Source organism: Chiloscyllium punctatum, chromosome 26 (assembly GCF_047496795.1).
Source record: "Chiloscyllium punctatum isolate Juve2018m chromosome 26, sChiPun1.3, whole genome shotgun sequence".
NCBI lineage: Eukaryota > Metazoa > Chordata > Chondrichthyes > Orectolobiformes > Hemiscylliidae > Chiloscyllium > Chiloscyllium punctatum.
Window position 1 is genome coordinate 26,310,281 of NC_092764.1, and position 144,179 is coordinate 26,454,459.

A 144,179-nucleotide genomic window follows, 5' to 3' on the forward strand; every position below is an offset into this window, starting at 1 on the left:
CATTGGGAACATTCTTCACACATCTACCCTGTCCAGTCACATCAGGATTTTATATGTTTCTATGAGATTCCTCGTCATTCTTCTAAATTCCAGCAAATACAAGCCCAGTAGATTCATTTCAGGTTGGATCGTTGTGGGCAGCATCTTTCAATTCATACAGTAAACCAAGAGATGCAATTTTTCTGACGCCTCATTAAGTTTTATTGCCTCTTAATTAAATAGTAATTCCAATGCAGTTGGTTTTGTTTATCTTAATGTAGGATGCCTGAGTGTGTCAGGTGATCACAGCACAATTTTAGATCAGCTGTCGCTTTTTAAAAACCATTTTTCAGTCCAAAAAATCTCAGGTCCTGAAGTCAAACGATGAAAGTTGACTATTGATTGTCCACTTTCACAGTAATCATAACACAGGACAATGATAGGTTCAGTGAGTGGTGAAGACCAATTTAATAAAGTAGGCTTATATGAGGTTTGAGAATATAAGAGTAAGGAAGGCATGTAAGAGAAGTTTTTCAGATGATTAAAAGTGTTGAAAGGGTTGCTAGAGTGAAACTATCACTGGGACCAAAATTTTAAAAGAAAATTGTAAAAGCTACTGACGCTGGACAACAATTGAAATTTTCAAAATGGAAAATTATATATTTTGTTTAGCATAAATTTTAAAAGTTACAGAACCAAGAAAGACAGGTGGAGCCAGGATTTTATTTGCACACAGCCGCAACAGGAATAAATTAGAAAAGTGTGTAATAATCTCACGCAAAGCTTTACTGCCGTGCCCTAGTCACTGTCAACTGAGGACATATAATATTACTGAGGTTTATTCTTGAAAAGGGAAATATTTAATAAACCACAAGTGTTACAAACAGAATCAGATGGCTTTGTGACTTGGGCAATGCATCATATAGCTATGATTAGTTTCTACTTCCACCACAAAATGGTTAAAAATAAAGCAGTTTCAAAGACTCATTTTGGGGTAAAATGTTAAATAAGGATATCTATACCATTGAACAAAAGAATTCAGGTTATAATTTTGCTTTATAAAACAAACTAAGTTTTAGCTGCTGATTAATTCTAAATAGGTCATACAATATTAATAATGATGCTGCTTTCTTAGAATTAATGATTTGATAAATTTTGTTCCAAAACAAGCCTTAAGTACAGTTACAGACATTCAATACATTCAATTCAATGTTCCTGCAGAATAGATGAACTAACAAGCTATGTTAAAAGAAACTACATTTGGGCGTATCTTCACTTTTAGACTATGGTCAGAATAATTGAGTTTAATTTCAATTTTCAAATGACAAAAGATTTTTTTAAACTTTTGAAGAATATTAGCGTTCAAAGTTATCCGCATTAAAAATAATCACAAATAGTCTAACTAGATCAGTCTGTCTCAGAGTTAGGCATAAATAGAAAATAAGCAATTGAAATGTCGACACTAAATGCATATTTCAATGTTTTTTGATTACTCAGTCTTCTGTACATGATGCAGCCTGGCATGTTTACTCCATTGTTGATGGGATTTTGACAATCCGGCTGGACGCACTGTCTGGCTGACATGTTTGCAATTATCAGGGGCACTACATGCTTTCATAGCTATCAGATCTGGTCAGCATCTTGTGCTAATAAAGTGCTTTTCTTTTGGCTTCAAGCCAAGACTCTCGTATGAATCAAACTGAGGATACTCTCAACTTTATTGTGCTTTCGTGTAACCTTCTAAGTTGTTACTTTTGGTTGCATTTACAGTACAAGGATTTTTAAAACATGAAACAATCAAACAGAACTAAGGATTTCAGATTCTTGTCTGCAAAAGAAAATATCTACAATTATTCTACATTAAGTCATCCCCAGCTCAGGCAAATCTCACTGAAACAGATGTAAGCACTCCAGTTCCAAAGCAGAGAAGTGAAATGTTTTTTGAGCGTAAATTAACTGTAAGTAATCACTAGCTACAAGATGGACAGTATTTACTATTAAGCAAAACAGCAGGACAACTGTAATGCTTCCAACCATTTCTGAAATGTGTTTAGTTTTGACACTAGAGAAATAAATGTTGAAAGCTGCACAAGATTATGTGTGCTAAAAGATTTGTCAATGTCCTGGTATAATAATTAGCATTCAAATCCATGGTTCAAACCTAAAACACATTCAAATAAAGTTTAACCAGAAAACAGCTTGTTACAGAACCTTATTGAGCTAACAGGATTTCACATCAAAAGACGTGGAAGTTTTTGTTCAGCACCATTTTTTCTCCCATCTAATTCTACATTCAAATACCAACTCACTAAAAAGTTTGATGCTTGTGAGTAAAGTCTTGAAATAACTACAATAAACCATTTTATATGCTGATTCAAATGTGTCAGGATTCCATCTTGCAATCTTTTATTTGGTTGATATAAGGATGTTACAGACAAAAAAAGGTGTGAATTTCTACAGGGGGTCAGTTTGTGGAAATGTCCCTTTCTTGTACCAGGTTTGCACTTGAATACCTTTGCAGCCTTTTAAGAGAAGTTGCAGTGTAAGTATCCCAGTGTTCATTTTCCACAGCCTCTCCTTCAACATATATCGTAGGTGGTTTATTTAGTTTTTGGCATGTTTACTGTATTGTTGATGGGATTTTGACAATCTGGATGTTTGCAATTATCAGGGGCACTACATGCTTACATTAGCTATCAAATCGGGTCAGCATCTTGTGCTAATAAAGTGCTTTTCTTCTGGATTTAGGCCAAGACAGTCACGTGAATCAAACTGGGGATATTCTGAACTTTATTGTACTTTCCTGTAACCCTCCAACTACTTATTTCTGGTTGAAACTTACAGCACAATAAATTTTAAAACATGAAACTTAAAAATATAAACAGGATTTCAGGTTCAGGTATTTTCTGGACAGTGTTAATTTCTTGAATGCAGTATTTTTAAAAAAGTGAGAGCAGTTTGAAAATTTGGTTTTGAGAGGACAGCAACACTGGAGTCACCTAAGATCCAACACCAGAGACTGTTAGTTAGCTTTTTACAAACTGTAGTCATGAAAGTCTGACAACAAATATCTCTTCGAAACACAGTTGATAGTATAAAGCAGCTGGCGTCAGTATGCTTCTGTACAACAGTGAGACCTGGACTAGATATGAACACCACATAAAGGGTGAGAGAGAAATCCTATCAACAATGCCTCCACTGCATCTCTCTGATTATATGGAAGACCATTGTCTTTCCACTGTTTCTTGAAGCTAGGGTCATAAAGTTCAAAGCAAAATTAATGCAAAATCAACATTGTTTGAGTGACCCCTTATCTGGATGGTCAAAAATAATCTCCCCGCCAGGTTGTCGCAAATCTCAACTGAGAAGCATTCTATAAGAGGACAAAGAAAATCAATACGCTGCAGCTCTCCTAATAGCATTGACATTAATAACTGAGAGGTGCAAACCATAACTTGTTCAGAATGGTGATAATTTGTCCATCAAACTGCATCATTCTTAAGAGTCCAAGCACACTCAAGAGGTGGAGTACAAAGAAAAGGAAGCAAATCCTGTGTTCTGAATCCCAGTACCTCAAGGGACTTCTGGGTCCATGGGTCCATCTCTGGATCAAAAATCTGCCTATTCAGTCACATGAAGACCCATGGCAGAAAGTGGCGACTGTGAGAAGACAATGTCCTTGAATTGAGGAACAGCTGATGGTGAATACATTTGGAAGCCACTGCCCTACCAAGGCTGCCTATTGCTACCCACTCGGTCAAGAACAAACATTTGACAATGTGCTCAGTTCAGAAGAAAATTTTTTGTAAGACAATCAAGCATCAGAATGTGAGCAAACTAAACACCAAAATTGCTGGAATTCATTCCCACATGTTTGATTCAAACCTTCTGCCATGTGAAATATCAAAAGGTGTGGTGTATATCCTAGTGCTCACCACACATGGGAGAAGGGAAGAAATAACTGCTTATGGACACATAGACTAAACATTTACCATGCAAAGCAATGTCTAACCCTCAAGACAACATATAATCTAATGCCTTTTTTGGAGCTTCTAGCCATTCTGATGATAGTTTTGAAAAGTATAAGAAAAAAAATGGGCTGTTTAGTCCAGAACTAAAATCAAAGTGCTGGAAACACTCAACAGGTCTGTGGAGAGAAAAATAAACACATCAATTTTAAAAGAACAAATGAGTCATATTTAACCACTGTTATAGGTTGGATCTCAAACTATGATAAGATGGAGTGCAGGAAAGAGATCGAGTGCTTGGCAGCATGGTGCAAAGACAACAATCTCTTCATCAGCGTCAACAAAACGAAGGAGCTGATCACTGACTTTAGGGAGTGGAGAGGGCGGCACACCCTGTCTGAATCAATGGTGAAGAGGAGATAGTCAAGAGCATCAAGTTCCTGGGGACGATGATCACCAACAATCTGTCCTGGTCTACCCACGTTGACACTACAGTCAAGAAAGGACAACAACACCTGTACCACTTCAGGAGGCTAAAGATATTTGGCATGCCCATAAAAACTCTTAAAATGTTTTATACATGCACCATAAAAAGCATCCTATCTGGATGCACCACAGTGTGGAATGGCAACTACTCTTTGCAAAGCTGCAAGACACTCGAGTCATGAATACAGCCCAGTCTATCATGCAAAACAGCCTCTCACCTATTGAGCTCATCTATACGGCCTGCTGCATCAGGAAAGCAACCAGCATGATCAAAGACTCCTCCCACCCCAATTATACTCTCTTCCAGCATCTTCTATCGGGCAGAAGATAAAGAAGTTTGAATACACATACGAACAGATTCAAAAACAGTTTCTTTTGAATGGACCTCTCAAATGTTAATGTTGATCTCTCTCTACACCTTCTCGGCGGCAGTAATTCTGTATCCTGCATTCTGTTGTGTTACCCTGATGCACCTCTATAGTAAGATCTGCCTGTAAAGCACGTAAGACAACACATTTCACTGTACCTTTGTACATGACAGTAATAAGTCAAATCAAATATTCAACCTGAAACATCAAAAAACATGCTGTCAGACCTGCCGACTAATTTCCACTACCTTGATTTTATATTAGATTTTCAGCATCCACTGTATTCGTTTTTACTTCAGTGTTTTCTTTAGAATGTATATTGCAGTCTGATATCTTTGTGCATTGGAAAGTAAACAAAACGGGCTGAGCTAATAAAGCAATCAAATTCTACATTTCAAAAACACAAGGCCCAGATGCAAGTTAAGACAGGAATTAACAATATCGTCTTTTAGGCCAGATAGTGATGTTCTCAGAGTAAATGATGATGGGATTGCAGCACACACCAGAAACGTGATGGGTTTAGAATCACTGATGGCTAGCAAATGAAGATGAGGCCAAAAATAGGCATTAAAAATAAGCTAAATTAGGTCAGAGTATCCAATGGGGCCAAATCATGGACGACTATCTTTTTGGAGGGAAGATGTGGCAGAAGTAATAATTCACAGAGAAAAGATTATAAACCTAGCTGTATGCACTTGTGCAACAAAGCCATACCTCAAGAATATAGCTTTGCTGAGCTTGCCTTTATTGTAGCACCAAAACTTACAGGCAAAAAGTATTAGAGTTACTTTATAATAGCATTGTGTTCAGAAGTCATCATTGGTAATTAATAATCCAATTTATCAACATTATCAGAACATTTTATTATAAATGTCATTCTGAATTGTATGATAAATTAACCAGCATTTTCTGAAAAATAAATGCAGAAAAAGTTCAAAGCAGAAAAGGTTAATGACTAAATGTTTCCTCCCTTTAGACCAAACAAAAATCTGATTCCAATTTGTTAACTAAAGGCCAAACTGAAAGTAGAAATTGGAGTCTAGATTAGAGTGGTGCTGGAAAAGCACAGCCGGTCAGGCAGCATCTGAGGAGCAGGAAAATCGACGTTTCGGGCAAAAGCCCTTTTTCTAGCACCACTCTAATCTAGACTCTGATTTCCAGCATCTGCAGTCCTCAGTCTTGCCTGCCTAAAAGTAGAAATTCCTTTTTAAAACTTTTTAAAACTGAACTATAATTAACAACAGAGTTGAAATTCAACTTGGGCAGGGGTGCAGGGGGATAAGAGTGAATCAATGGCTCTAACATTTAACTGAAAAGTCAGGCAGAGTTAGCACTATAATATCACCTTGCTTTTGCTTCCACTCAAAGCAAGTTCCAGTGGCTAACCTAAAATATTTCTATAACTGAAAGAAAATGATAATATGACCAAAACAATGGTGGCAACTGTTTAGACAAAAAGAAATGCAGATCAGCTGCAAATTTCTTCCCATTTGCATTGTATTACTCCAGCTGTGGGTTGGGCAGGACCAGAAGCTCTTTATTGAAATAGGCAGAGGGTTAATAATGCAAGAATGAAAACATAATGCATACTGTGAAGGATCAGGACTCTGACATCGAGGTATCAGCAAAGTGCACAAACCACCAGGCAACACATCCAAAAAATTACCAATGCTTGTGAATACCTGTAACTGCACCTAAGAGTGGTGGAGGCAGGATCATTCAAGATATTGAAGTAGTACTTAGACGAGCACTTGAAATGCCGTAACGTATGGAGCTACAGAGCAAGTGCTAGAAAATGGGACCAAAGTAGAAAGCTGCTTGATGACTGGTGCAGGCTGAGGGGCCTTTTTCCATGCTGTAAAATCTCCACCATAGGCTCTATCCATATGTGTGCCAGTGATTTTAAGACTCAAGGTCAGTTTTAGCAGATAACAAATTGAAGGCATCTTGTCTGTCCCTTCTCACAGCCTATTTATTTCCTGCAGCTCCATTTAAAATGTAAAAGCAAAAATGAACTAAAATGTAGACTTTATTCATTAATTACCGCCATTCTTCAATTAAAGCATAACTGAGACGCTTTTGGTACTTGGTGCTACTTGTGATTTCGTTTGTTGGTGTTCTGGGATTCTTAAGTGCTGCCATATGACAGCACAAGATGACTTCTTTCCCTGGTTAGACTTGCAAAATATATGTTGTTAAAAATACTAGAGTAACTAAATCTTATGGGGAACTTGCTTTGGACTCTGAACAGTAGAAAGCCAGGTGCATCTCCTTCTACGCATGTGGGTATGTTGAGGACACCTTGGAATGTAACCTAGGGTCACCTTCCTTCTAAGCCACAGCTATTAAATGATGCACAATCGTGGCTGCCCCATCATTTGACAACATTGTCTGTACGATGTGTTTTCTTCCATTTTAGCCAGAATTTAGTGGTGATGTATGCATACTTAATACTCTTGTAGAATTACCTTATAAATGTCTGAACTAAGGAATTAATCCATCTGTGTTAACTGACTTAGGAATATTACACCCCACCTCAAATTTTCCATGAACAGTAACAGGGTCAAAGTGTGGTGCTGGAAGAGCACAACCTGTCAGGCAACATCTGAGGAGCAGGAGAGCCGACGTTTTGAGTATAAGCTCATCTTATGCTTGGAACGTCAACTCTCCTGCTCCTCGGATGCTGCTTGACCAGCTGTGCTTTTCCAGCGCCACACTCTGATCTCCAGCATCTGCAATCCTCACTTTCTCCTAGACGAACAGTAAGTAGACCTGCCATGTTACTAAGTCACATCTCTGCTATTGAATGTTCCATTACTATTTTAGAAATTCATGCAATAAGCTGACTATTTTCAAACAATCATAATTCGCATACCTGGGATGTTGGGATTAATGCATGCGGAGAGGCAGTATTGGTTAGGGTTAAATCACAACATCAAGAACAATGTTCGAGGATGGTGGTAGAATCTTACAGAAACCTACAAATTCTAACAGGATTAGGCAGGATGGATTCAGAAAGGCTGTTCTCAATGACCAGGGAGTCACAGTCTAAGGATAAGTGGCAGGCCTTGTAGGACACAGAAGAGGAGAAATTTCTTTCTTCACCTTGAGTGTAGCAAACCTGTAGAATTCTCTGCACCAGGAAACTGTCAAGGCCAAGAAAGATGTAGATACAATTCTTCAGACTAAAGGGTTCAAAAGGTTTGGAGTGAAAGCGGGAATAAAGTTGGATGATCAGCTGTGATGACAGCGAATGATGAAGCAGGCTTGAAGGGCTGAATGACCTACTTGTGCTTATATTTTCTATGTAATACATAGAGGTTTACAGCACAGCATTTAGCCCATTATGTTCATGTAAGTAAAAAAACATTCTGACTACACGAATCCATTTTCCAGATACTGGCTCATAGCCCTGCATGCAATAGTAATGCAAGAGAATATCTAAATACAGTTTACATGTTGCAAGAGTTTCTGACACAACCATCACTTCAGACAGTGAGTTCCAGACTCCCACTGCCCTCAGAAGAAACGTTTCTTCAACTCTCCTCTCAGCTTTCTACCTCTTATCTTAAATTTATGCCTCCTGGTTATTGACTTCTCTACTAATGGGGAAGAACGTGTTTTCCTGTCCACCCCATCCATGCCCCTCCTAATCTTGTACATTTCTATTTTGCGCGCTCCACAAACCATTGCTGCTCCAAAGAAAATAACCTCAATCTATCCAACCTTTCCTGCCATTTCCAATCCTCCAGCCTAGGCAACATCCTGGTAAATATCCTCTGCACCTCCTCTAGTTCAATCACATCCTTCCTATAGTGTGGCAAGCAGACTCCATGCAGTATTCTGGTGGTGGACTGACCAATATATTTTTTCCCCAAACAGATCTCCTTGTTCTTGTATTCTATGCCTTGGTTCAGCAATTTGTAAGCTGTATGACTATTTATTCTTTCACTCCACTAGATTTCTTTTTGTTCACACAAATAATCTGTCCATATGTACATGACTTTTAACTGGCATCTGGATTAATGAGACATCACAAGTTCTTACCCTGAAATCCATTTGAATATATTTAGTTCTTGTCTGCATAACCTATCTAACAGATGTATCTTCTGGTTCCTACTAGCTTTTGCACTATCCTAGCAATGTGACTTAATATGTTTCACTTACATGATTCCCCAAATACTATCAATACAGGTCATACAGCATCACATTTCCAATTTCTCTTCCTGTAAAATACCTGGAACAGAGAGCAAGCAACACAAAATCATAAAGTAACGAGGTAGAAATTCATTCTATAGCTTAATACAACAGAACAATTACACATTGAAACACAGGAATGGACAGGAGCCTGAACCAGACCATTTTCAGCTGATCAAGTGTCACTTAGATAGGCTTCCAGTGGTAATGTTAAAACACAAATGCGCAGAAACATTCTCACCGAAGCTAGATGCTAACTCACTGACACCTCCTCCTACCTCCTCGATCACAACTCCACCTCTCATCACCAAACCACCCTCCCTTCTCAAGGTGTGCCATATCAATTGAATCTCACAAAACATGCAGTTCAAGGATATACTGGAGTGCTGCGCTATTTCTAAGTTGTAACACGTACCAAGTTGACAAAATACTTCAATTAGCCTAAATAACAGGTGCCATCATTGGCCAATTAAGTTTTATTTCTCAGAAACATCATGACTTACAAATGCGTCATTACAGAACAAAACCTAAAAACTCAGAGTAAAAATACAGAATCTGGTTTAAAGTGACTTTGCTGTGTTCAATAAAGTTCAAATCCAGTATTTTCTTATCATGTACATTTATTTTTACTTTTCAAAAAAACTTACAATAATCTATAGATTCATCATGTCTAGGTATACATTCATAAGATTGCACTTCAACAATTGAATAAATATGTAAATCAAGGAAAACATTCTCTTTTTATTAAAAAAATGACTTTTTACAGAATAATCAACAACTTAATTCTCTGGTCCTTTCACATATTTTAGTAGATAAACTTAAAGTACGCAATTGAAAAATAATTAAACCTAAGTTCTGAAGATACGAAAATCATTGAACAGTTACCACAGAACTCCACTAATTTAAATAGTACATCTCCACTATGAACAAATACAAGATTTTTTCATCACTCTAAGATCCATGGGCGAGAGGGGTAAAAAGAACTTTTTCACAACCACAGGCTAAAAAGAAAGAAAAACTCAACTTTGTACAAATATATGCAGTTTCACTAATCCGACCACTTGACCTTCTCAAACTTTATACAATAACATGTCTAGTTAGAGACTCATTTGAAAATAGAGCTCCGTATTTGTTGGATATATATAAAAAAACCTTCCCTTTTATGAAGTCGAAACTTTAAAACTGACCTTTATGCAAATTCCATGTTATTAGCAAGACACAGAAACGTCAGCTGTTTTAAAAGCTGAATTGTGAAAGTAACAGTTAGAATTTATTCTGGTTTTATTTTAGTGGCTAAGTCAGACGTAGGTCAAAAGTTTATCAGACTTGCACTTCAAAATTGACAGTAATTTAATCATCTATATATGTATTCCTTTGAACTTTCAAATATAAATACTACACAAAGATCTAAAATTCAACTTTTATTTTAAGTCTAATACAGCAAACCCATAACTACTACATGATGCAACTAACACCTATATGAACTACATTAGGACTTAGCCCAATTTTTTTTTAGATCTCCACAAGGCACTTCAGTCTTTTCCACTACCTACCCCTTTTGATAACCTAGGTCACAAGGATTATTGTTACAGGTATTGCATTTCATAGTACAAAAAGTGTTTCATACATTCAAAAATATCAACTTCAATTTGTCTATTCACCACTACCTAGCATTTGCAAAGGATATCTGTTTCAAAATGCATATTCATAAATAACACATAAATGCTGTCAATAATAGTATGAAATAATTCAAGACAAATAACTAAGACAAGAAAATAGGCTATGAAACAAAGCTTTTGCACACTTCAGAATACAAAAGTCATAATCAGAGCTCACCATTTTCTGAAGTGGGACTAAAGTGACAATGGTGGACTGATCTTCTGAGAGGCTCCCTAAAAAAAACCTGAAATACCTTTGGCATCTGCTAAATACAGATTTTCCTGACATCTTGTTCAAGAAACTAAGCTCAACAGTTTAATTTCTAAGCTTTAGAGATACCTTAGTGATTCTTTGATTCAGTGTCACCACTTCTACCTCTGAGGAAAAGGACAAATGGTTTACGGCTGTAACTAGACAGTTCTGCTGTAATGGAGACCAAAAAATAGTTTTAAAATCTCAGGTTGATGTCCAGTAAGGCACATGCATCCCAGAACAGTGGTCGTATTCACAGTACAGTCTGAAAGGTTGGGCTCAGGACCCACAGACAGCTCAGGTGAAGACTGGAACATTAGCTGTAAATATTAGATGTTGTGCAGCAGGGATATCTGTGACCAATCGGTGAAGGTGCCTAACGTAAAGGCTAAGTAGGATTCTTTAGTAATGATAGTGATTCCCCTTAAGAAAAGTAACTTGAAGATTAAAAACAATGAGAAAGACAATGGGAAATCTGCTGAACAACTCTCTCTGACGAAAGGGCTCCAAAGTCCTATGTGCCAGTCTTGATTTAGGATTAGCACTTGACCAGGGCATAATAAATGACTGGTCTTAGCTATACTGATCAATAAATTATGCAACTAATTCTTTTATAGCAATAATTCAATTTAGTGGGATTCAGAAAACAGACAGTAAAACGCAGTTCCAAATGTCAGTGGATTTTAATGTTTTTCAAATTACCTCAATTACCTTGTCTCTGATGTCTGATGACATCATTTAAACATGTCTTTTAAATTCATTCTCCAGGCTACAGCAGGACAGTTGTCATTTATCAAATTATTGCCATACCATGTACAGATACCTCAAAGTGGTCATAAATTTTCTGGAATTTTTCACAGTAAATTCCTTTTGCATTCAAATACTATTTTTTTAAATTTACTTGTAATGTTGATAGTGAATAAGTAAAATATCATTCATAATATTTGAAATGTGCATGATATATTCATTAATTAGTTCACAATTGACTGAAGATCAGAGCATATCACAAATTAGTATTTTATTAATCCCTCTCTGGAGTTGCGAAACTTGAATTACAAGTTTCAAATACACATAAATGACAATAAATAAAGCATCCTTCCACTGAAGTTTTAAAATGTATTTTTCACTAAAATAAAGATAGAGTTTCTTATTCAATATGCTTTCACAGTATCCACTAAATAGTGCACAAGCTTCTTTCAGTAGGAAAAGATAATTTCTTATGAAGTGACTCAAGTTTGAAGAAATCATCAGTTGTTTTCCACTCCTAACAAAGAGGGAGAATGCAATATAGTACAAGAAGATGTCAGAATGCTTGCAGATTTATCTGTTTAGTGGGTAAAACAATGAAAAATAGTAAAAAGGCATTGGGATTTATTTCTAAGCGTTTAAGAGGTACTGAAGTTATGTTAAACTTGTAGTGTCGAGCATCTTGTTCAGGCTACACTGATTTGAGCTATGTACTATAAAAAGATGTAAAGCAGGCTGGAAAATGTGCAGGAAATTTTTACAGGTACCAGAACTGAATAATTATGGCTACCAGGAAAGACTGAACAAATAGTGATTTTTTTCTGGAGTAAAGAAGAATTAGAGGACGCCTGCAATAGAATACAAACACCAACAAAGACTAGCTAGGTCTAATGACTTGCTCCTGTATTGTTGTATGTAATTGCTCTGCTCCTGTTAGCAAGATGTCACTTATGAATGATTGATAATCTAAGAGACAGCTGGGTTTGAAGGTGATTTACAACATGAGTTACTGAGTAACTTTGTAGCTGTGATCTTGCTTTCCAGGGAGAGTTAGCTAAGTGTACCTCCTTCAGTGTACCTCATTACAGTGGAAACATCATATTCAGGGTTCCAGGTGGGATCTCTTTAATTCCTAGTTGGTCTAATTTTGGTCATGTTATCGGACACATGCAGCAGAATGTTATTTGACAATTTGTCTCTTGTCCTCATACTCTCCATTGAATTTTTATTTCCAAAGTTACTGAATAGTTTATTTCTATATTGGCATCAACCTTACATGCATTCATGTACACCTACTCAGGCATGCACATAACATGCATTAATAATATATGAAACAAGGTCTTAAAAAAATGAAAATTATTTTAAAACTATCAGAAACAAAGCAGGAATTATTCATAGGAACATTAGAAATCTTTGTGTTCTTACTAACTACCTTCCACTTTCTCAGACAAGCATTCAAAATTCTACAAAGTAGCATTGAAAGGTAGAATGCCATAAGTCTGGTATAAGGTTTCAGTTAAGAGTGTTCTTTGACTTTTAAATAACTATGACAAAATCAAAAATAAACAATTCTATCAACTTAGAACTTAATATAATATAAAATGAAATAACCTCTTAAAAAATTAGTAGTATCTTAGATCAAAACTCTGTAGAAAATGCAATACTTACACTGAGTGAAGGATTGAGTATGCACTTGTTTAGCTCCAATGCCCATTGTGTACTAGCATTCTCTAGTATTAATTGACCAAATCAAATCTTTTAGTTTCCTCAATGCAGTCTTAGATCATTACTCTCAAACAACCACAATATTATAGCCTAACAATCTCATACACAGAGGTTAATTTTATAGTGAGTTATTTTGTGCAACAGCAGAATGACTGTCCTAAGTACTGTAATGCTTCAATTTATTTTACACAACCATGGCTCCAGTGAATTTAATACAAAAGTAAACATTTACTAAGTGTAACAAGTAGTAATTTTTGAACATTCCCCATAATGAATACATGGATGTAAACTGTAGTATCATCCTTTGGATAGAGATTCCACATATGAGAGAGCGCTCTGCATAGATGTCAGACAGTAGCCTTCTTCACCAATTAAATATCTAAAGAAATAAAAGTTGGAGTTAGCATTTCTTAAGACCATGTATTTAAAAGCTACATGAAACAGTAAAATTTCCCAGTGAGATTTGCTTCAAACCAAGATCCTTTCAAGTTTTCATGCAACATTCATGCATCAAGATAAGATAAAAGACAAACTTGAGTCTGTGACCATGAAGTACCTTTTACCAGTATCTCCTCAGGGACATTTACTGAACATTTCATTTATTTTGTAGTCTATGAAGATAAAATGACTAATAAAAATGCTTTTAAATGCTAATAAAAATCAATGGCCTATTGCTGTCCAAACCATGACTGTGGACCATACTCAATCCGTAGGTCCCCAGAATTTGAAATTCCAATTTTAAGTGACGAAGTTCAGGATGCACTTATATTGAACACATTCTGCCTTGAAGCTCATCAGCATAGTTATTTTGAAAAATCTCAATACATGCTAAATCAAAACCAGACTCTATTAATAATTGCTGCTTGAGATATATTCAGATTGGTGGGTTTATTGATTTAAACATAGTATACAGTCCATGTGAAACCATAGTGCATGCAAATGATTTACAAAGACAAAGAAACCTTGTTAATAAAAGCACTAAACATACTATTTGTTTTGAGAAAGGTACAGCATGGTAAGTATTACTTCAGTTGTAATTAACGACGATAACATAGTTGGACCTGGGAAGGATAAGATCACTTTTCATCCTGCTGAAGACAGGATATGGCAGACGGCTCCTCAGGGCAAACTGTGCCCTAGTCTATGTGATGACTTAAATTTTATGAATAACTCAGTTATAAATAAACACAGGAGCATTCCATTAGAAAGTAGCAGTGAATTGTATGACAAACTTTATGAGAAAGTAGTAACCTATAACGTACAAATATCACTGAATGTATTCTAGATGCTGACACAACCCAATAATTAACTGAAAATTGTTTTCTGACAACAGTTAATGACAGCTAATGAGGCCAGCACTGACTTTTCTATCATGCTGCAGAATAGCTGTTATCTTTATTATGACATTTTGCAGATAAGGAAGTGGAATTCTGCAATTTAATTATCATCAAAATCACATTAGATAATTCATAACTTTGGAAGCACTTTTGTTATGTCAAGCATACTTCCACAAGAATAAGCTTAATAAAGTCATAAACAGTTATGATTATTAACAGAAACATTTTGTAAAACAATTATTTATTTGATAGCCATTCATTTGCTCAAATTGATTTCATTGTTCAAGTTTTCACCATTATTTTGGTCCATATATCGTGAAATACACGACAGTAATGTGGCTTCTGAGCTAAAGCTAAGGTACCATTTCTATGTGAAAGTTAGAATGTATTCATTGTATTAAAAAAATACTCAAACTTGATCTATACACTCCTCAAAGTTGATCATCTGAAACAATGAAACTAACATTTTCAGTTTGCAGCATGGGGAACGAATGAAGTTGGGGACTTTTGAAATATGTCTTATTACTGCACCTCCTTAAATCCCTTAACTTTATTCAATATAGTATGCCTCCTTTTCATTGATATATCAATCCAGTTTACCTGTTGTGGGCTAGTGTCTATAATCTTCCTCATTCCCCACTCACCACCATCCCTTTGGAGTCTGCTGAGAGAACAGTAATCTGCATTTTACTCTTGAATGTCTATTCATGACTGAAAAGGCACTTGCCACCCTTGATCTGAGTACATCAACTTGCCAAGGGTCCTTGAATAGCATTTCCTGAATCTGTGACTTCTACTATGCAGAAGAACAAGGTAAATACACTCTTGTAAAGAATCCCCTCCAAGGCAAATATTATCTTGACCTCAAATTATATTTGGGGGATTACCTCCAGGCAATGGTCTTTAATTTCTTTGCTTGCTTACATCATATTTTCTGTGTACATTGATTTTGAATTACCTGCAAATAAATTCTCAGCTAAAGATTTAACAGCCCAGTTGCTACTAGGCACAGTTGTTACATCTATTACTAACCCATAATTGCTTCAGACCCCGACTAAGCAGTGGGCTGGCACTAAAGATAAAACAATGTGCGAGGAATTGGAATCAGCCAACTGTCATCAAAAAGAAAAAAAAGTGATTCATGCATTTAGTACGGGATAATTGAAGAGAAAGGGAAAATTATGAATGTCTCTCGTGTTAATTGCCCAACACCTTTAAGCTTTGTTTGTATGCAAAATATTTATTCAATTAACTCTGAAATAGAGGACAAAATGGGAAATGTAAAAGAACTAAAACTTCAAAGAGAAATAAAATCCACACTAAGGTAACCATAATCAAATGGATAAAAAGGCCAGCTTGGAATAAGTGGCGTGTCCAGAAGTATCAATGTTTCTCCTGTTTCACAAGTGAATGAACAACAGACACGCGAGTAGTCATTTAAGGATCTTCTAACCGATATCATGACAAATGCGGCTTGGAAACACTGGAAACTTTAACATTGCGTGAGCTTATGAAATAATTAATTCAAGATCCAAGTGCATATTTTACTGCCAAGTATTGTATGGTTTCTTAAACTGAAATTCTGTTTTGCTCATTTACTTCATATTTCTTTGGCAAATGCACAAATTCAGAGGGCGTGGAAGGAGACAACTCCACGAGAGAAAACAGCGATTGAGAAAACCTATCATGTGGTTTAGTGATGAGCAATCCAAACAATTGATTTTATTTATGAGTGGTGTGCCAATATTAATGATAGTTCAGGTATCTATAATCTATTCAGTTGGGGGAAGAATAGAAATTAAAGTAATCAAATATTGAAAATTACAAGACATCTTTCTTTATCATAATGTTATAAGAATGGTGAACAGTTATTAATATGCTTGTCCAGATGCAGCATTGGTGTGGTGGTGGTGGTGGTTGGGGGGAGTGGGGTGTGGTGGTGGAGGAGGAGGAGTAGAAGTAGAAGATGTGGACAAGGAGTAGAAGTGGAGGAGAAGGAAGACGAAAGTGAAAAAATAACTTTATTTGGTATTTTGTGGACCATTTCTTGGAGTTACATTACACTGGTAACATCTCAGCACTGCACTATTATCTCAAAGTCCATCATGTACTGTAGTAATCCCTGATCATTCTAATTTTTGCAGACCTCATTAAATCCCTATCTTCTAACAAACTCAATTTAAAATCTTTGTCCTGAGTCTAAATTCCTCCACAGCTCCGCCACATTGTACCCTTATATCATCTGTCATCCTTTATCACTTGCCTGAGTGTTCCCTTTATCCAATTTTGGCCTTTTGTACCTCATCCTCTATTATAGACTCAACCTTTCGTCACCCAGGTCCATTGAACAGATTTCCTGTTTGTGTGGAATTTCTTCCCAGAACCTTTCTACTTCAATCTTCACTTTGTAAATATTCCCTCAAAATACACTTGTTTAACCAATGTTTGTTTACCTTACCTAATCTCACCCTTCCTAGCATGGTATGCAATTTTCTTATGTCATGAAGTTACAACTCTCCCTGAGTTGAGAATAGGTTCTGTTCTGCAGTTTTTCTGCAAGTCAGAACACAATGCAGGACAATATAAACGAGTCACTTGTAAGTATAAGAAATGTTCCCATTTAAAATTAAACTCCTGTATGAGGTTGCATTTGTAAGTAATGAGCATTCATAAGTCAGATGTTTCTAAATTTGCACTAAACTATGTTGTACATATGGAAATGTCCACTGCATTGCAGCCTTAATTCAATTGAAACGGGATCAACTACTACATAAAATATTGGTTCCCAATAATTTGAGATAAAAATCAATAATTGTAAAGCTGCAAAAGCTAGCCTATTCTACCAAAGTGTTCACAAGATCTTTTATGACAACTGTGCACAGATAATTTGCTTATTTCTTTGGACAGAATTCAATTTCTTATTAACTCTGTTTAATGAATACTTGCTGTCTTCCACAAAATATTTATATTAGAAGCTCCTAGGCCAAACACTGCTCATGGCATATTTTTAAGAACAAACTGATCCAACATTTCAGTTTTAAAGTTAGAATCTAAAGTAGAAATATGTATGTCCTCTCTAATTAGCAATGTTATAACTCTTCACTTATAACAGACGTTCGATGATTCCATCAAGCTTCAGAAATGCAGGCTGTCCAAAAGGATAATATAACGTATCCTTAGAAACAAATACAATGCACAAATACAAGATTCAAAAAATGTCGTGCTGGAAAAACACAGCATCCAGAGAGCAGGAGAGTTGACGTTTCGAACATTACCTCTTCATCAGGAATGCACAAACATGCCAGCTTAACAGACAACTGCCAATGAGATTTTGAATCTATTTCCCCAAATATTGTAAATGTTAAGCAAGCAATAACTAACAAACACCTCACACCAATTGCGTTGGGAGGTACCTATTACTGACAGTAAATAGTGGTGGGCTGGGTTAGACTCTCTCTTTTGTACTAGAACACAATGAGTTTACACGAGCATTCAGTTGGTTAGAATTTAAGCACAAATCTAGTCTTGGACTCATTTTAATTGATGTTCATTATTTTGAATTATTATGGAGTACCTGTATTAATTGAACAAATATTATAATTGTTGCTCTGCATTTTTGCTTGCTCTGAAACAAGTATTTTCTTGAACAAACTCTGAATAAGTTGTGGTTGAGAGTGAGGCCAACAGATATGAATATGCAGTTCAGAACTTTAAAGGATACTACTTGTCTGAGGTTGTGCCCTGATTACAATTTCAGGCTCTCTTTCTTGGGGAGAAATTCAATATAAGGATTAATGATGATTTTGGAACTTGGCACAATGAAGAAACAGTGAAAGTGATACAAAGCAAACTATCTTTTCTTGAAGCAGAGATTAAAGGCAGAGGGAGAACTAATTTCAAAACTTTGAGAGTCTGATATAAATATGGATAAAATTAGATGCTTAACTTGAGCCATAATGTGGAGGTGCCAGTGTTGGACTGGGGTGGACAAAGTTAAAAATCACACAACACCAGGTTACGGTCCAACAGATTTATTTGGAAGTACTTGCTTTTGGAGCACTGCTCCTTCGTCAGGTAGTTGTGATAAAGGAGCAGCATTTTGAAAGCTAGTGCCTCTAAATAAACCTGTTGGACTATAACCTGGTGTTGTGTGATTTTTAACTTGAGCCAGGAACAGGGAACAGAAAAATAATACACCTGGAGGAAGAATTAGGAATTATACATTCCTCCCAAAACAGCTAGATTAGGTTTTAGATGGATGAAGGTACAACGAACAATGGTGTGGTTAATGAAGTTGTGCACAAGCACAATGGTAGCATTCAAGAAACACAGTGCTATTTGACGGTTGTAGGGCTAGAGGAGGTTACAGATACAGAAAGGAGTGAAGCCATGGAGAGAATGGAATATGATGGTAAGAATTCTTTTAAACATTGAAACACTCAGGTACTCTGAGCCAATGTAGGTCAACCAGCACAGTGGCGATGACCAACAGTACTTAGTACGAGCTGGGACACAATCAGCAGAGGCTTGGATGAGCTCATGTTTATGGAAGACGGAAGGTACAAGGTGCAAGATGAAAGCTGGACTGGACAGAAATGGAACAAATTGAGTCGCAAGTTAATTGAAGTATTACTGAGATTTTAGCTGCTTGAGAACTTTCAACCTCCTGCTTGAAAGCTGAACTACAAATCATTCTGGACGCAAGTGAGGACTGTAGATGCTGGTGATTAGAGTCAACCTGGTGAAGAGCTTTTGCTTGAAGCATTGATTCTCGGGCTCCTGGGATGCTGCCTGACCTGCTGTGCTTTTCCAGCACCACATTCTCTACAAGTCATTCTGACTGCCTTTCAGAGATCAACTTATAAACAGAAGAACCTAAACTTGTCATTGGGTTTGCATTATCATACTAAAAATATTACTGAAAAGTACTACTCCAACTGTTCAAAATATACTGAACAATTATAAAGAATCTTTTGTTGATAAGGACATAACCAGAAACGACACAAGTCTTATACCCTCAACAAATTAAAAAAGTATTTTGAAAATAACGTCTTGGTGCAGCCATTCAATCAGTCTATAAGTGATAATACTAAAACTAATATCTTCACCATGTCTGGTTTTCACAATTGGATTTTGCCAAACATTTGTTGTTACCCCCAAAATTGATATTCTTGTGATTCATTTAAAAGAGCAAAACATTATGCAGTGTAAAAAAAGTATAGCTGGGTAAGTGGAAGTTAAAGAAATGGTGAAGAAAAATTGCAGCAAAAAAGTGGATTAGTGGAAAACTTCTGGCTTCTGCTTCAGAACACACACTGCTCAATAATTTATATCGCATGGTCAGATTCAAGATAGCTATAACAGTGCTCAACTCAAACACGGCAGAAACACTCCAAATATACCAGCATGAATTATAAATACTGTACCCTTTGTATTATGCTGGACTATTACATGCTGGAAGAACTTCTTATCCATCATCTGAATGGCATACCCATTCTTTCAAGTCTCAGTTTGGAATGTGTTGGAACACAAATGCCAACGGTGAACTGGGGTTTATATTCACTAGAAATCTGATGGATTGCTGCTGGTTTCGGTTCAGCTGTCATCCTTCAGGCATTAATGGAATTTTGCTGCCTTTGATCTTTGCCAGTTTCAAACTCAGACTCCAAAGTGATTGATTTTAAGTTTCACTGACAGTTGTGCTTCTCTTCCCTTAAATTAACATTTTTATGTGCCCTAACACATAAATCCATCACAGAGATGAACAATTGACATTTGGGCTTGAGTACAGCTCAACTTGGCTAGACAACAGCATCCCTGCCACAACTATCATCATGCATTTTGGATTTTGAATCATAAATATAGTCAAGTTGTAAATTACAAATATTGTTCGAAGACTTGTAGGAAAAAGTTTAATCATAATTATGGAAAATAAACAAAATATGCATAGATCACTACATCATTAAATGCGAACATAAGCTTCAAAATAAACTGACAAAGTTCATAGGCTTATTTACAAACAAAAATTGACAGAAATACTTTGAACTATCAGCACATTATCCTTAAATTCAACATGCAACACTGTACTGTTCATTTTGAGAAGCCAAAACTTTACATACTCAATTCACAAACGTCGATCATAGTAATTTACAGCACAATTGGAAATAATTGGGCTCACCATTTCTGTGCTAACCAAAAAGGAAATCCAGCTTAATTCTATTTTTCAGCTCTGGGTCTTTAGCCTGGGAGGTTCTGACACTTGAAGTGCATACCCAAGTTATGTTTCAAATGTGATGAGGGTTTCCACCTCCAGTAAATGACTAAAGGTTATCAACCTGAAAAATTAACTCTGTCCCTCTCTCCAAGACACTGAATACTTCCTGGATTTTCTGGTTTTAGCACTACGCCTAGTCTGGGTTTGGTATCAAAGTCTGACAAAACAAAACAAACTTCCATATTTGAGCTCATAAATAGTGCACTTTCAAAGTTTATAGATGATTTTTTTTCTTTGCTAAGATAAAATTTTACATTTATGAACAATGAAATTCACCTGCTTTTTCAAGCTTAAGAAGGATAATTTTGTCAAAGGACCATAGAAGTTCTAATATTTAAAAGAAAGTACTCTCCTCCAATAGATCAAACAAGACAGTAACTGGAGCACACAGCAGAAGTCATGGTCAGGCAGACCTACTATTGTTGGAGTGTGAATTCAGTTGCCAAGCTATTTTCTATGGAGCTGGCTAATTCACCACTAATTGTGAGACCTAAAAAATGAAAACAAATATCAGACATTATAATTGTAGTTCATCTGACCTTCAAAACAATCCCAAACTAAAAAGGAAAGTATATTATTTCAAGTGGTAAGGTTTTAGAAATAAAGAACAAAGAACAATACAACACAAGAATAGGCCCTTCAGCCAACAATCCTACGTTGACAGATGATGCCTTTATAAATTAAAAGTCTTTTGCCTCTGGATAGTTCACATCCCTCTATTCCCTGCCTATTCATGTATTTGTCAAGATGCCTGTTAGACATTGCTATTATAAGTGCTTCTACTACCTCCAGGCACTTATCACCTTCTGTGTAAAAACATTTTCCTTTCATATCTCCTTTAAACTTTCCCCTTTTACCTTAAAATTATGTCCCCTATTAATTGATATTTCTACCCTGGGAGAAAGACTCTGACTATCCATGCCTGTCATAATTCAATCAGGTTGCCTCACAGACTCTGAAGTTCAAGTGAAACCAAACTAAGTTTGTCCAATCTCTCCTCATAGATAATACCGTCCAGAACAGACAGTATTCTGGTAAACCTCTTCTGTACTCTCTCCAAAGCCTCCATATCTTTCTGGTAGATGAGAACTGAATGCAATATTCCAAATATAGCCTAACTCAAGTACTACAAAGCTGCAACATGACTTACCAATTTTTATACTCTGTACTCTGACCGTTGAATGCAAGTATGTCATATGCCTTCTCTACCACTTTAACCACTGGTGTTGCCATTATCAGGGACCTATGTGCCTAGATCTTCAGTATCTTAATGCTTCAAAGGGTTCTGCCATTTACTGTTTGCTTCCTCCCTACATTAGATCTTCCAAAATTCATCACCTCACATTTGTCCAGTTTCAAGTCATTTGATTTCAGATAATCAAACTAAAGTACAGCAGAAATTCAAGAACAGGACCAGTAAGAAAGATTGGTATTCTATTCTGGAAAAATAGTAAAACATATCACTGGAACTTAACCTTTAGACACTCTATACAAACATTTATTTATAGAGGTATGCAGAACATGACCACTTTCAAATGCAAAAACCAAAATTTCAGTCCGCTCCTAAAAATCCAAATACAAGTGAACACATAGGATAGCAAACTGATGTGTAACATCTAATTTCTTTTCAGTATTAATATTACTCCTGCTATTTACCTAACGTCGTTGGGTTTCTAAGTTGCACTCAAAATACTCGGCAGCCTTGTACATTTTTGAAAAGTTCATAGCATCACCTAAAATTAGGCTGAAAATATGTGCTGCTTTACACTTCACCTTTATAAACCAGAAATCTACAGCACATCAAAGGAAAACTTCATAGTAAATTGCTATTTTTAGGACATTAAAATATATTTAAAAAGCAACAGCACTACCTTCTGGCATCTGCTGCATGTGCACAAGACAGGAGCATAGGAACTTAAACCAGATTGCTAAAGCTCCATGTAGTGTTACTTTTTATATAGCATTAGAAAGGCATTAAGTTAAACTTCACTGAGCTGGTTGAAATAAGTAAATAGTGATGTCATGTAGATCAATGAAGTTCGAGATTTGACTCCTGAAAGACTGGCATTTCGGCTGGTGTCAGCTGAGCAAAATATTAAGGGATGTTATAATTAGCGTTGATGCTGTTGAATTTGAAGGAGAAATTGCAAAATACCCTCCACCCATTTGTAGACTTTAGAACAGTTGAAACAACACGTTAATTTAAGAAAAAAAATCAATGGTTTTTAGCATGAGTGCAGTTGCTTCATTAGAGTCTTACCCTTCATGAATAAATTCTTCCAAAGCTGCACACTCCGATATGAGTTGCGTTAAGTTGCTCTTCAGTACCACATAAGACAGAATAGGTAGTAGATCATCGGCACCGCTATAACAAATTACAAGACAAACAAAATATATTACTGACATAAAACAGATCAATAAGAAGAATTTTCATAAATATTAAACCTGATTGATTGGAACTGTTTCCCTTCGATGTCCTTTAAACGAGCTGTTCCCCACAATATTTAACATCTTAAATATGAGGAGCCCAGCAGTAGTCAAAGCTGTTCTCCTCCATTCCTGTCTACACCTACAACAAAGTTTTATTTGATGCAAAAAGAAGTTAATACCTTCAGTAGGTATGAAAATGTTTGAGATCCTACTTAGACCAGCTATACTCAGCTGTTCAAGTGTTAAATATATCCTGGTTCTAGGAAGACATTCAGGAGCATGAACCTTTGAGAATATAAGATAGGTTAGACAATTGATCTTCACAAGTTGTCACAGTTTGTTGTACATTACTTATGAAAAGAACACACCTTGCTGATATTTGAGATCTTTAAAAAAAAATCACAGGCTTCCCAAATCAGTTTTTTTAAAAGAGTAACTGAGCAATAGAAACTAGGAAGATCTCTAGTTCAATTCCTGGCTGTATCCATCAAGCTACTGCCTTTCTAACAACTGATCCAACCATAACAAAAAGGTTGATTGATGCTACTAAACCATTTGTAGTTACTCCTCAAATAATGATAGATTAATCTTAAATGTCTGTGCTAACTTACTGTTTTTAGTCAGATGGAAATTGCCTCTGAATGCAACAGAGTAAAGCTCCTCTTTGAATATATGGCCACATGATTGATATATGACCCCAAAAATGTGGCACCCAATCTAATCTGAAATTATGAAGTTTAGCTTGGACAAGCAATAAGAATACTAATTATAATTTACCTCATTGCTTCAAAATCTCTTTTAGATGACTAGTTTTCTCAAGCTTTTTTCTTCTGGCGTTTATACAATCAAATATTTGGTTACACTCCCCAATTTCAACCATATTATAGGCCCTGACACCAGTGCAAGCAAATTCTGCAAAGATATATGAATGCCACTAACCTCTTGGTAAATATACCACAAACCTTCATTGCACTGTGAAAACAAAAAGCTTGGTGTACTTTAGGATACAGGCAGCAGAGTTTTGGACATTCTCAATTTGAGGTCGATAAAACTAGGGAGGTTAGTTAGAGTATACTGAAATCATCAAATAAATAGCAAAGACATGGCTTTTCTTTTCTCACTACCTAGCTGCAGGAAATTTCTACATGTCCACTATTGATTGTTGGACAAGAGGTTTGACTGACCGTTAGAAACAGTAGAAAGAATAAGAAAGGTGGGTTGACAGAGCTGGGTATTGACAGCATACATGAGAAAACTGATGGGGAACCATCAAAGGTAACAGTCTGGGATGTTAACCATAGGTAATGTCATCAAAACAAAATACATTACTTTTGAATGATATTTATCAATGCACAAAATGGAGATGAAAGTGGCATATGACATCTACAAAACTCAGGGGTGGAAAAGCAGTCAAAATAACAATGTATTTTATTTTATCTACTTCTGTAAACTGACAAGGGACATGTCAAAGACTGACTGAAAGTACATATAATTGAAATCAAGTGGGATCTGATTCCTGATCAGTGATCTGACAATGATAGACTGAGAAATAAATTATTTGGAGCATAACAAAAGAACAACTGTTGGGAGTATTTTGCTGAAATTACCTATATTTAACCTCAGAGACAGCAGTTGGTGAATAAAACTTAGAATATTTTTTCTTGATATAGAAAAATAATTGAAGCTCTGAATCTGAATTTGATTAAAAAGTGTATTTACTAAGAATGGGAATATCATTTTCGCAATGTTGTAAACTTAACACATATGGGATGATGGGCTAAAATGCAGCAATATATCAAGTCAGTCCCTATTTTAAGTTGCCTCATTTATGTTGCTATGCTTCACTGTCTTGTTTCCATTCAAAACAGTCGGTCATGAAACAGCTGGTTGCAGTCGACAGCATCATGGCTTCATCGTGCCCGGAGCAGTACTAGAACGGTGGCAGTGGCTGGGGCCCAGTGTGAGCCTCTGGTGGCAGCAGCGAGGCAGTGGTGAAGGAAGGCTGTTGTGGCAGTCAGCAATGAGGCAGTGGTGCCAGTGGCAATCAGTCGCAAAGGATGGTAGCAGTGTTGGTTGGGACCCAAGCCTTGCAAGCAGTAGCGAGGCCTGGCACAACTGACGGAGGTCAGCAGTAGCCGCTGGTTGTGAATATTGCTAGTGAGCTTAGACTGATCTTAGCCCATCATGGGGGACAGCGAGCCCTGTAGCGGAAAGCCCAACTTGGGGGCATTTACAAGCATATGACTTATTAAAAGACTGTAATGTATAATTTTTAAATTTTTCTACTTTTATACGAAGACGACTGTTGTGCTAAACTTTGTAATCTATTTGCCTATTTTTCTACATCTATAACTAAGATTTTGTATCTAGTTACTTTGTACCTAAGTTGGCACCATGTGTACATTGTAGACTTATCACTGTATTCTTATACCTCTACTTCAGTACATGTGACAATATAACCTAAATCTAAAGTCAATTATAAATGGCACTTTTTCTTTGGGAATATCATTTTAATGTTGCATTACACTAGGCTGATGTAGTGTCACATGATCTGATTGAGGCAGGGTCTATATGGATCGACAGCCTACTCACTCCGTGGCAATCATGCTCCTCAAGCCTCCTGTTCTCATTTTCAACTCTCCTACTTACCACCCATCCTAATACCCTATCTCCCCATTTGCCTGATTGGTACACAGAAGGATTGATAAGTTGGATTTCAGTAGAAAAAGTTAGTTTCTTTTTATACCTGAAAATTTATTTTAATCATTTGTTTGTACAGTATTTCAATATATAAGGTATATAAGGTAATCTTTGACTAGAAAGGATCTACAGAACTTTACAGCTTTTACACTGGAAAATCTAATTCACTTAAAGTTCTTTCATTTAATATTGCACGTTTGAAGAGAGCAATTAGGATGTTAAGGAGAGAGGAGTACGGCACAACGTTTGAGGGGAAATAATTCAAGACTGAAAATTGCTATGAAACATGAATGAAGTACCTAATTTTCCAGACATTTCTTATGAGCTAACAATAGAGATAGTCTAAAAATCCACGATACTTAGAAAGCCCCAATGCTAATATGATGATCTCTGATGAAAGTCAAATTTTGATTGAGTAAGATTACATGTAAGTTTTAACAGGCTAGAAAGTTTAACCTGGTATCTCAATAAAAAAGGCTAAATTTATTTTATTTTGCACAATATTCTTCTCATATTTAAAACTTGGTCATATGTTTTCAAACTTCTGAATGTACATTTTGTACTTTCCAAAAACCTATGTACCACTGAAAGAACACATTCTTGAATTAATGCCCTACCCCTTTAAAAATCAAGCTGCCAATTTCACACTTAATTTTTAACTTAAATTCAGCAGTTCTTCAGACAAAATAAATGCTATCTTTGATGAACAATCAAACGGAGACAGGCATTCAAACATGGCAAGAGGATCAGCAAGCATTGGCCATTAGAATCAATAAGATTTCCTTCATCTCAATCTATTGTAGAACTTTCTGAGATGGAGGAAATGGAGAAATATCTTACATAAATAAGGTCCCCAGAAAAGATAGAAAGCAATAGGTTTCTAAATCTGTAACCTCAAACACCTAAAATAACAACAGTGATAGGTGCACAATAAACAGTACCATCTGCAAATTTTGTGGTACTTGAAACTATGTCAGCATTCCTTCAGTCTTGCAAGTCAAAATCTTGTAACTCCCTTTCATCAGCACTGTGATTGTTCAGTGGCTCAAGAAGGCAGCTAACCATCTGCTTCTCAAAGGAAATTAGGAGATGGGCATTAAAGGCTGACTGAACTGGCAACATCAACATCTTATGAATAAATATAATTTAGGGAGGAAAGTTGTGAATGTTAACATAATTTTTTGTTCAAAATGGCACTTTCCTTTGCAACATACAGTAAATAGTAGCAAGATGGAAAAGATTGCAGTTTAATGAACCAGACCTAACTTGCCTTTAAACTTATGCAGATTTCTTGAGAATTTGTGGAAGTTTGCTCATGGACTGTTTAAGGTTAGATATGATTCCCTTGTTGCAGGAGAACTGTGCCAAGTAATCTAATAGCTAATAAAGTATAATTATTGCAGCAGCCAAAGTACTTAGGCTTAGAAGCACAGATGCTTGATAAGAAAATATTGAGAAACAATGACAACAATAGCTATGCGTGACTGAGGGCGAAGGTTTTACATTTCTATTTTAAGTTGTGGTTAACTAGTTACTCACGCAAACACCCATTTGCATTGTATCATGCAAGCAGAGGTCTGAAGCAAAACCATTTCAAGTCTTATACTATGATAAATCAATTTATACATCTCACTTAAAGACTACTGAAAATATCCAAGCAAAGAACATACATCACAATATGCTACAATCACTCTTAAAGCTATTGAAGAAAAATCTGATTTATTATTATTAATGATCACTAAACAGTAATCCAACTGAAAAATGTGCACAGACATTGGGTGAGGATAAGATCAGTGCTGTGACACTTTGCATGAGTAAGTTGTCTGCTGGCACCGACTATCTCGTTGCATGATGAATAACTAGTGCCAATAAAAAGCAACAAGAGATTACTTGTACTTATGTTGCTGCATTCCAACATGAATCAATGCTGGATGGAGGCAAAAACATAACATGTTAATTTGAAGTTTACATTTGACTTCATCAGCCTACACTGGATTTGTAAAAAGGTTTTATGGGGTTGAAGATAACTCAATATGTCAGCCACTTCTCAAAATTTACTTTCACTGAATGTTGTATTAAAGGAGAAAGGAACTCTTAACAATACGACTTTAAACCTATTCAAAGGTCTGCTTGACCTTTACCCAGTATTTCATACACAAAGTTCAGATTCTTTCCTGAAACCATGCAAATATCTAGATCGTCAACAAAGAATCAGCACATTTATTATGAGATTCGGGGAGTTACTGTACAGTGCAGCTCAATGAAGAGTGTAAGAGGGCAGGCCAGGAGCAACACCAAGTATACCTAAAAATGCATGTGAACCTGGTAAAGCTCTATGTTTGAGTAAAGGTAACAATAATTTTCCACAGAATTTGTAATCCAACAAGATATTAATTAAAAGACCACTCACCAACATTATAATTGGCCAACATTATTTCATATTAGCCACACTTCACAGAAACATATCTGCAGTTTTCTCCAAACAAAATGGATTTCAACACTCAAAGAAAATGTCATAGAATGCAAAAACACATGCTCAGAGACTACAGGATGTCTGCTGCCAGAAATGTTAGGCACAACAGTCCAATCAAGATTCAGATTACTCAAAATAAAAGTGCCATTTACCAGCACTTTTGCATTTGGCAGAAGTCTTATAATTGAGGAAAGACAATCCATGTGTCTACCATGACCACTGTTCATCTTTAAAACAGTATCTGAAGAATCATATCATACTTGAAATCTTAACCCTGTTTCACCCTCCATCGATGCTGCCAGGTTTTCTGAATTTCTTCAGCATTTTCTGCTTTTATTTCTCTTTTTTTGGACGGCGAACTTTCATGAAAAGTCAGTGAAGAATGAATCCCTAGTAAGGCAGCCCTGCACTCATTTAACATAACATGGAACGTAATTGGGAGGACTTTCGCCTGTCTCTGTAGACAAAGTTCTGCCTCAGAAAGGTGCCAGTAAAGGGAGGCAATGTCATAGTGGTAATCTCATTAGAGGAGCAATCAAAACCCCAGGCCAATGTTCTGGGAACTCGGTTTTAAGTTCCACCATGGCAGATGGTGAAATTTAAATTCACTAAAATGTGGCCATTGTCAACTGTTGTGAAAATCCATCTGGTTCACATTCCCCTTTATGGAAGGAAACCTACCATCCTTACCTGGTCTGAACATCCGCATTCCACAAATGAATTCACAAAGAGTCAATTAAATCATGCAGTATGGCCAGAGGTACCACAGGAGTGGTGGTTGCTGCTGGGAATACAAACAGTTCCCAAGTCTGGGCTGGAGCCCACAACATAAAATAAATAGACAATAGGTGCAGGAGTAGGCCATTCTGCCCTTCGAGCCTGCACCACCATTCAATATGATCATGGCTGATCATCCTTAATCAGTATCCTCTTCCTGCCTTATCTCCATAACCCTTGATTCCACTATCCTTGAGAGCTCTATCCAACTCTTTCTTAAATGAATCCAGAGACTGGGCCTCCAGTGCCCTCTGGGGCAGAGCATTCCACACAGCCACCACTCTCTGGGTGAAGAAGTTTCTCCTCATCTCTGTCCTAAGTGGTCTACCCTATATTTTTAAGCTGTGCCCTCCGGTTCGGCACTCACCCATCAGCGGAAACATGTTTCCTGCCTCCAGAGTGTCCAATCCTTTCATAATCTTATATGTCTCAATCAGATCCCCTCTCAGTCTTCTAAACTCAAGGGTATACAAGCCAAGTTGCTCCAGTCTTTCAGCGTAAGATAGTCCCGCCATTCCAGGAATTGACCTCGTGAACCTATGCTGCACTCCCTCTATAGCCAGAATGTCTTTCCTCAAATTTGGAGACCAGAACTGCACACAATACTCCAGGTGTGGTCTCACCAGGGCCCTGTACAGCTGCAGAACCTCTTTGCTTCTATACTCAATCCCTCTTGTTACGAAGGCCAGCATGCTATTAGCCTTCTTCACTACCTGCTGTACCGGCATGCTTACCTTCATTGACTGGCGTACAAGAACACCCAGATCTCTCTGTACTGCCCCTTTACCTAAATTGATTCCATTTAGGTAGTAATCTGCCTTCCTGTTCTTGCCATCAAAGTGTATAACCATACATTTATCCACATTAAACTGCATCTGCCATGCATCTGCCCACTCACCTAACCTGTCCAGGCCACCCTGTAATCTCCTAACATCCTCATCACATTTCACCCTACCACCCAGCTTAGTATCATCAGCAAAGTTGCTAATTTTATTACTAATACCATCTTCTATATCATTAATATATATTGTAAAAAGCTGTGGTCCCAGCACTGATCCCTGCGGTACCCCACTAGTCACTGTCTGCCATTCCGAAATGGAGCCGTTTATCACTTCTCTTTGTTTCCTGTCAGCCAACCAACTTTCAATCCAAGTTAGTACTTTGCCCCCAATACCATGTGCCCTAATTGTGCTCACTAACCTCCTATGTGGGACTTTATCAAAGGCTTTCTGAATGTCCAGGTACACTACATCTACTGGATCTCCCTCGTCCATCTTCAGAGTTACATCATCAAAAAATTCCAGAGGATTAGTCAAGCATGATTTCCCCTTCATAAGTCCATGTTGACTCTGACCTATCCTGTTACTACTATCCAGATGTGTTGTAATTTCATCCTTTATAATAGACTCCAGCATCTTTCCACTGAGGTCTGACTAACTGGTCTATAATTTCCTGCTTTCTCTCTCCCACCATTCTTAAAAAGTGGTACAACATTAGCCACCCTCCAATCCGCAGGAACTGATCCCGAATCTATTGAACTCTGGAAATTAATCACCAACGCAGCCACGATTTCTTGAGCGACCTCCTTCAGTACCCTGAGATGTAGACCATCAGGCCCCAGGGACTTATCAACCTTCAGACCTAACAGTCTCTCCAACAACAATTCCTGGCAAATATAAATTCCCTTAAGTTCAGGTCCTTCAGCCACTGTTACCTCAGGGAGATTGCTTGTGTCTTCCCTAGTGAACACAGATCTGAAGTACCAATTCAATTCTTCTGCCATTTCTTTGTTCCCCGTAATATATTCCCCTGTTTCTGTCTTCAAGGGCCCAATTTTAGCCTTAACCTTTTTTTTGCCTTTCACATACCTAAAAAATTTATATTTTTGGCCAGTTTACCTTCGTACGTCATTTTTTCTCTGCGTATTTCCTTCTTAGTAATCCTCTGTTGTTCTTTAAAAGCTTCCCAGTCCTCAGTTTTCCCACTTATCTTTGCTATGTTATACTTTTTCTCTTTAACTTTATATGTTTCTTAACTTTCCTCATCAGCCATGGCCACCCCTGCCTCCTCCTAGGATCTTTCTTCTTTTTTGGAATGAACTGATCCTGCATCTTCTGCATTATACCCAGAAATATCTGCCATTGTTCCTCCACTGTCATCCTTGCTAAGGTATTGCACCATTGAACTTTGGCCAGCTCCTCCCTCATAGCGCCATAGTTCCCTTTATTCAACAGAAATATTGTCACTACCGATTGTACCCTCTCCCTCTCAAATTGCAGATTGAAGCTTATTGTATTACGGTCACTACTTCCCAATGGCTCCTTCACTTCGAGGTCCCTGATCAATTCTGGTTTGTTGCACAATACCAGATCCAGAACTGCCTTCTCCCTGGTAGGCTCCAGCACCAGCTGTTCTCAGAATCCATCTCGGAGGCACTCCACAAAGTCTCTTTCTTGAGGTCCAATACCATCCTGATTCTCCCAGTCTACCTGCATGTTGAAATCCCCCATAACAACTGTAGTAACATCTTTGCGACAGGCCAATTTCAGCTCCTGATTCAACTTGCATCCGACATCCATACTACTGTTTGGGGGGCTGTAGATAACTCCCAAGAGGGTCTTTTTAACCGTAGAATTTCTCAGCTCTATCCATACTGACTCTACATCTCCTGATTCTAGGTCCCCCTGCGCAAGGGACTGAATATCATCCCTTACCAACATGGCCACCCCACCCCCACCAACCCCCCCGCAGGTCAGTCTGTCCTTACGATAGCACGTGTAGCCTCGAATATTCATTTCCCAAGCCCTGTCCACTTGAAGCCACGTCTCAGTTATCCCCACAATATCGTATCTGCCAATTCCCAAAAGAGCCTCAAGCTCATCCATATTATTTCTAATGCTTCGTGCATTCATACATAGTATTTTTAATTAGTTACTGCCCTCACCATTCCCATCAACTCCTATTTCACTCAACCTTACAACATGATTCCTTTTTGAGTTTTCTGCTTCATTGATATAGTTGTCTTTCTTGACTTCCCTTGTTCTAACTTTCCCTTCAATTTCCTTCTTAAACATCCAGTTTGTCCCCTCACCCCCGCTACTTAGTTTAAACGTAGCTGTATTGCCAGAATGCTGGTCCCTAACCTATTAAGGTGTATAATTTATGCTTACCATAAAACATACCCCAGTGATTTATGCTCTCTCTTGTATAATTTATGCTTACCATAAAACATACCCCAGTGATCCAAGAATTTAAATCCTTGCTTCCTGCACCAGTTCCCCAGCCACACGTTCAAGTCCATTATCTCCCTGTTTCTGGCCTCACCAGCCCGAGGAACTGGAAGCAAACCGGAGATAACCACCCTGGACGTCCTGCTTTTCAGCCTTCTTCCTAGTTCTCCGAAGTCCCGCTGTAGTATGTTCCTCCTCTTCTTCCCAACATCATTTGTGTCGACATGTACCACCACCTCTGGCTCTTCACCTTCGTCCTTGAGGATTTCCTGCACTCTGTCTGTGATGTCTTTAACCCTGGCACCAGGAAGGCAATCTGGGGTCTTTCCAGATATGATGGGGCTGTACATCATTATGACAAGGACATCAAGAAGTGGAGAGGGGCAGGGTACATGCAAGCATCTGATCTGGAGTACAGACAAATGACGGAGTTTGTCCTCCTCATCTCTCCTGCCCAAGGTTTGAACAGTAAGGCCTGAGGAGATATGGCTGATGTGTTCCTATTAATAGATTACTTGAGGGTCTTATCAGGCAGAACATCATCTGGGAATTTTATGAGGGCTATCCGTTTCCAAGAATCCTCACCAATTTGACAAGTGAATGCTGTTAAAACTTGTCCAGCCACTGGCAAGTATAATTTCGGCACTTCTACATCCTCTACTTGTATGTGCACTGGTATGTAGAATCACCTGTTATCTGTGCTTCAATATTAGTCTTGTGGTAAGGTGCCATTAGCAGGCGTCAGCAGCTAGACCTTGCTGCTTAATGTACATCTAGATCTTTGATGCAATCAACTAAGGGTGCAATGTAAGTTTGATATTAGCTGTTCTGGGTTTACGTACTTACACTGATATTCAAGATCTACAGGTGAGAAAAACAAAGGATCACAATGTAGGTATAACAAAAGATCACAATCCCTTCGTACTTATTTAACAGGTCAACCAATCAGTGCCTTCAATTGAGCTTTGGATTCCATCACAGGGCTCAAGCACTTTGAGGAAGCCAGAAATCCTATGTAATCTGAGTGACCCCTTCCTTTGCTGTGCTGCAGCATGCCAAAAGTTCACTAACACAAAGCCTGATGGATTATGACATCTACAGCTTATTAAATACTAGCCTTTCAAGTACTCTGTGCAACACTTGACTCAAATGACACGCAAAATCATGAGTGCAGTAGTTACCTGCACGGCCACAGACAAGGCAGTTTGGAATAACAGCATGGCTGAAAGCCTCCTTTAAAATCTGCAAGATCCAAAGATGATTTATTATGTTTCTTTTTCAGATAATGCTTTTTGATACCTGATGATCTAAAATGTATTTAATTCTTGCACGAGATGGCAATTCTGTTCTAACCATGTTTCTGGATGATTGACTCTTTCTTAGTTCCTACACACAATCCCTCTGACATCATCGCAAAAGATCATCTGAATGGGATGGATAAAAGTTTCTTCAGGTCAACACACAGGCATGGAATCTCCCCTTATTGTTCCATGTCAGGCTCACATTACGTACAAAACTTCGAATATTGAGACTGAGTAGACAAGGCATCTTTCTCCCTCTCAGGTTTCCTCTCCAAGAAATTCCAATAAACGACGAAATGTTTGGAAGTCATATAAATGTAAAAAAAAAGATATTTGAATATCCAAGTCCATTTGTCTAAATGCCTTTCATACAAAAAAATCTTTTGCCAGTTGAATGCAACTTCCATTAAATATTGACAAATGTTAAACTAACTCCTGTGTCTCTTCAGAAATGCCATAAAATTTTCTGGTGACTTCAATTCTTAAAAATTGGGCAACGAGCGCCAGCCATTAGGTTGATCTCAGTGATAATTTCTGGAGGTTTCAACATCATAGAATCACTGGCAATAACTTCTGGATTTCCGTATTTAACTTTCACATTTGCAGGCAGCAGAGGCTGCTGTCAGTTTCCAGAGTACTGTGCAAACACTGGCAGTTTCACCATCATTACAGCTACAATAATCCAAACCCTTGTATTGTGCAATGATTATGTCATTGAAGTGGTAATCTAGAGAGTTGGGTTAATAGCCAAAAGAAAATGCCCACATTCCACAATGCCATTCAGTTAGAATTTTAAAAAATATTCATGCAGATAATTGTTATCAGCGGAAACTAACCTGTAAACCAGCTTTCCTAAAAAGCCAATGGACTCATTGTTTCCCCAGAAAAAAGAAACCTGATGTCCTTATTCAGTCTAGATGATTTTGACTTCATTGACTCCATAGGTACAGATTTTAAGACTTTTAAAAATGAACCATCAGTGAATGGAATTGAAGTTTGTATCTGAAGTCACAAGAGCAATGATTTGCAACAATGGATTGACTTGGTAGATGGGATGTTTTGTTGAGAGCTGCACATTATAAAAATATATTTTATTTTGATTTGTATAAATCATTCTGTAATAAAAGTAGGTCTGCATATTTGAACAAACTATTAAATTGCCTTATTATTGATCACAAATATCTGTAACTGAAACTTTCCTGAAATTGTGTTCGAGTTGCCAGCAACTGGTTACTAAACTTCCTGCACCTGAAATTAGTTCAGCATTGCCAGCACTGGGAAACATTAGTGGTACTAACTGGTTGGAATCCCAAGGTTTGAGATTAATGTACATATCTGGTATGGAAATGGCTGAGCATGCCTTCACTATGGCTCCAACTTGTACCATATCTGATGTGAGAATCATTGATATTCAGATGACATGTCAAAAATGGAGCATGATGCTACTTGACTCACCACTAACATGCTTTTCCTGCAAAATTTTTGTTTTTTCGCACAGCTCAAATAATGAAAATAGTTTAAGAAAATTATCGGCTGTTGAAAGAAATGACAGCTGCGTAATTGAGACTGCTGTAACCTAAACCACACATTAAAATTACTTCAATCTAGATATTCATTAAATGCAAAGTTATTAACTTGTTGATAGTTACATCTTTGGAGAATATACACATTCCATCCATCACTTATCACATACACAATACCTCCTAGATTGATTGAAATACTTTCAGAATCTTTTTGTAGAATTTAAATAGATCAGAAGGATGCAAATGTCTTAGTTTTTTAGTTACTACCTTCTTAGTCATCCATTCCAACTAGCTACACTTTACTGAATAGATAAGAGTAAAATACATTTCACCTCAAAAGATTAGAGAAAAGAACAAAGCAGGCCTAATTTCCAATTGGAAAAATCAGTGTAAGGTATATACGAATAACAAAGTATAATATCATTTAGATTTCTTAAAACGAAGAAGAAATTGCTGCAGATCTCAGACAAAAAGGAGCTTCTCAAAATGTATCTGGCCTGAGTAAGCACTGGCAAACTCGCTAATCCCAGTCATGACAACACTAACATCTTATAAATCAAGGGACAACTCCATTAGTAGGCTGGTTGTGCAAATCGTAAGTAGATGCTTTATTCAAACAGCAATACATATGAGATTCACAGTTGATTTATAACCCTCATTAAAGGATTATTTACTTTGTAATAAGTCAGAGTTCTGTATAAAACTGTAATACTCCATCTAAAATAAGAACAGAAAATGCTGAAAATATTCAGCAGGCTTGGCAGCATCCATGGAGAGACAGTCAGATCCGTAACTTTTCATCTGATGAAAGATCATCCGTAAACTGCTTTCTCTCCACATATTCTGCCAGACCTGGAACGCTCGTCATTTTCTGCTTTATTTCAAATTTCCAGAATCTGCAGTGTTGTATTTTTACAAACTACATCTAAAATTCTTTACAAATGATTTAAAGAAAGAATCATGCCCATGAATCTACGCAGAATCCTGATCCCAGACTCAAGAAGCAAGAACTGCTAACAAAAGGCTGAGCATGTTCTGAAGACACTGAGGAACAAGGTTCTGGCTCAGATCATCAGCGGCTTCCTGCTGTTAGATGAGGAGGAATAAAGCCAAATACAAAAAAAAATTAGCTGTAATACAGCACACTGTAGGCAACAGAGAGCATAGGCACAGTAACAGAGAACCACAAGAGTTGGACAGGGAGAGGCAGAGCAAGCCTTTTACTTATGCTGATTTAAGAGTCATAGAGTCATACAGCATGTTTATGCCAAACTACACTAATCCCATTTATCTGCGCTTGCTTAAAGCCTATTATGCCCTGGCATTTTAAATGCTCATCCAAATGATTCTAAAATGTTGTGAGTGTACCTACCTTCATCATGTCTCATATTTCTACACTCCTCTGGGTATTTTTTTTTTCTCAGATCTCCTCTAAACTACCTACTCCTTACTCTAAGTTTGTGCCCTTTGGTCTTAGCCATGCCTGCCATGGTGAAAGGATTCTGACATCTATGCTGTCTATGCCACTCACAATTTTGTATGCCTCAAGCAGATCACTGCTCAGCCTCCTCTGTTCCAAGAAAACAAACCCTTCCAGTCTCTCTTCATAACTGAGTTTTGTCATCCCAAGTAATATCCTGGTAAACCTCCTCTGCACCCTCTTCGGTACAATCGCGTCCTGTCGAGAGTGTGAGGACCAGAAATGCACACAATATTCCGTCTGTGGCCTAACCAATGTTTTATGAAGTAGTAACAAGATTTCCTTGCTCCCATATTCTACATGATGACTAACGGAGTTGAAAAGTGTGGCGCTGGAAAAGTACAATAGGTTAGGCTGCATCCGAGGAGCAGCAGACTTGACTTTTCGGGTAAAAGCCCTTTACCCAAAACATCGACTCTCCTGCTCTTCCAATGCTGCCTCACCTGCTGTGCTTTTGCAGTGCCACACTTTCCGACTCTAACTGTCTAACACCTGCAGGCCTCACTTTCTTCCAGTTGTTGAAAACGATAACTAATGGAGTCATGTATCCCGTATGCCTTCTTCACTGCCCTGTCCACCTGTGCGGACACCTTCAGGGATCTATGGACTTGTACACAAAGGTCTCTTTGTTCTTCAATACTCCCAGGGCTCTACCATTCACTGTGTTTCAATTTCCCATTTTAGACCTCCCAAAATACATCACCTGACACTTATCAGGATTATTATTGCTCTGCTCAATTTACTAGCTGATATTAGATTGCAACCTGAGACCATTATCTTACCAAAAGCACCAACAAATTTCATGTCATCTGCAAACTTACTAATTACACCATCTACATTCTCATCTAAGTTGTTAGTATACATGACAAACAGCAAGGGTCCCAGGATCAATTCTGTGGTACACCGCTGGTCACAGGTTTCCAATCACAAAATCAACCGTCTACCATCACCATTTGTCATCTATGTGCAAGCTAATTTGGATCCAATTTGCCAACTTGCCTTGGATTCCATGGGCTCTTAGCTTTCAGACCAGCCTTCTACGTGAGACCTTGTCAAAGGCGTTACTAAAGTCTATATAAACCTCTTCAACTGCATTGCCCTCACTAATATTTGGTTATGTTTTTTAAAAAAAGCTCAATTAAACTAGTCAGAAAGGATGTTCTCTAACAACTCTACGTTGACTATCCATGATCAATCCCTCCCTTTCCAATTGTTGATTAAACCTGAATCTCAGAATTTTTCGAACACTTTCCCTACAGTGATGTCAGACTAACTGGCCTGTAATTATGTGGCCTATCTCTGTTGCTCTTCTTGAACAAAAGAACCACTTATCTGGTAATTCACCTCTGGCTGCTGAAGTATTAAATACCTCCACCAGGGCTCCAGCAATTGCCTCCCATAGCAGCCCAGGATAAATATGCACCTTTACACTCACAAAAGGATCTAATACCTCCTCCTAATTAATCTTAACACTCAAGAACCTCACCAATCCATCTGAAATCCCCAGCCACAACATTCTTCTCCTCTGTGAATGCAGTTAAGAAATATTAATACAAAACCTCAACCATGGCCTCTAGCCTCATGCACAGGTTGCCTTTTCGCCTCTAATAGGCTCCCTGGTTATAATTTCTTCCAACCTCTTCCATCAGGCAGAAGATACAAAAACTTAAACACACGTGCCAGCAAGTTCAAGAACAGCTTCTTTCCGGCAGTTATTAGACTTCTGAATGGACCTCTCAAATTTCAAATCTAATCTTGCTTTTTATGTAATCTTCTTTATAATTCCAGCACCCTATTATCTCCACATGATTTGATCTGCCTGTACTGCACACAACCAAAACTTTTCACTGTATTTAGGTACATATGACAATAATGAATCAAACTGGGAGAAAGTGAGGACTGCTGATGCTGGCGATCAGAGCATAAAAATGTGTTGCTGGAAAAGCACAGCAGGTCAGGCAGCATCAAGGCAGCCCTGAAGAAGAGCTTATGCCCGAAACGTCGATTCTCCTGCTCCTTTGATGCTGCCTGACCTGCTGCGCTTTTCCAGCAACACATTTTTAAGCTAAAGTAATGAATCAAATCAAGTCAACCCTATGAATGTTGTAGAAAGTCTTTGTGAATTCCACGCTGAGAACCAAAAAGGTAGTGATCCACTCACCCAAAGAAGTGTCACCAAATCTTCAGTTTCTTCCCATGACTTTTACCCACTGACCCCATATGTTGAAGATGGATCAACCCTCCCATTTTTTTCTGTGCATTATTAGCTGAAGCAGCTTCCTTCGATGGGCTAAAACGTAACTAGTGTCCTCTCAGTGGTGAATCATAGGAGGCATAACAAAACTATATTGATTGGGTTGATGAAATATATGAGAAAAAAATGTCATGAGCTCTGACAGTTCCCTGACTAGATTATGAATGAGGCTAAATTTTCTTTATGAAGTCTGACTCTCTCAATAAATGTGAAAGTTCCTGGAACAACAGATTACATTTTCAGCTGTGAAATTTTGAAAATCTTCACATTAAGTTGTATTTTATACTGTGATTTCTGTATCAAGGAGATGAGATCTTCACAAAAGCTGTTGTGCAATTTAGGGTGCAGAAGTGCATTAAAGTTCATTTATACAAGAACTGTCCAGAAGGTCAGTCTCATCTTCCTTGTGTTTCACCAGAGGTTGACAATAATTCCACTGTGGTGCACAGCCAGACTTGGAAAAGAGCTAAATGAGTTTGTTGGTTCTCTTAAACACTTCATGACATGAATGGTGTTGAAAAATGGATACTGTCAATTGCTCTAACATTAAGAGGTAACCACTGCTGATAGAATGCATACAACAACGATGTACTGAATGAGGGAGAAAGCCGGGTGTGGCTCAGCTGCTTATTCTACCAGACAATCTGCATGGAGCTGGTAACCGCAACTAAAATTTACCTCTGGCTGACAACTAACTTTAGAAATGTAGCCAAATTGATCAATTTCAATTCTTTAAAAAGTTTTTCTTTTCTGTGAAACGTTTTCTGACATAAAGCAATATGGAGAGGTTAATTTACATGACAGAGATATATAAAAGCACATCCTTACCTCACACAAAAAAAAAGCACATCTAGGTATGTAAAAAGTTGTGAATGCAGAGGGTTTGGGGGTTTGATGGTAGTGGATGGTGACAACTGACAGCTCACTGGTTGGAGAATGGAATATTAGGAATAGAAGTGTGTGAGAAGGAAAAGGTGAGTAGTATTAATTGAAATGTGCAACATGGTCAAAACTAAAATTGAAAATCAAAAGTGTGCGAAATTCAGTTTGACCAAAGAGACACATTAACATTTTGCATTAACACATTAACATTTAAATACCAAAAAGTTAAAACAGATGAGGGCTGCAACATGCAAGGAGTGGCAATCACAATGAAGACATTTCTTGGGCAGCAGAACATTGAATTCTCTTATTTAAACTGATACTTTTGTAGTGCTCAGTGTGCAGGGGAATTGACTATAAGTATCAACTTCACGAACAATTCCTGTGAAGATTTGGATTCGGCAGAGTTGCATTGCATAGCTCCTATCTATGCAGTAGAAGTGACTGAGCATCAGATATGCTGGTTTAATTTTAAAGTCTCAACGGACTCACCAGAATTTGACACCTGGGTACTTGATCAGCCATTTATAAGGAATGGTGAAGCAGACTTGAAGGGCTGAAAGGCCTACTTCTGCTAGTATTATAGATGTTTTTGATGTTTCTACATTCATTTCCTTCACCTTAAACCACCTTACTAACAGTTTAATGAACTAGCCAGGGTATTACCACTGGCCTCAATGCTTCTGCTGAACATGAACTTAAACAAAAAACTCAAGCTTGCTGATTGCTATCCTTTAACTTGTTGGAAATAGGCTATGTATTGATAACAGCCAATGCACTGATAACAGCCAGGGATCTTACAGTCCAAAGACCTGTTGACATTCTTCAGCATAGCTTAAACATGGCAAGACACAGGAGGATGGCTAGCAGCTTTGGAACTGTACTCCAACAATAAACAAATGCCTTCAAAATGGAAGAATAATGAAAGCTCAGCAAAAAGAACTCAAATTCAAATACAATTGCAACACTAATCCGGAACTTTACTTTTAAAACTTACTAGGTTTATTGGGGTCCCGTTGGAGCGAGATGTTTTTAGCTACTCTGCAACTGGTCACAATTCTATATTTGGCTACTCTATTCTCAGGTCTATATCACCATAAAATCATTTTGTGCTTAACTGACAGATTACAATACAGCTCTTACACAAGCCTAATTCACAATGTTTGTGCGGTGCATGAATATTCATACAGATCTGATGAAAATTATTTATTTCAGTGCTCTAAAATTTTACATAATAACATCAATATGGAGGAATTTGTAGCAACATCAATATGAATAAATTATGAAGAAAAATAACACAAAAGCTCCCTCCATGTCAAATTATTGAGTACAATTCTCAATTTGAAATTATGCCTTCATTAATTCTGCTATTTTGTACGTTTCTAAAGAAAAAAAGGAACAAGTTCAGACAACAAAAGCAAGACTATTAATTCAGTGGGTGGTTACAGATTTGTTAATAGGTTTTGGCAGTATGTCCACTTTTACTTTACGAGTTGAAATTAAAACAATTATTAGATCTGAAAGGGATAATCAAAACTGCACTTTTCACGTAAAGGAAGTCAAGAATAGAAAACTATGTTGATGGGGCACAATAAACTATAGTAGGAGAAGGTTTATATAAAATAAACACTGGCACAAACCTGTTGTGCAGAATGATTTGTTTCAGTGCTGCAAACTTTTACATGCAACCTCAACAAGGTGGAGTTTCTAGCAAAATCAATATGAGTGATTTGTAACAAAAAATGTCCAAAACCTTGCTCCATATAAAATTGCTGAGTACAATTCTCAATTTGAGATTATGCCTTTGTTTATCTTGCCAGTTAAACGAATGGCAGAAGTAAGTTACCATTTTCAGCAACTGAACAGCATACTTTATTTCACTGGAGCACCCACATTGGTCAGGGGATGTAATTATAACATGACAAGCTTACACTAATAAAAATGGACAGAAGCATTTTTAATCAGCGCACGCTTGTTGTGTTATAATTCATTTTAAAATAGACAGAAGCATTTTTACCTGAAAGGTGACCAAAAATTTGATACTGAACCATGCAAGCTAATATTAGGGCAGATAAATAGATTTTGGAGGCAGGTTTTATAGAACACTGTTTAATATCTTTATTTCTGATCTCCCCATGGGAGAGCAAAAGAGTGACCTCAGACAAGTAAGGGTAGATGATAATTGGGAATTTCAAATCATACATTCTGTCATTAGTTTTGATATGTTCATTATAAGTTCCAATGTTTACACTTGCAATGGAAAAAGGTGACAAATACATGTCACAAGTTTGAAATATAGGTTATGGTACAGGATGTAAAACAATTGTTGAAAGTTCTTCTAAAATGCGTATAAACTATTGAATGCGGTGAGTAAATCATTTTTTTTTGTATTTGTAGCGTTATACATAAAGGCTTCAGTTCCTTAGGTGATTTCAACAGAGACATGAAGCTCTTGGTAACAGCTGAAGAGGGCAAGGTAGGGTGTGAGGGCAGGAGACAGGCTGGAGTGGTAAGCAAGGTAGGGAATGTCTAAAGTTTTATGAAGGAAATTTAGAAGTTTCCAGAGAACTTGGCAGCAGTGAACAAGGTTTGATCAGCCTTATTAAGTCAGTTACAACCATTGGAATATTGAGAAAAAAGATGAAGAGAAATGTATTAAGCACTGTACAGGTATTCTTGGGAACTTTATAGATTTGTGAATTGGCTAAACAAAGGCACAAAACATGAAGTAGGATCAAAACTAGAGATGGCTGAGGAAGCTTTGACAAAATAAACCCTGTAACATTCAAATTAATCACTAGGAAGCTACGAGGTAACTAGAACGAGAATTATTTTTGGAAGATTGTTAAATATCAATTTATTTCTAGGGAATGGGCTGCTTAATAAAGTCTACTTAACTGCAAACACAGTACTTACATTGCAGAAGCAACATGCAGGGTACCAGCCTCCTTAGAATTGCAGTAATGTTCAGCACACTCGCAGATAAGACGCAGTGTTCGTACTGTAGCAATATGATACAATAGTATTATAAATTACATTTAAACCATTCACAAACTTTGTATTAGATGGGAGATACAATAGCTTGAATTTATCTAGCATTACTGAATGTCCCAAAATGCTTTACAGGAGTTTTAAGCAAAATCTGACACTGAACCATGCAAGCAAATATTAGGGTAGATAAATAGAAGATTGCAGGCAAGTTTTGGAGAACACTTTGAATTAGTAAAGGAAGGGACGTTTGGGGTGGCAATTCAAGGGCTTTGGTAACTGAAGGCACTGCTCCCAATGACAACAGTAGATTGGACGTTTACAAGAAGCCAGAGTTGAGAACAGGAATTGAGGGTTTTGAGTTTGGAAGAAAATTCCGAAATAGGGAGCAACCAAGAGGAGATGTGTAAAAACGATAAGGATTTTAAAACTGAGATATTGCTTAATGGTGCAAGTTATGACATCAGAGTTCTTGATGATGTCAAATATACAGAAGGTAAAAGATGGCATAGCATGAAGGAGTCCATTGCAATCATCTGCATGTATGAATGAAGGTTTCAGCAGCAGATTAGGTGAAGCAGGGCACAGTCAGGCACTGTTACAGAGTGGAAAGCAGCAGTCTTAATGGTGATTTGGGCATAGTTAGAAACAACTTCAGAATGCTGTCGTATTCTGGGGAAATTTCCTAGGAATGGGCCAATTTCCGTCCCACCAGCTGACAAATGCATAGCAATTTGCTGACAGCGGAGCAACCTCCTGTCATGTGGAAGATTGCCAGCTTTGTGGAAGCAGAGTGCTGGAAGAGGAGGCATTAAAAGCAATCTTACAGCCCCAATCTTCACCTCCAGAGGTTCTTCACTAACCCTGCAAGGTGCACTGAGCTCATCTGCCTAAATTTTTTTTGAATTGTCAAAGGACACATCTATGCTGAGGTCGATGACTTAACTGCACTCATGTCCCCCAGTAGGACTACTAAGGCTTCAGAGCTGCCAGCTCTCTGAATGGTAAACCATAGGCAGCCAATGAGGAGGCTGAACATAGTAAACCTCCCCCAGCTGGTCTCACTGCCAATATGTGTGCACTCTGGATCTGCTTTCTCTTGTGAGGTCATGGCAAAAGCCTGTGGTAAAATTCAGCCCAATGACTTCGGTCTTCCCAATAAAGAGTTGGAGTAAATGTTTGCTCCTCGAGTACTGGATGCTGGATAAAGAGTCTAACAAATTGTAGGAAGACGATTGTTGAGAAGGAAGGTGATGAAAGAGAAGCAGGCTGCTTGTCAGCTGGCAAGTGGAAACTGATGCTGTGTTTTTGGCTCAGGATGCCAAGGGCTGCATTTGTACAAGAAATAGAAGGGATTGGAATCCAAGGGAGGTGGGGAGGGAATGCATCCAAGTTATCGGTGTAGGTGAGTCTTTGATTTCAATTGCATAGAAATGAATGGAAACAGATGAGAGCAGTTCCATTTAGTTGGATAACAGTGCAGACATGTTGGAAGAAAACGGTTGGTCAACAACATTAAAGACTGTGGACAGATTGAGAAGAATGAGGGATAGTTTACCTCTGTCAGAGTCAATGACTCAAACAAAGAAAAATATGCTACCACATATGCTTTTAATTTATCCTTCACAAGAAACACAAACAAGCTCAAATTTGAAAATCAATGTCAAGCTGTGCAAATTTTTAAAAATCTCTTTGCTGGTGCCCAGTGTTTTTGAAACAATAAGTGAATTATAAGCTTATTTTTCTTACGGCTACTTACTGAAAGATAGAACTGGAGTCAAGTTTTATACACAGTACATGCAAGCTTTTATTTACAAAGACACACTATATATCTTGAACCCAAAAACCTCAGTTTCATTCCGCTCTTAGCTATTCCTGCAATTGAATTCTCCAATTAATGACCACTACTTGAACTAAACAGCAAATTGATAAACAATTAAAAGCAGGCCATTAAAATTTGTCCCTCATGTTTCCCTTATACGTGATTACCTCTCATCCCATTATTGACTTGCACATAATTTTCTATAAGCATAGTTTATTTCTCCAATTTCTCTTACCACACTTGTTTAACTAACTCCTGCTTTTCTTTAAACACAATTATTCTATTCCTTTCCCCACGTGTTCATGTCTTTTCCTCACTCCTCGTTGTTTTGTCCTATTGATCTGGAAGATCTTCTAGTTTTTAGCTTTTCTCCTTCTGTCTACCGAATCCATAAAACATCTTGTTAACTGGTTACCTCAGATAGTGTTGTAACAGCTGAGTGTTTTATAAACAGCTCATTTGCATTTTCAAAGGACCAAAGTGAAAACTTTAGTGAATACAGAACACAGATAATGGCAAGATCAATCTAATCTAACTAACTCAAGGAGAGCTACTAAGTAAGAGAATTAAATTCCATTAATTTTAGTAAATATGCTTACCAATACATTCAAGCTTCTTTTGTGGACAATATTCTTTGGTTATTAACCTTAACTCCTGCACTGCCACTTCATAAGGATAGGAATCATTTGAAGCAGCAGATTCCTTGGGGAAAAGCTTAGCTGCAACACCAATATCTGCTGGGACAACATTCTTGTACAATTTCATGCTCCTTTCAAGAGCCAGTTCCCTCTGTACATTCACTTTTCTGAAAGAAAACAATGAATATTATACATTATTTATCAACTGAATGCTGAACCTCCTTTGTTTCTCACACTATTCTAGGAAGGAAGCCAATGTATTTTGAGCTTTGTCTTGATCCTTACACTATGACCTGGATGTTAATGGGAAATCCAGAACTTCTTGCATGCAGTACAGTTTTAACTTCAAAGCATGCAACACCTTTTGCTTAGTAGGGTGCCTGCATGGCAATCCATCTGATTGACTGACTTGGCTTCTCTGCAGGCAGGGAGGAATACAGAGTACGTCACTGGAACAAGTAGGTCTTCTCTATAACCTGGGGGCTGGGGTCAGGTTAGCTGGCAGTGGAGTACGATGATGTGGATGCACCCAACTTCAACTCAAACCTATGCTTCTATTCATCCCTTAAATTTCCTGACTCCCAAAATTCTGGGTGTCCTCCATTAGACCTTCAAAGTTATTTAAATCAAATATTTAAACTGCCAATCTGCTTCCTTGTCCAGCTTTTGTTAAATTTAGGTTGCAGTCAGGTCTGATACTTTGAAAATTTTAATATCAGACATTGAACAAAAGTTAAAATTCTCCCCATGCGTATTTTTTGATATTTTCGAAACATCTCGAAGTAAGCAGATCACAATGACAGCCACTGCAATTTGAGTAAGGAAAATGTAGCAGTATATAGCACACACAGAATTTGAGATTCATGAGAAACTCCATTTGGAATTTAAAGGAGAGTTTAGTCTACTAGACACTTGACAGAACAGTAAATCAACTAGACAGGATTGAACCATCGGCACAGTGTCGTTCCGATGTGTACTCTCTACAGTCTGAAATGCAGCTTTGCCAACAGCAAGCATGGAAGCTTCATAACTAGGATGACAAAAGGTGCCGGCTAATCAGAGGCCCAGCCCCATTTTTGCAGGTGATGGTCGCAGCTGACAAAGCATCCACTCAGCTGCCCAGGATTATCGAGGAATCCAGGCCACAGATAAGCGAGGACGGGCTGGGGGCCATATGGGTTAAGGTGAGGCAAGATCGGGAGTTCAGGAGGAGGGCAGATATTTGGTTATCAATGGTACCTCCTCTTCCTAAGGCCAGCTGCTTTGATCACGCATTCAGCGTACCTGTTACTTTGATTCGTTGAAAAATAATCACATCTTCAACTTCCACAGCAAGCATTAGTACATAGTATTTTAACAGGGAATCAATTTTGGTAATTTTTCAACACTACTTTCAAACTTAAAAAACAATGCTGTTTACTACAAACCTAACTTTTTTCTCCCAATTAAAAACTCAGATTTCCATTTCTTGTACATATAATACATTACCTAAAAAGCGTCAAAAGGAACACCCAGATAGGCCGGAACAAAGCTTCCTCAATGCTGGCCAAGCATTGATCTTTTCCAGTCGCAGTGTTGAGAGGTTCAAAGGCAAGAATACACAAGGACAGCAGCCTATCTATAATAAATAAAACAGAGACAAGAATGTTAAGTAAAAATGTGAAAATACTTCGAGACAATCTGAAAGGACAAACGTTGACAACACAGGGGGCCAATCGGTCCATCATGTCTTATCAGTCACCAAAGGTCTAATTACACTCATCTAGTTACTTTCCTGCTCTTGATTCATAACCTGGAGATTATAGCAATATAAATGAATATCTAACTGCTGCTTAAATGTTATGAGTTACAATATCTGATTTATGTGCAATTCCAAACATTCTAATTTGCTTATTCATGCTATTCTTACAATCCACATGGTGGAATCCATAAACAAGAATCAACAATTAATTGACTCCCAAATGATAAAAAAGCAACATGCTTTCAGTTTTTGCAGCACCTATTTTAACATGAATCAGAAATAACACAAATTAAATATAAATGAACAGGCAATAGTCAATGCAACAAAGATATATCTTACACAACTAAAATATCGTCATTACTCCCTATTGACATGTAGCACTATGCAGCTACACGGTTCACATTTCTTTACTCACACGGGGTGCGTAAGAGTCAGGTTCGACAACAGCTTTCGTCAGAGTTTCACAGTTATGATTGTCATCAGCACAACACATACACCTGTCAATCCACACTCTTCAATTATGATAGTTTGGATGGTGTAGTTTTCCAGAATCCATAAACAGCCAACTAATAACACTCAGATTATGGTTTGGATGTGTCTGGTAAAATACCTTTTCAGCTGGTGCATCCAGTTTTTAGGGAGCTCCTGTTACCTTTTCTGCAAAACTCAAAAACTGGTCTCTTTCTGAAGGAGTTGCTTTTTCTTCTCCTTACATGGTTTCTGTTTTCCTCTTTTTTTTTGTCTGTGACTGCTTTTTCTTGGTCTATGTATTAATAGGCTGATTGTCAATACCCTCCAGCTCCTTTGTGGTTGCAGATTCTCTTTGTGCCTGTCTGCAACACAGATTCATTCTTAATTTCTTTCTTGATAGAGGTGCATCCAGGTCAAGTGTAACCAAGTTGCATAGATCAGCATTTACGATTCAATGAATGGAAACACATAAAAGTCCTTTCCAAACATTTCCAAATAATGTCCACAGATCATTTTAAGAAATTATAACTTTTCCTTACTATATTGCTTGCACATCAAAGGTCATCACACCATCAGCATCTAATGGTAATTAGATCTATGATTCTAATCAAGGTATAAATAACTGATAATCAATATGACACTTATTAGAACAATATTCATTTCTATCAATTTTGTTGTGTAATGACATTACTGTACATTTTCATTTTCTTTGATGGGATATAGGTGTTGCTGGCTAAAGCGAGTATGTGTTACCCAACTGCTCATGAACGGAGTAGTTTGTTAGGCTAGCCCAGAGGGCAATTAAGAGTTAACCACATAGCTGTGGGTCTCGAGTCACATGTAAGCCAGACCACACAAAAATCAGCAGATTTTGTTCATTAAAGAATATTACTGAGGTGAACTAGATAGGTTTTCATAAAATTCAATAGTAGTTGTGATGTTTGTTTGTAGTTTTTCATTGTTTGGGATTTCAGATTCTAAAATAGGTTTTCGGTTTTAAGTCTGCGAAAAGGATTATTTAAAGTAAAGGTAAGAAAGTGATTCTTTTTTAAACATGGAGTTCAAAGCAGCCTTTTCAAGAAAGCATGTGGCATAAGCGAAATGATGAGCAACATGAGGAATTATGTGAAGAGCATGCAAAATTGAATTTTTTTTAACATAAAGAAAGCTAAATGGCTGGTGCCACAATCAAGTTTCAGCTAAGATGATGATTCACGCCAGTAAAAGGATGTTTGATTGTGTGGAAGTCTCTAGGGCTATCAAAGCAGGAAAGAAGTCTTAAATTGCTTTTGGAATTCAAGTAGACAGCGAGCTTTTTTCTAATCTTCAATTTGGAGAGTCAGTGAAATAGTCAATGTTTGTACACCTGAGGAAGAGACAGTAATTAAGAGAATCATGTCTGGTGAATGTGCAGAAATTCAAAAAGCAAATGCTGACAACCTGGTTGGTTCAGAAAAATTGAATTAAGACAGGAGTGGTACTACACTGGGGTTGAGTGTCGATGAAGGATATTGCTGGGAGAAAGGAGTGAATCTTTCTTTTTTGTTGTTCAAGTTTTGCCCTTACTAACTTGTCCTTTTTGTTTTGGTTTTCTTTTCTGCAATAGACTTATGTTCATAAGGTCATTAGATATAGGAGCAGAATTAGGCCATTCGGCCCATTGAGATTGCTACGCCATTCGATCGCTACGCCATTCGATCATGATTGATATGCTCTTCACCTCCATTTTCCTGCATTCTTCCCTTGACCCTTCAACCCATTACCAATCAAAAATCTGCAATTCCTCCTAAATTTACTCACTGTCCCAGCATCCACCGCATTTTGGGGTAACGAATTCCACAGATTCACAACCCTTTGGGAGAAGTAGTTTCTCCTCAACCCTGTTGTACATTTGCTATCCCTTATCCTAAGACTCTGACCTCCTGTCTTAGAATGCCACCTAAGAGGAAGCATCTGCTCCATGTCTATTTCGTCTGTACCTTTTATAATCCTGAATATCTCAATTTGATCTCCCCTCATTCTTCTAAACTCCTCAGAGTATAGGCCTAATCTATTCAATCTCACTTCATATGACAAACCCCTCATCTCTGGGATCATTCGAGTGAACCTCCTCTGCCACTATGTCTTACCTCAAATAAGAGGACCAAAACTGTGTATAATACTCTCACCAATGCCTTGTAGCGTTGCAACAATACTTCCTTACCTTTATATGCTACTCCTTTAGATATAAATGCCAAAATTCCATTCGCTTTATTATCTGCTTTACCTGCACACTAATTTTCTTTGACTCATGAATGAGGGCACCCAGATCCCTCTGCACTGGAGCACCCCGAAGTCTCTCCCTATTTAGATAATAGGTCACCTTCCCATTTTTTCAACCAAAATGCATGATCTCACAGTTATCCACAGTTAACTCCATCTGCCACATCTTTGACCCACTCTTCTAACCTATCTATATCTCATTTGTAAGGTTGATTGTTCCTCATTTTTGGGTCATCCCCCTATTTTTGTTCTTTTATTTGGCAGCTTCATGTGAATATGCTCAGTGACAAACCACCATAGCAAACAAATTGAAAACATAAAATCTACAGTCAATTAAGCCATGTTCCATTCTAGAATCTGATTTGTCCAGTATCAATATCAGCTGATATGAGAATATGGTTGCCTTGGTTATCATTGTATAGACTCGCTTCATATTCAAGATATAGTAACTGAAAGCAAATTCCACCCATTGCTAGGTTGGGATCTGAATCTGTATCCGCAAAGTATTAGTCTGAACTTTGAGGTTGTTAAACTAGAAATACCAGTTGTCCAGCACATTACCACAATGTCACTGTCTCTGCAAAGGTGCCTATAAGTGTTATATTTGCACTGTGCTTTTAATATAGAAAACTTTCCCATGACATGAGGACTACTGGGTGCTTCAATTAAAAAATATCTTCATAGATTTCAGGGGCAATGGTTATTAGTCAAGCTCAAAGCATGGCAGTAGATAAAACATGTACGATAGCGAGAGGGCTGTAGTGACATCATGATAACACTGCACTATTTCATATCTTAACTCAATAATATTAGTGTTGTGGATTAAATGCAGAGATTGAAATATGTAATCGAGGCACTCCAAATAGTACTGAAGCAGTACCTCACCATGAATACCTATCATTAATGAGGCATTAAACTAAAGCCCCATCTGTACTTTCAGGTGGCTGTATGTGATTTCACAACATTATTTGAAGAAAATCAGGGAAATAATATGTGTATAGAATATTTATCCTTCATCAGCAGCACTAAGATAGACTGGTCATTTGTCTCTCAAACCTTTGAGGCACACTGTTCATAAATTGGGTATTAGAAAAGCTTTAGACTATTCTAAGACTGCAGAAGTTGCTCTATTTTCCTCCTTTACACAAGCAACTTGTGTACAGAAACCTATAATGCAAATCATGCATTATTAAATATGTAAATTAACAGAGATCAGTGCAGTGTAATACAAAGAATAAAGAAAATTACAGCACAGAAACAGGCCTTTCAGCCCTCCAAACCTGCGCTGATCCAGATCCACCAACTAAACCTGTCGCCTACTTTCTAAAGATCTAGATCCCTCTGCTCCCTGTCCATTCATGCATCTGTCTAGATACATCTTAAATGGCGCTAACATGCCCGCCACTACCACCTCCGCTGGCAAGACAATCCAGGCCCCCATCACCCTCTGCGTAAAGAACTTTCCACGCATATCTCCCTAAATTTTGCCTTCTCACCTTGAACTCATGAACCCTAGTAATCGAGTCCCCCACTCTGGGAAAAAGCTTCAAGCTATCCACCCTGTCTATACCTCTCATAATTTTGTTACCTCAATCAGGTTCCCCCCTCAGCCTCTGACTTTCTAATGAAAATAATCCTAATCTATTCAACCTCTCTTCACAGCTAGAGCCCTTCACTCTAGGCAACATCTTGGTGAACCTCCTCTGCACCCTCTCCAAAGCATCTAAATCCTTCAGGTAATGTGGCGACCAGAACTGTATGCAGTATTCCAAATGTGGCCAAACCAAAGTTCTATACAAGTGTAACATGACATGCCAACTTTTGTACTTAATACCCCGTCCAATGAAGAAAGCATGCCGTATGCATTCTTGACCACTCTATTGATTGGTGTTGCCATCTTCAGGGTACAATGGACCTGAACTCCCAGATCTCTCTGGACGTCAATTCTCCCCAGGACTTTTCCATTTACCGTATAGTTCACTCTTGAATTGGATTTTCCAAAATGCATCACCACGCATTTGCCCTGATTGAACTCCAACTGTCATTTCTCCATCCAACTCTCCAATCTGTCTATATTCTGCTGCATTCTCTGACAGTCCCCTTCACTCTCTGCTACTCCACCAATCTTAGTGCAAACTTGCTAATCAGACCACCTGTACCTTCCTCCAGATCATTTAAGTATATCACAAACAACAGTGGTCCCAACACGGATCCCTATGGAACATCACTGGTCACAGTTCTTTAGTTTGAGATACTGCCTTCCATTACTACTCTGTCTCCTGCTGCCCAGCCAGTTCTCTATCCATCCAGCTAGTACGCCCTGGACCCCATGCAACTTCACTTTCTTCATCAGTCTACCATGAGGAATAGGAAGACTAAAACCGGCAGCATAAATATTAAATGTTGTCAATGTATTTAAGAATTTGGCTAAAAGAAAATTAGTTTCTAATAGATTCAGTGTAAAAACATGTGCAAGGATGAAGCAGAAAAAAAATGCACTGTATAACCAAAATAGCAGGCTGACCCTGCTGACCATGTCCAATGCTGGTCCAAACCCTTAATAATTCAGAGAAGCTCATGAGGCTGATCCTTCAAATCTGAAGGCCAAGCAATGAAAAAAGATGCAGAACATTGGATTTTACAGGTGAGGAAGAAGATGACCTAAAGGTGGCATTAAGACAGAGAACAGTACAGAAACAACATCTGGATAGTTACTTTAAACTTACCAATAGTGAATAAAAGCAGGTTCAATCAAATGACTGGTAAATTTTGGACTCATATTAGGGAATTCTTCATACAGAAGTGTGATCAATTTGATTGCACTGGTTATTCTATTGCAAGTGCAGACTTTTTGGAATTATTTGAGAAACAACTGAATGAAGAAGGGGGAAGAGGAATACCTGGACAATCTTACTGAATGAATATGGTGCAGGGGTCTGAATGCCCTTCTTCCAGGTTTGTTCTGTAAAATATACGCCCAAACTTTCGGGTCTTTGGACAGTCTAAGACTAGACACATAACCAGAGAATAAACATCAGGACCCCCTCGGAAGACGATATGCACCGTTTCTGTAGGATCTGCCTGAAAAGTGTGAATTTGACAGCCAAAACCTGAACTATAGTTGAACAGTTCTGATTGAATGACTGACTTGGATTGTTTTCCCAGGAATACTGAATAGGTTAAAACATGTCTAGTTCGCAGGTACCTGAATAGCTGACCCCTGAATTGCTTTTGGTCTCCCCCCACCCCCCAATTTTTGTCCAACCGAACTTGACCTCACCATCTGATTCCCGTGACCCAACCATCCAACTCATCCCTCCCCCCCCAACATGAATTTACTATTCCTGATCTGAGAACACCTCTGAAACTGACTCGACGACATGTCTGCCTCCCTACTCAGCTGCTATCCAAGCCCATTAACCTCATCCACGTTCATTCAGTCACTCACTGAAAAGATGTTTAAATATCCCAAAGTTTTTTAATGTGTTAGTGAATGTATTCTTAGCAGAAGACAGTAGCTAGTGCTATAAAAGGCAGACACAGCTTGGCTTCCCCAGATGATCCATGACTGTGAAGGATTCTGATTTAAACTGTGTTCTGAATTTCTGAAGATGCTACCATCAGAAATCCCAATCAGAACTAGAGATCATGGTCACGGCGCAAAAATGTAGGAATGGAGCCACAATCAAGTGACTGCCTCCCAACAAACAATTCAGATCAGATTTATAATTTAATTTAAATCCTGATCATTAAAGCATACTGACATCTAGTGGCTACTTTTGTTTCTCATTTCATTTATAACATTGTATTTCCTCAGAACATTCATTCATTTTGTATCTGACTGAAATATCACCCACAAACCGAGCTTTTATTAATACTTCCACATTGAAAAAAAATTTTTAAACCCTAATTCTTCTGATTTAAATAAAAGTTACTTGTAAGAAAATACAGCTGTGTTCTAATTAATTTTAAATGTCACATATGATTTTTGAATTTTCAGTGTCAAGTCAAAGATTGGACTACATTTCAATTGAGTTTATCTAACATATGTCATATTCTCTTATTGTCACATTCCCTAATTGATGCCAACGATCCAAGTATGTCCCCATAATGCTAGAAAAATATGACTCATTAACTTGAAAATCTTACCTCCCTCGCATAATTCAAAACAAACTTACATTCATCTATACGACAAGAAATATATCTCATACCTTCAGTACAATAGATCAGTAAGACATGAATTTCTCAGATCTCTAGAAAAATGCATGAAATTGCATTTGAATTGTTACCTACCTTAGTTTTAAAATGGAAGTGTGCAGTTGATTTCTGACTAATTCAGTTAATGAAGGTAAAAAGCTGAACAAGGTGGCAATTACACCTGATGTAGAGGTGTCCAGAAAATTCAATAACACATAGGAAAGTGGAAAGGAGGAATTAATGAGGAAAAATAAGAACAAAGACAGAGAAAAGGAGAGAACGAATAAGGATGCAAAGTAACTATATTACATTTAATTATGCAACTTTCACAATTTCAGGACAGCATAAAGTGCCTGAGTCAAAAAGGCACTATAAATAAGCTGCTATAAATAAGCTCAGCAGGTAAATTTACACAGCAGGGTCTCAAACCTGGAAATGAGAAAAAATAACCAGTTCATGTTTCTGTTGGTTGATGGATAATAGAAGTCCTCTGCTCATCCCTGAACCTTTGGGATCTTCTATGTTTGCCTGACAGGGAAAATGGGCACTCGGTTTTCTGATCTATTATAAAGGTAGCATCTCTAACATCAGATAATGTGCTGCCAGCTCTCAAGTGAACCTTGAAATTGTGAAAGTGAGTCTTGACAATAAATAGTGGAGTAGCAGGTGAGGGTACAGGTGAGTAAGACTCTGGGCATAAGGTAGAAGGCTTTGAGCACAATGAGGTGGAGAGGAATTGACCAGTATAAATCAGGACATGGCAGAAAGGCAGCAAAATTAGGAATAAATGGCCAGTCTAATTTTAAATGTGACCCATTTTGGCTTAATGCACATTGCTCCACTTCAATTGTAGATTATAAAAATAATATAATTCTTACACATTGCACCAATAACAATTCAAATATCTATGCAAGTATTACCTTGAGCAAGAATTCACAGCAACTTTCCCCATTTTGGCCAGCAAATGTCTTCTCCACACAGTATTTACTGGTATTACAGAATAATTACATTTAATCAAAGTTGTGAAGGGAATGAGTACATTACCTATTGAATTATGTACATCTGTTACAATATTCTTCAGAAGATTTTGCAATGAAATATCTTCCATTTGATGAAGATGATCAGGGTTTGTCATCTGCATCAGACTATCTGTAATGCTTCCTGGTTGTTGCTCAAACTTCATCACATAATGTTCCAAATCTTCAAAAGGGCTATCCTTATCAGCCATCAAAATTGGCGTAACAGTTGTAGTTGAACTGATTTGTTGACCTGTAATATTTTGAGCCAGTCCACTCTGATCGCTAATATCTGAATTTGCATTTTGATGTTCAGCAAATGCAAATGAGCTAACAGAAGAACTGTGTCTTAATCCACTATTATTTATTTTATTGTGATCTTGAACAGATCGCAAGCAGCATGCACTTTTGGAAGACTTCAACCTGCTTCCTCTGTTGAGTGAAGGTGTCACGTCTGTATTCAGAGAATACTGTGAAAGGGATGAATACAATCCGGTGCCTGCATCAAGCTCATTGACGCTAGTCAGGTCTAAAAAATTTTTATTCACAATCGGATAAAGCTTGCTGTAGATCTTGCACTGCAGTTTCTTCAGGAGTTGGGAGATTGGATATTCTGAGCAACTAGGGAATGAAACAGATTAACCAAAAACAAAAATTAATTCACAACTGATGAGGACAAGGGAAAATATATACCTGATCTAAATTCGGTCACTGCCTAAATCCCACGTTGCAAAATCCTGAACTCTGATGATTATTCAAACGTTAAATTTACATGAAAAACAAATATTAAAACTTTGAATTAAATCACATTTGACTTTGTATGGATTACATTAATGGAAATAGAAATTGATTTTTTGTCACCATCTACATAACTTTCAAAATCCATTTGCTCCTTCAATAATTATTAATGATAAGTTTAAAAACACAGCAATATAATTTGTGGAGTGGGTGTATTACGTCTCAATATACTTTAAAGTTGTTTAGATTTCTCAGAGATATGTTTTTTGTAATAATGTAACAGTGTCCAAAGTAGTGAATTCTGTGGTATTATTGTTGTGATATTTCATTTTCTATACAAAGGTGAACGTGTGAGAACAAATCTGAATCATTGAATATTTTCATATAGTCACGGGTAAACAGTTGGACAAATGTGGCTCATCTTTAACCTTAAAATAAATCAGTGTCAACATATGACAATATACCTACAAATAATATGAGTCATGCAGTTTCAAACAACTGCACGAGTTTTAAATTATGCACATCTTGAGATGTCTAAAGTATTGTAGAATCATTATTTATTTCACTTGACAAGGTAGATTTGGAAGAGGCACTGGCACCGAGTCATGCTGCTTATTTGGAGGGGAGTGTACACACAATTGACTTATTGCCCTCTTTCTACACCCAAACACTTTTAAGATAAGGTAAAAAAGAATGGAAATTGCAGTGTAACTTTAGTTAAAAAAAATCACACAACACCAGGTTATAGTCCAAGAGGTTTAACTGGAAGCACTAGCTTTCGGAGCGCAGCTCCTTCATCAGGTGGTTGCATCCACTAGCAATGCTCCAAAAGCTAGTGCTTCCAATTAAACCTTACTTAGTTACAGTGTGGAAACAGGCCCTTCGGCCCAACAAGTCCACACCAACCCACCAAAGCGCAACCCACCCAGACCCATTCCCCTACAATTTACCCCTTCACCCAACACTACGGGCAATTTAGCATGGCCAATTCACCTAACCTGCACATTTTTGGACTGTGGGAGGAAACCGGAGCACCCGGAGGAAACCCATGCAGACACGGGGAGAATGTGCAAACTCCACACAGTCAGTTGCCTGAGGCGGGAATTGAACCCGGGTCTCTGGCGCTGTGAGGCAACGGTGCTAACTACTGTGCCACCGTGCTGCCCACTAAATCTGTTGGACTATAACCTGGTGTTGGGTGATTTTTAACGTTGTACACCCCAGTCCAACACCGGCATCTCCAAAGCATTTTAACTTGTTGCCTCCATACTTTAAAGGGTAGCTCAGTTGGTTGGATGACTGGTTTGTGATGCAGAATGTTGCCAACAGTTTGAGTTCAATTCCTGCACCGGCTGAGGAGACCATAAAAGACGAGTCTTCCCAACCCTGCCCTTTGCCAGAGGTGTGGTGACCCTCAGGTTAAACCATCACCACCAATCGACTCCCAGAGAGTTGCCCTGTGGTATATGACAACATTACTTTTGTACCTTTTAAAAAGAGAGTTACAGAGGATCACACAATTCTGAACTAATCAGATTTCAGAGATCTTCTACACTGGGTGACTCACTGGCACTTTATTTTCTTGCCAATTAAAAAAATACATTTTCTTCTTTGACAGAAGATGTCATATTTCAGAAATTAGAGCACAAGGCCCTCAAAAGTTTGCTCTTATTTGTGACCACACAGAAGAAATATATTTTGAAAAAAAACATGGTACAAATGTAACAATATTTTTCAGATACTGCCATATGCTTAAGTTTCTCCCTCTTTTCTTAATGTATCCGTTCATTCTGGGGTCCAGTTTTACCAACTCAATGAGAAAGGATGTAAAACTAATGTAAAAAACTGCAGATGGTGAAAATCTGAAATAAAAACAGTTCATGATAGACAGGAGTTCAGCATGATCTGGGAACATCTGCAGAGAGAGAAACAGAGTTAACGTTTCAAGTTCAATGACACTTACGCTGAACTGGAAACATTAACTCTGTTTCCCTTGCCATGGGTGCTGCCTGACTTGCTGATTTTCTCTAGCACTTTCTGTTTTTATTCCTATAAGATTCTTTACATATTAAGTGGTTCTTCATTTATGTAGTGCCCTGTTGTTACTCTAGTCTGGAGTACTCCTATGTTTATTTAGATGGCAAGGAAGAGAAGGCAAAGAAAGATGTCTGGAAATAAAAAGAAAAAGAAATGCAAACCTTTTAAATACAGCTAATAGATAACAAGATTTCGGCAGCATTTTGGCTCAAAATTTGTTGGTTGTAACAAGTCACGAAAATCAGTTAGAAGAAAGCTTTGTTATAAATCCATCATGCAACAAAAGAAATCTCAACAATAATAAATTAGTAAATGCTCATGGGCATTTGCAGGACAATACTGAGCTCTTGTGGTACTCCATCTAGTGGTTTGCCTGAGAACAGACCAATGCAAAAACAAAATTCAAAATGAACTGGCTTGCAGTGAGGTTCACACTGTCTTGCTATATATGGCAACTGAGTGACTGAAGGTGTGAACTCATATTTGGAGCTTGGAAGGCTGCATGAGACAGGATCAAGCATGAAGACTAAAGCTGAATTATGGTGGTGGTGGTGGTGGGGGGGAAGCAAATGGATTACAGAGTGTTTCAAATAATCTACTCTTTGATTTGATTTATTACTGTCACATGCATTGAGATACAGTTAAAAGTGTTCTTTTACATGCTTTACAGGCAGATCGTACCATGCAAGTGCATCAGGGTGACAGTAGAGTGCAGAAAACAATGTTACAGCTGCCAAGAAAGTGCAGAGAGAGATCAACATTAACACTACAGAGGTCTATTCAAAAGTCTGATCAGAGCGGGGGAAGAAGCTGTTCTTAAATCTGTTTGTACATGTATACAAACTTTTATATCTTCTGCCTGACGAACAGGGTGGAAGAGAGTATAACCGGCATTGTGGGGGGGAGGGGGGGTCTTTGACTGTGTTCGTTGCTTTCTCGATACAGTGGGAAGTACAGATGAAGTCAATGAATGGGAGGCTGGTTTGTGCGTTGAAATGGGCTGTGTTCACAACTTTCTGTAGTTTCTTCCAGTCTTGGGAAGAGCAGTTGCCACACCAAGCTGTGATGCTTCCAGATAGGGTGATTTCATTGGTGCATCTGTAAAAGTTTTCATGAGTCTTTATGGACACACTGAATTTCCTTAGCGTCCTGAGAAAGTAGACACTGTAGTGTCAACATGGGTGGATCATGACAGATTGTTGGTGATTGTCACTCCCAGGAACTTGACGGTCTCAACTATCTCCACCTCAGCACCATCATTGGAGTAATCTTGCAGTTATAGGCGATAATAAGAAATTATAACTTTCCTTAATCTTCTACAGTCAATTCGAGAAAAATTGACTAGTAAAAAGAACTGCCACATTTGCAACATCTTCACTGGAATTCTATCAACTCACCCACTTCTAAATAAAATCTTTACCTCAGTATTTGGGATAAAAGGCCAGCTACCAGAACATGGTCATTAGGTTGCGACCTTAACTTCATTTTCCATTGTTTGGGCCATTCCTACAGAAAAAGATTTAAAGTATAATTATCATTCATTTTGAAAAGCTTTTCAATTACTGTTGGCATTCAACTGAGGTCAAAAGAATTTTTACGACAACTATAATCATAAACTGTTGTCTGTTAAACTATACAATCCATGAATAAAAGCTAAATACTAAACTTGCTTCATTTAAAAGTCTATTGTGTATGCACATCTTGTATAGAATAATGTCTATTATTTTAAAATTAACAACTGAATAAAATTAATGTAGAAAAATTGAGTCTAGACACAAATGGCATATTTTATTTCAATGCTTTTACAACAAATTTTGCAGTTGTAAATTGCATAAAGTTGCATTCAGTCTTACCATAAGACGTAGTTTAATGGGTTATTGGGGTGAATTGATTGAATAAATATAAAGACAGAACATAAAGGGGGTCTTGTGGCACAGTGATATTGTCCCTATCTCTGAGCCAGGTTCAAGTGCCACCTGCTTCAGGTGTGTCAGAATGTCACTGAATTGTTTAGAAAATATTAAAAATATAACATAAGGGACTAGTGTGTGGAAGAATTGAGTAGTTACTAAATAGTCAAGATTACACTAAACCTTTGAAAGTAAGTTTTTAAAATTAATTTGCTCTACAGTATATTGGAAACGTTAAACTCTTATTGTGTTTCAGTACATTTGAACAGAACGGCATGTTTTTCTGCTGCTACTTACATGGTCTTGCTCAAACTCTAAAATGCTGGTATATATATTTCTCTGTTCCTCTTCTTCAGGGGTCAGTGTGGCACTGCTTGAAAATCTCCTTAACAAGGAATCAAATGCATCAGATGCAATACCTTCTGATTATGACATTATAGATAATAATTGCTACACAAAGTCTTCGAAAAATTTGTATTGTCACCACCAAACTGATATATAAGATGTGGAAGAAATCCAAAAAAGCAGACTTCTGAAACACTTACAACATCTGCAAACTAGGATTTTTAGTTCTTTGCAACATTCGCTAAAAAGCTACAAAGCTCCCAAAGTAGTGTGCCAAACACTTGTACTTTTCTACATATTTCCTATGGGCTTAGAGGTGTTGGTGTTGAACTAGGGTGGACAAAGTTAAAAATCATACAACACCTAGTTATAGTCCAACAGGTGTATTTGGAAGTACTAGCTTTCGGAGCTTCAAACATGAAGAAGGAGTGGCGCTCCGAAAACTAGTGCTTCCAAATAAACTTGTTGGAGTATAACCTGGTGTTGTGTGATTTTTAACTATTTTCTATGGAATTTTGAGCAGGAACTTACTACAATTAGAGACATCATTCAGTACAGCAACCTCTACAGAGAAGCTGAGACCTATGTGAACAAGGCATACAACTGTCTATCTCCTTAAGCAATCAAACTGAAGAATCACTAATAAGCAGTGTCGGGTCAGAATGAGAAAGTGGCAGTTAGAATAGTGAATACAATACCAAATCATGTATAGAATCCAAATACAAAAAGTGAAAATACTGGATTAGAAACAAATAAAAGAAACAAAAAAAAAGATTTATTTTACAACTCTATAAATTTGTGAAAATTAAAGATTTGACAATTATCTCCACATTTATAAAAGAACATGTTCAATGCCAAACAAGTCAAGTGGCAAAGAGTAAGGTTTATTGCATCAATAAATATTGACTTACACCGGAATAAACAAGCTCAAACTTTATTTCACAAGTTTAACATGTAGCAATCATCAAAGCAAAGCAAGTCAGCAGCTTCAGGATTTTCACTTATAACCGCATGTGTGTCGTTGTGGGAAGCTGCTTTTTGATTTATCAGTGAAAGCTGTTGGCTTTCTTAAATTTAAGTCAGTCCAATACTCTGTTATAGAGTCATAGAGATGTACAGCAGAGAAACAGACCCTTCAAGTCCAACTCGTCCATGCCGACCAGGTATCCCAACCTAATCTCGTCCATTTGCCAGCACTTCGCTCATGCTCTAACTCCTAGTTGATTTATATGATAATGTTGGACTGATAGCACCTTATTTGTAAAATTCTTACTTTTGTTTTCTAAGCATTCCATGGCCATGCCTCTTCCAATTTTGTAGCTCCCTCTAGTCTTACACCCTTCGAGATCTCTGCACTGTTCCAATTCTGGCTTCTTGCACAAGTGCCTCATTTATGGCAATATCTTTAGCTACTTAGGTCTTGAATTTCGGAATTTGCTTCCTAAAACCTCTTTAACTGCCAGTATGTCTCTATTCATCTTTAAGATGCTCCTTAAAAATGCCTCTTTTTCCAAACTTTGCCATCTCTGCTAATATTTCTTTACCTGTTTCAACATCAGATTTTGCTTGATAATGTTCCTGAGGTGCTTTCTTTTGTTAAAGATACAGTGTAAATAGAACTTTTTGTTGATATTGTAACTTGCATTATTTCTAAGCCAAATTCTGGCTCAATAAGCAAACAAAAATGGACTTACGTGTCACATGTATATGAACAAAACCCAAGATGTACTCTTTAGGTAGAAATCATCAACTTGACAGATTGAAAGAATGGAAGAAGAATAGGAATACATAGGAATGAACAAAGTATATGTTCCCTTGCAACCTAAGGTCATTTTTTGTTTGGAACAACTTCTGGTGAGATGGTGATAGTACGATTCTGTCACCAACAGGAGCAATTTCAGGCCTTGCTCAAATCAAGTCAATGATCAGACAGTGCTAAAGGAGTGATTGCAGGCAACATGCTGATCGAAGTGGAGAAGATGACAAAATGTAGAGGATTCTTTGCAGAACTAAGAGCACAAGGAGACTTGGGTTGATGAGGAAGGGTAACAGTGGGAAATGATTTTGGGAGTGGGAGAACAAAGCTGCACAGAAAACAGCAGCCATCACTATCAGTAATGCACTGAAAGTTTACCTTAAACCTTAGCACTTTTCAGTAATCTCCAAAAGCTCCTTGTGTCCAACAGACAACGTATGTGGGATTTTAATGGAACTTTAATCCATTGTGGGTATTTATCACAGCCACACTCCCAGCTAAATCTTTAAACCCTCTAAGGAAAGTTAAGAGAAAAGTTATTTTGTGGGACACGGGAGAGCAAGGGCCCCACAAGGAAAGCCTAGGTTCTGCTTACTTAGGATCTCCGACCCTTTCCTCAGCTGCAAGGTCCTCAATGTCCACAGATATTCTCATTGGGTTAACAAGAGTTAAAATCTGTTGATCTAGTCTCCGTTCATGTTCTCTTGCCAGTAGACTTTTGCTAATATTTAATATTTTCTAGACAAGTTTCTTAAAAATACACAAAAGGAGTGTAGTTATCAATTCTTCTTCTTTTGTTCCCATCCCATGCCCAGCAACATGAGGCAGACAAAATATGGGTTTATGCCTTTTTTTGCGAAGTTTCCTGACACAGGATGCTCCACTGTTGCCAGAGTATATAGCCTAATGGGCACCACTCCATTCCAAGCATGACTCACCATGAGCTGTCATGCTCTGGCCATGTGTCACAGATTCTTGGAAGGATTCTCAGTTAGATAAACAACCTGGTGACCAGGTCATGGACGCATCTCCCATGGCCATCAAGACTTGGAGTAGGACTTGAATCCTAAGCTTTTGGCTTAGAGGCAGGGCATTAACCATTGTGTCAAAAAAGCTTTACTTGTGGATAGTAGATGACCAATTATATGCCATGCTGGAAAATCACTGATGTTGCAACTTTAAGACTTTATCACCTGTTGGCTTCTTCTTGAAGTCTCACTCTCCGTTCTTCCATCTTTCTTTGCAGCTGTACAGTACACTGTTATGGATATTTGCTCAACTGGTATAACTTTAAAGCAACATGGTTCCCTGAATATTTAAAGTTACGCAGAACGCAAAGGAATAAATATCACTTTAAAAATGCACGATTACCTCTTTTCTTTCTTAAATGAAAAACAAATAACCTTAAACTCCCAGAAGTTAACTATTCAAGATGGTAAACATTACTCTGCATTTTTTGAAAGGTAGGACTGTTGAAAAAGGTGTGGAAGAGTTTACGCATCTAGTCAGGTTTCTTATCATAGACCCTAAATCAATTGTTGACCCTTTCCAAAGCAGGGTCAACCTCTTTAAATGGAAACAAGGCTAATGTTTGCACATTGCTGCATTCAATAAAGGGATTTGTTACAAAGCACTAGAAGTGTTATGTGAGACAATTACTTTTTAAAAAAAGCTCAAAGTGAATAACGACGTAATTACTGAGGCTGGAAGGAGGGTGCAGAGACAGAGATGGGGAAAAAACATGAAATAGGTTGAATATGAGAATTTTGAATACCAGACCAAATGTAAAGCCATGAGAAGAGGGACTTTAGACAAGAAACACTTGGTGAGTCTTTGGATACAGGCAGAGTTTTAGGTAAGCAAATGGTGAGAGTAAGAGGTCAGCTAGGAGTGTTCGATATGGTAAATGCACCAGACAAAATGGTGTCTGGTTGACTGATGTTACAGGGATGAAAGTAGGTAACAAACACAGAGAATGCTGTAGAAACTCAGCAAGTCTGGCACCATCTGTGGATAGATAAACAGTTAATATTTCGAGTTTAGTATGACACTTCTTCAGAAGTGTACGAAATATTTGTAAGATGGAGGAAATAGTGCCAGAAGTTCAGTTTAGGATCAAACAGAACACTGAAGTTGTCAATAGTTAAAATCAACTAATGACAATGCCCACAGTTGCATAAAAGGAAGGTACGCAGAGTGTGGCAAGGGTTAGACAATGGCTTTGTCCTTTCCAATGTTTAACGGGAAGGAGTTTTGGATCAGCTGGCACAGCTTGTCATGTTAACAAACACAGTTTGTCATATGAAGGGTTGAGTGCTTTGTTGGAATGATACAGGCTGTGTAACATTGTATTCATGAGAAACATGTCACCATATCTTTGAATAGTGCTGCAAACAGCACATAGATAGCAGAAATAGCAGGAGGTCAAGGATAATCCTTGGGAGATTTCAGAGATAAAGATGCAGGGTGGAATCAAAAACCATTACTAGAGTTGGTATTAGGTAGGCAATTATTAAAACAAGAAAGGATCATCCTACACAGATGGACAATGAATAAATGCACAAAGGAAAGTGATGATAACATTTTACTGGAATAAGCGATTTCTGAATTCCACCAATTTCTTAATGCAAGATGAAACAACTGCTGGCATCTCAGCAATGCTTGCCAAGGGTAATTACTTCAAAGTCATGTACATCACAGTGTACAAAATCGTGTATTTTGCATTCCTTGTAATTCAAATTCAGGTGTCTGTTTGTTTTATTTATTCAAATTAATTGAATTTCAGATAAAGATGTACAGTGACCCACTCATGGGAATGCAAGTGGTATTATATGATTAGATTAGATTACTTACAGTGTGGAACGAGGCCCTTCGGCCCAACAAGTCCACACCAACCTGCTGAAGCACAACCCACCCAGACCCATTCCCCTACATTTACCCTTCGCCTAACACTATAGGCAATTTAGCATGGCCAATTCACCTAACCTACACATTTTTGGATTGTGGGAGGAAACCCACGCGGACACAGGGAGAATGTGCAAACTCCACGCAGTCAGTTGCCTGAGGTGGGAATTGAACCTGGGTCTCTGGCGCTGTGAGGCAACATGCTAACCATTGTGCCACCGTGCCGCCCACTTATTAAACAGAAAATTCTAAAACATATACCACTGATGCACAGCTATCATTATAAATACTTTGCTAAAGTTCAAAATGAAACCTGACCAACCCTAAATTTCTCCAGTAGTTATTTGCACTGCAGTATGTCACTATAGTAAAAGGATACAGCCGCCTGCCTTGCCTGTGCAATGATCAAGTTCTCCATCATCTGTCGCTGAAGAGACAATCTCTGAAAATGAAAACACGTTTTGACAAGAAAATTCAATGTCAAAATACTCATGCTTAGGAGATAGATATTTTAACAAAAGTCACAAGTGAAACGTAATTCCATCTGTGAGGGTGATAGCTTCACTTTTATCTGACTTGGCTCACTGTGTTTAGTTACTCGGCAGCTTGTTTTCACGATTCACCTAAAAACCAGTTACAGGAAGCAAATCTTTTTTCCAGTCCTGCAAACTAACATCTCAGTTCACAAAAAAAAGTATCATCATTTATTTTTATATTCCTTATTGAATGTTAGCTCTGGGGTTCAGAGTTAAGCAAATCCAACTCCAAAATAAATGCAAACATTTTGAAAGATGAAAATGAATCCAGTCCAAATTCATTGGATTTTGGAAAGGTCATTCATTACTTTTAACTCTCACCTACCAATATTAGTTTTGAAAATCATTATCCATCAAATCAAAATAAACTTAAAATGTCAAGTTAGTTTTTGAAAAGATATGGGGTAAAGAAATCGCTCATGTTCACAGACAATTCAACTGAAGAAACGGAAACTGGACAAAAAAGCAAAAAATAAAATTTTCCATATTGAGAGATTTCCTCTATGGGTTTACAATAAAGATCTTTCTGGCTAACAATGCAGAAAAGCTTTTGAAACATGGGATCATGCATTGTAACAAAGTCAAAAGATGTACAGAAATTAAGAAACTTCAGTTACACTACACCTTTCAAAACCCAAGGACATCCTTGAGCATATCACAGCTAATAAAAAAATGCAATGACTGTTCTAACTCCCCATCCAACAGCACTCTGTGAGTATCTTTTTTATAAAGGCTTTTGTGCTTCTCAAGGACAAACAGAGACGAGCAATAACTGTTAACCGAGCTATTAAGCCCAGATTCTGTGAATCAATTTAAAAACCTCCAGTTTTTTCAGTGTCCTGCAGAAATGATTGTTTGCAATTAAAGACTTGAAGAGAGTGGGAATGAACTTGCCAAGTACACAGGCAGACATTCTCCCTATGCTGAAGAATGGAAGAAAGGGTCAAAAAATCAACAGCAAGGAGCCCTAACAGGAAATGTTTCTTTTGTGGTAGCTAGTAGTTAGTTTGTGAGATATAGAGAATGCTAACCATATATAAAACTTTTAAAAAAAGTGACGTACAAGAACACCATCGTAAAATTTCAATCTCATTAGTCATTAAATTGTTTTCTCAGCTTTTCCTTTCTCCTCTCTATCCTCCCTTCACTGAGAAAATATCCAATATCTTCATAACTGTCTCATTGCTGATTTTAAACTGATCACTAAAAGGCTTTCAAATGTTGAATGACTTAACTTTCAATTTTCCATTCAATTAGCTCCAATTGTTCATGACCAAAAGGTACAAAATTAATTTGCAACCAACACCACTGTACGAAGTATTGTTTACATATTGAGGTAAGACTACAAATGGCAAAAACAGTACATCAAAATGTTAAGTGATACAAATTAGCATAATGCAAGTTGAAAAAAGGCAGTTTCAATTATTGATAGTTAGTAAGAAGGTTGACTTAAAATCATCTATCAATGCCGATCTAACTTTACCTGCTTTTAACCTCTTCGAGTGATCACAAAATGGAGAAAAGGTAGCAAAAAAAACCATTTAACACACAACATAATAAACCAAGCTAAATAAAAGGTCTGTCGGGTTGGAGCAAGCTTGAAGATACTAAAGCTGATTGGAGTTATAGCATTGTAACAAGATCCTTCTCAGTAAACAGCCAGCAGAGTGCTGTTCTCTAATCCCTCTTAAAAAAAACTCTTACACTGTTTTAACTGGTTGAGAGTAAATTATGTCAATACCTTGATCTAAGTAGACGCTTAAAGGTTATTGAAAAGTTCTTAATAATCTGACAGTGTTGCATCAGATAATGACATTATCAACTAAAACATTAGTAAGTTAATTCAATAGCCAAACATTTGAATAAGATAATATACAAAATAAGTGAAATGTTATATTTTGAAAATGACAGTTTAAAAAAACTGCAAACACACTAAAATATATGCAAGCCATGATGTTTTAAAAGTTCTGAAATTATTTTTAACTTTTCTTATTGCAAATAATTAGTTAACCTGTTGCCTTTCAGATTGTATACCGACACTTCACATGAGAAACAGATGGAAGTGCATGCTTCAAATCAGACTTAAGAATTACTACGTTCATCATATTTTTGAATTTCAATATAGCAAACAAATCTAATTAACAATTTTCAACACAATATCAAAAGTATAATTTAAATTCTGGTCTGTTAATTTAAGACTAGATCTTATAAGCACCATAATTAAATTAAGATGGCATTAGAAGTAGAATAAATTTGTGAGAGTCAAATGAGTGAACCTGAATTATTGACTTTGAATAGAAACAGATATTTCAAAAAGATCAATGCCATTGAATTACATGAGGTGGGGGTTGTGGACCTCCAGAGCACGGATGACTCTGTGTATGGAATGATTGAAGCAAAGGTAGATAGTGGTTAGTTTTGAACTGCTGTAGACAAGAACTGGCATAATCACAATGGATTGAGCAGGTTCCTCATATTTTTTACTTCTACGGTTTCACAGTTACATCGTGAACAATAATTTCTATATTGTTTATAATTTATAAAAAGATTAGAATTTAGTGACGGACTGTCCTCCAGCATAATTGACATGAAGCAAATCTACATACAGGGTTAAATATTAAGCTCAAATCACAAGTGTACAACTATTAGAATGACTCATGGTTCTACTCAATTCCTCCTGACACAAACAGTCAAATTTGGGAGAAATAATAACAGACTGCAGGTACGTCTAATACTGCATGTTATTAACAGAAAAGAAATGTTTGCAACTCATGCAAGTTTGTCTCTTATCCACCTTTGAAACTACAATATTTTTCAACCTGCTGGACCATGCAATTCAATTAATATTTTGGTACCAGTGTGCTAGTGGGAAAAACTGCAATTAAATCAAAACATTTAATTTTACTTAGACAAGTGCCTTTATTTATTGGTATACCCTGTTTAAGATTTTTCTAAGGCAAGATTTATTGAGACTACATCAATGAATAGATAATGAAAAATGATGCAGAAAGGACCACAAAATTCAAATACTCAAAAGTTTCTGAAAATAACAATTCCTAGAAATCCATTTCAACCAAAACACATTGTAGGAATGTGAATCTTTTTATACTTTTTGAATCTTTTGTACTTAATTCGACTCACCAGTGAAGTTTTCTGCATGCCCTGCTTAGGATGCAGCCGTGCCATCCGTGCCTCATAAGCAGCCTTTAATTTCTGGTTCTGTCGCGATGCTTCTTCCAATGGAGTAAGTTCTCTAAAATGTTACAAATAAGTAAAACAGTGAAGCAGCCTTTCAATTCTTAGCAGGAGAAGACAAGAATACTTTGCAAACCTCCTGTCTTCATTCGAAAACAACAGATTTTCTAGCAATTGAAAACAAAGCTAGAAAGTTAATGCAACTAACTACACAAGGTAGCAAGTTAATATATGATTTTTAAATAAAATTCTTATTCTACTTTGCTTAAATTAATAAAACCTGATTAAACCAAGGTGGACACAATTAAAATGACAATATATGCTATGTTTGGTCAGGACTGGATTCTTTAAACAATTGAGCTTCATATGTGGACAACTTTTCAACTGCTTAGAGCTATATCAACATCTATCAGCTACTTGTAATCGTTTCAGAATCTGCCACCCTATCTATACCAGATACGCCTTTAGCAGATCTTTAAAGCATCTTCATTGAATACTCGGTCACAAAAATTAACCTGATTTGTTTAAAACTGCAATCGTTCCAAGTTTTACTCTTTATATTCAGGTAAAGGTCAGTTTTTTTGAAGCAATTTCTGCAGGGGTAGTTTTTGCAGGGCTTACTTTCCACCAAAACACATCCATCTGACTCACCCACGGGGTTCTCAAAGGAACCCATAGACAATTGAGGAAGCAACGCCCACACACCAACCGCTTATTGTCTGTCTGTTTTATTAAAGTGCCTCCCCCAGACCCCAGAAGATGAAGACATAACATCAGCTTGGTCAGCAATTCCAATGCTGCTCAGGAGCCAGAACAGAAGGAACTGGCTGCACAACTGGAGGATGTCACAGTACAGATTCCCAGACCTTGACCTAATACTTGATCTGTGGATATTTTACTGAATCTCACTTGGCAAGGACTGAGTCGTCCCTTCCCACAAAGACTGAAAGCGACAATCAAGGACACAAGACTCAGGTCTTGATTTATTCTAAGTTTGGTCTGAAGTTAAGCCCTGCATCCTGTTTCACACGAGCTGTTTGTCACTATTCTGTAATTTGCCCTTCCAGCCAAAAATCAAATCGATTTACATCTTCCTGACTTTGCTGACAAGTAGGAACTGGAGGAAATATGGTAAATGTCACATTTAACTATAAAATGGACTAAGATTTTTGAAGTGATTGTGGAGTTTGTACTTTGGTTCTGAAGTTAATTCTTGAAAAATGTATGGTCAATTTTTCAGGGATATGTTTAAAAAAACTTATTTTCCAAACAAAAAAAGATCATGGGTCAACTTTCATAGCAATCACTTTCACACAAGTTTTAAAAAAAAAAATTTAACCACCTATGTCCCCATCTCCCATATATTGTCATCATATAATTATAAACAGGAGGGAATTCTCAACATGTTCTCTAAAAAAAATCAAACTCTAGGAAATTTGTAGGAAATTGAAAAGTAGCCAGAAATTCAGACTATTCCTTTAACTATCTCACAGCTTTGCCAGACCCAATAAACTTATATCTTTAACCATTTAAGTATTCATACTTAAGCTTGCGAACAATGGTCTCTAAACAAACATTAAGAAATTGTGGTTTCTGGTAGGGTGGGGATGGGTGAAGGAGAGCTTGGATAGGTGGAGAGGGAGCCCAGGGAAAGGCAGAAAAAAAGATAGGCAGATAAAGGAATTGTTGAGGGTAGGCAGTGAAATAGGTAGATTAGTAATGAAGGGGGCTATGTGTAGTTGAAAATGGTTTGGCTGTGCTAAGAGCAATCTATGTCATGACAGGAGCTGGGGTGTAGAGGTCAATAACAGACATGCAAGTATGTGCTCTGTTAAACCAATGTTGAATCCTTAAAAGCTGTATGGTTCTAAAGTGGAAGCTGAGGTATTGTTCCTCCAGCTTGCTTATCTTCTTCTCTGGCTTATTATCAATAATCTCTTTGTTTGACTACCATTTCTTTTTCTCTCTCTCTCTGGGATCTCTCTCCACCCATCCGTTTACTCCTTTCCTCAAGCTCCACCCTGTTATTGGCATAGATAACATCATTTCCTAGTTGCTTCTAATTCTGAACAAGGGTCACTGGATGCAAAATGGAGAGAGTGCGGACTGCAGATGCTGGAGATCAGAGTCGAGAGTGTGGTGCTGGAAAAGCACAGCAGTTCAGGTAGCATCCAAGGAGCAGGAGAATCGACGTTTGGGGCATAAGCGCCTTCCTGATGAAAGGCTTATGCCCGAAATATTGGTTCTCCTGCTCCTTGGATGCTGCCTGACCTGCTGTGCTTTTCCAGCACCACACTCATCACTGGACTCAAAATGTCAACTTTATTTTCTCTCAAGAAATGCTGCCAGACTTGCTGTGTTTCACCAGCAATTTCTGGTTTTGTTTGTTTCAGATCGCCAGCATCCGAGTTCTTTCTTTTATGAAACTATAGTCCCACAAAGTTGAGTGGACTGAGGATTCTTGTAACAAATCCAAAGACTGGATTCCTGTTTCAAACAGTAACTTGATCTTTGTAGTTGGGTGATATTAATTTGAGCTTAGCTTGGCAACACAAATGAAACATTTGGCTGTGAGCTGGGTGAACTGTAGTGGACAGACCCCCGACGACTGTAGTATGGTTCACATTCAGATAGTCTCACAGTGAAACTATAACATTTTCTTGCCATGAAGATTTGAAGAAAACGAGTCACCAATAATTCCCCTCCTGAATCATAAGATGAAGGGCTAGTTCATTGCCATTCATTAGGTGAAGCATTTGATTTTATGATAAAACGCGAAGGTGATTTTAAAGCACTATTAACTTGTATTCAAATAATATCCTACACTTTCAATCAAAATATGAATATTAGCCATGGAGTAACATGACAGCAGGAATCATACTCAGCGGGCATTTAAGCTGCAGACTCTAGAGTGATGGGTACTTAAGAGCAGCCCACGGAGTCATCTCCCATAAACATCCCTCAGAGACTCGGGCTCTGAACTACTTCCGTCTGGGTGTGGAAACCCTGTTAAGAATGTGGGATCTCTACTTACTCACTCTAACCTTTTGGTTATCAGCGTTTCTGCAGTCTGCATTTTTTTTAAGCTTTCAGGAGGTAAAAGTGATGCGCTATTTCCTCCCCCATCAGAGGCAACTCTACGATGACTTGGCACGTATGAAGGTTTGATGTCTTGGCTTGCTGCAGGCTTATTTTCCATTTTACCTACGAGACATAGCAAATGGCAATGAGGAATTTCAACAATTCACTGTAGGGTACATCTTTCTCTGAATACTAAATTAAAGAAAATCTTTTAACAAAACTGCTACTTATTGCTAATAAGAATGCATAAAATTATTTTATGCATGGCATAAATTTACATTCTATCACAGACAAAAATCATGTAAAAACGCAAAATCAACAAGCTTTTGAAGTATCAACATAACTGACAATGTGTGTACTGCATGACCGGAGGAAAGGTTTCATTTTGTCAATGTGCTAAAATTGAAAAATGACAAATCATATTTTGGCATTTAAATTGGAGGCAGAATTTTGATGCTGCCTTGAGCAAAAAGTAGTTTTTATTTTTTTCTATACAACTTTGAAACAACTGAAGTCTATAATATTCAACCGTTCATCAATCCCACAGAACACACACATGCTTTTCTCAGCTATAAGGTGAGCCTGGATGAAAAACAAACTTTGTTTTTGCTGCTAAACAAACTGTTGATCCTTTAAATGATATGATTTGGAGATGCCAGTGTTGGACTATAAGACCATAAGACATAGGAGTGGAAGTAAGGCCATTCAGCCCATCGAGTCCACTCCGCCATTCAATCATGGCTGATGGGCATTTCAACTCCACTTACCTGCATTCTCCCCGTAGCCCTTAATTCCTTGTGACATCAAGAATTTATCAATCTCTGCCTTGAAGACATTTAGCATACCGGCCTCCACTGCACTCTGCGGCAATGAATTCCACAGGCCCACCACTCTCTGGCTGAAGAAATGTCTCCGCATTTCTGTTCTGAATTTACCCCCTCTAATTCTAAGGCTGTGTCCACGGGTCCTAGTCTCCTCGCCTAACGGAAACAATTTCCTAGCGTTCACCCTTTCCAAGCCATGTATTATCTTGTAAGTTTCTATTAGATCTATCACAGACTTAGATGACTGTACACTCACGCACACACATATACACTCTCTCTCACAGACACTCACAACCCTCCACACCAGACACACACACTCACACATGCACCCCCTCACAGACCTAAGACACTCTATACTCACATAAACACACATATACACTCTCTCTCACACTCACACCCCCCCAACCCAGACAGACAGACAGACACACACACACACGTGCACACATATACATATACGTTTGTCGGGTGAATTTGTACTTGCAGAGTTACATTGTACTTTGCTAAAAAACTGCATGATTTCATGTAAAACTCTGTTAACTCGCTTTTTAGATTAGAATCAGTCTAAACGTTGTGGCACAGACAGAGAACACAGGGGGCTAACACCTTCAACATATTGTCTAGCTAACACCAATTGTTACAGTTAACCTGAGAATGCAACTTTTTAAAAAAAAGTTTTGAGATTTACACATGAAAGAAGTGAAACTATCATGGTATTCGATCAGATGAAAGCCTCAACAAACAATCAAGGTATTTTTCAATGTATAATTTCAGTTACATCACACTGTAAACTTTTGCTATAAATTCTGTGCCTTACTATTGTGTCCTCCACAACCACCTGATGAAGGAGCGTCGCTCTGAAAGCTAGTGCTTCCAATTAAACCTGTTGGACTATAACCTGGTGTTGTGTGATTTTTAACTTTGAATAATAGGTATTTTGCATGTCAACTCCAGTTCACCTCAATTGGACTCAAAGATTTAATTGCTGGTGGGTATGGAAACTTGCAGATAAATCAGTGACAAAGTTCAGGACTTGAGCACAAAAATCAAGTATGATACTCCAGTGCATTATTGAAGAAATGCAGTATTTTTGGAGATGCCTTGGATGAGATCTTAAACGGATGGATATAAAATATTCCAGGGCACTATGCAGATGTGAGACAGGAGAAGTTTTCTGGCATCTTGGCCAACTTACCTGTCAAATACTTATATAGTCATGATCACATTGCCACTTGTGGGAGCTTGCTGTGTGCAAAGTGACAACCATGTTTTGTTCGAGTGACTACACTTTAAAAACACCTTTTTGACCTTAAAGTGCTTTGAAATTTCTGGTTGTGAAAAAATACTTTATAACTGCAGCTTTCTTCATATCCTAAATAATTGAATTATTCAGAGAATTTTCTTCCAAGAGAAACTCAGATTCCACACAGTTTAAAAACACTGAAATGCACGAGCATTGAACCTGATTTGCTTTGACTGCATGACAGATGGATTATGCCTTTACATGAAGCAAACTCCATTCCATGTTATTCAGCTGACTGCTGTGAATGGCCTGCAGCACATGAGGACACTAAGAGCAGTCCATTGAATCATTATTGACATAACATCTCTCAGAGATTTTATCACAGAAACATCAGAAAATATTTGAAACAAAAACAGAAACTCAGCAGGTCTGGCAGCATCTGCAAGACTGAAAAATAGAGTTAACGTTTCAAACCTAGTGACAATTCGAAATGTTAGATTTGTTTCTCTGTCTGCAAACTCTTCTGTTTTTTTTTTCAGGTTTCCAGCATCTTCTTTGTTGTAAAATAATGTATAAAGTGTACAGATCTATTATTTTACTCTCTGGTTGTTTGTTGTATTTAAAACAAGGGAGAAAGTAAGGATTGCAGATGGTGGAGATCAGACTCGAAAAGTGTGGTGCTGGAAAAACACAGCAGATCAGGCAGCATTCGAGGAACGTGAGAATCGGCATTTCGGGCATAAACCCTTCAGGTGGACATTTTGGATGGTTCTGTAGAACTTACCGGCTTTTGACAGAAAGGTTCATGTTGTGGGTATCCGTCACTTCCCTGGTGCAATATACAGTATTTAAAAGCCATTTACTGATCAGGTAGCACGTTAGTCCATTTCAGGAATACGATTAGATTAGATTCCCTAAGTGTGGAAACAGGCCCTTCGGCCCAACAAGTTCACACCAACCCTCCGAAGAGTAACCCACCCAGACCCATTTCCCTCTGATTAATGCACCTAACACTATGGGCAATTTTAGCATGGCCAAGTCACCTGCCCTGCACATCTTTGGACTGTGGGAGGAAATCGGAGCAGACACGGGAGAACGTGCAAACTGCACACAGACAGTTGCCCGAGGCTCGTATTGAACCTGGGACCCTGGTTTTGTGAGGCAGCAGTGCTCACCACTGAGCCACCGTGCCGCCCATGCAAAGACAACGGACTTTGGCTCACAGGAAACTTGTTCTGCTAATGGAATCTTTTGCTGTGAACGTGACTTGAAAGTATGAGGAGAAATGCCCAGAAAATCATAGTCATAAGCATGGAAACAGACCATTCAGCTCAACTTGTCCACGCCAACCAGGTTTCCAAAACTGAATTAGTCCCATTTGCCTGCATTTGGCCCCATCCCTCTAAACCTTTCCCATCCATGCACCTGTCCAAATGTCTTTTAAATATATTCCTTTTCAAATTTTTCCTCTGCACTCAAACTGTAACATTACCTGATTCTTTATTGAAATAAATGTTTAAAAATATTTTGGAACAATCTTAAAAACAGTGCTTTATTGTTTGATTTTTAAAACTGAACACTTTTTAAAAACACTATTAAGTAAATATTTGCAATATTTAATGGTGGTTTAGTTTCTGAAAGACTTGTAAGTAAAAGAAATGCAGATTAGTGCCTATTGTCTTTTTAGTAATCCTAATTCAAACAGGATTAACAGAATACAATGCAAAGTTTGTTTCTTGTCATAATAACGTTTTTTGTAACTTGCACAATTCTATATTAAATTAGCAACAGTAAAGGAGGGGGACTCCTTTAATGCTGTTTAGTCACAAGGTTGACCTACTTCCCTCACTATAACAACACTCATCCCTGACACGGAGACTCTCACTTGTGCCTTTGTCACTTCCAGACTCAAGAATTCCAATGTTCCCATACACCTTCCAAACTGATCAATCAACTGCCACATTATTTCACCCCACAGTAAGACCCACTCACCTGTACTGTCACTGATTAATACTGACTCCTCGTCCTCAATTACTCCAAATTTTAAATTTTCTTCCGGCTTTAATGGTCCAACCACAGGTCATCTCCATGACTTGCTCCTTCCTTACAAACCTTTCCTACAAACTCTCTGTTTCATTTGTGGTTTCCTTTTCACTCTATCATTGGCCACCATCAGTGACTGGCACTTAGGTTCCCACATCCTGCAAATCCTTCCCGAAAATATAACTCACTTTGGTGCTCCAAACTCCAGTAAGATCCTCCTTGAAATCCCCTGTTCCAGCATGCATTTGATCACTTCCTGATCTTTTTCTTTCCATTTATGTTTTTAGTGCCTCAGAAGAACTTTGGGATATTTTTTTGATGTTAACGTCACTATGTTGATTCAATTTGCTGTTTTATGACATTGTGGCAATGAAGTTGTTTTGTTCCTTTAAGAGAAATATGCATGAAGTGTAAAATATAATACACACCGAGTTTAGCAGCAGTGGTCTTAATTCTTTCCAAGCACTGATCAGCCAATTTCAGCATCTTTTGCATTTCAGGTGTTACCAGCTCCATCTCATCTGCAACAAATGATTAATTTTAAATACCTCAGCACTTGCTTTATTCACAAAGAACAATACCGATGTCGCCATTAACTGGAAGGTATACCTTTCAAAGAAAATCATAAAGAAAATGTGCAATTTGCAAAGCTGACAAGCACCGTTACCTTTTGATTGGGCATCTTCTAATAATGCTTGTGAAATAAAGTTTATGCTCTTCAGGTATTCGCAATAAGCTTCCTGTTAACAACAAAAGAAAATGAACCATGGCATACTGATTTTAGAATATAATTTTGTTTCAATGCTGTTCACATAGCTGGTGAAGGCACTGAAAGAGAAGCTTTTCCAAATTAACTTGCAATGTTGATTTACATGAGGCGAATCAACAGGATCTAACTGAAACTCATAAACTGAATAGACCACTAAGACCACGGTTGGGTGTAGAATAATTTAGCAGATTCTCAGATACATTTGTTCAAAATGATAATTTATTTTGACGTGTATAACCAGAAGAAATAATAGATCTAAGCCATTCAACCCACCAAGTCTTCTCCAATATTTGATTATGACTGATATGTTTCTCAATCCCAAGCTCCTGCCTTCTCCTGTTACCCTTGATCCCCTTACCAACCAAGAAACTATCTATCTCTGTCTCTAATATACAATTTAACTCGGCCTCCACAGCCTTTTGTGGTGATGAGTTCCACAGATTCACCACCACCTGGCTGAGGAAATCCCTCCTCATCTAAGTTCTAAAGGGTCGTCCCTTCACTTTGAGGTTATGCACTTGGGTCTGACTATCTCTGGTTAGTGGAAACATTTTCTCCATGTCCATTTTATTTAGGCCCCTCATCCTTCTAAACTCCATCGAATACAGACTCCGAGTTCTCAACTACCCCTCAGAATGACAAGCCCTTTATGACATAGCCCTAACCTGTACAGGCGAGGTGGATTAGCCACGATAATGTGGGATTACAGCGATAGGGTGGGGGTTGCTCTTTGGACAGTCGGTGCAGATGTGATGGACCAATGGTCTCTATCTGCACTTTAGGGATTCTATGGTTACTACTTCTTCAATTTCATTTTCCAGCGATGCAATATCCACCCTTGCCTCACTCTTATCCTTTTCAGATATCGAAATTGTTTTTGCAATTGTCTTTTGTATTATATGCAAGCTTACTCTCATATTTCATCTTTTCCTCGCTTACTGCTTTTTTAGTTGGCCTCTGCTGGTATTTAAAGTCTTCTCAGGCTTCCCTCTAACCTTCACTACATTGTATGTCTGATCTTTCATGTTTATGCTGTCGCTGACTTCCTTTGTCAGCCATGGTTGCTTCTTCTACCTCTTAGCATGTTTTTTCTTCCCTGGGATGAATTTCTGCTGTGCCTCCTGAATTACCCCCAAACACTCCTGTCATTGCTGCTCCACTGTCTCCTCTGCTAGGTTCCCCTTCCAATCAATTCTGGCCAGCTCTTCCCTCCTGTCTTCTTAGTTACTTTTACTCAATGGTAATACCATTACATGTGATTCCAGCTTTTCCCTCTCAAACTGCAGGGTGAATTCTCTCATTTTGTGGTTCCTGACCCTTTCCATACATTCTGTCCTATCACTTATTCTGGAAACTTCAACTGCTACTGAGCCCTCCCTCCCCTTTAACCTGTTCCATCATTTTCCATGCAACTAAACCCACCCCTCATTATTTACTTTAAAGCCTTATCCAAAGTCCAAGCTATGCAATTCGTCAGGACTCTGATCCCTTCATGATTCAGGTGGAGCCTGTCTCATTGGAACAGCTCCCTCCTTCCCCAGTATTGATGCCAATTCCCATGAATTCATACCTGTTTCACCCACATTAATCTTTAATCTATTAATTTTGTTCTAGATTTCTTGTGGCTCAGGTGGTAATCCAGAGATGATTACCTTTTGGGTTCTGTTTTTTTACTTTAGCCTCTAGTTGCTCATAATCCCTCAGCAGGATCTCTTTCCTCTTTCTACCTGTATCATTGATATCTATGTGGACTACGACAACTGGATCTTTCCCCTCCCACTCCAAGTTCCTCTGCATCTCAGATGAGGTATCCTGAAGTCAGGCATCAGGCAGGTAACACAGCCTTCGGGATTCTGAATCCTAGCCACAGAGAATTGTCTATTCCCCTGAGTATACTATCCCTGATTACAACCACTTTTTTCTTTTCTCCCTCCTCTTAAATGGCTCCTTGTAACATAGTGCTATGGTCATTTTGTTGATCCTCCCTACAGCCCTCACTCTCAACCACACAGGGAGCAAGAATCTCAAATCTGTTAGACAAACAGCACTACCTCCCAGATCCTCCATCTGCTTTGCTTGTGGTCACATCTTCCTGTCCCTGACCACTGATTGAATTTGAGCTCATTAATGTAAGGGGTGTGACTGCGTCTTTTCACTCAGCATTCAGGTAACTGACCCCCTCCCTGATGTGTCACATGCATCAAAGCTCAGATACCAGTCATCATAGAGGTGTACAGTATGGAAACAGGCCCTTCGGTCCAACCCGTCCATGCTGACCAGATATCCCAACCCAATCTAGTCCCACCAGCCAGCACCCGGCCCATATCCCTCCAAACCCTTCCTATTCATATACCCATTCAAACGCCTCTTAAATATTGCAATTGTACCAGCCTCCACCACTTCCTCTGGCAGCTCATTTCATACACGTACCACCCTCTACGTGAAAAAGTTGCCTCGTAGGACTCTTTTATGTCTTTCCCCTCTCACCCTAAACATATGCCCTCTAGTTCTGGACTCCCCGACCCCAGGGAAAAGACTTTGCCTATTTACCCCATCCATGACCCTCATAATTTTGTAAACCTTTATAAGGTCACCCCTCAGTCTCCGACACTCCAGGGAAAACAGCCCCAGCCTATCCAACCTCTCCCTATAGCTTAAATCCTCCAACCCTGGTAACATCCTTGTAAATCTTTTCTGAACCCTTTCAAGTTTCACAACATCTTTCCAATAGGAAGGAGACCAGAATTGAACGCAATATTCCAACAGTGGCCCAACCAATGTTCTGTACAGCCGCAACATGACCTCCCAACTCCTGTACTCAATACTCTGACCAATAAAGCAAAGCATACCAAACGCCTTCTTCACTATCCTATCTACCTGCAACTCCACTTTCAAGGAGCTATGGACCTGCACTCCAAAGTTTCTTTGTTCAGCAACACTCCCTAGGACCTTACCATTAAGTGTATACGTCCTGCTAAGATTTGCTTTCCCAAAATGCAGCACCTCACATTTATCTGAATTAAACTTCATCTGCCACGTCTCATTGGCCCATCTGGTCCAGGTCCTGTTGTAATCTGAGGTAACCCTCTGCGCTGTCGACTACACCTCCAATTTTGGTGTCATCTGCAAACTTACTAACTGTACCTCTAATGCTTGCATCCAAATCATTTATATAAATAACAAAAAGTAGAGGACCCAGCACTGATCCTTGTGGCACTCCACTGGTCACAGGCCTCCAGTCTGAAAAACAACCCTCCACAAGCAATCAAATACTACAGATGTGATCACTATGAACCATAATAGGGCCCCCCAGCTCCCACATCATGCAGGTACAACAGATTGCCTGGCTCAACACCTCCACATGCCCCTATCTACATGAACAGAGCTGAGGTGGAGAGGGTCGAGAGCGTCAAGTTCCTAGGAGTGAGAATAACCAACAATCTGTCTTGGAACGCTCACAGGGATGCAACAGTCAGGGCTGCTCAACAATTCCTCTTCTTCCTCAGGCAGCTTAGGAAATTCAGCATCTCCATAAGGATCTTCACCAACTTTTATACATGTAACATAGAAAGCATTCTAACTGGTTGCATAACAGCCTGGTATGGCAACTGCTCTGCCCAGGACCGTAAGAAACTGCAGAAAGTTGTCTGCACAGCACAGACTAACACCGAAGCCAACCTCCCATGGCTCTATTTCTGTTGACTGCAGAAAGATTGCCAACGTCATCAAATACCCCTCTCAACTCGGTCATGCTCTCTTTCAACCTCTTCTGTCAAGCAGAAGATACAGAAGCTTTAACACACATCAACACTTTCAAGAACAGCTTCTTCCCTGCAGTTATCAGACTGCTGAATGGACCTCTCTAACTTTAAATAAGATTGACCTTGTTCTGTGCACCTCCTGTGCAGCTGTAACCTTATATGCCTCAGTCAGCCTAGGCATCTTATGATCCATATGTCCTTGTTTGCTATAATCTGCCTGTACTGCTTGCAAAACAAAAGTTTTCACTGTACTTAGGTGAACGTAACTACAATAAATCAAATCATCTATTTTAATGATTTTTGAAAATTTCCTAATGGTCTGTAAATATTTCTCCAATTTATTTTTATTCTGATAGTCAGGTTGATATCTATTACTAAACAATGAAATTATGGTTTATCTGTGATGCCATTCTTCTGCGTTGGGCCCCAGACCCCAATATTCAACTTATCCTGTTAAAAAACCTTACAATCTATGAACCAAAAAAAGCAACCAAACAGCACCTCCGCACCGAGTTCCTGCATTGCCACTGAATTCACCGAACTACATTCTCACTTGAGCTGGGACCTCTCGTCCCTGATCTCACTCTGAACCTATTCTGAATAATAAGTGTAATGAATATGATCAGTAACCTTCTGTTCTGAGTACAAACAGATATTCTACTTCAATTCTTTACATTTGTCACTGATCTTCCCACTTAAACATTTGGTTTACTCTTAGTTGAAAGTTAAAGTTCAAAGTTTTCTAAAATTTTCACAATGCTGTATGCATCCCTGGAGACAGCTGCAAGTGAGCTCTGTAACATCTGGAATGCTAAAGGAGAAGTTCTCTATTTCTGACCAAAGGTGTCAAAAGATTCTAAATCTGCTTCAAATTACCTCCTGTTGTGAAATTAGTTCTTTTACCTCATGTTTTCTGCATTATTTGACTATGGACTAACTCAGATTATTGTGCTTTTTTCAAAAAAAGTCAATTATTGCTTTTCAATTTTGGCAAAACTCAAAACCTTTGTATTTTGGCATTTAAAAACATGCATATTGAATTCATATTAAAATTCTTGTATCTGCACTGAATTTCCGACCATTACACCATTCTTGGCCCATATTTGCAATGAAAGCAGCCATGTTAGCTTGTCAAACTGCAAATATAACTGGACTTCCACCCCAAAGACCTCTACACACAATCTCCCTCAGTAGAACTGTGCCTACCACCAATGAGGGAAAGGTTTAATGTCTCATAGAACACAAGATATTAGACCTCACATGGTGCAAATCTGAAAAAAAAATCCTAAAAATTCTAGATCACAAGACAGAGTTTCTGTGGAGAGAACAGGTGTTAATCTTTCAGGAACAGAGATTTGGAAACGTTTACTTTAGTAATGTTAACATTAATATTCATGGAATGGGTAGTGAAGTTATTGAACATTTCAAGAATTTTTTTGATCTTTACGGAGTGATAAGTTGACATAGGCAATTTCCGTTATAAGTAAGGACACAGGAAACTATAATGGAAATATAAAAGTAAGATTAGATTACTTACAGTGTGGAAACAGGCCCTTCGGCCCAACAAGTCCACACCGCCCCGCCGAAGCGCAACCCACCCATACCCCTACATTTACCCCTTACCTAACACTACGGACAATTTGGCATGGCCAATTCACCTGACCTGCACATCTTTGGACTGTGGGAGGGAACGGAGCATCCGGAGGAAACCCACGCAGACACGGGGAGAACGTGCAAACTCCACACAGTCAGTCGCCTGAGGCGGGAATTGAACCCGGGTCTCTGGCGCTGTGAGGCAGCAGTGCTAACCACTGTGCCACCGTGCCACCCAAAAGTAAGAGCACCAAAAGTGTACCACTGGATCTTAAGTACATTTCATATTTCAGTCCAGTTACCTATGATGTCTCATTCTTCAACTAAAGATAATAAAAGAAAAATACTGCAGATGTAACCTCTCCACTCTGGAAACATACTATTCAGAAAATTCACTTGTCCAGAATTTGTTTCAGCAGATCCTAGCAACTCTTGGCATTTTTTTTAGTAAATTATCTTGAAGATATAAATTACAATATTTTGAACTTGTTTTAACTGCTATATGTTTTATCAAAGTGCAGTGTGTCAGGTAAATGTTTATATCTACACTGTGTTCAGATTCACATTCTCGAGCTGCAGAATTCTACCCTAATTGATTATCTAGTAGGTTGCAAAATCCACAAGTGTCACGGTCCCAAGCATTCTGGAGAATTTACAGGGTTACCGTAGCTTCAAGAAGCAGCACCTGTGAAGACGTACGTCGGTTGAGATTAAATCGTCAAAACAGTCATTGCTCAAGATCTACCAGTCACAGAGTGAGAGTGATGTGAGAGAGAGAATGTTCCCACGCAGCAAGTTCTGAGGGTATGGAAATGTGATGGAGACCAGTTTGATTGACACATTTAAGTGTGTGTGTGTGTGTGTGTGTGTGTGTGTGGGGGGGGGGGGGGGGGGGTGTGTGTGTGGGTGGGGGGTGTGGTGTGGTGGGGGGGGTCATTGGATTTTCTTTTGGATAATAACAGTGTGCAGGGATATGTGGGAAAGACAGGAGACCTCATGGAGCCAGTGCAGGCACTTGAACTGAACTCAGCCAACAGACTTCCCTGGGTTTGTCCATTGAGCATCCACATTCCCCAGGGGGGGAAGAAGACCTGTCACGGGGGGGGGGGGGGGGGGGGGGGGGAAGAAGACCTGTCACGGGGGGGGGGGGGGGGGGGGCGGGAGAAGACCTGTCACGGGGGGGGGGGGGGAGAAGACCTGTCACTGGGGGGGGGGGGCGGGAGAAGACCTGTCACGGGGGGGGGGGAGAAGACCTGTCACGGGGGGGGGGGGGGGGGAGAGAGAAGACCTGTCACTGGGGGGGGGGGAGGCCAACATGACCAACATTAATCCATTGCTTCTCTTTTTTAAAAAAAATAAGCCGAACACTGGTCATCGCCACATAAAATTATACAAAGATGTCAACTTTGGTGCAGTTAGGGCTGACAATTTAAATATGGATTGTGTTCTAAAGTCTCGGCTTTCTAATATTAAAGATTAAAAGGATGAAGAGACATTAAATCTTTGAGCTTCTTCCCGGGGATGGGGCTGGGGGCTGGGGGCTGGGGAACGGGGTTGATGCTGCAGCGGCCGAGCCCGCCCCAGGCCCCCGGTCCCCGGCCCTCACACCAACTCGAGCCCGGGGATTCACTCCGGCTCCCGCTCTGTCTAGGCCTCGCCTCCCCCAGCCCCGGACACGGGCCTCCACCTGACTTCCTCTTACCTTCTGCCTGCTCTCCGTGTCCAACTGGATCGCGGCTCTCGCCAACTTCATGGCGTTTTGCAGCGCGTTCACCCCCGACTCTGTCAACGCCATGTCGCCGCCGGCCCGGGACCTTTGGTGCGGGGTGTTGGGAACTACCCGGAGGCTGACGTCTGACGGGACGGCTGGGAGCCCGGACACCTAAGCCCGCGGCACGCTGCGGGGCACGCCGCTGAGGGGCATAGGCGGCGTGGAGCATTCAGCGCTGCCCTCTGGTGATAGATACAAGAACTGCGTCTGATCGCCAGAGGCCAATGCCAGCACATAGCTTCCAACCAAGATTCTCAGCTTTCCAAAGTGTGCAGTACAAATATTGACCATTTGTTTGGAAGCAGGAGTGCTGGAGATGTGTGGCACATCTTATTGGCAATCCTTTTGTACCACTGAGCAGCTTTCACTTGTTAAACTAATCTTCATACAATCCTAAAAAAGGGAACAGGAGTAGGCTGTTTGGCCCCTCGAGCCTATGCTGCCAGCATCATGGCTGATTCAACACTCCTCACATCCATTTTCCTGCCATTTCCCCATAACATTCCATTCCCCCACTCATCAAGAATCAAACTGTCTCAAGTAAAATCAAATTATTGCCAATGCTGGAACTTTGAATCACAGAAAAGTTTGGAGAAAATTGGCAGGTCCCGCAGCATTTTTTGGAGGAAGAAACAGAGTTAAAGTTTCGAGTCCAGTATGACTCCTGTTCAAGAAATATTTCCAGCACTTACCGGTTTTATTTCAAATGTCCACCATGTGTAGTACTTTGCTTTTATTTTGAGCTAACCATATTTGACCATTCAACCCTAAATAATCACCTGAAGCGAAAAGACGATTACAGTGAAAAGAAGAGAGTTGGGACTAACTTAATTTCTCTTCCAGAGAATGGCAGAATCATGATGCATTGGATGACATCTTTATGTTCTGTAGCCGTTCTAAGATGAACATTCCAAACACATTTCTCCCATTGTTGCTTCTCCCACATTTTGAGCCCCAAACATGAAGACACTGTATTTTCCAGTTTCCATTTCTGATAAAAGTTCAAACTGAAAGATGAGGTTGCTTGATTGTTACCAATTGATGTGTTTTTTTTTGTTATTTTTGGCATTTTAGACCTCTTGATTGAGATATCCAGCATTTTTAGATTTTCCTTCTCATTACTTATCACTTGACTTATCATCTTTGTTTTTTGTCACAAGCAGAGTAAGCCAAAGTTAGTTGCTGCTTTCATGAGCAATTTGCTTAATACTTTAGTATTCTGTTTAATTCATGGAAGGCCTAAATGAATAACTTGTTCAAATGCTATTGATGTGCAGGAAAAGTACCCTTTATTTATTTTCATGTTTCACTGTTCTAATATTTATTGTTTAACATATTCTATTCCTCTTCAGCAGACTGCTCAGACCTATCATGATCAGTATCCCGATATGGAAAGCAGAATTTAATTTCTGTCAGCGTGGATGTCAAGGCACTTTAAGTTCTTGACTGAATTGCTCATGGTTGGCATGGACGCATTGGACTGAAGGGTCTCTATGACTATGTTGTAAAATTCAAATGCATGGCCCCTGCACAGTAAATATGCATGAATTCGTAAAGACATCCTTCTCCTTTTCCAGTCTTTGATCTTGTAACTCCACCCCCTCTCTCCCCCCCCACCTCCCAGTACAAATGTGAAACCAATGAACACTCTCTACTGTAAGATTTTAACACTATTAATTTGGGCATTTGAATTAACATTTTAGGATTCTGTCTTTGCGACCTTTTCAAAGAATTTGCATTTCTTCTAGTAAATTGGTTAATAGGCCAGCTGCTTACAAGTAACTGGTCTTACTGGTTTAAACAGTCTTAAAGGTGCCAAAGTGTCTGGATTTAAGCAATTATGAAACAAAAGCATAAACTGCTGGTGACACTCAGCAGGTCTCGCAGCATCTGTGGGAAGGAAGCAGATTAATGTTTCAAGTCCAGTGACGGTTCATCAGAACCGGACGCGAAATGTTCATGCTAAAAGGAGAAAAGGCCACACCGGGAATTGTGCACATTCTTCTAGCAATAGTCAGGATGTGGGGAAGAAAATAAACAGGAGGTAGAAAAACCATGCAAGAAAGGCACCAATATTATAATCACAACATCTTTAATATGCCGGCGAACTGGGAAAAATCAGGTTTGCAGCAGATCTCAAGGAAAGAAATTCATGAACTGTCTATGAGGTGGGTTTTTGAGCAGCTTGTGATAGACCCCAATAGGGAACAGTAATTTTGGATTTAGTAATGTGTAATGAGGCAGACATGATTAGGGTGCTGAAGGTGAAGGAACCTCAAGGGACCAATGACCATAATGTGATAGAATTCACTCTATAGTTTGAGAGGGAGAGGATTGAATCAGATTCATTTCTGTTTTTGTTTCAGATCTCCACCCTCCGCATTTCTTTGTTTTATTGCTACTATTGTATCTGTTTTAATTTTGTTGGGTGCAATTCAGTTTATTTGTCAGCTTTAAGTAAATAGTTAAGAAGTTTGAATTTAGTAGCTTCAGTTGAGTATGACAGTTGTCTTTAAACATTGTGTATTTAGAGTAGGATTTTGTTTGTCAAACTGACTTGGTTAATTATCAAAATCTGTAGAACAAAATGTTTATATTTTCAAATGATATCCTGATAGTATGCTCTAAATTTATTTAGTATTCCTGGGGACATTAGGGAAATGTTTGTGATAGTTAGCATTATTGATAACATTGTTTGTACAACTTTTCTGTATTTGAAACAATGGATCATTTGTTAACTTAAGTGATAGACCTTCACGGAGCCTACTTGACTTTTGTTAGAAAGATGGCGTCTCATTTTAAACTGCAGAAAAAGTTAGTTTGAACAATTTCCTAATAAAGAATGAACAAACCTCAGACCTGGCAATAAGATTAGCAAACGCAGTTTATATTTACAATATTTCACCACAGTTTCTATTGTGCAATTCTTCTGAGACACAGTTCAATGCAACATCACTTCAGAGACATTCTGTTCTGTTAATGAATGAGAAAACATAAATGTTGAAGGTTAAAAAAGAAACCTTTGCATTGTCTACACTGTTTATTTGTTTACTATTCTTAAAATCTACCCAGTACATCTGTGGCTGATTTTATCTTACAGAAGTACAGCCTAGTGAATCAACAGCACAGGGGCCTGATACTTCATTATGGAAGGCGTTGAAGATGCTTTTCAGATGCAGATCAGCCTTTTTCCATTGTGGATAATAATTGGCTGACAGTGGGACAGCAGCAGGAATGTAGCACCTAAGGCTTCAGATTAGATTAGATTACTTACAGTGTGGAAACAGGCCCTTTGGCCCAACAAGTCCACACCGCCCCACCAAAGCGTAACCCACCCATACCCCTACATCTACATCTACCTCTTACCTAACACTATGGGCAATTGAGCATAGCCAATTCACCTGGCCTGCACATCTTTGGACTGTGGGAGGAAACCGGAGCACCCGGAGGAAACCCACGCAGACACGGGGAGAACGTACAAACTCCACACAGTCAGTCGCCTGAGGCGGGAATTGAACCCGGGTCTCAGGCGCTGTGAGGCAGCAGTGCTAACCACTGTGCCACCGTGCTTCACTTGGACAACTCATTGAATGCGAATCTACAGTAAGCACACACATTGGCCACCTGAAATACGCCAGGTACTACTGCAGAAAAATAGCTGGAATATTCTCTTGAAGGCGCTGCCAGAGGCTAATCCAGAAAATGGTTTGAATCATCTTTCAGCAGGAATGCTTTTGCTTGTCCCACAAACGTACCCACTGCCCGATGCCAGCTTTCAAACTCTCTTCTTAATGATCAATTTTGGTTTGGCTGTTGTGAGAAACAGCCTCCTTGCACAGAATGAGACCTCACCAAAATTGTACTGAACCTTTAAAAGGCCAAATCTGCAGTATTTCACCCATAAGCATGGACCAGTTCATTGTAAATCCATGGCCCAACATATGGAAATAAGGATGGGGATAAAGTCTGGTCAGGTGTGTGGAAATGAGCTGTTCTCTTGAAAGAACCCACCAAGAGTGATCTTGCTATAGAAAACTGACTTTGATGCTGAAAGCAGTTCTTAGCTGGTTTGTTGTCCTTCAATCGTTTATAAAACCTGATTTCTCCAGAGCATGCAAAACCAAACTTGATTATTTTCTAGGTAAAAACAATAACTGCAGATGCTGAAAACCAAATACTGGATTAGTGGTGCTGGAAGAACACAGCAGTTCAGGCAGCATCCAAGGAGCAGCGAAATCGTCGTTTCGGGCAAAAGCCCTGTGCTCTTCCAGCACCACTAATCCAGTATTTGATTATTTTCTAGTCAGCCTTAATATTTTTAAGAGGTGGAGGATCTTTTTACTGTTGTGTAATGGCACACAGCAGATTTGAGATCCAACTTTAAGGGACACGCTCATGATGTCGTTGCTGTACTATGACTTTTGACTTAATGGTATAAAGCTCCTGATCTCCATCTTACTGAGCTCTGTCCTCTTGCAGCATTACATGCTGAATGAAGCATGCTGTCGTGCTTTGCTTTGGCCCAGACATGCAAGTGCCTATGATTATGGTGCACACATTCAAATACAAGGAGCTGTCGCCAAAGTTCATTGAACGTTTCAGCACTAAGTTACCTATATCTCATATTTATATTATTAGGACTAATCCAAATATCATAGTGTGACAGTTGCAGATCATGAGCCATAACATCATATACAAATACTGTGTTCACTGTTTAATTATTTTACCGAATTTGCCAGACAGAATATAATGAAGTCCCATAGCTGGTATTCTGCTTGACTAATACCACTTTAAACGCTTATTCCCTCCACTGAAGATGCACATTGTGCAATATTTACAAGATGCACTGTGGCAAGTTTCCAAGGTTCATCTAAAAGCACCTTCCAAACCTTCAACTTCTACGGGTGAGAAGGTAAAGGACATAAAAGTGAACACCAGCACCTGCAAGTTCTCCTCTAAGCCACACAACATCAGCACTTGGAAGCATTTGTTCACAAAACATTTTAAAAAATCAGCGAACAATTCTGTTTGAGTTTCACAATTCTGCCAGGAGTTTAAAGATAATTTATATACAAAGGCAGACAAAGGGCAAAGATCAAGAAGAAAGCTGCTGTACATTTACCAAGTAAGATCTAATGGAAAAACTTCTGGAAATTATTACAGTTTCACAACATAAACTAGCTTAGACATTTATTATGTTTTGGAGACAGTATATGCAGATCAGGTCCACAGAGTCAACAGCCATATATAGTTTTACAGATATGTTACGCAGATGTTCATTCGAATTCCACAAATTTGAATACATGACTAGGAAGGGAATAGAAGGATATGGGTCCAGTAAGTAAAGATCATTTTTATATGGAAGAGCAAAGTGTGTCAGCATAGGGTTGGAGGGCAGAAGGGCCTGATCCTGTGCTGTGTTGTTCTTTGCTCCTTGTTGTTTTTAAATTCAGCTGGATTGAGGGAACTGCAGCAGCTTTTTTCTTTTATCCAATTAACTGCAAGCGGTCGCAATTGGATTAGAGTATCCTCACTGACGTACAGACTGCACTGATATTGCAGCTGAAACCTGACTGAGAGTTGGGGCAGGATTGACTGCTCGACATTCCAGGTGATGGGGCATTTGCAAAAATATTAGGAGGGAATTTGAAGAGGTGTTTTGAGTCTCGGTGACTCTCCATTAGAGCTTCAGCTCTGATGAAGAGTCATCTAAACTCAAAACATTAGCGTGCTCTCTCTCTCTCTCTCCATGGATGCTGCCTGACCTGCTGTGATTAATAGCATTTGTTGTTTTCAGTATAGATTCCAGCCTTTGCAGTGATTTGCTCTTAAACTTGATTTTGATACATAACATGGGTTAATCTGGTGAGTAGGCACATAGTTGGATTGATGAGGATTTGATATTAATTTGGCAAAAGTGAGGACCGCAGATGCTGGAAATCAGAGTCTAGATTAGAATGGTGCTGGAAAAGCACAGCAGGTCAAGCAGCAACCAAAGAACAGGAAAATCGACGTTTCAAGCAAAAGCCCTTCATCAAAAATGAAGGGCTTTTGCCCGAAATGTCGAGTTTCCTGCTCCTCAGATGCTGCCTGACCTGTTGTGCTTTTCCAGCACCACTCTAATCTAGACTTTGGTATTAATTTCTCAGCTGCAAGTTTGAAAACCAAATTTTGTGTTTCATTCAACACGTGTCTGATTGTGAAGCTGTGCCTTTTTATTATTGCACTGGCTGCTTTATTTTGGTGAATTAATTTTAAATATTGGAGAATTTCTCAGCGTTTCAGTGTGTGTGTGTGTGTGTGTGTGTGTGCGCGCGCGTGTGTGTCGGTGTATGAGTACGTAAGTGGGTAGGATGGGAGGCGTAAGTGTATAAAAAAAGGGTAGGGTGGGTTAAGTGGGCAAGAGGATAGGGTGGCAGGTAGGTTAGGTGGTGAGATGTGTATGGTATTGGAAGGTCAGGTAGTGAGGTCAGGCCGGATTAGTTCAGGTGGGTTCTGGGGAAATTCAGTGATGGATAGATGGGTCTGGGGTCATTGGAAGGGTATTGGAGGGTCAGGTGGGTTATTGGGCTTTTGGGAGGTAGTTGGGGTAACAGTGTTGGAGATCAGAGGATAGGAAATGTATTGCCACATGTACTTTTATATTAAAAATGTAGTGAAAAGTTTCATAACTCTCCACCGCAGTGCTTACTTCAATGACAGAAGTCTGCATAATAATAAAGAAAAGTAAAGTTAAAACAAAGTTCTTCATAGTTCAACTGACAGCTCCTGGGTTTGGGGAAAGCAGATTAAGAAACGATGGAATACCCTGAAGGAACAGCTGGAACAAGAGCGCCACACCAGGACAAGACTACCTTTCTCCTCCTTCAGACATTCAGGCGTGGCAATGGACCTGGAGCCTTGGCCTAGCCTGGAGAGTCAGCCCGGGACCTGCTTCTCACTTAGCAGTATACCCTGTGCTGGACTGAAGGCATTCCTGGCTCATTCCCGTGTTGCTGCCGGAGACTTCCTCCTTCACCCACCACTCTCCAGGCCTAAATGAAAATGAAGATAAAAAAGACCAAAAGTAAAAAGAAGACAAAGGAAGCTGATGAGAGCAGACGAGGTCCAGGCTCAGCACCCCCTCAACCTCCTACTCTGCTGCCATCTTGGAAGGGAGAGAGTTGGGGATCAAGTTTAGTGGAATGTCAGGGGAGTTGGGGGTTGGTGTTGGGGCAGGAAGTGACGTGTCTGGATTGGGATAGAAGTGGAAGATCAGTGGAAAGTTAGGGACCAGAGGGAGAGTTGGGGTACCTTCAGGGGACTCAGGGGTTAGTCTGAGTGATTGGGGTGGTCAGTTGAGTTTAACTGGGATTTTACTATCTAATATTTCGTGGATGACTACCTGGATAAGTAAGTATGAATTCTCCAAAATATCCAACGCGAAATCCCAATCCTGGAAGGTTATAGGGAGTAAAGTTGTCAGGCAATACTGAGGGTCTTACTGTGTCAGGGTTTTTAACAGAAATCCCATGTATGTCCAGACCCTCAGGAGACTGTGAAATGGATGTCCGTGCAGCATTACAGTGACCTCCTTGTTAGAATTTGACAGATTTTGCTTCGCACCAAGGAAATGTATGACTGTTTTATAATATATTCCATTAGACAATGCATCACACTGATAAAAACTTTCTTGTGGGAATTGTCAACTTGAAATGGTTTATTTTAGTTTTACTTATTTGCATTTATCCAATTTGATTTTAATTAAGAACATAAATTTATTACTGGAAGTTTTACATATGTTTTGCGAAAATATGTTTTACCTTGTTGACTGTCAGTCACATTGCTATTATTATAATCCCAGCTGTCAGTAATACTGGAATAAAACAAAAACCTGCAGGGACTGGACATCTGAAAAAAAAACAGAAAACACTGGAGAAGCTCAGTTAGGGAAAAACTTCTTTCTGTTGACCTGATCAATGCTCCTCATAATTTTGTACACCTCAATCAGCCTCCTCCTCGCCTTCCCCCACAGCCTTCTTTGCTCAAAAGAAATCCCCAGCCTTTCTCATAGCTGACCTGCTACAGCCCAGGCAATATCCTAGTGAATCTTCTGTACATCCTCTCTAGTGCAATCACATCCTTCCTATTGTGTGGCAAGCAGAATCGCACATAGTCCTCTGACTGTGGTCGAAATTACATTGTATATAATTCCATCATAACCTTCCTGCTCTTGTATTCAATGCCTTGACTAATAAAGATAAATACCTCATCTGTCTTCTTAACCAACTTATGCATCTGTCATGTTGGCTTCAAAGATACGCACACCAAAGCCTCTCTAATTCTCTGTAGTTCCTACCATTGACCATGCACCCCCTTGCCTTGTTAGTCCTCCCAAAATGCACCACCTCACACTTTATAGGATTAAATCCCATTTACCATTGTTCTGCCCAGCTGATTAGCCAATCAATATTGTTCTGTAGTCTAAACCTTTCCTCGTCACGATTTATCAATTTTTGTGTCACCTGCCAAAATACTGATAAAGAAACTTTCTTTCATGTGTAGGTCATTATGTACACAACATACAGCAAGGGACCCAGCACTATTCATTTTCAAATCCTCTGGATAGTGGATGCTAGTCATAAAATGCTGCAAAATCCTCCTTTGGCCATCATTCTCTGCCTCCTGCGACTAACCAATTTTGGATCTGAATTTGCCAAATTGCTCTGGTTCTAATCTTCTTGACTAGTCTCTCATATGAGACCTTGCTAAAAGCTTTACCAAAGTATATGTACACTATATCCATTGTGCTACCCTCATTCGCACATTAAGGCATCTTCTCAAAAAACTCAATCAAACCTGTGACATATTATTCATGCCCCCTTTTAACTTTCCTAACCTGTGACATCTCTTCCTGTCAAAGCCATGCTGACTATCCTTGAGTAAGAGTCAAAAAGAGTGGCGCTGGAAAAGCACAGCAGGTAAGGTGGCATTGAGGAGCTGGAGAGTCAACATTTCAGGCTTAAGCCCTTCATCAGGCAAGTGTGAGGAGGGGGCACAAGGGGGCTGAGAGAGAAATGGGAAGGGGGTGGGGCTGGGGGAAAGTAGCTTGGAAGGTGATAGGTAGATGAAGGTGATAGGGTGTTGGTGATAGGTTGGAGCGGAGGGTGGAGTGGATAGGTGGGAAGGAAGATGGACAGACAGAAAAATTAACTCTTTTCTTGCCAAGTGGAGATTAATACTGTCCTTTACTCATTTTTCTATTCAGTTCCCTACTCACTGACCTATTGGTCCCTGGTTTATTCCTATTGCTCTCCTTTATTACTGGTACCACATTAGCTGTGCCGCAGTCCACTGGCACCTCTCTGTGTCCAGAGAGGATTTGAAAATGAATATCAGGGCCCTTGCAATCTCTTCCCTTGCCTTCCTTGTGAAAGCCTTGTACCTTGTGACTTTTCCAATTTTAAGCTGGCTAAAACTGTTACTATCTTCTTCATCCCAACTGTAATTTGTTCAGAAGCATTACAGTCAACTTCCCTGATTTTTACCCAGACACTGTTCTTCTCTGTCATGAATATAGATGTAAAGTTCTTGTTTAAAAATATGTTCTGGCTCCACATGCAGTTTGTCACTAGGTCCCATTCTTTTCCTGATTATCCTTTTGTCCCTGATTTAGTTATATCTTTGGATTTTCCTTTATTTTCCCACCAGGGATTTTTCATGCCTCCTTTTAACTTTCCTAATTTATTTTTTAAATTAAGCCTCTGCACTTTCCATATGCCTTTAGGACTCCAGGTGTTCTGAGCCCTCAATGTCTATCATAAACTATCCTTTTGTTCCATAGCCAATCCTCTACATTCTTCAATACTGAACGTTCTCTGGAACTTTAGATCTACAACTTCACCTTTGCAGTAACAGACTAGACCTGCGCCTTCACTATTTCCTTTTTGAAAGACTATCACTGTTCCAATGTAGCTGCTCCTAGTCCACTTTGGCTAGGCCCTGCCCCGTCATATTGAAATCAGCCTTCTCCCAATTCAGAACATTTATTTCTGGTCCTTTTTTTTTAAGGTTGGGGCTTTAAGTATGTTCAAGGCTGAGACTGACATATTTTTAATCAGTGAGAAAGTTAAGGGTTATGTGGAAAGGACAGGATACTGGAGTTGAAAATGATCAAATCAGCCATGAGGTCCAGCGTTGCCCTGTCTGTTCATGGCCTTTTTACACACTGGCTTAAAAGCTGTCCTGGACACATTTTCAGAATTCCACACCTGCTAAACCTTTCACACTTTGTCTATCCAAATTAATATTTGAGAAGTTCAAATCCCTTACTCAATCCTCTCCCGCCACTTTGCAAATGCTAGTAGCACTATTTAAAGGGCTGATTAACTCCCTTCTGATTAATTGCTGATTGTTTCTACTGTCCCGGGCTTAGTTTGTAGAAGTTGTAGTTTCAGAATTTTCTAAAGCAGACTCGTTCCAGTCCCAAAGTATTAACTCTGTTTCTCTGTTCACTTACTGCTGCCACACTTACTGAGTCTCTCCAGCATTCTCTGCATTTGTTTCAGAATTGCAATCAACAGTATTTAGCTTTTATGTAGTTTGCAGAGGTATGGTGGTGTTGTTCAAAGTTGATGGGCAAATGTGGAGATGTCTGTGCTTGATAAATTTCTGGTCAGATCATTTGCTCCCAGTGCTGGCTGCATCTGCTTCTCCAACACAACTGTGGTCCTTTTTACCAGCTCATCAAAAATCCATGTAACTTACCGGGAGAGGGAGAACCATTACTCTGCTGGCTTTTCAAAAATCTTTTGCTGAAGTATGTACATGTCTTAAATATTCATCTAACCTTGCACAATAACTCTCTTGGTAACGCATTACTTTCCAGTCATAAATCTAATCTTGCATCTTATTTAGGTGAGTATGTTACAGATTAGCAAAGGGGAGATGATGACCGAATGATATTATCACTGGATTGTTAAACCAGGGACTGAGGTAATTTTCTGGCACCCAGGTTAGAATCTCACCAGGGTGGATTGAATTTAATAAAGATCTGGAATTAAGGGTCAATGATGTCCATGAATCCATTGTTGATTGTCAGGAAAACCCATCTGGTTCACTAATGTGCCTCAGGGAAGGAAACTGCCATCCTTACTTGGTCTGGCCTATTTGTGACTCCAGACTTACAGCAACATAGTTTACTCTTAACAGCTGGATGTGCAATAAATGCTGGCCGAGCCAGAGATCCCATGAATGAATTTTTTTAAAAATGATATAGTCCTGAGTTTCACACACATTCTCTATCAACCAGAAATTTATGGATGATTCCTCCAACACTGATATCATGATCATGAGTAAAAATAATAAATCGTGAGGTCCTAACTCTTAAGGCTCTGGACCACCAAGCAGACCTAAATCTATCTCCCTCAGTTACTGTCCGTTCAGCTGGATTTCAATCCAGTGCAATTGTCACAATAAGACCATACAACAAAGAAGTAGAAATAGGCTTCTTAGCCCATTGAGATTGCTCCTCCATTCATCGAGATCATGGCCTCAACTCGTCAACCTCAACTCCATTTTCCCCCACCACTCAGACATAATGTTCCAATTCTGTAAAGAGGAAGCCTCTGTGAGGCACTTTATTAAGAGCTTTCTGGGAGTCCTAAGAAGACAGTGTTTGTGAGAGCTCCATTACTTGATATTCCTTAACTGCAGTCTCGATAGAGTAGGTTTAGAATTTGTATGGCCAATAACTAACTGATGGGTGAAGTGAGAATATGAGGCATACCAGGAAAGGAATTGTTAGTGAAAAACCATTATTTCTGAAAGAATAAACAGATTTAAAAGTGGATTCATCAACAAATCCCTTGGTTACGTACAGCGTTTTGACACGGAACACTGCTTGCTTTGGCTGGGGAGACCATTTCTGAAGAATTATCAATTTAAATTTCTCATCGGGAATGAGAATAGTGATTAGAAGAAATTTCTCTACATAGAGATATTGGGGCTTTGGGATGTTTTGCCACAGAAAATGATTGAGGGAAAAATAACAATTTGTGTTAAGGGAAACATTTTGAAAAATACTGTACTGTGGGGAGAGATCAGGACAGTAAGATGAATTTTGGATTGCTCTAGCAAGCAGTCAGTGTAAACATAATGGCTTCAGACTGCGCTTTAAAATCTATGGTTCTTCTCCTTTTGACACAGAAGTCAAATTTAACAGGCTTGTTAATTTTAAATGTCCAAAATACTCTATAGTACAGTCAATAATGCCAAATCTTCAAAGTGTATGAGGTGATTTCCTTTTCTCCATTCATTGCCATGCTGAGATTGTCAAAAAAGACAGTTATATAATGCACTTCACCAACTCCAACACAGTGAACTAATTGCTCTGACTGAAATTGGACTTCAAACCTTTTGGCGTAGAATTGCAGAATGCAACAGTTGCACAGACAGAATAATTTACAGAAATGAACGCGGGTTCACTGAAATGAACACAGATATTGACAAACAAGAACTAATCTGAATTACTTTATGTTTTGAGTGGTGGCAAGAAAAAGAGTTGCAAGAAATTAAAATGCAGCATCACTTTATAATAATATATGTCAGATATTTTGGGAAGATTCCATTTCAAACTCAGGAACAACTAAAACAAATTTTTTCTGACTTTTTTTTCGGTTAGCATTCAATTATGAAGATTGTATTCCACTGAACGCAATAAAGTAATTTCTTTAAGTTACTTGATTTGATCCAAATCCCTATTGTCTCTTCCCCCACCATTCCATGCAAAACTAATTAAAGGAGGTGTTTGGAGGAACCTTTGTAAAATATAAACAAATTTTATGAGTCCTGTTAAGGCAAAGTCCCTTAAGAATGTGTAAAATTTCAGATTCTTCAGGGGCAAGAGAAATGAAAAACAACATAGCTTGAGACCCTGCATTTAAACCTGCTTCAATATAAAATTTTCCCAAGATAGCAGAAGAAAATTATTCATTTGATGGATAATGCTTGGTGAATGAGTAATTTCCCCTTTGTCCTTCCTCTTCATCTTGGCATCCACAAATATCATTACCATTCGAGGATGTTGTAGATACTTGCTAATAAATAACAGAATTCTCTAAATTACATCCATTGAAATTAAATTAGGAAAGTTAATGCAGATGAGAGTTTTTACTTCTGTGTGCTGGTAATAATCTAGCTCCATTACTGAAGTACTGAAAAAAAATTTGGTCTCCTGATGGGATTTCTCAGAGAAGTGAACATTTGAAAATAATGTAGATTTATTGCAGTTTATACTGTGTGTGTTTATACAAGTTGATATTGTGTATTACTTTAATATCCTTTCTTGCCTGAACTGCATTTGATAGTGATCATAAATCACCAGTAATGTTTTGTTATCCTTTGTCTGCTTTTCTCGTAATACACCATTCACATTGATACACACCTTGATAAGGCAGTGACATAATGGCCTAGAATTAGCTGGAATGCAGCATTTTGCATTAACTGTGTCATAGAGTCATGTATATTGGATCTTTTCCTCTCCCCTTCAACTCTGATTAATTTTGCTCTGCAAATTCCTTCAAATGTTCTTGATCACTGCACAATGAGGTAAATGGAGCATTGACCCCTGTCTATCGCCAATAAAATTAAAGGATAGTGAAAATAATGGCAAATGATGGAGAAGGAATTTGAATTAAACGGGGTACAAAAAGGAAAGTAAAGAGATGGAAAGAAGATTGGATTGAGAGAAAGGGAACATATGATTTTAAAATTGCTAGGACCAAGTGACGTTGCCATGAGTCAGCCTCCATTGTTTCATATGTTCATTTTCTGAACTGGTAATGTTGAGTGGCACTACAGGAGTCTCACAGACTTGTATATCATGAACTCCCTGCTCTAACTTTCTGTGTGCATGTTACAGTTACCAATCCAACAAATTCTTGAATCCTATGGTGAGATCTGGTTACTGTTTGAATGCAAAGTGTTTAGTCATTTGGGTCAATTTGCATTTCCTAGCATATTTCTGTCTTACTACTATTAGCTAGATTCTTTTATGCTCTCAGGATGGCATGCACCTTTAATTCATATTTGGACAATGACATGAATTTGTTTTACAATTGCTCTAATATTTTAAAATGTTGTGGAAGATTTTTCAAATCCTTCCTTGGGTTTGGTCTTTCCTGGCTATGTAATCTCTTTCAACCCTGAGATATTTGGACTTGGCCTTATAGTAATCTCTATTGGCAATGATACCTTCAATTCTGAGACTTCTTCCCAGAACTATTGCCTTTTGACATTGCTTTTCATCTTCTCAAAATCTACCTTTTGACCAAGTTTTATGTCATCTGCTCTAATATCGCCTTAGTGTCTTGACATTGATTTTTAAGTATCAATGGCATTTAATGGAAAAAAGGTCTCCTTCTAAAGGAAAAGAATCCTTCCAGGGATGAGACACATAAACAGCACAGAAAAGCAAAGTTGATATGTACAATATATTGAATTTAATCCATTTCTGTGCTGCAGATATTTGAAGCAACTGGTATTTTAATATTTAAAATAGCAAGACCTCTGACAGACAGAGCATGCATGTTTTATTAAATGGTTTACATTTGTGACCTAGATATTGTAATTGTCAAGCTGGAGATAATTGCAGGAGCGCAGATGTAACAATAATGATACTGTGGTGGTACTATGCCACCTATACTTAACAATAAGCATTTATATAAATACTTACATGGTGGATCAATGGCTAGCACTGCATCCTTACAGCACCAGGGACCCAGGTTTGAATCCAGCCATAGATGACTGTCTGTGTGGAGTTTGTGCATTCTCCCCTTGTCAGTGTGGGTTTCATCTAGGTGCTCCGGTTTCCTCCCACAGTCCAAAGATGTGCGGTTAGTTGGATTGGCTAGGTTAAATTGCCTATACTGTCCAGGGATGTGTAAGCTAGGTGGATTAGCCATAGGAATGCAGGGTTACAGGGGTAGGGTGGGTGGGTGGGTTTGGGTGTAGTGCTCTTCGGAGGGTTGGTGTGGACTTAATGGACCAAATGGCCTGCTTCCACACTGTTGGGATTCAATTACCTTTACTGGAGTAAAACATCTCAAAATACTTCACAACTGCATTATCAAACAAAATACAACATCAAGATGTGCAAGATAACTACTTGAATCTGTGTGTGAGCAGAAAGTGCTCATCCAAGTTGATCAAATTAACCACAGAAAGGAAATTTTTCTCATGAAATTATATGCTTTTTTGTACCCTGGTGACATGCATCCCGGGATGTTGAAATGAATGGCTGTGAAAAGAACTGGGGACCGTTAGTTTGGTTTTCCCAAAATGTGCCATAGGACTGGAGAGGGATTATACTGGGAAGCTGCGGAGCTGGTCACCTAGTTTGAGTTATTGGAAAAAGTTATGATTTGAGGTAAAATTAAATGAGCTTTGGACATGGATAGACTAAACAAGGGATGATCATTACAAATTTCTTAAAGACAAATCACATTTGGCAAATTGAAGAGACAATTCAAGAAATACTGAGGGGTTTGTGAGTCAGGATTTTCGAATGACACGTAACAGCATCTCAAATGCTTTTCAAAAGGCTTAGACTTAAGAGTTCACTTCCTGAATGTAACCCACATGAAACAAAATCGGTTGAGGGCTGGAATCTGTTTTGTAGCCTGCTTGACTTTCTTTTTCTTGCCCTTGATGGGGAATCAAATCATATGGGATCTAACCAGCATTCTCAAATGCTGCTTATTATGTTAAAATCATAGAATCCCTACAGTGTGGAAACAGGCCATTCTGGCCCAACAAGCCCACATCCACCCTCTGAAGAATATCCCAACAAGCTCCATTCCCCCCACCATCACTCTACACTTGCCCGACTAATGCACCTAACCTACACATCCCTGAACACTATGGACAATTTAGCATGGCCAATTCACCTACCTGCACATCTTTGGACTATGGGAGGAAACCAGATTACCCGGAGGAAATCCATGCAGACACGTGGAGAATGTGCAAGCTCCAAACATACAGTCACCCAAGGCTGGAATTGCATCCTGGGTCCCTAGTGTTGTGAGGCAGCAGTGCTAACCACTGAGCCATCGTGCCACCAATCATATCTGCTTCAGTGTGTCAAAGGAATTGTAATCGTAAGGATGAGGAGTTGAGTTAACAGGTAAATAACAACCTGATTTTGAATAAATGTATGTTGCTTGGTCTCAAGATATGATGCGAATTGTGTATTTTTGGGCCAGTGCTTGATTCACTTCTGTTTTGTCTGGAAGGAGGATTTGAAACTGGGAATGAGAGGCCAATGATTTGCTGATGACCAAAAGGTAGGGGTTTAACAAATGAAGACAAGAGGATTTCAATGAATATCAGAAAGATAGCAGCTTATCAGAATGGATAACTATATTGCTATATGGCAATCAGATGCTGTATGCCTTGTAGTTCCTGAAGCAGCTAAGCTTGGTCATGCACAATGAGAACTTCCTCTGCCCAATATTCTTTTCCTCATCCTCTTGCTGCAACCTTGAAAGTTACATATTATTGGTTTGCTTTTGGCCTATTCTTATATCATTGCTGCTATCTTTACCATCATTAAGATGCCCATGTTAAATTTTCAAGCACCAATGGAATGGTGCAAATCACCTTCGACCATCACCCGATCTCTTCACTCTGCATGCATTGCAAATGAGAAACAAAATGATTGCAAATTAAATGTAGCTGAGGTTTACAAATCTCTGCTTCATGGATTTGACACTGCAGTGTCCTCTTGTGGATCCCACACTTTCTTCCATCAAACTCATACTGATTTTGTCCATCACTCGGGTTGACCTGGTCAATTTCTATATGCATTTTGCATCTAGAGAACAGCAAATGATGGTACGGAACACAGTTCACCATCAGCACAGCTCTACCTGTCACCAGGTTGCTCCAAGTTCTCCATGACCCATTTAACCTCATAATACCTTGACGAGGCCATTTCCATCCAAAACCACCTCATATGGAGACCCACCATATTGAACTTTGACTCAAACTCTCCCCCCTGCCTTTTGCGCCTCAACATTATTCCTGTAATGATGCCCACCCCGGTCCTCTAGTCTCCCCTTGTGGAGGTCAGAGAAGCAGTAACTGCCAAAAACACCCTTCAGCCTTACATGATTCTGATACTCTTCTGCATACTTTCTGTACACCTTGGAGTTTCCCCTTACCATCACTACCACTACAAACTTCCTCTTTATAACCCCAAACCTTGACTTCCTCATCCTGTTGGCAGTGTTTCTCTTACCACACACCCACACTCATCACCCTGCAGAGTCTACAGGTTCCCCTTTGTCTCAGATCTCTGACTGATTTTGATGAACAAACCCTAGAGTTGACTGACCAGGCCTCTGACTACTGACTTTGTCACTCCCTGACTGATGATACAGATCCAATGTCTGCTGCCTGCGCTGCAGGATTAACCTTTGCCCACTACCTGAACTGGATGTGTACATATCACCTCACCATGAGCAGTCCAAGCAGATAAATGACCATGGTCAAGTCACCAGACTGAATGTGGACCGTACCTGTGATTGATGAGACCGGTATCACTGACTGACAATGGCCATCCCTTGACTGGATGGAGGACCAACACCCACTCAGTGCAGTGTGTTTGCTTCACAGGCAACTGGCACATGGTTTATGTGCTAGGTTGACATCTTTGGGTGCTAAACAGCAAGATATCTTCTCCCTACAGATGCCCACTGACAAACAGTCTTTCTATGTGTCTGTAACAAAGAGAACATCAACACAGCAATACAACTAATAGGCTCTGGCTGAAGTACCAATGTGTTGCCCAGCATGGCACAGCATGGCATGGATGCAGTGAGCATGCAGGTAGGCACTAAGTGAGTATGAACTAAGAGAGTATAGAAGCTGCTGTAAGATGTAGCCTACTCTAGGAGTGCAATAAGTCTTTCAAGGCCAGTGGGTTCTGCAATGCAAGTCTGTGCTGCCTAAGCAGCCTGCAAGCAGATTGGGGAAGTGCCATAATGGTCGTGAGGGATTGGCAAATGCCAGATGCAGGTTTCTGTTGGGTATGTGTGGCTGGTGCCCAGAGATCATACCATGAGGTGATGTCTGTTGCTGAGCAGCGTGGAGGCTCCTCCCAGCCAGCGGGTGAGCTGACATCACTAGGTACCTGCTCTGACGTCCGTACCAAGAATTATCCAAGTCTAGCTTAGTTGGAGTGTTTGGTAAGACAAGAAGCTGAAGATTAAGACGATGAGTTGTAGTGATCCTGTACATGTAGCCCATTTATGATTCTACCCAATGTGTATTGAAAGATTGCCACTTGATGATAATCCGATGGGCAACTGTCCCAATTTTAGCACATGTCTCCAGATGAGAGGGATCTTGCAGAGTTGAGTGTACTGGTATTGTATTTGTAAAGTTCAAAATTCAAAGCTAAATGTGATCTTTTGCTGATGCAACCTTTTCATATTACTGGACCATTTCAGAATTGAGATCCAAGCAAAGTGTTGTGGGTCTGGAGTGATACATTGGTCACATTGGCTAAGGACTGAAGATTTTCTCCCTTAAAGGACATTGGTGAGTCAGATGGACTTTACAGCAATTCAGTCATTTCATGGTCGTCTTTACTGATGGTAATTTTAAAAAAAAATTCAAATTTATTGAATCAACTGAACTTATTTTCCACAACTAACATTATGGGATTTGAAATCATGTCTCCAGATCATTAGTCCAATCATCTCAATTAATGATTCAGAAAAAAAAACACAATACTGCATTGCTGTTAATTTATCAGTGATTAAAAATGTGATGATTCATTTTAGGAAAGTGTACAATGAATGGAATTACAAAATAGCAGGATGATGATGGAATGGATCACCAGAGATCTGTTGTGTCTTATGCAGATTTTTATTCTAATTCTGTTAAACCTCAGTGTTAGAAATAAACCAACAAACAAAATTGAACTTTTTTTAATGTTTGTATCATCCATCACCTGAATTGCCGTTTACACGTTCAGAAACTCTTAAATTAGACTGAGAAAAATACAGTTTCTGCATTGTATTAATATAGTTAGAGGGAATTCAGATGCATGAGAATTTCATTAAAAACACTGATGTGAAGAAACTGCAGGTTTTACTTTCATTGACTTTTTATAATTATGTGATGAACTATACAAAGTGAAATGTGACCAGTTTCACTTTGAAATGCTGCATTCGTTTTTGCTGTGCATCATATGTTGCTTGTCATGTCATTACACTTTGATGACCTATGACAATAATATTAGAAATGGATTTTTTTTAAAATCTAAGGAATGTGAATGCTTATATTAAAAATAAATTTCTTACAACTTCAGAGCATGAAGCCTGGAATATATGAAACAGCTGTGTAAATCTTGTTTAGGTCAATTTAAAATTCATCCCATATAGAGAACTGAAAAAGGGTAATGCAGTTTTAATCTATTTCCTTTTCTTTTGGTTTACCTAAATTGATGCAAATCCCACAGTACTCATTTCAATGGATCTTCATCTCACATACACAGAGAAGGGCTATGGGTAAAACTGTAAGCTAGGGCATAAATTCCCAGCCAAGAAGATTTGAATGGAAGTTACCCTGTAGTTTCAGTTTATGAATTTTGCTTTTAAAGAAGCTCTTACAATCCTGAAGCAAATTTCTGGGATATAATGACAATACTGGCAAAAAGATTATTGTGCAGCTTTTGAAAATGGTTCCATCAATTGAACGGCAGTTCTGATAAAGTTGAACTTGAAACATTAACTTTGCTTTATTCCCACAGATGTTGCCATTCCTGCTGAGTTTTTCCAGCCACTTCAGTTTTGTTTATGTTATTTAGATGTCATGCAAGTTTCAATCAATTAACATGGAAAAGTCCCAAATCTGTCACTCTTCTATGTAAAACAAGCACTGGGTTTGTTATGGGCTATGTTGATAATGTAAAGTATATTTTAAAATACTCCAGAAAAGACACACCTGTTGTTTGTCGCTTTCTTGTTTGAAGTTTGGCTTTTTACATTATACTTTTCTTTGACCACATTGTTACTTTTACATAAAATGGTAGCATTCTTACTTGTTCATCATGAGAGTGTGGTCCAACCAGAACTGAAATACTGAGGAGATGCTGTTCTGTTGGATTGTTATCTCATTGCTATTTGTGGACAAAATGCTTCACTGAAGTAAAAATGGTTTTGGACATCATGATGATGTGAAAAGTGTTCTATAAAAATCTTTCTTTCGTGCATTGAATGCAGAATTGGTTAACCACTGACAGGAGCATGAAAATCAGAATTCCTGATTGAACCTTACCCATTGCTTCCAAAGTAGACAGCACACAAACATCTTCCTGCCAGCTAATTTAACCCAGTTTCTGAAGCAAGGCCACAAATCATGAGAAGCTACCACGATTTAAAGACAGCCTGAACTCATGAAAACCCAGACGCGGTTCTACCAGGAATCGACAGGGTAGATGCAGAGAAGATGTTCTTTTATGATTGAGGAGTCAAGAACCAGGGGTCCCAGTCTAAAGATAAAGGGTAGGTCTTTTAGGACAGGGATGAGGAGAAATTTCTTCATCCAGAGAATAATGAGCCTGTGGAAATCACTGCCACAGGAAACTGATGAGGTCAAAACATTGAAGACTTTCAAGAGAGATGTAGATATAGTTCGTAGGATGAAGGGGAACAAAAGCAGGAACAAGGTACTGAGCTGGATGATCAGCCTTGATCATATTGAATGGTAGAACGGGCAAATGGCCTATATTCTATGCTTTTACATTTGAACATAACATACAGCTTGCTGGAGCTGGTGTTAGGATTGATTCGAACAGCGATTTTGGCATGGGAAAGGTACAAGAACGAGAGAGTATTTCAGAACTGCACTGGAGATACAGGATGTAAATGAGGAAGAGGAATGTCATGTATTCACAAAAGACTAACAGGCCCTGCAGCCAAACTTTGTGAAGACAGTGGGATCAAATAGACATGTTACATACTGCCAGAAGTCTATTCTCGAGAAATTCAATAACATGAACCCAACCCAACACCTCATTTTCCACCTTGGGACCCTCCAACCACACGAAATCAACGTGGATTTCACCAGTTTCCTCATCACCCCTCCACCTACCTTATCCCAGATCAAACCCTCCAACTCGGCACCGCTCTCTTGAACTGTCCTACCTGTCCATCTTCCTTCCACCCACCCGGTCCACTCTCCCCTACGACCTCTCACCATCACCCCCCACCTTCATCTACCTATTGTCTTCCTACATTCCCCCCAGCCCTATCCCCTCCCATTTATCTCTCAGCCCCCTTGGAATCCCTCCTTACATTCCTGATGAAGGGCTTACACCTGAAATATCGACTGTCCTGTTCCTCAGATGCTGCCTGACCTTTAGCGCCGCACTTTTTGACTCTAATCTCCAGCATCTGCAGTCCTCACTTTCTCCTGGTAATTATGATATACTTTCGTGTTTAAAAAAAATTACACCTTATTTAACAGAGCTTAACATTTTAATGACTTTCATAATGAGAACTGAGTGGAAAAATTACTGAATCTCATGTGAAATCTTGTTATGAGGTCTTCATATTTAATATGTTTCTGGTCTGCAGTTTGAATGATTATGGAGTTACCTGGATTTTTCCAAAGCTCAATGAAAGGACAGATTGTAACTTTTGCTCACCAGTCATTTCTTGGAGGTGACATGATTCTAGAAAATTTCTGATTTTATTTATTTTAACTCACTTCAGAAAAAAAAAACTGACTGCTTTTACAATGGGATTTTGGACTGTCAGGTTGTAGTGTCTGTTTGGATATTATTAGGAATAAATGTCAACCAGCCTTCTGAAGGAAAAGAGCTTCACAGTTCAGTTCACCTGTTTCTGGGCCTACATATAGGTCCAGTGAGGTAACTGGAGCCTTGGTGCAGCTGCACATGCATAAGAAACCTCTGAAAGCGTTCATTGGTATTTCCTGAAAGTCTAGGCCCTGCAAAGGTCTCCAGTGACAACTGCTTGTGTTCAGCAATATACGACTTTGGGTGCCAGAATGTCAGACTCACAGCTATCTGAAACCTTATCCATTTTGATTTCCAGTACTATTACTTATTAGCCAGAATTTTTGTTTTAAAGTGCATTTCTTCAGCGAGAAATAAATTTTGACTTCCTTTGCCTGATGTGTGTATGTGTTTGTTTTGTGTTACTTAGGTAAACATTTACATTATCATAACACAAACTGTGGACAATAATCAATTCTGCATTTTTGTGAAAAATATTTTGTTTTATAATAAATTAATATTATTGTGTTCAGTTAAGAGCTCTGATTGATTTACTTAATCTAAATTAATACAGAAAACAAAATAATTGGCTTTACCGAAAATTGGATAGAGTAATTTAAAACAACGGTGGAGTACTGGGACTAGAGGAAGATAATGTGCTCATTCAGCCTCAGTCATAACACTGTGCTAATTGTATCAATGGAGACAGCAACAGTGCAGGTTGTAGAGGAGCAAGTTATCACTGATCACAATATCTGATTCTCAGGTTTAACTGCACATGTGCAGTAACTAGAAGTTGCTCTCAGTTTTACAAAGCAATGATGGCAAGTGCTGACAGTTACGTTACCATATCAACTGCAAATTTCATGCTATTGTCTTTGAGATTATATTTAGCATTAAAATGCAATGAAATATGTAAATATTATGAAAAGTAATATTTTACCTTCCATATTCTGATGAAATTAATGTACATTAACAATTTTGACTTCAACAGTCTGTGCAACATAGAATGTTAAATACTGCTTAAATTGTTATATTTCCAGTCCCCTTCAGGGGTAATCTGATGCTAAACAAAAGCAATTATAAATCCACTGGAGACAAAGTACAAGCAGCACTGTCAACTCGTGGAAAAAGAAATGTCAACATTGTGACACTTTTGTCCTGGTTTGTTTTTTCAAAAGCACAATTACATCATTAAACTTTTTCAAGCATTGAAGTATTTCTAAAAATCCATCCTGCGTATTTTTAGTGTAATTGTTCCATGAATTAAAGTCTCACAATTGTTTTTCATGATATATTCCAGAACCCTGCTGTTGGTATGCACCATATAATATATTTACTTTAAAATATTGCAATTTACATTACCTTTTATATCAGTAGCATTTACGATCCCCAAGCGGGATTCCTTCTGAAGTGAAAATGCACCATTTAAAATGAATCTTTTCAAAACCACTAATTGTTTTTTGTCCGTATGCCAGATTCTAATAAGTTAACTCAATTATTAAAACAGTTTTTTTAGAAACTTTCTTCAGTTTTTGAAATAAGTTACTAACAATTTAAAAAGAAAACAATTGAAGCAAGAAATACTAAAACCATTTAGCAGGTTAGACAGCTTCTGCAGAGAGTTAGACATTTCGACTATTTAGTCTCTTTAGACATTTCGGTATTCAACAAGTTAGAAATTATATGCAAGTGTTGCAAATTATTCATGATTGCGTTGTTGTAACTGTATGACTCTGAGAAATTCTTGAGTGATGATCTGAATTATTATTTTGGAATAAAATTGAATGGGTTTGAGCAAAGTTCTAGTATAGCGAAGTCAAGGCAGACTCAATGGGCTGAAGGGTTCTCTTCTGTGCTGTACGACTCTAAGACTCTCTAGACATAATGCATCATACCAACATGACAGTAGAGAACAAGACTACCATCTGAATTGGTGCTTCATCAATATCCTTATCTTTAATCATGGTGAGACCAAAATATAATGCAACAAGCATTGCAGAAGAGGTTACAAGCAATTTTAGACAGACGTTCTGAGTGGAAAATTTTAATCTGCTGTTTCTCAAAGTCTAATCCAGGTCATTGCACAGATGTTAAGAAGACCATAAACCTCAAAATTCTCCTCCACGTCATCTACACATATATCATCAAAGGAATTACCAAAACAACATAATTTCTTGAATGCCATCTCCACAAGAAATGCACAAGGTCCTTTTTGAAGTACAAATTGGCATGAACACACTTGAGAACAAACAAAATTTATTATGTGGAAATTGAATGCATGCAAACTCAGTACGTGCTTGAATATTGAAATTGCAGCGGTATGGCTTCATGTCAGTTTCCTTAAAGTAATACCCTCCTATTTGTGTTTCAATTTGTGTTTGTGAATGCAAATGGCAGGTCATTTTGACAGGTAACAAATTGTACATTATGTGGGATGCATTAAATAAGATATTAATTTTCAATTCACCTTGACATGATGCAAGGCATGATAGCTGATGATCTGCAACTGTTCCACTATGATACCTATTTTAGCTCTGTAACATAAGTGTGCAACATGGGTCATGTAAAGCTGAAGAATTCAATGAACTTTTATTCCAGCTTCTGGTACTTGCATACATATGTTACAGTGTCAAGCATTTGCATATCTGGACTCAAACCAAGCAATTCATACATACTACAGCACACTTCTCTCAGCATGTCATACTGTAACTGAACCGAGTTCACTACAATGAAAATTGACAGCTTTCTACCATTATGTCACATGCCATGCATGATATGCAATGATATTTTGAGCATGTCTGTTAAAGGTATATCACACATCTGCTGTGAGACATGACACAACATATCTCACTTTAATTTCATTGTACTCAAGTTCATTCAGGTAGGTTCTGTTTGGTTAAGGACAAAGAGGAGGAAACTGCGGAGTTTGCTGGGATGATGGACTTGCAGAGAGAATTGTACGAGAGGGTGCACACCAGACTCCTGGTGGCAAGAAACTAGTCAGTGATTAAGTCAACGAATAGAAGGTACAAAGCAGGATACTCGCCTGTTAGCAGTGAGAAACTCATTGACTTGTTTAATTGTTTTCTTGTACATAATTGAAATGCAAGTTAGCACAATATAATCCACTTTCCTGATTTACTAAAAGTCACAAATGTCTCTTGTGTCTTCTACTGAGGGGAAAGTGGTGACTTAGACCTGTATAATATGTATAATATATGAGTCAATATAAGAGTCCTTTGGACTTCCAGAAGACTGAGGCACACGGCATTTGATTTGCCTTGGAGACCTTATTTTGCTGAGCTGATGTTCTAAGGGGGTGCCGTCTCAGGCAGGAAATTTCAAAACCTCAAAGTACGGGGTCCAAAATTTAAAGGAGAAATGCACAACTGAAGTGTAAAGAGATAATCCTTTAAAATGGAATCACAGACCTGAATCGCTGATTCACCCATCCTCATATGGTCATTATGCTAATCAACACATTTATAATAGAACAATGTATTTGTTTTAAAATCAGATTATTTTATGTTAGCAGCATTATTTTTATGCGATGGTTATAGATTGTAACTAGATTGTTCCATTTTACCCTCTGATATTTATACTTATGTTGGTTTGAACCATGAGAGAAGAAACATTGGAACAGCTGCAGTCTAAGAATTTCTGTTATCATCATTCTAGATATTGATCTGTGTTTCTTCTTGCTATTTATATGTTTCCATATTTATAGTATATATTAATGACTTGGATGGGGAAAGTGAATGTGTAATGGGAAAGTTTGTGGATGGCACAAAAATAGGTAGAAAGGCAAGTGGTGAGGATAAGAAAAACAGCCTTCAGAGGGGTTTAGACAAGTTAAGCAAGTCTGCAAGAATGTGGCAGATGTGGACAATATCAGAAACAAAGCAGCCCCTGAGTAATATGATCTCTCTTTCATATTTGGTCTCCATTCAGGTCAAGTCTGAGGGTCCATTGCAGTACATTATAAGCAGGGACTACATGTAATCTTTTGATTCTTTGCAACAGGCAGTTGAAGAATGTCCATCTGAAGCTATGTGATGGAGAATGAGGATCTGGGAGTGTCCCAGCACTTTTCAGAGTAAGACCAGAAGCCACAGTAGTATGCAGCAGGGTTGGCTAATTCCTGATGAAGGGCTTTTGCCCGAAACGTCGATTTCGCTGCTCGTTGGATGCTGCCTGAACTGCTGTGCTCTTCCAGCACCACTAATCCAGTATAAAGCTATGTAGGCAGGACTCTTCGTGAACCTCACTGGAACTGAGTCTTTTTTAGACTAGATTAGATTCCCTACAGCTTAGATTATATTAGAATCCCTACAGTGTGGAAACAGGCCCTTCGGCCCAACAAGTCCACACTGACCCTCTGAACAGTAACCCACCCAGACCCATTTCCCTTGGACTAGTGCACCTAACACTATGGGTAATTTAGCATGGGCAATTTACCTGAACTGCACATTTTTGGACTATGGGAGGAAACCTGAGCACCCGGAGGAAACCCACACAGACACGAGGAGAATGTGCAAACTCCACACAGACAGTCGCCTGAGGCTGGGTCCCTGGAGGTGTGAGGCTGCAATGCTAACCACTGAGCCACTGTGCCACCCACCCCATTTGCATGAAAATGTCTCACAGTTAGTGTAAATGTTGTGGTGCTGCAGAGGCCAGCATTCCTGTGTAATCTCAACTTCAAATGTAGCTTATCTGTTTGATTTATTATTGCTTTTCCTGTTGTTCAGTAAATGCTAAGCTGCTAAATGGACGGCGTGTTCACAATTTCTGATGATCCCTCATTCAATCATGGCAAAGTTTCAAGCTTTATGGGTACTATGGAAAGGATGGCTATCATTCAGATAGGATGAGAATATTGTCCAGTGCTAACAATGGTGACTCTTCCTACATTCATTCTTTTAGCTGCAGCTAAGTATTAGCCACATGCAGACATGGTGATGTAATGTGGACATATATTAACAATTGTGATAAGGTACCTACAACAAAGTTTCAGTTATGTTACCCATGTACCCTTATAAGGATTTTGTTTTTCTCTCTCACTACACCATATGCAATCCTAGGTTCCACAAATGAAAGGGGGAGGCAGTCCTATAGTGAAGCCCATTGGCTTTGGAGATTCCAATGCAACCTTGTGCCCATTTGTGTTTAGAGGACCCAGACATGCTGAGGGCATCTTACCCAGATGCAGGCTCAGCCTACTCAGCTTAAACTTCCACAGGGCTGAGAGTTGCAAGGTTAGTGGAGGTGGAGGGATAGGGCACCTCTGAAGGCCAGCAAGCTGCGGCATTTCTCTGTCTGTCAGCTGAAGGGACGTGGCAATGATACACTCACCAGAATGTGTCTATAACTAATCTAGCTAATATACCCAACATGGTGTCAGTATCTGAGCTGGTTGGGGTTGGTGGATGGTAGCCTGTTGGTGCTTCCTCTCAAGAAAGTTTGGCATCTTCCTCCGAGGTAGAGGGAAGGATGGTAACTTGAGGACATTATTCCCTGAAGAGATGGTGCCCTGAGGAGATGTTGCCATGAGGGGCATATCTCTTGGAGGCAGAGACTATACAAATGTTGCTTGTGTTTGCAGGAGGCCACAGAGAAATTGAGTTCTGAAATTGAGGTAGAAGTTTAGGCAAGTTAAGATACATTCACTGTGTTGGTAATGGGAAAGCAGTGCAGTATTTGACAATTAATCTAAATTGGTGGCTGGGACATGGAATTCTTATCATCACCACATGAGTGGTCAGGATTATCTTCCTTGTAGGTGAGGATTCTTTCTTTGTAGGGGAGAGAGAGAAATGGTGGGCACTCCATAACCATCTTCTGGAATGAGACAAAGGGAAGGATTGAGTGCGATGAAAGTGGCTGGGACAGGCTTTACTGCAAGTGCAAGTAGTGACAAGTAGTGATCGGTATCTCAAGTGAGTGAGTAGACAGTGCAAAGGGATGTGGGGTGCGAGGAATAGGGTGGGAGAAAATGAGTGAGAGAAGATACTGCATATAGTTGTGAGAGTGATAGACCATTAGACTCAATGGGAGGGGGCACAGTGGCAGAGATTGAGTGAGATTGAGGAATTGGAGAGAAGGAGGTGACTCTTAACCTCAAGGAACTTCTTCTTACATTGCTGGGCATTCCTTCAGACCATTAAAAACACACTGACCCAGGTGGCAACTTCAGACATGGTTGGCAGGCCTTGTTTGGAAGTTTTGAGAAAAGAAGACAACTCACCTCTCCACCACTTTTTCCACCAGGACCTCCAAGTTCTTGTTAATATATTGGACTACCATCTTGCCTCTTCCGGGGAAATGCTTCCCACAGATTAACTTGGACAGCAGTTCCTGGCTTGCAGCTGGTATACAACTGGGTTTAAATATTGTACCAGTGGAATGAACCCTGGAAGCTCCTTGGAGCAGTGAGTCCTTTCAACATCTGCTGATTTCAAGAACACACGAGACTGGTGTTATTGAGACATGGTTCATGCATAGTAAAATAAACCGCTGAGAATTGCTTGTGATAACTTGCTAGAGCTTACAGAGAGAAACCTTCTGTGAAAGTTTTTGAAATTGACACTTAGCTGATCTTTTGGTAAATTCCAGCCTATTGCGTTTCCTGTGCTAAAAATTACTTGTTGTTGTGTGATTGTAATGAGGTAAGCCAGGTGGAGCTTGTAAAATATGAGTTCTCTGATTGGGGCTATTAGTCTGGTCCAATCAGGGAGCCCTGGCTAACAGCGAAAAACAAAAGTGTCAGACATCCTGTTCATTCAGAGAGCTGGTTCTGAGGGAGCTGGATTAGTGTCAAGTACTCTCCATGTGTGAAAATGGAGTCAGGATACTGGCTTATGTGGAGTTATTCCAGTTGGGTTTTCCGTTTATTCATATTATAGGGACAATAAAATCCATTATGATATAAAAGTATTGCCTGCAATCTAGCATCAGCAGGTGAGAAATGTAATCATTTCCTTTAATTAGCTTCACTTGCCATAGTACTAAATCTGGTATATAAAAAGTCCAGCACCGAGGGATTAGGCCTCCAGCATGCAGCTGAGTGTATGGATATTATTTAGCACCCAAAATAATATAATCTATATTGGTGACTATTTCTTTAAAGGTCAACAGCAGTAGAAAATAATAATAGAATCATAGGATACCTACAGTGCAGAAAGATGCCATTCAGCCCATTGAGTCTGCACTGACACTTTGAACAGCATCAAACCCAAATCCACCCACCCTACCATGGTCAATCCACTTGGCCTGCACAGTCCTGGTTTCTATTTTATAACATTATCCTTGCTAGCTTGGATCTCTGGGATTTTATGTGAACCTTAGCCTAAACAAAAGTAAAGGTCACTTATTTTAGCTCCTTGTTCATGATCCGAAGATAAATACCTCTGTGCACTTTTAATTTCATTCTCAGAAAATGTGGGTCAACTGCATAAATGTGGCTTCACAACATACATTAGCATGAGTTAATCAATGGCTGTAGATAGCCATGAGTTCCTTTTCAAGAAATGTATTCAGTTTTATGTTCTTTCAGTCTAGGTTGGCTGACGTAAGTAACAGTTTTACAAAGTACAATAACTTAAATCAATATGTAGTTGAAAACATTATTTGGTGCAAGTTGAAAACAAGTAGGGTACTCTGAAGATTAAAGCACATGTGGGGAAGATTGTAAATCAAACAACAGATTATAAATTTACATTAATGCTTCCAACATTTTAAGTAGAGAAATGTCTAGCATACTAATTATATTAGGTCAACATTTTCATCTGAAAGAAAGCAATCTCTGGCTGGATTTTTGTGTAGATGGACTATAGAATGGCACTGTACTGCCAGTTATTGTACTGCGGTCTTGTTTGAATTAGAGCATGCTAAATGAATGCACCCCACTGTGATGTAAAGACTGTGCTCCGAGTGGTTTATACTATCTTCAGTGAAAGGCATATTTATATCTTCCAGACTGGTAATTAATCACTCAGTAGGTTTTTGGGTATGAGCATTCATAGATCTTTTTGTACTGCCAGCAACCACAAGCATGGCTACAATTAAAATGCTGATTTAATTTATAGCAGTGAGGCACGAAATGTGCGTGTTTTAAATGATGCTGACTCAAAGAAGCACCTATATTATAAACAGAAACAAATGTGTGAAGAAACGGAGAAATTTTAATTTCATGTTTTAATCCTGAGGAAAATAGACATAATCAGTCATTTGCAACTCAGTAATAGATTTTGGTTGGCAGATTATCTTTTGCATTATGAAGGTCATAATTCTTTTTCTGACCTAAAATGATTGTTAATATTAAAATCTGCTTTGTTTTTAAAATAATCTTTCCTCTCTCATTAGTATTTAGGGCCTTTTAAGTAAGTTTATATAATAAGGAACTAAAAGTGTTGTACAACTAACAACATCCATTTCTATCCTTCAACTAATTTCAAAATCATCTTAAAAAGTTCTGTAAAAAATTAAGTTTACTTCAAAGTATTTCCATGCATCTAAGATCAACATCTTATACAATAAAATGATTGGTTTATTGGGAGAATGTTTGTGTTTCTCATAAGTTTTTGAGGCTACACATAACCTATTTCATTCTCAGTTAATTTGAAGAAAGGGAGGGGCATTATGACATATACGTATGTTTTTCTCTTGTTTTAGCATTCTACAAATGCAATGAATTAACAAGTGTTAACAAAAATATGTTACCTTTAGGGCAATGTTGCATTTTGGGTTTACACATAATGTCTGTAGATTTCAAAAATCTGAATATTTTGAAAGGCAAGAACATTTCAGAAGGCTAACTCCAGAGTATAATTTCGTGATTTACCTGTTCAGTTGCTATGTACATTGCCGTTGGTTGTGTACAGAGATGTTTCCATTATACGCCTCTTTTGAAATCCTATCTTGAAGCAAGGGTACATAGAGTTTGAATGAATGCCAGAATTTCCAAAGCCAGAATTTCCCCTCAGCTTTGGAAGAGGGGGTGGACATATTCCGATGGTTATGTAATAATTTCTGCAGGGCATTTCAAAGTTGTAGGTCGAATATATGCAGAATTCCCTACGAGCTGATTCTGTGGGAATTGGCTGGGAGTTTCAGATTTCTTTGGGGCATTTACCCTATGTCTAGATCTCCGAATCTGAGTTGGAGGTGGAGATTTCAGAGCATTCCCATACACCTAAGTTTAATATTTAGTTTGGGAATGTCCGAGGATTAAAATCTTACTGTATCTTCTGGATAATTATTCAAATGAATCCCCCCAATCTCCATTGGCATTCCAACAGCAACCCCGACCCTTGAAACTCCCTGACCCTATGCTGCCTCCTCAAGACTTGACACCCCTTATCCCTGAACTGATAGGTCCATATCCTGCTCCAATACATCTTTAGAACCCTCCAAAGAGGCAATGGCTCAGTGATATTATTAATACGGTATTAATCTGGAGATCCCAGGTAATATTCTGGGATTGCATCCCACCATGGCAGATGATGGAAATTGGATACAATAAAAATCTGGAATTTAGAGTCTAATAATGACTGTTTTCTCTTGTCAAGAAAAGCCCACCTGGTCCACCATTGTCCTTTAGGCAAGGAAACTGTAATCTTTACCCAGTCTGGCCACATGTGACAAATGCAGTTAACTTTCAACTGCCCTCTGGCCAACTAGAGATGGGTAATAAATACTGGCCTAGCCAGTGCTACTCACATCCTGTGAATAAATTTTTAAAAAAGTATTCCGATCTGACATTCTCACACTTGATCCAACCTCTAGGCCTATGCCAATCACTCATTCACTTACCTGTCATCCTACCACTTCTCCAACACCCACTTGCCTCACTATCTCCTTACCAATCTGATATACTATCTGCACCTCACCTGGCAACTAACCCTCTTCATTACCTGGTACCCTCCACCCCCAACCAACTTGACACCCCATCTCTATCCCACCTCACACCATAACACCCAGCTTCCTCACCCACCGTACCACCACATATCTTTTCTCAGTTACTGACAAAGTGACTGCCAGACATTTAAACTACAGAGTGCAGTACACTTGCTGCTGTAAGAGACATGCATGGCCTCCACCCAAACCCACTCTGGTGCCGACTGTGAGCATTCCTGGACTTGTCTCTTAGCTGGCTCACAGCAAAATGTTCCTGTCCAAAAAGTCTGATAGCAGAACTGATCAGAATGTGAGTGTGCATTTTATCTTGTCCGATCAAGATTAGAAACAGTGAACAGAATTTTCTGGGCCTGCCTGTACATTTTAGAAGGGCAGGCCAGGAACTTAATTGAGCAGAAGATAAAAAGCCACTTTCCTGATGGTGGGTTAAATATTTGTTCTTAAGTTATTTAGTATTCGTGGGCATGTCATGAATTCTCATCAAAACAGCAATTTGCTGGAATTACATTCATTGGCACAGTGAGCTGAAAATGGGAAACAGGTGTGGTAACAAACCAAACTATATATACTAGATGTGTACCTTTTTTTACAATCACACGTGGAGATGTGAGTATTGCCAGCTGGGCAAATGCTTATTGCCCATCCCTGGATTCCCTTGAGACGGTGGTGATGAACTGTTTTCTTGAACCATGGCAGTTCTTATGTTGTAGGTAGACCCATAATGACAGGATTCTGGTCCAGTGACAGTGGAAGGAATGGTGATATGTTTCCAAGTCAGGAGAATGAGGGACTGGGAGGGGTATTTGAAGTTGGTGGTCTTCCCATGCATCTGCTGCCCTTGTATTTCTAGATTGTAGTGACCTCTCCAGATGGTAGTGACAGAGTAGGCTCTTCCACTCCAACTGCTTTTCTTCTTCTTTTCTCCTTTTTCGTCTTATTTTCTCTTTTATTTTAGTATTTTAGTTTTTTTTCTTGCCTTCTGGAGAGAGCTCATCTGTAGAGGCAGCGACAGTGACAGCATCGTGGCTTCATCAGGCCAGGAGCGTGACAGTGGCTGGGGGACCAGTGTGGGATTTTGGTGATCAGAGACCAAGCCCAGTCCGGGATCAGCAAGACCAACTCAGTGATGAGGGAGGTCCCTTGGCATCTGTGACAGAAGTAAGAGCAGGCAGCCTGAGCTCTCTGGGAAAGTGGGCCAAAGTGGAGGAGATTGAGCCTATGTTGGTCTGCGAGCCCAGCATTGCTAGGCATTTGAAGAAAGACTGTTGAACATTTAACTTTACTTCTTTATTCTTCTACTTAATAGTTAAAAGGACTGTAATTTTTAACTTTTAATTTTGTTTTTTTTTTCAATTTGTATGTAAACAGTTGCATACCTTTTACCTAAGATGGCATTGAGAATAGTGATATTTTACACTTTTCACTTTATTCATGTACTTCTGCACTTGAGTGCATGTGACTATAGAATCTAATTCTAATTAATTTTAAATTCATGAAGGTGCTGTCTAAGGAGCCTTGGTGAGTTTCTATCGTGAGTGTGGTGCTGGAAAAGCACAGCCGAAGTCTCTTGCTCCTTGGATGCTGCCTGACCTGTTGTGCTTTTTCAGCACCACACTTTTTGACTCTGGCCTCCAGCATCTGCAGTCCTCACTTTCTTCAAGTTTCTGCAGTGAATCTTGTAGATGGTACACACTGCTGCTAGTGAGCATCGGTGGTGGAGGGAGCAGATGTTTGTGGATATGGTGCCAATCAAACAGTCTGTTTTATCCTGAATAGTATCAAGCTGCTTGTGTGTTATTGGAGCAGTTGGGAGTATTCCATTATACTGTTGATTTGTGCCTTGGAGATGATGGGCAGGCTTTAGAGAGTCAGGAGGTGAGTTACTTGCTGCAATTTCTTTAAACCTCTGACCTGCTCTTGTAGCCACTGTATTTGTATGGCTAGTACATACAATTTCTGGTCAATGTAATCCCCAGGATGTTGATAGTGGAGGATGCTACAGGAAGGACAGAAAGGGATGCAAGAGAGGAGGGGGAATGGCATTTTTGATAAGGGATAGCATTATAGCTGTACTGAGGGAGGATATTCCCGGAAATACATCCAGGGAAGTTATTTGGGTGGAACTGAGAAATAAGAAAGGGATGATCACCTTATTGGGATTGTATTATAGACCCTTAACAGTCAGAGGGAAATTGAGAATCAAATTTGTAAGGAGATCTCAGTTACATGTAAGAATAATAGGGTGGTTATGGTAGGGGATTTTAACTTTCCAAACATAGACTGGGACTGCCATAGTGTTAAGGGTTTAGATGGAGAGGAATTTGTTAAGTGTGTACAAGAAAATTTTCTGATTCAGTATGTGGATGTACCTATTACAGAAGGTGCAAAACTTGACCTTTTCTTGGGAAATAAGGCAGGGCAGGTGACTGAGGTGTCAGTGGGGGAGCACTTTGGGGCAGCAACAGTAATTCTACTAGATTTAAAATAGTGATGGAAAAGGATAGACCAGATCTAAAAATTGAAATTCTAAATTGGAGAAAGGCCAATTTTGACGGTATTAGACAAGAATTTTCAAAAGTTGATTGGGGGCAGATCTTCGCAGGTAAAGGGACAGCTGGAAAATGGGTAGCCTTCAGAAATGAGATAACGAGAGTCCAGAGAAAGTATATTCCTGTCAGGGTGAAAGGAAAGGCTAGTAGGTTTAGGCAATGCTGGATGACCAAAGAAATTGAGGGTTTGGTTAAGAAAAAGAAGGAAGCATATGTAAAGTATAGACAGGATAGACCGAGTGAATCCTTAGGAATCCTTGTGGGCGGCACGGTGGCACAGTGGTTAGCACTGCTGCCTCACAGCGCCGGAGACCCGGGTTCAATTCCCGCCTCAGGCGACTGACTGTGTGGAGTTTGCACGTTCTCCCCGTGTCTGCGTGGGTTTCCTCCGGGTGCTCCGGTTTCCTCCCACAGTCCAAAAATGTGCAGGTCAGGTGAATTGGTCATGCTAAATTGCCCGTAGTGTTAGGTAAGGGGTAAATGTAGATGTAGGGGTATGGGTGGGTTACGCTTCGGCGGGGCGGTGTGGACTTGTTAGGCCGAAGGGCCTGTTTCCACACTGTAAGTAATCTAATCTAATCTAATCTAATCTAATCTAAAAAAGTATAAAGGCAGTAGTATACTTAAGAGAGAAATCAGGAGGGCAAAAAGGGGACTTGCGATCACTTTGGCAAAGAGTTAAGGAGAATCCAAAGGGTTTTTACAAATACATTAAGGACAAAAGGATAACTAGTGAGAAAATAGGGCCCTTCAAAGATCAGCATGGTTGCCTTTGTGTGGAGTTGCAGGAGATGAGAGAGATATTAAATAAGTATTTTGCATCAGTATTTACTTGGAAAAGTACATGGAAGATATAGAATATAGGGAAATAGATGGCGATATCTTGAAAAATGTCCATATTACAGAGGAGGAAATGCTGGATGTCTTGAAAAGCATAAAAGTGGATAAATCCCTAGGACCTGATCAGGTGTACCCTAGAACTCTTTGGAAAGCTAGGGAAGTGATTGCTGGGCCTCTTACTTAGATATTTCTATCATCAATAGTCACAAGTGAGGTGCCAGAAGACTGGAGGCTGGGCTAATGTGCTGCCACTATTGAAGTAAGGTGGTAAGGACAAGCCAGGGAACTATAGACCAGTGAGCCTGACGTGGTAGAGGACAAGTTGTTGGAGGGAATGCTGAGGGACAGGATGTACATGTATTTGAAAAGGCAAGGACTGATTAGAGATAGTCAACATGGCGTTGTGTGTGGGAAATCATGTCTCACAAACTTGATTGAGTTTTTTGAGGAAGTAACAAAGAGGATTGATGAGGGCAGAGCGGTAGATGTGATCTATATGGACTTCAGTAAGGTGTTCGACAAGGTTCCCTATGGGAGACTGATTAGCAAGGTTAGATCTCACAGAATACAGGGAGAACTAGCCATTTGGATATAGGACTGGCTCAAAGGTAGAAGACAGAGGGTGGTGGTGGAGGGTTGTTTTTCAGAATGGAGGCCTGTGACCAATGGAGTGCCACAAGGATCAGCGCTGGGTCCACTACTTTTCTTCATTTATATAAATGATTTGGATGCGAGCATAAGAGGTATAGTTAGTAAGTTTGCAGATGACACCAAAATTTGAAGTGTCATGGAGAGTGAAGAAGGTTACCTCAGATTACAACGGGATCTTGATCAGATGGGCCAATGGGTTGAGAAGTGGCAGATGGAGTTTAATTTAGAAAATGGGAGGTGCTACATTTTGGGAAAGCAAACCTCCGCGGGATGTATACACTTAATGGTAAGGTCCTAGGGAGTGTTGCTGAACAAAAGACTTTGGAGTGCAGGTTCATAGCTCCTTGAAAGTGAAGTCGCAGGTAAATAGGATAGTGAAGAAGGTGTTTGGTATGCTTTCTTTTATTGGTCAGAGTATTGAGTACGGGAGTTGGGAGGTCATGTTGCAGATGTACAGGACATTGGTTAGGCCACTGTTGGAATATTGCATGCAATTTTGGTCTCCTTCTTATCAGAAAGATATTGTGAAACTTGAAATGGTTCAGAAAAGATTTGCAAGGATGTTGCCAGGGTTGTAGGATTTGAGCTATAGGGAGAGGTTAAGTTTTCCCTGGAGTGTCGGAGACTGAGGGGTATCCTTATAAAGGTTTATAAAATCACAAGGGGCATGGATAGTATAAATAGACAAAGTCTTTTCCCTGGGATGGGTGGGTCCAGAACTAAAGGGTGAGAGAGGAAAGGACGAGAGGGGAAAGATATAAGACAGATCTAAGAAGAAACATTTCACGCAGAGGGTGGTACGTGTATGGAATGAGCTGCCAGAGGAAGTGGTGGAGGCTAATACAATTGCAACATTTAAAAGGCATCTGGATAGGTATATGAATTGGAAGGTTTGGTGGGATATGAGCCGGGTGCTGGCAGGTGAGACTAGATTGGATTTGGATATCTGGTCGGCATTGACAGGTTGGACAAAATGGTCTGTTTCCATGTTGTACATCTCTATGACTCCATAATGTTATTGAATGTTAAATAATAGTATTTAGATTATCTCTTAATGTGTACAGAATAAATTGCTTCCTCCAAGCTCATGTGAATATAATACATGATTTCTTCAGAAACAAGAGGATTATTTTGCTTAAACATTTTGAGTCTTGAGTGAAGGCTCACCATGTTGAGCAGTTCATCAAAACTTACAATCAGAGGAGCTCAGGCTTCCACAATTTAACAGATTATCGTGTCAGAGGTGAAGACTCACCAGTCCCACTAGCCTGTCCAAACAAGGTAACCACACCAGTTCACTCAAACAAACCACCCAAGCAAGTGTACCTGCACTCAAAAGGGCAATCAGTTTAAAAGTAGCAATAAATTAAATGGAGATGCAATGTAAAAGGGGAAATAACAGAAAAGAATGACACAAATATGGAATGACAGCAAAGGACAGGAAGAGATCTTAACTTAAATAGCCCAGCACTGGGGCATGAAGGGAGCAAACTGAGATGAAGAGAGGAGTATCACTGTTAGAAGGGACGCTAGGGCCATCATGAGTTGGAGCTGGATGTTAAGGATGTGGAAAAATGAATCATTGTATTGTAGGACTTTAGAATTTTAGAGGACAGATGGAGGCCATTCGATCCATCCTACAGTGGCTCCCAAAAGAGCTGCCTAGCTAGTCCCTTTCTCCAGTCCTATCGTCTCAAAATACATCAATTTCTAATATATATCCAGCTCTCTTTTAACACCTCCTATGAACGTGCCTCCACCACTCACCCGGAAAGTGCATTCCAAATCCAAACAACTCCCTGAATTAAGAAGTTTCTCCTAATCTCACTGATGGCTGTCTTGCTGACAATCTTGAAATTATGACCTGTAATTACTGACATACCAACTAGTAGAAACAGAGTATCCATCTTTAGTCTGTCTAAATCGTTCATAATTTTGAACTCCTCAATAAAGTCAACTCTTAATCTTCCTGCTTCACGGAGAATAAGCCCCATTTCTTGAATCTGTCCTTGAATCTAAAATTGCTCATTCCTGATATAATTCTGATAAATCTTCTTTGTGCTCTCTCTGAAGCTTCAATATCCCTCCTTAAATAAGGTGCCTAGAACTGAGCACAATACTTCAAATGTGGTCAGAACAATGATTTGTAGAGGTGTAGCATGACTCCCTTGCTTTTATACTCTGTGCTTATATTTATAAAACCAACCATCCTACAAGCCTTCTTAACAACTGTTTCAACTTGCCTAGCCACCTTCAGGGAATTATGCTCTTGAACCCTGAGATCCCTCCACTCATGTACTCCCCTTCAAGTTATACCATTGAGCTTGTATTGTCTCTCTGTGTTTCTTCATCAAAATGCATTAACTCACAATTCTCTGCATTGAAATTCATCTACCAGGTGTCTGTCTATTAGACCAATTTGTCAATGTCTCTCTGAAGTTGCTCAGCGTCATTCTCTCAATTAATTATCCTCCCTACTTTTCCCTCAAAACCCATCTCCAAATGTTTTATATAAATCAGAAAAAGCAAGGGTCCCAACATCGATTCATGGGGAACACTATTTTCAACTTGTCTTCAGTCTGTAAAATTCCCATTTATGCCAATGCACTATTCCCTATCTTTTAGCCAATTTCTAATCCTTGCTGCCAAGGACATATCAACCTAATCTAGCCCATATCCCTCCAAATCTCTTCTGTTCATGTAATATCCAAATATCTTTTAAATGTTGTAATTGCACCCGCATCCATCACTTTCTCAGGAAGTTCATTCCACATGTGAACCACCCTCTGTTTAAACAATTTTCTTCTTATGTCTTTTTTAAAATCTCTCTCTTCTCACCTGAAAAATGTGCCCCCTAGTCTTGCAATTCTCCATCATAGGGAGCTACTATTAACTCTACCTGTACCTTTCATTATTTTATAAAGTTCTATTAGGTCACCTCTCAGCCTTCTATGCTCTAGTGAAAAAAGTCCAGCCTTTCCATCCTTTCTTTATAACTCAACCCTTCCATCCTGATAAATCTCTTCTGAACCCTCTCTACCTTGATGATATCCTTCCTATAACTGGATGCTAAATGCATCTTCAATTAACCTGATCCAGTTCAACTTTTAGACTCCAAAAATCTGCCCTTCTGTAGTCTGTAGTCTTAATCCTTCACTGATTTTAATTTTTTTCCACTTGCTACTGAAAATTATGATAACTATTTTCTAAATACTCCCCCATTCTGGTGGTCTCCATTGGGCCTGCCTCATTTTCTAGGATTGGAATGAGCAGAGCTCCTTCCTTGGTTAGACTAGAAATGAGCTGTTCCAATAGACAATAGGTGCAAGAGTAGACCATTCTGCCCTTCGAGCCTGCACCACCATTCAATATGAAAGTGTTCCTGCACATATTGGAGGAAATTCTCCCCTTCCGTGCCCCAGGCTCTACATTTTTTCTCAGGCTATCTTGCAGTGATTGAAATCACTATCACAACCCTACCTGTCCTGCAGATTTCCATAATCCACTAACAACTGCTCTCTTTTACTTCCTTCCCACTATTTAGTGGTCTGTAATAAATACCCAGCAAGATCACCACTCCTTCCCTGTTTCTCACTTGTATAGATGCTAATTCAAGAACTGCATCTTGTTTCTGAGCAACAATTCTACCTTTTACCAAGGCTAGAATATCTCAACCTTTTTACTCATCCTGTTTCTACTGAAAACTCTATGTCCTGGGATATTAAGTATCCAGACCTGTTCAGACTTGATCGATGCTTCTGTCAATGTTACTATGTCATATCCCCAAGGGCAATTTCTGCTTCCAATTCTCCACTTAGTTTACAATACTCTGTGTATTTACATACATAAAATTTAACCCTACACTTAACTCTTTGTTGCCCTTTCAAAGGCAACCATTTCTTTGCTCACTGTCAACACTCAAGTTTTCTCTCACTTCCTTTTCCCTACTCTCCATTTTTTTTGCTTTTTCCCTCACTAGTATTTCCAACGTAGGCCCATTAGTCAACAGGTCCACCTATTTGGTGAATTTACATCCACCCCACTCCCCTATCTACTCTCTCTTCCAGAAGTTAAGTTCCATTTCTGCATAGGTGAAGCCCACCTCTTCTGAACTGCTTTCTGATCAGATGCTACTTGAGTAGGCAGTATAGCAATAATGAGTTTTGAGGAAATTTGTAGCTCAGGTTGAGGTTTTGTATGACAATATATCAGTACGACAATAACAAAAAGCAATAAATAGGGGAAGCAAGAAACTGAAATTTTGCTGGAGGGGGAGATAATGTACTCCAGCTCCTGCGGCACCCATCTCTCTCTAAAAATGATGAGGAATCCAGAGGCTCTTTCTTGTTATGAAACCAACACCAACCCACTAAAACAAAGAACATTACAGCACAGAAACAGGCTGTTTGGCCCACCAAGACTGTGCTGACACATAATACTTTTCTCAACTAAAGGCTTTCACCTTTACGAAGTCCGTATCCCTCTATTCCCTGCGGATTCATATATCTGCTTGTGCTTTTAGATAAATTAAGCATTTAGAAGGACTGTCCAGTAGGGTAGTGCAATAACAATAGAAAGAGGGGAGGGCAGGAAGAGGGAGGGTTAAATTAAAATGGAGTTGGAGAGGGAAATAATGCACTCTACCACGCGCGCATGTGTGTGTTTGTATGTGTGTGTGTCACTATAGCCAAATCACCATGTTTCAAATTAAATTACAATTAACAAGCATGACCTATCAGGAGTGGTGCAACAACAACAACAACAAATATATGGGAGAATAGGCAAAAGGGGAGGGACCTAAATAAAAATGCTCTCCAACCCCATGGTCCCCACCCCTGTCTGAAAACTTTGACGGTTTGTAAACTCTAATGAGCATTACCTATTCTTAATTAACTCTGATGCTGCCTTACTGGGCATTTCTAACATTATCATTGACTCGTAGCAAGAGAGAGGTTTGCTGGAGAATTGTAAGCTTTGTCGAACCATGAGATTGTGATTCTGAGGCTTGTAATGGGTGCAGAGTTTTCCTTTAAACATCTTTTATTTACAACACATTTTTACTTTTCTTTCATTTTGCCTGTTTTGGTGGCAGGTTTTCCTGGGCAGAAGCACAGCCTGGATGTTGGGCAGCACCTCAATGGTGATTCCTGCTTGCAACCTGTTGAGTTCCCTTTAGTTGCAAATGGTGAGCTGCAAGTGGTTGGTAGCATGGATGTGGGTCTTCTTTGTCATTCTGGGTCTCATTGTTTCCTCAACTCCTGCATCTTAGTTATCAGGTACTGGAGAACACAATGAAAGGAGATGGGGGCTGTTAGGAAGGGACTTCCAGGTTTTTGACCCAATGACAGTACAGCGATGCACTTATACATCAGGATGGTGTGCAACCTTTAAGGGAACGTGCAGTTGATGGTGTTTCCATGCATCTACTTCCCCTGTCCTTCTAGGCAGTAGAGGACACGGGTTTGGAAGGTGATGTTGAAGGAACCTTGAGGAGTCAGTGTGTTGCTAGTCTTCATTTCTTCATTCTGTACATTTAAATTTAAATCCACTGCATTTTTGTTTCTTTAAAGTTGCAGCAGTTACATTGCTGGCTGTTTGTTTATTTCCCCATTCCCCCCAACCCCTGCTCCTCTGGCAATGCGTCCTTTTAATTTCACAGAGTTGGTCACCCTAGCACAGTGGGTACAGGGTCACTCTAGCAGTGTGGGTACAAGGGTCCCGGAAGGAGAGGGCATTGGAGTCAACATGGCAGAGCTGACAAGAGGTGCCAGAGATTTTTATGCCAGTTGAAGTAGAAGGGTGAAGGAAGCTGGGAAGCCATGAAGTAAGCTTTTTATTGTCTGTATCATAATATGTGGGAAACTGTGTTTGATGAGTATATGACTACATTTACAAATGTAACAGGCTTGACTGCTTCAACATATGTGATCAGGGATTGTTCCAAAATATACCATTTGATGTCCCATTGATGCCTGCTGCAGTTTAGAATTAGATTTAAAAGTAGAATTAAAAGTAGAACTAAAAATGGGCGGCACAGTGGTTAGCACTGCTGCCTCACAGCACCAGAGACCCGGGTTCAATTCCTGACTCAGGAGACTGACTGTGTGGAGTTTGCACATTCTCCCCGTGTCTGCGTGGGTTTCCTCCGGGTGCTCCGGTTTCCTCCCACAGTCAAAAGATGTGCAGGCCAGGTGAATTGGCCATGCTAAATTGCCCGTAGTGTTAGGTAAAGGGGTAAATGTAGGGGAATGGGTGGGTTACGCTTCGGTGGGTCGGTGTGGACTTGTTGGGCCGAAGGGCCTGTTTCCACACTGTAAGTAAACTAATCTAAAAAAAAACTAATCTAACTAGGGTTTTATTGTCATATTTATTCAAGTACAAGGACGTATGAATACAATGAAAAGTGTACAAAGTTGCCATCTTAGGTACAAAGGTGCTTAGGCTTAAATTAGAAAAATAAAAGAAATAAAGTTAAAATTTCAGCATTTCAGTTCTTCTAGAGCAGAGAGAAAAAAAAATAAATGCAGAGAGAGTAGATGATGTTTGGACATTTTAGGACATGCTCGAAAAGTCAATCATTTGTTCCTAGTGAGGAAGGAATTACTTTCGTGTTATTCAATTGTTATTTCACCCTTCTCAAAATATGGAAGCCATTTTGTATTTGATGAATGCCAAGATAATCATAAATGTTACTTAAAATAAATCTTGAATATCATTATTACTGTGACTTTGTTATTTTGAATAACATTCTAACTTTGTATTTCGTCTGTACCTTTCCATAATTTAAGTTTTGAAGTAAGTTTTGAAGTTTTTTGCCAACAAAAGCAGTACAAAAGTATACAGCTGTAGGTAATTTCAAGTCAGCCTATTTTAGGCTGGAAATGCAATGTAAACATGGATTCTATCCATTGTAAACAGCAGTCACAACCGTGTTTTAAAGAAGTTACTGAAATTTTGAAGATGTTCTACAGTAAAAAAGAATACCAGCATGAAACAACAGATGGCAAAAATTAAATCCACACAGTGGAGTAAGTGCTGGTTTGTTTTTTGGAAAATAATATGTCACAGAAAAATAATGTTCTAATAATGTAGCTACAGGATTTGTAGTCTCCAGAGATGTACCAAACTAATTATCGGCAGGTGACTACAATGTTGAGTGTTCAAATGAAAACCTTTCTTCATATTTGCTGAAGTGTTCCAGTTATTATTACCTTTTTTTTGTTGAGAGTGGTTTTGTTAAAGCTGGATCTCTGTAGCTTGGCAGAACACACAGTTTGGAATTGCACAATTAGAACTCCCTCCCGTGTGGTCATGTTGAACAGTGACTCACTGTGCTGGAGGTAATTGTGAAATGCACAGATGCTGAAGAGGTTTTGTATTTTGAAATATATTCCAGAAGTGTAGCAAATTTCAATGGGGGTTAAAAGAAAACAATGGAAAACCATGAATGTTCAACAGCTGCGTCATATGAAGTTTTGTCCTTGGTAGAGTAGTGAATTTTAAATGCAAAAAGGCTTACAATTTGACTTCTAACGTCAACAATATGACAAACTGTGAAGGGGCCATTTTTGAAATGACATTTATTGAAAAATATTGGTCATGGACTTGTAATTATATAAAGTAACAAAGTTTTGGAAATGCTTTCAACTCTGAGATGGGCTCGAGCCAACAAGCATGCACATATTTCAGATTTGACCTACACACGATGGAGAAATCTGAAATGATTGAGACCCCAATTCGTTTTGCTCCTTGACTTTGAAAAAGACATCTGGTTTTGCATCTAGTTGCATGAACCATATAGGCGATGAGGCAGTGAAGAGTGATTGCTTTCTGAACTCAAAAGGAGATGGGTGCAATGGGAAACTGATGTCAAGTGGTGCAAAATGACAGCATTATAGAATGGTAAAGGATATAAAAATTAGTGACCATACAATGATAAAACAATTGAAAATATATTGTAGATTGTTAAATTATCATAACTTAAAAACTACAAATATATATGGAAATGGAGGAGGAATAGTGCAATATTCCCAGAGGGCATTTGTTCTTGCAGACACATTTATAAACAGCTTGAATAATTGCTAAAATGTGTTAGCCAACTGTGCTCTGGTATTTGAGTGACAGCTGTTGCTGAGTATAATCATCAACAGATGAGTTTTACCATAGTGAATAATTGCTGCAGAAGTGAAAGTGATTAATTCTATTTGATTTAAAGGTTATAAAACAGTTTGGATTATAGAGACACAGCATCTTTTCAAAAGCAGACTTAAGTTGAATTACAGAACCCGAACCGATACGAGTCAGGATGCGTAAAGGATTCCAAATCAATCAGCTGGTATAGAAACAAATTTTTTAAAGCTAATTTATTTATTTATTTTTAAAACTTAATTTAGATATTAATTATCCATTGTGCAATTTCGCAATGGAGAGAACAGGACCTCAGCTAGAGAACCTACAATTGGATAGCATCATGGTTTTGTTTAATTGATTGCACAGAACTCCACATTGGGTGAGTTACATCTCCAAGGCTTAATTTAGAAACCCAGAAACTGGAATTCAATGACACACCTCTATTGTAAGCATTACATTTGTTTCTTCCAATATAGCCTTATATAACATGTCTCTGACATGTTACTGACATTATTGGTTTGAAAATATTTTATTGGCAAGATCAGAAATGTTGGTAGTGTGAGCCGTCCTCAAACAAGATCTGGAATTACTTAATCTAAGTTTTGATGAGCAGAATGTACATCTACAGAGACCAATGTGGATGTGTTGAATCTTGACTTCCCACCTAGAACTTCATCCTAAGACCCTTATAGGCAAAGATAAGCATATTCTTGGTGCTGTGAGAAAAAAATAACATTCCCAATAAAGGTGAAAAAGAACTGTCTACAAATCTTTCACAAAAATAAACTTTAAACACAATTTAAATACTGAGTAGAATGTATAAGCTAAAGTTCCTCTCTCTATGATGGAGCAAACCTTCAAAACATATTTGTGTAAATGTATTGGATGACAATACAGGAGACATTGTTGGTAAGTTTGCAGATGACACCAAAATTGGTAGCATTGTGGACAGCAAAAAAGGTTATCTAAGTTTACAAAGGTGTCCTGAATAATTGGGTCAATGGACTGAGGAGTGGCAGATGGAGTTTAATTTTGATAAATGTGTAGTATTGCATTTTGATAAAACAAACAAGGACAGGACTTATTCAATTAATAATCGGGCTCTGGGTGGTGTTGTAGAACAGAGAGACCTTGGGGTTCAGGTACATAATTCTTTGATATTTGCATCACAGATAGACTGGGTGTCTAAGAAGGTGTTTAACATGCTTGCCTTCATTGCTCAGACCTTTGAGTCTTGAAATTGGGGTGTCACGTTGAGGTTGTACAGAATGTTGTACAGTATAGTTCTGTTTGCCATGTTATTGGAAGTATATTGTTAATTTGGAGAGGGTTCAGAAAATAAAATTAACAGGATGTTGTTGGGAATGGAGGGTTTCAGTTATCAAAATAAGCTGGCTAGTTGAAGCTTTTTTCACTGGAGCATAGGAGGTTGAGGGGTGACCTTATAGAGTTTTATAAAATCATGATGGGCCGAGATAAGGTAAAAAGCAAAGGTCTTTTCTCTAAGGTGGAGGAGACAAAATTAGGGGGCACATTTTTAAGATGAGAGGAGAAAGCTTTAGGATGGATAAGAGGAGCAACATTTTTACAGAGAGTGGTTCATGTGTGGAATGAACTACCAGAGGAGCTGGTGGGTGCAGTTACAGTTACAACATTTAAAATACATTTGAATAAGTACAAGAACAGAAAACATTTGGAAGGATATGAGAAAATACAGGCAAGTGGGACTAGTTTAGTTTGGAAAATGGTTGACATAGATTAGTTGGAGCGAAGGGTCTGTTTCAATGCTGTCCGAATTTATGACTCTATCATGTGCAGCCGCATATTTACAATTGTGTTTTGATTTGTTGTCCTCTCCCAACAATCCTCATGCCTCTCTTTCCAAAGGCCTGATGTGCATGTTTTGTGTCATTGTCTTAACAAGTTGAATATAATAAATGTTCCTGGTAAGAAAATGATATTGAATGAGGTTGTCAACAGAAAGTTAAAACTTAATAAAATCTTGGCATTTTGTCAATGTAACGATAATTCAATTTCAGTTAGTAAGTAATCTTACTGTAACAGCAAAATTAGCTTGTGATGAATAAGGCATAGTTTTGGAGCAGCCCACATTTGAGAGACACAAAATGGCTGACAAAGTAACTAAAACAAAATTAACAGCTTGGTCCAGCATTTATGTGAAACAACGGTACCTTTGAGAAGGGGTTATTCAGAGGCAAAAGGGCGCATTGCATGAATAATAACTGCAAGGCATGTTGGTAGTTTTTATAAGAAATGTCCAGGGATAGAAGATTTGGAACAAACAGTGAAGAGGGAGGTAAACTTCTACCAGAACAAACACAGATGAACTAGTGGGGTTATAGCTCGTAAAAATCTGACGGATCAAACAAGTTCATTCAACTATGACATATGATCGATTCCAGCCTCATTAATGAAAGGATGTTATCCAATTCGATGAAAAGAATTACTCAGAATAAGGACAATAAATCTCAGTCCAGAAGGCAGTCAGCCTAACTCATCAAGCAGCTGTGAAAACAGCAGCTAAGGTTATTTTGCAGTAATTAGCTTTTTTATATATTATTCGCAATATTAAGAAATTGGTTCTAGTTGAACATTCTTCAGATAATTACAGAGATGCATGGCAATGTAATTATAAATACAAGTATACAACAACCATCGTTAACTGAAAAGCACTGGGGAAAGTTTCAAACGTAGGTATGAAAGTTAGCTAGTCTCACCTGGCATATCCTGTATGATACAATTGCTTGCAACTCATTAGCTAAAGAGTGCTAACAGTAGAAGTAATAGAACTCTTTACATACAATTAACTTTATAATAGAAATTAACGTTATGAATCTAATTGCAGTTAGCTAGAACCAACTATCATATGATATATATTAGAACAGTGGGAAAATAAAAGAGGAGGAACAGAATTTAATAGAGATACCAAATGAAATCCAATGAACAACATGATTCAAGCAGTCCTGAGAGATACCCAAGACTGGAACTTGACAGAAGGAGTACAGCCAGTAACTTTGGAATGTGAATTAATAGGATGCATAGCAAGATCCCAAGACCTGGAGATTACGATGTTTGTAAAACATCATGAGATCATGGGAAACTAGGGCTCTCCGCAGGAGTCTCCATCATTGATTAGGCATTTCACAGGATTAAATGTATAGAATAAGGGATGTGCACAGGGACCACCATCATTTATCTCTCTTCTAATCTGAGCTAAAGATGAAGGGATTCTGGATTAGTGGTGCTGGAAGAGCACAGCAGTTCAGGCAGCATCCAAGGAGCTTTGAAATTGAAGTTTCAGGCAAAAGCCCTTCATCAGGAATAAAGGCAGTGAGCCTGAAGCGTGGAGAGATAACCTAGAGGAGGGTGGGGGTGGGAAGAAAGTAGCATAGAGTACAATGGGTGAGTGGGGGAGGGGATGAAGGTGATAGGTCAGGGAGGAGAGGGTGGAGTGGATAGGTGGAAAAAGAGATAGGCAGGTAGGACAAGTCCGGACAAATCATGGGACAGTGCTGAGCTGGAAGTTTAGAACTAGGGTGAGGTGGGGGAAGGGGAAATGAGGAAACTGTTGAAGTCCACATTGATGCCCTGGGGTTGAAGTATTCCGAGGGTGAAGATGAGCCGTTCTTCCTCCAGGTGTCTGGTGGTGAGGGAGCGGCGGTGAAGGAGGTCCAGGACCTGCATGTCCTCGGCAGAGTGGGAGGGGGAGTTGAAATGTTGGGCCACAGGGCGGTGTGGTTGATTGGTGCAGGTGTCTTGGAGATGTTCCCTAAAGCGCTCTGCTAGGAGGCGCCCAGTCTCCCCAATGTAGAGGAGACTGCATCGGGAGCAACGGATACAATAAATGATATTAGTGGATGTGCAAGTAAAACTTTGATGGATGTGGAAGGCTCCTTTAGGGCCTTGGATAGAGATGAGGGAGGAGGTGTGGTTGCAGGTTTTACAGTTCCTGCAGTGGCAGGGGAAAGTGCCAGGATGGGAGGGTGGGTTGTAGAGGGGCGTGGACCTGACCAGGTAGTCACGGAGGGAACGATCTTTGCAGAAGGCGGAAAGGGGTGGGGAAGGAAATATATCCCTGGTGGTGGGGTCTGTTTGGAGGTGGCGGAAATGTCGGTGGATGATTTGGTTTATGCGAAGGTTGGTAGGGTGGAAGGTGAGCACCAGGGGCGTTCTGTCCTTGTTACGGTTGGAGGGTTGGGGTCTGAGGGCGGAGGTGCGGGATGTAGACGAGATGCGTTGGAGGGCATCTTTAACCACGTGGGAAGGGAAATTGCGGTCTCTAAAGAAGGAGGCCATCTGGTGTGTTCTGTGGTGGAACTGGTCCTCCTGGGAACAGATCCGGCGGAGGCGGAGGAATTGGGAATACGGGATGGCATTTTTGCAAGAGGTAGGGTAGGAACAGGTGTAATCCAGGTAGCTGTGGGAGTCGGTGGGTTGAGTTCTCATGTTGAGACCAGATTCGGGAGGATCCTTGCATGATCTGGTGATTGCTTGATTAAGAATAAAGACTGCCACATGCCTGAATTCTGCCTGCTCCTGACTCTTTGTCCTGAGTCAGGGATTTTGCTCCTACACATAGTAACTGTAATAAACACTACAGGTGATTCAACAAAGTTTGTGAACAGAATCATCTGACCCATACTGTGCAGCCAGATCTAATAAAAAATGCTATAGATTAAAACAAAAACATAGCCTGAGATGAAATTAACGTTTTCCACAAAAGCAATTAATGCAATTGACCAAACTGCAAGAGTCCTAATATCTTAGCGATTTACACCATTATGAGAGTCGTCCCATAGTGGAGATGAAACAAAGCAAATAATTGCTAAGTTTGAAAAGCATAAACTCAGCAGGCAGCGAATGTACAATTCATCTACTGTTTCAAGGAACCCTTTCCTTGGCAGACTAGAGAACATGAATTAAAAATTGAAGAATTGAACACAGATGGAGAAGACTCTATTTCCCAATAAGAAATGTGTGTGGTTACATCACTGATTGGAAAGAAACTTCAGAAAACTGAGAAATTAAACGATAACTGCAATATTTGTCACTGTTGATGGTCCTATTTGACCATAGTCTCAGATTAAAATCGGATGCCCCAAGGACACCCAAAAAGGTCTAAACTGTATATTATTTTATGTTTTTTTTACTGGACCATGTTCCCTTTTAACTTTGTACCTGTGTGTGTTTGAGAGCAAATGTGGCTGCTAAAAAGGCACTTGCTTGACCTCACATCTTTTTTAATTTTTTGGGGGTTAACAGGTACTAAAATCATTCTTCCTTTAACATTGAAACACAGAAACATAGAAGTTTGGAATGGGAGTGGGTCATTCTGCCCCTCAAGCCTTTACTGCTCTGATTATATTCAATATAATCACGGCGGATTATCCAATATTGTGTTCCTACTTTCTCCCCATGTCCTTTCTTACCTTTAGCTCTAAGAAATATATATAATTCCTTTCTGAAAATGTGTAATGGTTTCACCTCAAGCACTTTCTGTGGTAGACAATTCCTCAGGCTCGCCACTCTCTGGGGGAGAAATTTCTTTTCATCTAATTCCTAAATGGCTTACCCCATATCCTGAGATTGTCACCACTGGTTCTGGACTCCTCAGACATTGAGAACATCCTTTCTGACTTTGCCCTGTCTAGTTTGAATTGTATAGATTTATTCCCCTTATTTTTCTAAACACCAGTGAATATAATCCTAACTGAAACAAGCTATCTTCATATTTCAGTCCTGCCATCCCAGGAATCAGTCTGATAAACCTTTGTTGCAGTCCCTCCATAGCGAGAACGTTCATCGTTGGCTGAGGAGGTCAAAACTTTGCTCAATACTCCAGAGGTGGTCTCACCAAGGCCCTGATCAATTGCAGCAAGACATCCTTCCTCCAGTACTTGAATCCCCTTGCATTGAAGAGAAACAAACCATTTTCCTTCTTCACTAATCTGCTGCACCTGCCTACAGGTAATGTCATTCAGGTCTCATTGCACAATCCACCTCCCAAGCTATCACCATTCAGAAAATAATCTGCCCTCCTGTTTCTGCTACCAAAGTGGATAATTTTACATTTATCTACATTATACTTTATTTGCCATGCATTTGACCACTCAACTGAAACCCCCTGGATCCTCCACACAGTTCACCCATCCACTCAACTTTGTGCCATCAGTAAACTTGGAGATCTTACATTGAGTTTCCTCATCTAAATCTTTAATATATATTTTAAATAGCTAGGCCCAAGTAGTGATTCTTGTGATACTCCACTTATCATTGCCTGCCTTGTGGGAAATAACTGTTTATTCCATCTCTTTATTTTCTGCCTGCCAACTGTCTTAAGACCATAAGACCATAAGACATAGGAGTGGAAGTAAGGCCATTTGGCCCATCGAGTCCACTCCACCATTCAATCATGGCTGATGGGCATTTCAACTCCACTTACCCGCATTCTCCCCGTAGCCCTTAATTCCTCGAGACAACAAGAATCTATCAATCTCTGCCTTGAAGACATTTAGCGTCCCGGCCTCTACTGCACTCTGCGGCAATGAATTCCACAGGCCCACCACTCTCTGGCTGAAGAAATGTCTCCGCATTTCTGTTCTGAATTGACCCCCTCTAATTTTAAGGCTGTGTCCACGGGTCCTAGTCTCCTCACCTAACGGAAACAATTTCCTAGCATCCACCCTTTCCAAGCCATGTATTATCTTGTACATCTCTATTAAGTCTCCCCTTAATCTTCTAAACTCCAATGAATACAATCCCAGTATCCTCAGCCGTTCCTCATATATGAGACCAACCATTCCAGGGATCATCCATGTGAATCTCCGCTGGACATGTTCCAGTGCCAGTATGTCCTTCCTGAGGTGTGGGGACCAGAACTGGACACAGTACTCCAAATGGGGCCTAACCAGAGCTTTATAAAGTCTCAGTAGCACAACGGTGCTTTTATATTCCAGCCCTCTTGAGATAAGTGACAACATTGCATTCGCTTTCTTAATCACGGACTCAACCTGCATGTTGACCTTTAGAGAATCCTCGACTAGCACTCCCAGATCCCTTTGTACTTTGGATTTACGAATTTTCTCACCGTTTATAAAGTAGTCTATGCTTTTATTGTTTTTGCCAAGCCAGTACATGACCCCCAATCCTACTTGCTTTACTTTTACATGCTAATCTCTTCTGTGGAACATATCAAAATCCTTCTGAATGTGCAAATAAACAACATCTTCTGGCTTCCCCTCATTAATTCTAATTAATTCCTGTAATTACATTAGTTGGGGAAGAATCTTCAAATTATACTGATTTTATTTAGTGGACAGGCATGCTTTTTTTTTCAAGAAATAGTTAATGCATTAAACATTGAGTGTGCATAAATGAAAGTAGTAGTTGTTTTCGTATATTTTCGAAGTCCTTTCTCAGTGATTTTAAATTAGATTATTCACAAGTAAAAGACCAAAACCTTATTAAACTTCAGATTTTTTTATGATACACTCAATTTCAACTCTTTCAATGGAATTGCACTGGGTTACCAGTTCCAAATACATCAAGTAATAGATTTTAATAAAAAAAAACTATAAATTATTACACTGCTTGACTGCATTGGTTCATGGAAAGTTTTATGGTTATGATTTGCAAGTTATTTTAGATATAGAAACAGTCTCTTTCTAGTTCAGACCTTGAATATTGGTGAAATGCAAGGCATATTGCTGAAGATCTTCTTCCCACACGGTGAAAAGCTTCATCAACATGTCACTTTTTCAATGATATTCAAACTATTTTTCATGAAAGCCTGAACTGTAACCTAACCTAGATATTTTGGGTTCAATTCTTTGGTTGTGTCCAAAGCAACAATTCTACCTCACCATATCTCTAAATGGCATTAAACCATCTCCTGTTTCTATCGGGTGCTGGCTTTACTTGCAAACTCCCTCCCGTGTTCCTCACAGAACCAAACAGAAGATATTGCTCCTTGTTGTTGAGGCTTGTTGTATTAGTTAGTATCCCTTTTATGCAGAATTGTATTTTTAAGTTATGACTTTTACATAGTATGTACTTTATAAAAGTCAAATGACTCCTTAATTGTTTCAGAACTGTGATGAACTCATTATTGGAGCTGTGTGATTGATACTTTAAGGTACTGCAAATAAAATTACACCTAATACTTTTGGAATCTACTGATCCCATTTTTCAAGGGCACCTGGGATATAATAGATAATGATATCAGGCGGAACTCAGTAACATCTAAACTTGATCACTTCCTGACCAAGTTAGTCTTTCTAGTGATTTGTGGGCTGTGTTGTAACAGTGTCTCTCCAAAGCTCATAGTCACTGCATTATCACTAGGATACAGAAAGGTAGGTGATGTAGTTTCGGGTCAGTGGGTATGTTTCTACCGAAATCCTGTACCAAGACAGAAAACTTGTCAAAAGCTTGGAATATATCTCCAGAACAGTTTAGACCATTTCTGGGCAGCTTGCTATTTTTAGCTCTTTCTTTTCCTTTTTTTGGAGTTTTATGTCAGCTGTCCTCACTCATTCTTTTACTCTGTCCAACTCTCTTCCCTGGTGTAAATGAGTTTGCAAATTTGCATCGGCTGGCATGTTCAAAAGGGGCATCTAGTAAAAGATGCCAGGCTGCAGAGTGGTTAGAAACCAAATGGAATACTATCTTCCAGGGAATACCCTGATGGGCAAAGGGCAAGTTCCAAAGATCCTTTCCAATCTGCAATTTTTAAAGCTTTTTTTTAAAGAACAAGTTGCCCCTCCAATCATATTATGACATGGACAATGTAATATTGGAATCAATTGAGCTTTTAACAAATTCGTCGGACACTTTTTCTTTAAAATCTACATTTGGTGAATGAAGATTTTAGTTTGTTCCTGTATTATGTGTGTGAGCTCAGGGGAGGGTAGGAAGATGGTGGGTTAAACCCCATAGATTATTTTACATGGTCCCTGACAATACACCCAGTGAGGGCATATGATATTCAGCCCTATGTTGAAAAAGCCATGGATAAGTGGCGAGTATATTTTGTATGAAAGTGTTTGTTTTCTATAACTTTTCGAGAGAGCATCAGTGCTGCTTCTGTGGCAGACCAGTAGTGCCCCTACCTCTTGAGCCTGTATTTGATTCCCAACTATCCCAGAGATGTGGAATAGCATTTCAGAACAGGGTGATGTGAAGATATCTATAATAATCTCATTTACAACCTCCTGTTTCTGATGTGGTAGGCCTGTAGTTCATTGGCTGGCTTTGACACTTTAAAGTTGAAGTAAGGATCTTTATAGTTGAGGATTCTTAGCAGGTTGTGTCATAGAGTCTTACTGCACAGAGACAGGCCATTTGGCACAAACTGGTCCATGCTGACTAAAATGTCCATCAGCGCTAATCCCATTTCCCTGCAATTGGCTCACATCCTTCTAATCCTTTCCTATCCATCCAGTTGTCCAAATGCCTTTTAAATGTTGTGTACCTGCCTCAAACACTTCTGCTGGCAGTTCAATCCATATGTGTATCTTCCTCTATCTAACAAAGTTGCTTCTCAGGTTCCCTTTTATTCTTTCCCCTCTAACCTTAAACTGATGCCCTCTAGTCCTTGATTCCCCAACCCTGGGAAAAAGACTGCGTGCATACACCGTATCCATGCCTCGATGATCATCTACAACTCTATAAGGTACCCCCTCAGTCTCCTACGCTCTAAAGAAAAAAGCACTAGCTTGTCCAACCTCTCCCTATAACTCAGACCCTTGGGCCCTGACAATATCCTTGTAAATTTCTTCTGCACTGTTTCCAGTTTATTAGCATTATTTGTATAGCAAGGTGACCAAAACTGAATACATTACTCCAAGAGTGGCCTCACCAATATCCTGGCAAACTGTAACATAACTTCCCAACTTCTATGCTCAGTGCTATGACTGATGAATGCCTGTGTGCCAAAAGCCTTCTTCACTGCCCTATCTACCTGTGAATCCACTTTCAGAGAACCCTGCACCTGAACTCCAAAGTCCCTCTGTTCCACTACACTCCTTAATGCCTTACCATTCACAATGAAACTCCGACCTGGATTTGACTTTCTAAAAGGCAAGACCTCTCACTTACCTATACTAAACTCCATTTGCCATTTCTCGGCCGACTTTCCCAGCTGATCATGGTCCTGCTGCAATTTCTGATAACCTTCCTCGCTGTCCATGATATCGCCTATTTTAGTGTTATCTGCAAACTTACTAATCATGTCTTGTACATTCTCATCCAAATCATTGGTAAACAGCAATAGGCCCAGCACCAACCCCTGATGCATCCACTAGTCACAAGTTTGCAGTCCGACAAGCATCCTTCTACTGTTACCCTCTGTTTCCTACCACCAAGCCAAATGTGTATCCAGTTTGCCAGCTCCCCCAGATTCCATGTAAACTAACCTTCCAGAGCAGCCTACCATGTGGAAATGTATCAAAGGCTTTACTGAAATCCAGATAAACTATGTCTACTTCCCTGCCCTCCTCAACCTTCCTGGTCACTGCATCAGGGAAATCTAACAAATTTGTGAGGCATGACCTCCCATACACAAAGCCATACTGACTATTCCTAGTCAAACCCTGTCTTTCCAAATACATATATATCTTATCTCTTATTTAATTTTCTCAAGTAACTTACTTATCAGAGCTGTGAAGCTTCTTGGAGTTGAATTTCCCAAAGGATTTTTCTCAGCTGAACTTTAACTGGAACTGATGTCCCACAATATTTATAAATCAATGTTACAGACTGGTTGAGCTGATTGCTAGGTGGCTTCTGCTGGAATAGCTACAAACAGCTGTTTGGTTGGTTTTTAAAAGCAGACAAAGGAACATGGCTGTCTCAGCATCAGTCTTTTCACAACTTTGAGACCTTTATCCAGTAAGGTGTGGTGGACAAATTGCTTACCCGTCCTATGTTGTGGGTTTTACACATTCAGTGTCTTTACCTTTAAGTGTCACCTCAATCTGATATACCCTTCTAATTAGTTTCATATTGATTCACATCAGTCTGGAGTGTTCCTTTGTTCCTTCTTGAGATTGGGGAGTGGTTCTAATCCACAATTGAGTTCATGTGACCTTAAGGTGGTCGAGTGTCCCAGCCTTTCTGCATTACTTAAAATAGAAAATTTAGTTTGAAGTTCAAAATTGGACATTCTGGTACTGGGCATTTCACTTCATTACGTTGAATCTGGATAGCCTTTATAAATGATTTGGATGCGAATACACGAGGAATGGTTAGTAAGTTTGTAGATGACACCAAAATCGGAGATGTAGTGGACAGTGAAGAAGGATCTCAGAGTATAATGTGACATTGATCAGATGGGCCAATGAGCTAAAGATTGGCAGGTGGAGTTTAATTTCGATAAATGGGAGGTACTGAATTTTGGAAAGGCAAATCAGGGCAGGACATATACAGTTAATGGTAGGTTCCCGGAGAGTGTTGCTAAACAAAGAGACTTTGGGCTGCAGGTTCATCGTTCCTTGAAAGTGGAGTCATAGGTAGATGGGGTAATGAAGAAGATATTTGGTACACTTACCTTAATTGGTTAGTGCATTGAGTATGGGATGTCATATTGCGGCTGTACAGGATATTGGTTAGGCCACTTTTAGAATACTGCAATCAATGTTGGTCTCCCAGGAAGGATGTTGTGAAACTTGAAAGGGTTCAGATAAGATTTAGAAGGATGTTGCCTAGGTTGGAGGGTTTGAGCTATAGGGAGAGGTTGAATAGGCTGGGGCTATTTTCCCTGGAGTGTTGGAGGTTGAGAGGTGACTTTATAGAATTGTTTTAAAATCACGAGGGGCTTGGATAGGGTGAAAAGTCAAGGTTTTTCTTCTAGGATAGGGGAGTCCAAAACTAGAGGGCATAGGTTTACTGAGAGAGGGGAAAGATATAAAATGAACCTAAGGGGCAAATTTTTCACATAGAGGGTGGTGCATGTACGGAATTAGCTGCCTGAGGAAATGTGGATGCAGGTACAATTACAACATTTAAAAGGCATTTGGATAGGTATATGCATAGAAAGGGTCTAGAGGGATATGGGCTAAATGTTGGCAAATGGGACTAGATAGATTTAGGATGTCTGAGTAGCATGGACGATAGATTTTCATCATATAATCCTTACAGTGTGGAAACAGACCATTTGATCCAAAAAGTTCACAGCAACCCTCTGAAGAGTAATCCTCCCAGACCCATTCCCCTACCCTAATACTCTACATTTACTCCTGACTAATGCACCTAACTTATACATCCCCGAATACTATGGGCAATTTAGCCTGGCCAAATTTCCTAACCTGCACATCTTTGGACTGTGGGAGGAAACAGGAGCACCTGGAGGAAATCCATGCAGACACAAGGAGAATGTGCAAACTCCACACAGTTTGAGACTGGAATCGCAACTGGGGCCCTGGCACTGTAAGGCAGCAGCGCTAACCACTGAGCCACAGTGCTGCAATATGGACAGAAGGATCTCCTTCTGTGCTATACATCTCCATGACTCTGTGACTCAACTATGATTGGGGAATGACACTTCGGGATTGAAATAAATAAAGTCCCAGAGCTAGACTCCAAAATACTTTATGAAATGATACAAGATTAATTTGATCTTGTGCAAATCTATAAAACTACCAGGATACAAAATTGATTATCTAAAGTTACTCAGGCAGAAGATTGAATGTGGTGTTCCAGAGTGCCAAGTGCTGGGACCACTGTTGTTCACAATTTACATTAATGATCTTGTCTCAGAACTCAGAAGTCCAATTTCACAATTTGTAGTCAACACCAAAGCAGCAAATGGGATGGGCTGTTTTGTGAATAATGAGGAAGACTGCAAAGATCTACAAGAGGACAGCAAAAAACTTGCAAAATGGGCATGTGCTGGTAATCAACAGAGAACCATAATCTTAAATTCTTGAGTTGCTATGGCACAACACTAGCTGTGACAAACAACATGATAGCCAGAGTGCATTATAAAGTTAATTTCTGTGGTCTATTTAACAAGATAACAAATACAGACATCAATATTAATTGCCCCCATACTGTGTTAAACAAGATGTACAACCACTTTAATTGGCTGACAGGCTAATTAATAGAATGACACAGTTCAGGCGCTGCCCAGCTTTCCTGTAGAGACCAGGAACAATCTGTTCTTTGCTTTGCTGCCAAGTGATTTGTATATCTTGGGTGGCTTAAGACTTGAATGTTAAACAGATGAATACAGTATGAATACAGTTTTCATTCAAAGGTAACATGTTTTTAATGAAATGACAATTTATTTCAGTTTGCCTGTCACTTGGGAGTTCCTCCTTTCAAATTTTGTTTTGTAATGCTCCTGTGAAGCACCAAGGAATGCTTTATTATGTTAAAGATGATATTTAAATGCAATTTGTTGTTATTACATTCATAAAGCTTGTTCATTCACACTTAAATCTCACAAATTAATAAAAATGCTATCTCAATCTGCCTTGCATGCTCCAAAATCTTCCTGTGTTTTTCAATTGTTCTTATTTACCATTGTGTCTTAAGTCTTTCATATAACCACCAATTTAAAAACTAATGCTTAAATTTAAATGTTTCAAAATACTCTTGGAGATCAGTTTGAAAAAACAAGCCAATTAAAGCTGCGTAAACATGACCTGGTAATTACATCTGTCTGGTTAACTAACTCTGTAAATTCTTCACTTTGGATCTTCCCACTTGCGACAACATGTTTCCTTTTACTGATGAACTGGAATCCAACGTTTAAATGCTTAATATTTTCTGACCACCAAAAGCAATAACAGGGAAAACTTTTTGTTGTGTACTCTTTGCCCATTTCAGTGTTCTATAGCCTGAATGCTTGCTCGACCATTCAAATACTGATATAAGGAACATGGGAATATGCTTAGAAAAATGTGAACATTTCCATTATTCATGTGAATATTTACTAAACCATTTATCCTTTTAGATTTGCGACATCCGGAGAGCCTTTGGATGAACCACGTAAGATCAATACATTTCAATGATGCAGAAATTACTTTACCTTAACAGTTATATATTTTGCTGTAAGTTTTTGTGCCATAAGCAGTATAGATAGTTTACTGCTATTATGAAAATTATCTGTATACAAGGGCAGTAGCAAGTCATTGTATACATGTGAAACAAGAGTTGAGTCTGGAATCTGAGACAAGCCTAAGGACTTATTCTAAAAGATTCGGTGGTAAACATTAATTGGGTAATATGGTTTTATTTAATGTGCACTTTTTACAGAAAAATCGATATTCCCAGCACATACTATCAGCTATACTAACAAGGGCAATTGCCTGGGCGATATTCTGAAGTGCTGTCTTGATACTGGGTTGAAAGCTGCAACTCTTCCTTGAATTCAAGTCTTGAAATTGCAGGTCAAATTCACAAGGAGTGACAAATTCTTAATGGACTGTAACCTGAAGGGTATTGTTTCAAAGTCAGTAGATTACATTGACCTGCCTTCCATTGAACTCTACAATAAGGCGGGCAAAGGCTGGTGGCGCAGAGGAACAAATGGAACAGCATTGAAGAAATGTTGAGAGAGTGCTGTTTCTTTGTATAACAGGTGATTCAAATATATATACTGCACAAAGATGATAAAAGACCGATTCTTTATTTTACTAACAATGAATCTTGAGAAACATTAATGGAGAAACATTACCCTTGAGGAATTAACTATTTGTAATGAACATTCACCCAATATTGCAGATCTCTCTAGTTATTGTTGTATTGCTTAACCCTGGGAAACAAGTTGATGGTCAGAGGGACACCTACTGCTAACTTCCTGGGAACCTGAAACACAAATTACCTTGTCTGCCAGACACAAGGAGGATTTTTCTCTACTTATGGCCTCACAAATTCAGAGTCTTTGCTCAAATCATTCATTTGGGCCCCTCTCTTTCAGGAAGGGAAGTTGATGTATTTTCCCCTACCATTATTGGTTGTACTGAAGTAACTAAGCTATTTCTGTTGATGCTACAACATCTTTTCTTTCATTACAACATATTTACATGCAATTTGTTACTTATAACTGGAGCATAGTTTGAGCATTTCAATTAAATGTAGAATTAATGGGCAGAAGGCAAAAATCCACAATTGATCTGAATATTTAATACATAAATAATCTAAATTAGTGTCATTGTTGAGGCTAAAACAACATTAATAGTTTTAAAATGTTCCTCCACAAAACCAAAATGGACCTCAATAATGTAATGACTGTCCAAAGCTTTGGACAGGATATTGCAACTAAAGGTTTAGCAAGTCACTGCTTAGTTGTGGTTAATTTGTAGCAAATACTTTTGGTATCTATATTATACAGCTATCTTCAGTCCTGTTTTCTTATTCTTTTCTGGGATGTAGACATTGCCGGCAAGGCTAACATTTGTTGCCCATCCTTAATTAGCTTTTAGCTGAATGTCAAATAAGAGTCAAACCCATTACTGTGCATCTGGAGTTGCTTGCAGGCTAGGCCAGGTAATGATAACAAATTTCCTTTCTATGAGATATTAGTGAATCCATTTCTTTTACAAAATTGATGATAGATTCATGGTCAGTACCAGTGAAATGAGCTTTTAGTTGCAGACTTATTAATTGAATTTAAATTCCAGCTCAATGTTTGGATTTGATGCTTTGTACCCAGAACATTATCCAAGTTCAATGATATGATAACTACATCACCACCTCCATTTTGCTTCTGTGGTTCCCACATTTTATTTTTATAAACTAAACATTATAGATTATAAGCAAAAACAGGAAAGTGTTTAACAGTTAGTGTCAGAATATGAACAATCGCGTTGTCCCTTTTACCATTCCACTAATTTTATGATTTCATGTATATTTACCATCTTGTCATCTTGGAACTCTTGACGTTTGTGCTGGTTTCACCTTACTAACAGCAGCATTAACAGATAAGATGATTTTACCAAGAGTTAACTGTAATAGATAAAAATGTCATCCATCCAAGATTTGCATGGCTTTTAATAAATGACATGCCTCCTGTTAAATGTTGCTAATATGATCTATGTCATAAGGTTTAAACTTTTTTCTTTAGCAAGTGCAGTCTTTTTGCCATACCCAAATTTTTTTTTCTCTGTCTTGTGAACTGATGGGAATTCTTCTGTGAGGAAAAACAAAGGAAGCTGCTCAGCAATTTAGGAACACTCCAGCAATATCAGCCACCTGGAGCTACTTATAGTATTCCAGATTGTTTCCTATCTTCTCTGACAACCATATACCCAGTACAAGAACTAAACAGTGATGACATGTTTCAACCAGATGACTTATTTATTTTGTCTTTCTATTTCTGTTATTCAATTAATTACAAAAAAAACACATATCCAACTGTTTGCATTCCTCTTATGAGAGAACAAAGAGACATTTGACCTCATATTCAAGGAAAGAGCTTTCAGAGAGAACGAAAAATACTGCAATTGTTTACACCTTGTTATGATTGAGAGGTGTTGCAGATGAATCTGTCTGAGTGAACGTCCACATATTATCTCCAAAAGTTTGTTTTCAGTCTCTTGAGGATGGTAGATGTGACTGACAGTAACATATCTTTCCTGTACTGCAGGACTTA

The 144,179-nt window shown here is 38.9% G+C and overlaps 1 protein-coding gene across 3 annotated transcripts; it reads right to left on the reverse strand.

Moving 5' to 3' along the window:
• Nucleotides 1-9,602: 9,602 nt before the first annotated feature.
• On the reverse strand, nucleotides 9,603-83,783 carry vps9d1 (VPS9 domain containing 1). 3 transcript variants are annotated; one of them, XM_072595973.1, is made up of 15 exons: nucleotides 83,612-83,782; nucleotides 76,454-76,526; nucleotides 76,215-76,307; nucleotides 71,643-71,802; nucleotides 68,545-68,656; nucleotides 65,247-65,309; nucleotides 63,157-63,209; nucleotides 60,160-60,247; nucleotides 59,373-59,458; nucleotides 55,206-55,798; nucleotides 46,979-47,108; nucleotides 45,452-45,657; nucleotides 42,959-43,043; nucleotides 23,253-23,357; nucleotides 9,603-13,760 (listed from the first exon to the last, which is right to left on the reverse strand). In XM_072595973.1, exons 1-15 carry the CDS (start codon nucleotides 83,702-83,704, stop codon nucleotides 13,679-13,681), a joined length of 2,022 nt encoding a protein of 673 aa, XP_072452074.1. In that variant the 5' UTR covers nucleotides 83,705-83,782; the 3' UTR covers nucleotides 9,603-13,678. The 3 variants fall into 3 exon arrangements, with proteins under 3 accessions (XP_072452074.1, XP_072452075.1, XP_072452076.1); XM_072595974.1 differs by lacking the exon at nucleotides 9,603-13,760 and adding an exon at nucleotides 20,657-21,482; XM_072595975.1 differs by lacking the exons at nucleotides 9,603-13,760; nucleotides 23,253-23,357 and adding an exon at nucleotides 32,138-36,512 and having other exon boundaries at nucleotides 83,612-83,783.
• Between the last annotated feature and the right edge of the window lie 60,396 nt (nucleotides 83,784-144,179).

Excerpts from the sequence above, each read along its gene's own strand:
- vps9d1 (XM_072595973.1), bottom strand. The coding sequence starts at position 83,704 with ATGGCGTTGACAGAGTCGGGGGTGAACGCGCTGCAAAACGCCATGAAG. Across the intron at positions 76,308-76,453 it reads AGAAGATGCCCAATCAAAAG|ATGAGATGGAGCTGGTAACA; the intron begins GTAACGGTGCTT and ends CATTTGTTGCAG. Across the intron at positions 63,210-65,246 it reads CACAGGCAAGGCAGGCGGCT|CTGCAAAGAAAGATGGAAGA; the intron begins GTATCCTTTTAC and ends TGTACTGTACAG.